We start from the raw sequence: 144,179 nt of genomic DNA on the forward strand, positions 1-144,179 counted from the left end.
GAACATTAAGTTGTTTCAAATTGCAAAAATGTGTTAAAACATATGAAATGTTAAAATTAGTGTACGGAGATAATGCTGTAACTCTGAAGAGTGCAAGTGGAATGAGCGATTTAAAAGCGGAAATAGTCGGTAGAAATCGAGCCAAGTTCTACATCTTCACACCAATAGCAGTCAACACAGTAATCTATAAATCTTATATATTTTCAAATGTTATTTATATCTTCGCAAAATATGTTGCATCTCTTTTTTGATCATAATCTACTATTTTAAAGGTAGAGACAGAAAATTGAGTAATGTAACACTGCTAACAGGTAGAAAACAAAACCAAAATAATAGCACATTGTTACCAAGTATTGTTATGATTGTTCTGTGGTTGCTATGCAAAGAGTACCTCATATTCCTTTAAATATAGAAACCTAACAAAAGATCTTTACCTAAGAAAAGTGCACATAGATCTTGATGGTAATTATATCATATAATAAATTAAATAATACATCCTTTTAGATGTGTACGTAGACCTTGACGGTAATTATAACCTATATTAAATTATATAAGCATCGTTTTTAGATGAGTGCACAGATCTTGACGGTAATTATACAGTATTTATTATAATGCACCGTTCTTAGATGTGTGCACAGATCTTGATGGTAATTATATCCTATTGATTATAATGCATCGTTTTTAGATGTATACATAGATCTTGACGGTAATTATACCCTGCTTATTATAATGCATCGTTTTTAGATATGTGCATAGATCTTGACGGTAATTATACCCTATATTAATTGTATAATGCATTGTTTTTAGATGTGTGCACAGATCTTGACGGTAATTATACCCTGTATTATATTGTATAATCCATCGTTTTTAGATGTGTGCATAGATCTTGACGATATATATAATCTATATTAAATTGTATAATGCATCGTTTTTAGATGTGTGCATAGATCTTGACGCTAATTACACCCTATATTAAATTGTATAATGCATCGTTTTAAGATGTGTGCATAGATCTTGACGGTAATTATACCCTATATTAAATTGTATAATGCATCGTTTTTAGATGTGTGCATAGATCTTGACGGTAATTACACCCTATATTAAATTGTATAATGCATCGTTTTTAGATGTGTGCATAGATCTTGACGGTAATTATAATCTATATTAAATTGTATAATGCATCGTTTTCAGATGTATGCATAGATCTTGACGGTAATTATACTCTGCTTACTATAATGCATCGTTTTTAGATGTGTGCATAGATCTTGACGGAAATTATACCCTCCTTATTATAATGCTTCGTTCTTAGATGTGTGCATAGATCTTGACGGTAATTATACTATGCTTATTATAATGCATCGTTTTTAGATGTGTGCATAGATCTTGACGGTAATTATACCCTATATTAAATTGTATAATGCATCGTTTTTAGATGTGTGCATAGATCTTGACGGTAATTATAATCTATATTAAATTGTATAATGCATCGTTTTTAGATGTATGCATAGATCTTGACGGTAATTATACTCTGCTTACTATAATGCATCGTTTTTAGATGTGTGCATAGATCTTGACGGAAATTATACCCTCCTTATTATAATGCTTCGTTCTTAGATGTGTGCATAGATCTTGACGGTAATTATACTATGCTTATTATAATGCATCGTTTTTAGATGTGTGCATAGATCTTGACGGTAATTATACCCTATATTAAATTGTATAATAAAACGTTTTTAGATGTGTGCATAGATCTTGACGGTAATTATACCCTATATTAAATTGTATAATGCATCGTTCTTAGATGTGTGCACAGATCTTGACGGTAATTATACCCTGTATTAAATTGTATAATGCAGCGTTTTTAGATGTGTGCATAGATCTTGACGGTAATTATAACCTGCTTTTATAAGGCATCGTTTTTAGACGTGTGCATAGATCTTGACGGTAATTATAACCTATTCATTATAATGCATCGTTTTTAGATGTGTGCACAGATTTTGACGGTAATTATACTCTATATGAAATTGTATAATGCATCGTTTTTAGATGTGTGCATAGATATTGACGCTAATTACACCCTATATTAAATTGTATAATGCATCGTTTTTAGATGTGTGCATAGATCTTGAGGGTAATTATACTCTGCTTTTATAATGCATCGTTTTTAGATGTGTGCACAGATCTTGACGGTAATTATACCCTATTCATTATAATGCATCGTTTTAGATGTGTGCATAGATTTTGACGGTAATTATACTCTATATTAAATTGTATAATGCATCGTTTTTAGATGTGTGCATAGATCTTGACGGTAATTATACCCTATTCATTATAATGCATCGTTTTTAGATGTGTCCATAGATCTTGATGGTAATTATACCCTATTGATTATAATGCATCGTTTTTAGATGCGTGCATAGATTTTGACGGTAATTATACTCTATATGAAATTGGATAATGCATCGTTTTTAGATGTGTGCATAGATTTTGACGCTAATTACACCCTATATTAAATTGCATAATGCATCGTTTTTAGATGTGTGCATAGATCTTGACGGTAATTATAATCTATATAAATTGTATAATGCATCGATTTAGATGTGTGCATAGATCTTGACGGTAATTATACTCTGCGTATTATAATGCATCGTTTTTAGATGTGTGCATAGATCTTGACGGTAATTATACCCTATTCATTATAGTGCATCGTTTTTAGATGTGTGCATAGATCTTGGAGGTAATTATACACTGCTTATTATAATACATCGTTTTTAGATGTGTGCATAAATCTTGACGGTATTATACCCTATATCAAATTGTATAATCCATCGTTTTTAGATGTGTGCACAGATCTTCACGGTAATTATACCCTGTATTAAATTGTATAATTCGTCGTTTTTAGATGTGTGCATAGATCTTGACGGTAATTATACCCTATTCATTATAGTGCATCGTTTTTAGATGTGTGCATAGATCTTGACGGTAATTATACCCTATTCATTATAATGCATCGTATTTTAGATATGTGCATAGATCTCGACGTTAATTATACCATGTATTAAATTGTATAATGCATCGTTTTTAGATGTGTGCATAGATCTTGACGGTAATTATACCCTATTCATTATAGTGCATCGTTTTTAGATGTGTGCATAGATCTTGACGGTAATTATAACCTGCTTATTATAATGCATCGTTTTTAGATGTGTGCATAGATCTTGACGGTAATTATACCCTGCTTATTATAATGTATCGTTTTTAGATGTGTGAATAGATCTTGACGGTAATTATACCCTATATTAAATTGTACAATGCATCGTTTTTAGATGTGTGCATAGATCTTGACGGTAATTATACCCTATATTAAATTGTATAATGCATCGTTTTTAGATGTGTGCATAGATCTTGACGGTAATTACACCTATATTAAATTGTATAATGCATCGTTTTTAGATGTGTACATAGATCTTGACGGTAATTATAATCTATATTAAATTGTATAATGCATCGTTTTTAGATGTGTGCATAGATCTTGACGGTAATTATACTCTGCTTACTATAATGCATCGTTTTTAGATGTGTGCATAGATCTTGAAGGTAATTATACCCTCCTTATTATAATGCTTCGTTCTTAGATGTGTGCATAGATCTTGACGGTAATTATACTATGCTTATTATAATGCATCGTTTTTAGATGTGTGCATAGTTCTTGACGGTAATTATACCCTATATTAAATTGTATAATGCATCGTTTTTAGATGTGTGCATAGATCATGACGGTAATTATACCCTGTATTAAATTGTATAATGCATCGTTCTTAGATGTGTGCACAGATCTTGACGGTAATTATACCCTGTGTTAAATTGTATAATGCATCGTTTTTAGATGTGTGCATAGATCTTGACGGTAATTATAACCTGCTTTTATAAGGCATCGTTTTTAGATGTGTGCATAGATCTTGACGGTAATTATACCCTATTCATTATAATGCATCGTTTTTAGATGTGTGCATAGATTTTGACGGTAATTATACTCTATATGAAATTGTATAATGCATCGTTTTTAGATGTGTGCATAGATATTGACGCTAATTACACCCTATATTAAATTGCATAATGCATCGTTTTTAGATGTGTGCATAGATCTTGAGGGTAATTATACTCTGCTTTTATAATGCATCGTTTTTACATGTGTTCATAGATCTTGACGGTAATTATACTCTATTCATTATAATGCATCGTTTTAGATGTGTGCATAGATTTTGACGGTAATTATACTCTATATTAAATTGTATAATGCATCGTTTTTAGATGTGTGCATAGATCTTGACGGTAATTATACCCTATTCATTATAATGCATCGTTTTTAGATGTGTCCATAGATCTTGACGGTAATTATACTCTATTGATTATAATGCATCGTTTTTAGATGCGTGCATAGATTTTTACGGTAATTATACTCTATATGAAATTGGATAATGCATCGTTTTTAGATGTGTGCATAGATTTTGGCGCTAATTACACCCAATATTAAATTGTATAATGCATCGTTTTAAGATGTGTGCATAGATCTTGACGGTAATTATAATCTATATAAATTGTATAATGCATCGTTTTTAGATGTGTGCATAGATCTTGACGGTAATTATACTCTGCTTATTATAATGCATCGTTTTTAGATGTGTGCATAGATCTTGACGGTAATTATACTCTATTCATTATAGTGCATCGTTTTTAGATGTGTGCATAGATCTTGGAGGTAATTATACACTGCTTATTATAATACATCGTTTTTAGATGTGTGCATAAATCTTGACGGTATTATACCCTATATCAAATTGTATAATGCATCGTTTTTAGATGTGTGCACAGATCTTGACGGTAATTATACCCTGTATTAAATTGTATAATGCATCGTTTTTAGATCTGTGCATAGATCTTGACGGTAATTATACCCTATTCATTATAGTGCATCGTTTTTAGATGTGTGCATAGATCTTGACGGTAATTATACCCTATTCATTATAATGCATCGTATTTTAGATATGTGCATAGATCTCGACGTTAATTATACCATGTATTAAATTGTATAATGCATCGTTTTTAGATGTGTGCATAGATCTTGACGGTAATTATACCCTATTCATTATAGTGCATCGTTTTTAGATGTGTGCATAGATCTTGACGGTAATTATAACCTGCTTATTATAATGCATCGTTTTTAGATATGTGCATAGATCTTGACGGTAATTATACCCTGTATTATATTGTATAATCCATCGTTTTTAGATGTGTGCATAGATCTTGACGATAATTATAATCTATATTAAATTGTATAATGCATCGTTTTTAGATGTGTGCATAGATCTTGACGCTAATTACACCCTATATTAAATTGTATCATGCATTGTTTTTAGATGTGTGCATAGATCTTGACGGTAATTATACCCTATATTAAATTGTATAATGCATATTTTTAGATGTGTGCATAGATTTTGACGGTAATTATACCCTGCTTATTATAATGCATCGTTTTTAGATGTGTGCATAGATCTTGACGGTAATTATATCCTATTCATTATAATGCATCGTATTTTAGATATGTGCATAGATCTTGACGGTAATTAAACTCTATATGAAATTGTATAATGCATCGTTTTTAGATGTGTGCATAGATCTTGACGGTAATTATACCCTATTCATTATAATGCATCGTATTTTAGATACGTGCATAGATCTCGACGTTAATTATACCATGTATTAAATTGTATAATGCATCGTTTTTAGATGTGTGCATAGATCTTGACGGTAATTATACCCTATTCATTATAGTGCATCGTTTTTAGATGTGTGCATAGATCTTGACGGTAATTATAACCTGCTTATTATAATGCATCGTTTTTAGATGTGTGCATAGATCTTGACGGTAATTATACCCTGCTTATTATAATGTATCATTTTAGATGTGTGAATGGATCTTGACGGTAATTATACCCTGTATTAAATTGTATAATGCATCGCTTTTAGATGTGTGCATAGATCTTGACGGTAATTATAGCCTGCTTTTATAATGCATCGTTTTTAGATGTGTACATAGATCTTGACGGTAATTATACCCTATTCATTACAATGCATCGTTTTTAGATGTGTGAATTGATCTTGACGGTAATTATACTCTATATGAAATTGTATAATTCATCGTTTTTAGATGTGTGCATAGATCTTGACGGTAATTATACCCTATTCATTATAATGCATCGTTTTTAGATGTGTGAATAGATCTTGACGGTAATTATACCCTATATTAAATTATATAATGCATCGTTTTTAGATGGGTGCATAGATCTTGACGGTAATTATAATCTATATTAAATTGTATAATGCATCGTTTTTAGATGTGTGCATAGATCTTGACGGTAATTATACCCTGCTTATTATAATGTATCGTTTTTAGATGTGTCCATAGATCTTGACGGTAATTAAACCCTATATTAAATTGTATAATGCATCGTTTTTTAGATGTGTGCATAGATCTTGACGTTAATTATAATCTATATTAAATTGTATAATGCATCGTTTTTAGATGTGTGCATAGATCTTGACGGTAATTATTCTGTGCTTACTATAATGCATCGTTTTTAGATGTGTGCATAGATCTTGACGGTAATTATACCCTGCTTATTATAATGCTTCATTCTTAGATGTGTGCATAGATCTTGACGGTAATTATACCCTATTCATTATAGTGCATCGTTTTTAGATGTGTGCGTAGATCTTGACGGTAATTATACCCTGCTTATTATAATGCATCGTTTTTATGTGTGCATAGATCTTGACGGTTATTATACCCTATATTAAATTGTATAATGCATATTTTTTAGATGTGTGCATAGATCTTGACGGTAATTATACCCTGTTTATTATAATGTATCGTGTTTAGATGTGTGAATAGATCTTGACGGTAATTATACCCTATATTAAATTGTATAATGCATCGTTTTTAGATGTGTGCATAGATCTTCACGGTAATTATAGCCTGCTTTTATAATGCATCGTTTTTAGATGTGTACATAGATCTTGACGGTAATTATACCCTATTCAATATAATGCATCGTTTTTAGATGTGTGCATTGATCTTGACGGTAATTATACTCTATATGAAATTGTATAATGCATCGTTTTTAGATGTGTGCATAGATCTTGACGATAATTATACCCTATTCATTATAATGCATCGTTTTTAGATGTGTCCATAGATCTTGACGGTAATTATACCCTATATTAAATTGTATAATGATTCGTTTTTAGATGTGTGCATAGATCTTGACGGTAATTATACCCTGTATTAAATTGTATAATGCATCGTTTTTAGATGTGTGCATAGATCTTGACGGTAATTATACTCTGCTTACTATAATGCATCGTTTTTAGATGTGTGCATAGATCTTGACGGTAATTATACCCTCCTATTAAAATGCTTCGTTCTTAGATGTGTGCATAGATCTTGACGGTAATTATACCCTATTCAATACAGTGCATCGTTTTTAGATGTGTGCGTAGATCTTGACGGTAATTATAGCCTGCTTATTATAATGCATCGTTTTTATATGTGTGCATAGATCTTGACGGTTATTATACCCTATATTAAATTGTATAATGCATATTTTTTAGATGTGTGCATAGATCTTGACGGTAATTACACCCTATATTAAATTGTATAATGCATATTTTTAGATGTGTGCATAGATCTTGACGGTAATTATACCCTGTTTATTATAATGCATCGTTTTTAGATGCGTGCATAGGCCTTGTCGGTAATTATACCCTGCTTTTAAAATGCATCGTTTTTAGATGTGTACATAGATCTTGACGGTAATTATACCCTATTCATTATAATTCATCGTTTTTAGATGTGTGCATTGATCTTGAAGGTAATTATACTCTATATGAAATTGTATAATGCATCGTTTTTAGATGTGTGCATAGATCTTGACGGTAGTTATACCCTATTCATTATAATGCATCGTTTTTAGATGTGTCCATAGATCTTGACGGTAATTTTACCCTATATTAAATTGTATAATGCATCGTTTTTAGATGTGTGCATAGATCTTGACGGTAATTATACCCTGTATTAAATTGTATAATGCATCGTTTTTAGATGCGTGCACAGATCTTGACGGTAATTATACCCTATTCATTATAATGCATCGTTTTTAGATGTGTGTATAGCTCTTGACGGTAATTATACTCTATTCATTATAATGCATCGTTTTTAGATGTGTGCATAGATCTTGACGGTAATTATACCCTGTATTAAATTGTATTATTGCATCGTTTTTAGATGTGTGCATAGATCTTGACGGTAATTATACCCTATTCAATATAATGCATCGTTTTTAGATGTGTGTATAGATCTTGACGGTAATTATACCCTATTCATTATAATGCATCGTTTTTAGATGTGTGCATAGATCTTGACGGTAATTATACCCTATTCATTATAATGCATCGTTTTTAGATGTGTGTATAGCTCTTGACGGGAATTATACCCTATTCATTATAATGCATCGTTTTTAGATGTGTGCATAGATCTTGACGGTAATTATACCCTATTCATTATAATGAATCGTTTTTAGATGTGTGTATAGCTCTTGACGGGAATTATACCCTATTCATTATAATGCATCGTTTTTAGATGTGTGCATAGATCTTGACGGTAATTAAACTCTATATGAAATTGTATAATACATCGTTTTTAGATGTGTGCATAGATCTTGACGGTAATTAAACCCTATTCATTATAATGCATCGTATTCTAGATATGTGCATAGATCTCGACGTTAATTATACCATGTATTAAATTGTATAATGCATCGTTTTTAGATGTGTGCATAGATCTTGACGGTAATTATACCCTATTCATTATAGTGCATCGTTTTTAGATGTGTGCATAGATCTTGACGGTAATTACAACCTGCTTATTATAATGCATCGTTTTTAGATGTGTGCATAGATATTGACGGTAATTATACCCTGCTTATTATAATGTATCGTTTTTAGATGTGTGAATAGATCTTGACGGTAATTATACCCTATATTAAATTGTATAATGCATCGTTTTTAGATGTGTGCATAGGCCTTGTCGGTAATTATACCCTGCTTTTATAATGCATCGTTTTTAGATGTGTACATAGATCTTGACGGTAATTATACCCTATTCATTATAATGCATTGTTTTTAGATGTGTGCATTGATCTTGAAGGTAATTATACTCTATATGAAATTGTATAATGCATCGTTTTTAGATGTGTGCATAGATCTTGACGGTAATTATACCCTATTCATTATAATGCATCGTTTTTAGATGTGTCCATAGATCTTGACGGTAATTATACCCTATATTAAATTGTATAATGCATCGTTTTTAGATGTGTGCATAGATCTTGACGGTAATTATACCCTGTATTAAATTGTATAATGCATCGTTTTTAGATGCGTGCACAGATCTTGACGGTAATTATACCCTATTCATTATAATGCATCGCTTTAGATGTGTGTATAGCTCTTGACGGTAATTATACTCTATTCATTATAATGCATCGTTTTTAGATGTGTGCATAGATCTTGACGGTAATTATACCCTGTATTAAATTGTATTATTGCATCGTTTTTAGATGTGTGCATAGATCTTGACGGTAATTATACCCTATTCAATATAATGCATCGTTTTTAGATGTGTGTATAGATCTTGACGGTAATTATACCCTATTCATTATAATGCATCGTTTTTAGATGTGTGCATAGATCTTGACGGTAATTATACCCTATTCATTATAATGCATCGTTTTTAGATGTGTGTATAGCTCTTGACGGGAATTATACCCTATTCATTATAATGCATCGTTTTTAGATGTGTGCATATATCTTGACGGTAATTATACCCTATTCATTATAATGAATCGTTTTTAGATGTGTGTATAGCTCTTGACGGTAATTATACCCTATTCATTATAATGCATCGTTTTTAGATGTGTGCATAGATCTTGACGGTAATTATACCCTATTCATTATAGTGCATCGTTTTTAGATGTGTGCATAGATCTTGACGGTAATTACAACCTGCTTATTATAATGCATCGTTTTTAGATGTGTGCATAGATATTGACGGTAATTATACCCTGCTTATTATAATGTATCGTTTTTAGATGTGTGCATAGATCTTGACGGTAATTATACCCTGTATTAAATTGTATAATGCATCGTTCTTAGATGTGTACATAGATCTTTACGGTAATTATACCCTATATTAAATTGTATAATGCATCGTCTTTAGATGTGTACATTCCAAGAGTATTTTTGCTTCCAAGAGTACGGTTTTCTCCGCTATTTCTAAATCCTCTTACAGAATTTTGTAGCTGGCCTTTCAGCTGAACACGAGGCCTTTCAGCCATCTCTATGTACCTTCTTCATAAACTATACAATTCTCTCGTGTTTCTAGATATACAAGAAGCTTCTCATCTCTTTGTCCTCTTGATGGTAAATTATTCCTAGCGCAATATGGAACGGCCTTAATAATAGTTTCATCCGTCTATTGTTTATTTCTTTTTCCTATCCTGAATAACATTGACCGATCTTCTATGGAGATGGACAAGCAACAACTAGTAGCCTGGGCGAAAACATCGTAGCGAAATGAGAAGGTTGAAACGAAAGTGATTTAAACAATTCTTAAAAGTGCATTACGTCCAAAATTCTTTAAAATATTATTAATTTGTTTTTAATACTGCAAAATACACATTTACTTTGGCATTTTAATATTTACGAAAATGTATTTTGAGAGGCGTTGGAAATTTTGAACTAACAAAATCCTTGAGAATGCGTAAGATTTATAGACATTACTTGGCCTACTTGGCTTTGGCAAGTGAAGAGTTGCTCCTCAGGGGGAAGTGGTGAAAGTGCTATTTCTTCTGACATGTAATTTTCTAAATTGCTCCTTAAAATTGCCTTCTGATCATGAGTTTCAAGTAATTGCTACATTTTGCCTTTTTATAAAGTATAAAGCACGTCCGTGTGTCATATTATCCAGTGTAAACTACGATGAATGGTCATTTTTCCAGTGTGTGCCTGGAGATCAAGTTAGGCTACAGCCCCTGTAATCCCCTCCATGGATACATACATACATATAGACAGATAGCTAGATATCCAGTTTTCGAAAAGTGCCAGAATCCAGGTTGGCATGGTGACTGGAAATACAAGTCTGACCCGTAGCTCTATGTATCAAATTAGGTTTGTATGTAGCGTTATACCACCCGGTTTTAATATTGGATGGGACTAACTTCTAACGCTAAACTGTATTATATTGTATCTGCGTTAAAAAAAGGACGTTAAACTCCAAATCAACCAGTCATCAAAACAAATGTGATAGAAGTTTCGTAGACTATCCTGGTTCTTCATCCATTTTGTATCTCTCATTGCATCATTTTATTAATTTTATTCGTGATTAAAGTTTGGAAAAATCGTGTATCTCTAATTAAAGCCCAAGTTGATGGAGTGAAGATTCCACTTTTATAAATTATTATAAAATACTGATTAATTTCTTTTTGCCAAATTAAATTGTTATTAGTCAGCCTTAATAGCCATTATTTGAATAAAATATTAAGAAAAGTCACATACTATTATTATTTAAACATAAACTTTATTTACGGTCGCAACACAATAACAAAATATTAATAATATAACAACAAAACACACACAGTGACATATAAAAAAAGTAACGTGAAAGGATAATATCCATTTGTTCATATGTTTCTGTCTTTTTTATAACCTAGTATTTCAATTTATTCAATTTGCCATTATAAATAACATTGGAGAGATACTTTTTTCTAGAAAAAGGACACAGAGTTAATAATTTATTTTTTCCATTTTGTAAATAAAAATCTTTCTTTAGTACCAGTTGAATTTTTGGATTTCATGGAAATGTAATTGCTTATATATATATACATATACATATATATATATATATAAATATATAGATATATATATATATATATATATATATATATATATATATATATATATATATATATATTACAATATAGTAAGTATGAAAAACCAGTGATACAAATTACTATTAATATATAATTAAATTGGCTTTATTTTGTGTTCTAATGTAATTAGTTTTATTACATTTTATATTGTATGCATTTTACTAGTTGGGTCTCCACATTAATATGACAGGAAACAACAGATTTACGTAAGCCTATCCTCTGATGGTGTCTTGAAATCTAGATGAAATACAGTGTAAGTAAAAAATAAAACTTTTGGATAAACAAGTGAAATCTGTTTTGCTTTGTTTCGTAATTACTCTCCTTTTAATTGTTGAGGTTACAGAATGGAAAACTACTTTGTTTTATTGCTGCTGATAACTTAATATCTTTTACAATAGGTTCCAAAATTTCCACATGCTATAAAGGAATTATTGAGATCGCAAATACTGAGAAAGGATGGTCAGCAGAACAAACATTTAATACATATATTAAATGCACAGTAGAGTTACATTGTATTTATTTTACGACATAACAGCATTAACAAATAAATAGAAAAAACTGAATTTTTCAGATCTTACGTGATAATTCTCTGTAAATAGGTGTTACCACTTAAGTTTAATTGTGTTCAATGTTAGTTACAAGAGTTCAAGTGAAGCAATAGTGTAAACGAAAAAAGATTATCACTTGTGCTTATACTGAAAAGAAACAGAGTGTTTATTGACGAACAAAGTTTTAAGACACCAGTTCACACAAAAGTATTTGAATCGTGTGTTCCTGCTGATGATATATTCTAATTCTACGTTTCAATCTTTTCCTTTAAACTATAACATCACATGATAACTTAATCATGAATAAAAAATGTAAACCTGTAGTCAATCCCTTTCATAAAATACAAATTACAAGTTACTTAGCAAATGATAACAATAATCATAAAATGCTATCTTTCATTTTGAGTTTCAGCAAAATAAAATGTATACTACATAAACCTTTATTTTTAAGATCGTACATATTTGTAACAATTAAAGCAACATTTCATCAATCTAAACAAACTCCAAGAATCGTAAATATAGTTTTAAACTTATTTTATGTTTCAAACACAATGCAACATTATAAATGGTCAAACAAAATGAACAAATTATTCTAGATTATTCTACAAGATTTCCATAGCGTTACGAGGAATTCTTTGAATATCAGATTTAAAAGTGTTTTTTCCTTAAGTCAGTAACTAAAAAGATTTCTTTATTTAATATAGAATATATAAATATATTGTACTTATCTACGTTGGATATACACACAACACGATAGGCCGAAAATCATGTACTGACATTAAAGTTTAGTTCTATGTAAATGAAAAACATTATTCATAATCAATATTACAGTTGATTGAAAGAACCCGTAAATTCATAAATTAAGAAAAAATAAGAAAAGAAACATTTTGCTGCAGTTCTGTTTGTTTCTTAAACATTTCTTCACTATGATTTTTTACTGCCTTTTTAATAATAGCATCGGTTAATATTCAACACTTTTAATATCTTTGTTATTGTAACTGTTAAAATTAACTTCCAATTTCTAACAAAAGTTATTTTGTATTCTGTAAATTCTCTTCATTTGTCACTCACTGACTAATAATAAAACGATGTTCATGTATATTATGTAACCTATTACTCAAATCACATTTCAAACCTTGATTATAGGTCTCAGAAAACATCACAGAACATTATATTGTCCGTCTTAGCCAATTTAATACAGTCGAGGAACATCTTATTAAGTATATCATTCTTAATCTAAAGCTTTAACAAAAATAGTCTTTGTAGCTGCAACATTTCCTTCCTTTAAGCAGCACTACTCATACACAAAACAGCATCTTCCTACAATCACATACAAATATCACATTAACATTACTTAGCATCCACATAGCTCTATTTGCTTACTACTACTCTGTCATGGTGACACGATGTGCATAAATACGCTTGATGTTGTAACTAGTATTATTATATTTTCTTTTTAGGAACTTGGTTGATTCTTAGATGATGCCAGATACCATTTGTCCACTGGTAGCGCAGCGAGAGCATCACCGAAAACTTTCAAGATTATACTATCTATTTCTCGAGCGAATCTTGGTTTAATTTCCCGAATTATCTCCTGGGAATTTTCGTTCAAGAAAGAATTAACTGTGTCTCCTGAAAATTAAAAGAAAGAAGAATATGATTTTAGACGTTAAACGCAAAAGTTAGCCAGATCATTTGCCCTGTAAAGTGATTTCTTTACAAAATAGAAAAGGAAAATAATTCTCGAAATAGTAACAGCAATCAATTACAAAGTTGATATTTAAGTTCACTAAAATCGTTCTAATATCTATTAATAAGTTGTCAAAAAAAAGGGTAAAAAAAGAAAAAGCAACATCGTACTAAGAAATGTAAAGAACGTGCAAATTAAACTATGAGTATTTGCTCCACACAACAATCTGGTAAGCAAAGTGAAAATAAATCTTATTAAATAAAGGAAGGAGTTGTAAGTATTGCATTTCACTATTCGAGCAGCTGAGAAAATACAGAATTTCTTGGAGAACTTATCGTGTTTATAATTTTGAAGCAAGAACTATTCAGAGTAAACTTCCATCAAAAATGCAATCTTGTCATATAATATTATTTTTTCAATAACTTGGATATAATTAGACCAACTTGTACGTCTAGTTTTATTCATTTTCTTGTAAGATATTAAAAAAACTCTAAAACCAGTGTAATTGCTCCGAAGTAAAACTGTATAAAGTAAGTACGTGCTCTCTCTTGCTTGCTAATTTATTTATAATAGTAGCAACAGAAACAACGCTAATAACATGTAAATTGTGATGTATAGAACTTATTTCTGTGTAAAATTCATAACCCACAAAATATTTTACGCTAAATTACCTGAATATATCAAATTGTTAAATTTGTAGACACTATATGTAAAATATTAACCGAAGGTTATTGTATAGGTCACGTAAGGTATTTCTTTTTTTCAATCTTAGGCATTGTATTCAAACATTTATTAATGACACAAATATATAGGGTGTCTCGAATGGGACTGACGGCTTTTAAAAATGTGTAGTTTTAATATGTCAGAGATACAGAAGAAAAAGCATTCATGTTAAAGGAAAATTCAAAAAGTTTTGTTCAGCAAATTTTCATACTTGAACAACTACCGGTGACGGCGCTAGTATCGCCGATAAATAGAAATGGTGTCAGCAGTCGAAAAGGCGCAATGCATGTGATGGTTTGCAGAGACAAAAAGTGTTGTTTAAGCTCAACGAAACTTTCAACTTGTTTACCACAAGGATTCTCCATCACGCAACAGTATCCAGGCGTGGAAGTATCAATTTTTATCAACGGGAAGTGTAGTGAAACAACACAGCGATGGTAAATCGCGTGTGGAAGAAAATGTGGAAACAATTAGAGTGTTTCTCACGTAGTCCGAGGAAGTCAATTTGCGCAGCGAGCAGGTAATTGACAATTCCAAAGTCAACAGTGCACGATGTGGTACACAAACGATTACGTTTGCGCGCGTAAAAGGTGCAATTGTTGCAAGAAATTAAGTACCAGCGATAAGCCACAGAGAGCAGCATTTGCTACTGAAATTCTGAACAGGACTGATTATGACCATACTTTTCTATTGAACGTTGTTTTCTGATGAAGCAACTTTTCACTTGTCTGACTGTGTTAACAGACACAATGTTAGGATATGAGGATCTGAGAATCCGCATGCGTACATAGAACATTCTAGAGACAGTTCCAAATTGGATGTTTGGCGTGCTTTAACACATAATGCAGTTATAGGCCCCTCTTTTTCATAGAGTAAACCATAACAGGAAATGTGTTCTTAGACACGCTTCAACACTTTGTTGTTCCCCAGTTACAACATTTGCAACCTCAAGTGATATTCCAATTGGATGGTGCCCCGCCACATTGGAGCCTACAAGTGAGGAAGTATCTTGATACTGAATTTCCTACCCGTTGGATAGGCCGTGATGGGCAATTAGGAGACCTCCACGCTCTCCTAATGTTACCCCCTGGACTTCTTCCGGTAGCGGTATGTGAAAGACCTTGTGTATCCTGGTAAAAAAGGTGCGTAACCTTGATGAACTGAAGAACCGTATTAGGAATGTGATTGCTTCAATGGCACCTCAGATGTTACAGAATACATGGAGAGAGATTGAGTTCAGGCTAGATATTATAAGAGTTACAAATGGAGCTCATATGGAGTTTACTGAGTTAGAAAGACTTGTAAGACCAAATAAACTTTTTGAGTTCTCCTTTAAAATGCAGGTTTTTCTTTTTGCAACTTTGACCATATTAAAACTACATTTTTAAAAACCGCCAGTCCCATTCCGGATACCCTGTATTAGAAGCGTATTTTAGCTTTACAAAATCTTCACTATTGGTTTCATTAAATAAAACGTAAAGATTTTAAAATGGAATATAGGTAGTTACTCCATTGAATAACGAACAACATGTTTAAAAGTTTTTAAACAGTGTATTTCTTGCTTCTTACTTACTATGTTCTTTTATTTTATATTATATTGACAGGCTGTATATCTCAGAATTGTGTGAGAGGAAAATCTTTGGGAATAAAGTTAGGAAAATTTTCTCTATCAAAAGCCGCATATGACAACCTTATTTCCCTTATATTACGTAAATATATTTCCCTTATATTTTACTATATATACTTTGTTGCACTGCGGGGCTAACTATATATATATATATCGCCTTCTGTGTACGGACAATGAACCTTTGTGTTTCGAAAGCTTACTTCTATTGTTACTTCCAGCGTGCAAACGTTTCACCAGGCCTAGATAAACTTTTAACTATTTGCTAAGATAATTTCAAGCATGGAAATAATTCTAATACGCTAGAAATTTAATTATTTTTAACAATTCGCAAGTTTTCTTTTCAAAACTGCACTCTGAATCTACCTCCTTATTAAATATTGTAGAATATTATGTATAAATGCGAAGCGGAATTGATAGATCGATTTCTGCCAAAAAAAAAAAATAGTCTATTCTAACAAGAAGGAAAGAAAAACGAAAAGAAAAAGAGACGGACAGATTATTGTGTATCTTTTGAATTTACTACAATAATGCGCATTATCAACAGTAATATGGATCTATCGAAAGCAGACTAAAGGGCAGAAAACGTAATTGGAGACGTAAAACTAAAAATGAATTAAATAAATAAATACTCGTTTACAAATATGTCACGTTAAAAAAAAAAGAGAAAAGTACATACTTCTTTACTAATATGACATGTTAAGTTCTGAGTCGTGGTTGTAACTCTAAGATTTCTGTCATGATTGTATCAAAGTGAGTAGCATAAAGGTGGTCTAAAAAGGGAAACAACGTCCTAACATGTTAAGAGGACTCATCACTGCGAAATTAAAATAACGCTAATTTTACAGTAATTATGTGATATCTTCAAATAGATAAAAGATAATCGAAAAGTGGAACAAGACCTCCCTAGACAATATTATTCTGCGTGAGATATCGTTATCATGACTCATTTATCTGCTTTCGATTTCCAGACATTTAGAAAATCGTAATTTATTTTCGCGTTTCTAAATAACTGCAAACGGAAAGCTATTAGGTGACTCGTGATAACGGTACCTCATGCAAAATAACATCGTCTAGGGAGGTCTTGATCCACTTTTCGATTCTCTTTTATCTATTTGAAGATATCACATAAATACTGTAAAATTAGCGGTATTTTAATTTCGCAGTGATAGGGACTCTTAACAACAAAAACAGTAAGAAATGAGGTCCAGACGGTAATTCAACTAGTTTTATTTTCATTTTCTTGCTTTAGTAACTACTGAGTTTGTGTCTTCAAACCATAACTTTCCGTGCACCGTCCGTGAACTTCCTCATAAAGTCCGCAGACACTGCACAAAAATTTGGAGTATTTAATGCGTAAATAAGTTGTCATGGTTTTAATCTTTCAAATTGTTTATTAATATAAAAGCTGTTGCATACAACAATGTGTAGATTTACAACATACAAAATAAGTGCAACAATCGTGTTCAAAAATTGTAAAACATTTGCTGAATCATTTAAAAATAAATTCAGTGTTTAACAATTTGTAAAAAAAAATCCTATAATAAAGAGCATTCCACGTAGTGAACTAGTTCCTATAATCAACGGAGTTTTAAGACCAATCCTCATTGTAACAATTAATACATGCTAGTTGTTATTATTATTATTATTATTATTATTATTATTATTATTATTATTATTATTATTATTATTATTATTATTATTATTATTATTATTATTATAAATTCAAAATTAAAGGTTATTGTTTAGCTTTGAGGGGTCAGGTTTTTAACAGACTTGTTTGTAATATTATATTCACATTCGGTTTGGTTAGGTTAATAACATTAATTTAGACAGACAGTATTAGACAGCGGGCGTAAGCGAGTGAAGGCTGGTTAGAGCCCCGCAGAGCACATTATTTTCTGTCTTCGTTAGTGTTGGCCACCTGTTACTAGATAATTACCAAATTAAATATTGGAATTTATTTCTAAAATGAAGTGAAATGAAATCTTTCAGTTTAACACCCCACAATTATGCCCTTTAAGCTAAGGGAAACAGATGATTAAGGCAACTGAATAAAGATGAAATAATTGGTGGAATGAGAATGTAGGAAAAAATGGGAGTACTCCGAGAAAACCCACAATGTTTTCCACCACAAACTTGGTTGGGAATTGAACTAGGGACTCTACGCATTAGAGGGAAGCGCTCTACCACTGAGCTACCGTTCCCCAAAGTTTACTTTTAATTTTTAAATTGAAAATATAGTTCACTTATATATGTATGACAATAATAATTAACCCTACATCTTATATTGCTTTCCTCCTATACCTTAAATTGTTTGTATTTCCTATAGTAGCTGAGCACGTGAGACCTGGGTTCGATTCTAGATAGAAGATCATATGATCTCCGGATCTCACATTAAACTGTAGGTCCATATAGCTTTGCTATTGAATGAGACGCTAAACTTTAATCAGTCAAATCAACTTTTCTGATAGTAATTTATTTCGTGGTGAGAAATCTACATATTCATCAAGATATCGTATACTCTTTCATATTTCAGCTGTCCTTTATCGGCCATTAAAGATTATAATTCGAAGAACTGACGTCCAACTGTTGATCAAGCTATTCGTTATTACTTACTGTATATGTCTATATGTAATTTGATAAATCTTGTGCACTTGCAACTGTATACGAACAAATGATGATTATACATACTAATATCAAGTAAATATTGCAGTAAGAAATAAGTATTGGTTCGTAATTTTACATTTTTCTACACATGAACATGTCTTCGGAGAATTAGAAATTCTATGTATGGTTTACTCGTATTACATTTGTATAAATTAATATAAAACTCTGGTAATTATCTGGTATGAGGTTATTAAATAAATTTTCATTTTATTGCTTACCTAGAAACTTGTCTCCATTGAATAAATTATTGAGACGGACTCTCATGCGACCTATATCAAAATCAGTTCTTGTGTTGCTCAATTTCAGCTTCGGGCCCTTTTCACCTGGTATCACTTCCAACCAGTTGTAGGAATCGGCAGAAACACCATCTGTTAAAAATAACAATAAAAAGCTGAATATTATTATCTCGAAACAAGTTATCAAAGTCTTGCAGACTGAGAGGTACACCTCTTAAACCCTTTATACGTAGTATGGATTGAAATTATTAGAAATATTTTTGACCTCCTAATACAGACCAGTTTTATAGAAAATATGCAAACTAACCTTTTGATCCAGGACATTATTCCTTAATTGTGGTACATAATATTAATCATAAAAAGCTGATTGGTCCAGGCTTATGACTTTGTGTCAGAACTAACTTCCCTGAATCACATTAGAGTATCTATCATAAAAAAAAAGTGTGATTTGTTGCAGGTCTTTCACTTACAAATTTGTTATTGTATATTCCTAATTTAAAATAATACTATAAAAGTGAAGTGTAATTATCTAGATGATTTTATTTTTTCTCTGGAAATGAATTAAATAAGAGACGTCCGATATAAAAGGAAATATAATTCACACAACAGAATTATATTTAAAAATAGAAAACTAAGTTTTAAACTAAAGCACAAAATAAATTATTTTAAAGACTGTAGGACAAACCTGCAAATAATACACACGAGCTTCTGCGGATACATACAAAATAAGAGAGAATATAAAAGAATTATTTATATTGTAGAGAAATCTTGTTACACAGCGCTGATTAGATAATCATAGCAAACATTTTGAAATTTAGGAAGAATAAATTATAAACTTACAATAAACAAAAAAGTCATTCTTTTGGTCAAAAAATACTTATAACATTTCCTAAATTTTGAAAACTTACTTAATAGTGACCAGAAACTTCCACTACCAGAGATAGGAAGCAACAACAACTGACCAGCGATCTCATAATAGCCTGTTATCCTGAGTTCAGGAAATTTAAGTCCCAGTGTAAATCTAAACTTTTCTGGATCGGACCTAAAATTTAAAAAAAAGAAGGTCAGATATAATGCATTACATTAAAAATGAAACAAGGATTTTATTCATTTTGTAAGCGCCACAAGCTGAAATATGTCAACACACGAGTATTAAAGCATTTTGACAAAATAATGTCAATATTTTGTACTAATTATTTAACTTGGTCAAGCGAAGTAAAACTTCCTAAAGATTCTTAAAATAAGGAATTGATGTGAATCAAAATTCAGGGTACAACTAATACAACTATTCAAATGCCTGCCATCTAAGTTTTATGGATGTTACTTATTTTCATACCTCAGTTAATGCAACTTAGAGGTCCACGTGGACTAATATTATAATCATTGACCAATATAAGTTTTTTCTCAGAAGCTCTTTTCCAAAAAGGAATATCAGTTTTGAAATGTTGTCTCAATTTTTTCATTATAAACCAATAGCAATGTCTGGTATGTGATCATCACTAAAGCATATAATTTGAATAAGAAATAATCATAAATAAATTAATTAATAAAATGGTAGTCACGAATGTTTTCGTGCTTAAAACCATTATATTATTACTACTTTATGAGTATATGTTTTTGTTGCATTTCATGTGTGCCAGTTCTAATATGAGCACATTCTACAGAGCAATGTATCTCGTTCATCTTCAACGTTTCGATCTTATTATCTGTATAATACACAGTGACATGTTTCTATTGTGAAGTTCCACTTTGTGTACCTTTCTCCATTCAATAGTCTGCTTCTATTTATATCTTACTTTTTCACAATTCTTTGTTTCTAAAGATCCTTATTCTGTGTTCCTTTTTACAAGTTAGGGTCCATCTTTCAAGCGCATACAGTAGAACAAGGAAAATTATGCTTTAATATGTGTCTGCTTCTAATTCTAATGAGATCTACTGGCAGGACCATACTTTTCAAGTATTCTTTCATAATTCAGCTTTATCGCAGCTTTGACTTCATGTATCTTTAGCATTATCTTACATTTATATTTCTGTATATGCTAAACTCTCACTACAAGTCAATTAGTCATTGTAACGGAAACATATGTTATAGCAGAGAAAGTGAGGCATTATGTTTGATATAATGTAAGCTTTTTAAATTTACACGTATATTCATTATCAAGTATTAGTTGTTCCCTCAAACTTTCGACTTGTTGTACGCTATAGGTTAAAATTTTGTTTAATTAAGAGCTCTAGTTATTTATTTTTGTTTTAGTTTGCCCACCGGGTAACTTACGGTTACTCAAATATTAATGCTAAAATCTAAGAGCTCCCGCTGCGAATCAAACCCGGGTCATCCTCACCAAGAACACGTAAGTTAATCATATAGACTCGAGAAAGCTCTTAATTATGTATTCATTATAATTGCATTTCATGTATTTAATGACGCATAACTTTCATTAAAACTCATCTGAAGATAAAAACCACCTTTAATTCATAATAATAGTAATAATAAGAAAAAATAGGATCTTTTGTACACCTTCCAGACCCTAAATGAGAAGATGTATTTTCTAGATATACATATCTTTTCTTTAAAATAATGTGTAATAATTTATTAAATCTTTATAAATATGAAAATTCAAATAAAATAATCTGTACCATTATTTAGATTATTTATATCAAGTACATTATATTGAGAACATATTGAGATTCTAACTTCAGGAAGATCAAATTTAGTTCCACACACTTTCAGCTCTAACTTTGGATCTAGTATTTTCTCCTTCAAACAGAATAAAGAAAACTTTCATGTCTGTATGATATTTATATAATCTTACAATTATAAATTTATAACATATGAACATATTAGTTTTGGAGTTCACTTTTCTAAATTAAAAACACACTTTAAGAAGGATATTGTAATGAACACTATAGAATTAATTAAATCATTTTGTGTATAATTTGAAAAATCCTTTATGTAGAATCCAAGAGTCTTCAAAGATCCCTACATATACTATTCAAATTAGCCTATAATTTGCTTCTACTACTTTAGAATTTTTTTTTTTGTATAACATAAATGTGAATTAACATAATGGATCAGAGCCACTCTCAAAGAAAGTAAGCTTTACCAAAGATGTTTTGAATCTATTTGTTCTACTTTTTCATGAGCATTTATTCTTTAAAATTACAATCCTCAAGGTTGTAATATAAAACAACACATCATACTTACTTTGCGTATGTTGTGGTGTAATTTGTGAGACCATGAACTTTAAGGTTTTTAAAAGATGCTCGAATTCTGACAACTCCTCCACCTTGACTGAAAGAAATACTGTTAATCTTCATTGGCTCCATAATAGGAATATTCCATTCTTCAATGCCTATAAATAAACAAACAAAACTACTTTTAAGTTTTTATATGTATATTTACAGGTTGGGGCAATTTGGGTGGGGAAATGGATAAGAAATCGAGGAGCTAATTGGATAGCATGTACTTTCGCAAGGTAATTTCGATAACCACATTTCTAATCATAGTGTACGTAGATATATTTCGATAATAAACTTAAGAGTTTTATTGTTCATTATAGCAGGTGTTATATACAGAGCAGGTGTATTGAGAACATCATTACTATACATTTATATCACCTTTAGGGGTAAGATATTATCAATACAGGCTATGACAATAATGAAAAATGGTTATATTGCAGAGGTGCATTAATAAGCCTGGGTACCCCCTCTCCAACCTTTTCTCATTGTTATTAACATTTTAAAAACGGGAATATGTTAAGCACAAGTAAAAAGTGACTACTATGCTTAATGCCACTGCCTACAAATTAACAGCTTCTGCACGATTCTAGAGCGCCGTGATGTCAAGTAAGATATTACCCGGCTTTGTTACATCGACATTGGAATAAACAGTAATAAATAAATGAAAACTTCCGAGCTCAAGTGTATTTTTAGAAATTTGTTGCTCTTTCTGTAACAGACAGTTCTCCCCCCCTCCACACACACACACATATGGATTTGTTTATTCCGTGTGTTAATGATCTATAGTTTATTTCTTTCTTGTTTTTGGACAAGGTTGGTATCGATCAAATAGATATGGCAATGACGATACTTTGATCAATACAAGTGATGTCGAAGCTGTTCTTATTTATATTAAACATAGAGTTATAGTCAAGTACATATAGTATATACCTATATCTAGAAGTCTGGCGGATGCGGATATCCACGAATGTATCAATGAGTATCTGCATCAATATAGCTTTTGTGGATATATTTTTAGTTTCTGTGCGGATGGTGTATAAAATTGCGGATATAGAATTTTCTTGATCACTTTTCTAAGTATTATTAGTTATTTATGTCTTAAAGTGTGAAAATTATTTTGGAATTAACATTCCCCCAGTACAAAGTTCAGTTTCGTGAGATTTTCCTTGCTTTATGAGTGCTTTGAAATGGCTTATTCCTTCTAAAAGACCTTCTATCTCCATTTCGCCTTTGTGTTCTGAACAAAGACTCTCCCACATTGTGAGTTATGTAACTATGAGGCAATGTCAATAGGGACATGTCAATTAATATCAGAGTGATTTTTAGACTGCTCTGAAATTAATTGAACTGTACAGTATTACAACATTTTTCATCAGAAATCTACATCTGTATTTAGGAGGCAATTTACTACTTTCGTACGTATTATATGTTTTTAGATGTGTGCATAGATCTTGACGGTAATTATAACCTGCTTATTATAATGCATCGTTTTTAGATGTGTGCATAGATCTTGACGGTAATTATACCCTGCTTATTATAATGTATCGTTTTTAGATGTGTGAATGGATCTTGACGGTAATTATACCCTGTATTAAATTGTATAATGCATCGTTTTTAGATGTGTGCATAGATCTTGACGGTAATTATAGCCTGCTTTTATAATGCATCGTTTTTAGATGTGTACATAGATCTTGACGGTAATTATACCCTATTCATTATAATGCATCGTTTTTACATGTGTGCATTGATCTTGACGGTAATTATACTCTATATGAACTTGTATAATGCATCGTTTTTAGATGTGTGCATAGATCTTGACGGTAATTATACCCTATTCATTATAATGCATCGTTTTTAGATGTGTGAATAGATCTTGACGGTAATTATACCCTATATTAAATTATATAATGCATCGTTTTTAGATGGGTGCATAGATCTTGACGGTAATTATAATCTATATTAAATTGTATAATGCATCGTTTTTAGATGTGTGCATAGATCTTGACGGTAATTATACCCTGCTTATTATAATGTATCGTTTTTAGATGTGTCCATAGATCTTGACGGTAATTATACCCTATATTAAATTGTATAATGCATCGTTTTTAGATGTGTGCATAGATCTTGACGGTAATTATAATCTATATTAAATTGTATAATGCATCGTTTTTAGATGTGTGCATAGATCTTGACGGTAATTATTCTCTGCTTACTATAGTGCATCGTTTTTAGATGTGTGCATAGATCTTGACGGTAATTATACCCTGCTTATTATAATGCTTCGTTCTTAGATGTGTGCATAGATCTTGACGGTAATTATACCCTATTCATTATAGTGCATCGTTTTTAGATGTGTGCGTAGATCTTGACGGTAATTATACCCTGCTTATTATAATGCATCGTTTTTATGAGTGCATAGATCTTGACGGTTATTATACCCTATATTAGATTGTATAATGCATATTTTTTAGATGTGTGCATAGATCTTGACGGTAATTATACCCTGTTTTTTATAATGTATCGTTTTTAGATGTGTGAATAGATCTTGACGGTAATTATACCCTATATTAAATTGTATAATGCATCGTTTTTAGATGTGTGCATAGATCTTCACGGTAATTGTAGCCTGCTTTTATAATGCATCGTTTTTAGATGTGTACATAGATCTTCACGGTAATTATACCCTATTCATTATAATGCATCGTTTTTAGATGTGTGCATTGATCTTGACGGTAATTATACTCTATATGAAATTGTATAATGCATCGTTTTTAGATGTGTGCATAGATCTTGACGATAATTATACCCTATTCATTATAATGCATCGTTTTTAGATGTGTCCATAGATCTTGACGGTAATTATACCCTATATTAAATTGTATAATGATTCGTTTTTAGATGTGTGCATAGATCTTGACGGTAATTATACCCTGTATTAAATTGTATAATGCATCGTTTTTAGATGTGTGCATAGATCTTGACGGTAATTATACTCTGCTTACTATAATGCATCGTTTTTAGATGTGTGCATAGATCTTGACGGTAATTATACCCTCCTTATTATAATGCTTCGTTCTTAGATGTGTGCATAGATCTTGACGGTAATTATACCCTATTCATTATAGGGCATCGTTTTTAGATGTGTGCGTAGATCTTGACGGTAATTATACCCTGCTTATTATAATGCATCGTTTTTATATGTGTGCATAGATCTTGACGGTTATTATACCCTATATTAAATTGTATAATGCATATTTTTTAGATGTGTGCATAGATCTTTACGGTAATTATACCCTATATAAATTGTATAATGCATATTTTTAGATGTGTGCATAGATCTTGACGGTAATTATACCCTGCTTATTATAATGCATCGTTTTTAGATGCGTGCATAGATATTGACGATAATTATACCCTATTCATTATAATGCATCGTATTTTAGATATGTGCATAGATCTTGACGGTAATTAAACTCTATATGAAATTGTATAATGCATCGTTTTTAGATGTGTGCATAGATCTTGACGGTAATTATACCCTATTCATTATAATGCATCGTATTTTAGATATGTGCATAGATCTCGACGTTAATTATACCATGTATTAAATTGTATAATGCATCGTTTTTAGACGTGTGCATAGATCTTGACGGTAATTATACCCTATTCACTATAGTGCATCGTTTTTAGATGTGTGCATAGATCTTGACGGTAATTATAACCTGCTTATTATAATACATCGTTTTTAGATGTATGCATAGATATTGACGGTAATTATACCCTGCTTATTATAATGTATCGTTTTTAGATGTGTGAATAGATCTTGACGGTAATTATACCCTATATTAAATTGTATAATGCATCGTTTTTAGATGTGTGCATACGCCTTGTCGGTAATTATACCCTGCTTTTATAATGCATCGTTTTTAGATGTGTACATAGATCTTGACGGTAATTATACCCTATTCATTATAATGCATCGTTTTTAGATGTGTGCATTGATCTTGAAGGTAATTATACTCTATATGAAATTGTATAATGCATCGTTTTTAGATGTGTGCATAGATCTTGACGGTAATTATACCCTATTCATTATAATGCATCGTTTTTAGATGTGTCCATAGATCTTGACGGTAATTATACCCTATATTAAATTGTATAATGCATCGTTTTTAGATGTGTGCATAGATCTTGACGGTAATTATACCCTGTATTAAATTGTATAATGCATCGTTTTTAGATGCGTGCACAGATCTTGACGGTAATTATACCCTATTCATTATAATGCATCGTTTTTAGATGTGTGTATAGCTCTTGACGGTAATTATACTCTATTCATTATAATGCATCGTTTTTAGATGTGTGCATAGATCTTGACGGTAATTATACCCTGTATTAAATTGTATTATTGCATCGTTTTTAGATGTGTGCATAGATCTTGACGGTAATTATAACCTGCTTATTATAATACATCGTTTTTAGATGTGTGCATAGATATTGACGGTAATTATACCCTGCTTATTATAATGTATCGTTTTTAGATGTGTGAATAGATCTTGACGGTAATTATACCCTATATTAAATTGTATAATGCATCGTTTTTAGATGTGTGCATACGCCTTGTCGGTAATTATACCCTGCTTTTATAATGCATCGTTTTTAGATGTGTACATAGATCTTGACGGTAATTATACCCTATTCATTATAATGCATCGTTTTTAGATGTGTGCATTGATCTTGAAGGTAATTATACTCTATATGAAATTGTATAATGCATCGTTTTTAGATGTGTGCATAGATCTTGACGGTAATTATACCCTATTCATTATAATGCATCGTTTTTAGATGTGTCCATAGATCTTGACGGTAATTATATTCTATATTAAATTGTATAATGCATCGTTTTTAGATGTGTGCATAGATCTTGACGGTAATTATACCCTGTATTAAATTGTATAATGCATCGTTTTTAGATGCGTGCACAGATCTTGACGGTAATTATACCCTATTCATTATAATGCATCGTTTTTAGATGTGTGTATAGATCTTGACGGTAATTATACCCTATTCATTATAATGCATCGTTTTTAGATGTGTGCATAGATCTTGACGGTAATTATACCCTATTCATTATAATGCATCGTTTTTAGATGTGTGCATAGATCTTGACGGTTATTATACCCTATTCATTATAATGAATCGTTTTTAGATGTGTGTATAGCTCTTGACGGTAATTATACCCTATTCATTATAATGCATCGTTTTTAGATGTGTGCATAGATCTTGACGGTAATTATACCCTATATTAAATTGTATAATGCATATTTTTAGATGTGTGCATAGATCTTGACGGTAATTATACCCTGTATTAAATTGTATAATGCATATTTTTAGATGTGTGCATAGATCTTGACGGTAAATATACCCTATTCATTATAATGCATCGTTTTTAGATGTATGCATAGATCTTGACGGCAATTATACCCTATATTAAATTGCATAATGCATCGTTGTTAGATGTGTGCATAGATCTTGAGGGTAATTATACCCTGTATTAAATTGTATAATGCATCGTTCTTAGATGTGTACATAGATCTTTACGGTAATTATACCCTATATTAAATTGTATAATGCATCGTCTTTAGATGTGTACATTCCAAGAGTATTTTTGCTTCCAAGAGTACGGTTTTCTCCGCTATTTCTAAATCCTCTTACAGAATTTTGTAGCTGGCCTTTCAGCTGAACACGAGGCCTTTCAGCCATCTCTATGTACCTTCTTCGTAAACTATACAATTCTCTCGTGTTTCTAGATATACAAGAAGCTTCTCATCTCTTTGTCCTCTTGATGGTAAATTATTCCTAGCGCAATATGGAACGGCCTTAATAATAGTTTCATCCGTCTATTGTTTATATCTTTTTCCTATCCTGAATAACATTGACCGATCTTCTATGGAGATGGATAAGCAACAACTAGTAGCCTGGGCGAAAACATCGTAGCGAAATGAGAAGGTTGAAACGAAAGTGATTTAAACAATTCTTAAAAGTGCATTACGTCCAAAATTCTTTAAAATATTATTAATTTGTTTTTAATACTGCAAAATACACATTTACTTTGGCATTTTAATATTTACGAAAATGTATTTTGAGAGGCGTTGGAAATTTTGAACTAACAAAATCCTTGAGAATGCGTAAGATTTATAGACATTACTTGGCCTACTTGGCTTTGGCAAGTGAAGAGTTGCTCCTCAGGGGGAAGTGGTGAAAGTGCTATTTCTTCTGACATGTAATTTTCTAAATTGCTCCTTAAAATTGCCTTCTGATCATGAGTTTCAAGTAATTGCTACATTTTGCCTTTTTATAAAGTATAAAGCACGTCCGTGTGTCATATTATCCAGTGTAAACTACGATGAATGGTCATTTTTCCAGTGTGTGCCTGGAGATCAAGTTAGGCTACAGCCCCTGTAATCCCCTCCATGGATACATACATACATATAGACAGATAGCTAGATATCCAGTTTTCGAAAAGTGCCAGAATCCAGGTTGGCATGGTGACTGGAAATACAAGTCTGACCCGTAGCTCTATGTATCAAATTAGGTTTGTATGTAGCGTTATACCACCCGGTTTTAATATTGGATGGGACTAACTTCTAACGCTAAACTGTATTATATTGTATCTGCGTTAAAAAAAGGACGTTAAACTCCAAATCAACCAGTCATCAAAACAAATGTGATAGAAGTTTCGTAGACTATCCTGGTTCTTCATCCATTTTGTATCTCTCATTGCATCATTTTATTAATTTTATTCGTGATTAAAGTTTGGAAAAATCGTGTATCTCTAATTAAAGCCCAAGTTGATGGAGTGAAGATTCCACTTTTATAAATTATTATAAAATACTGATTAATTTCTTTTTGCCAAATTAAATTGTTATTAGTCAGCCTTAATAGCCATTATTTGAATAAAATATTAAGAAAAGTCACATACTATTATTATTTAAACATAAACTTTATTTACGGTCGCAACACAATAACAAAATATTAATAATATAACAACAAAACACACACAGTGACATATAAAAAAGTAACGTGAAAGGATAATATCCATTTGTTCATATGTTTCTGTCTTTTTTATAACCTAGTATTTCAATTTATTCAATTTGCCATTATAAATAACATTGGAGAGATACTTTTTTTCTAGAAAAAGGACACAGAGTTAATAATTTATTTTTTCCATTTTGTAAATAAAAATCTTTCTTTAGTACCAGTTGAATTTTTGGATTTCATGGAAATGTAATTGCTTATATATATATACATATATATATATATATACATATATATATATATATATATATATATATATATATATATATATATATATATATATATATATTACAATATAGTAAGTATGAAAAACCAGTGATACAAATTACTATTAATATATAATTAAATTGGCTTTATTTTGTGTTCTAATGTAATTAGTTTTATTACATTTTATATTGTATGCATTTTACTAGTTGGGTCTCCACATTAATATGACAGGAAACAACAGATTTACGTAAGCCTATCCTCTGATGGTGTCTTGAAATCTAGATGAAATACAGTGTAAGTAAAAAATAAAACTTTTGGATAAACAAGTGAAATCTGTTTTGCTTTGTTTCGTAATTACTCTCCTTTTAATTGTTGAGGTTACAGAATGGAAAACTTTACTTTGTTTTATTGCTGCTGATAACTTAATATCTTTTACAATAGGTTCCAAAATTTCCACATGCTATAAAGGAATTATTGAGATCGCAAATACTGAGAAAGGATGGTCAGCAGAACAAACATTTAATACATATATTAAATGCACAGTAGAGTTACATTGTATTTATTTTACGACATAACAGCATTAACAAATAAATAGAAAAAACTGAATTTTTCAGATCTTACGTGATAATTCTCTGTAAATAGGTGTTACCACTTAAGTTTAATTGTGTTCAATGTTAGTTACAAGAGTTCAAGTGAAGCAATAGTGTAAACGAAAAAAGATTATCACTTGTGCTTATACTGAAAAGAAACAGAGTGTTTATTGACGAACAAAGTTTTAAGACACCAGTTCACACAAAAGTATTTAAATCGTGTGTTCCTGCTGATGATACATTCTAATTCTACGTTTCAATCTTTTCCTTTAAACTATAACATCACATGATAACTTAATCATGAATAAAAAATGTAAACCTGTAGTCAATCCCTTTCATAAAATACAAATTACAAGTTACTTAGCAAATGATAACAATAATCATAAAATGCTATCTTTCATTTTGAGTTTCAGCAAAATAAAATGTATACTACATAAACCTTTATTTTTAAGATCGTACATATTTGTAACAATTAAAGCAACATTTCATCAATCTAAACAAACTCCAAGAATCGTAAATATAGTTTTAAACTTATTTTATGTTTCAAACACAATGCAACATTATAAATGGTCAAACAAAATGAACAAATTATTCTAGATTATTCTACAAGATTTCCATAGCGTTACGAGGAATTCTTTGAATATCAGATTTAAAAGTGTTTTTTCCTTAAGTCAGTAACTAAAAAGATTTCTTTATTTAATATAGAATATATAAATATATTGTACTTATCTACGTTGGATATACACACAACACGATAGGCCGAAAATCATGTACTGACATTAAAGTTTAGTTCTATGTAAATGAAAAACATTATTCATAATCAATATTACAGTTGATTGAAAGAACCCGTAAATTCATAAATTAAGAAAAAATAAGAAAAGAAACATTTTGCTGCAGTTCTGTTTGTTTCTTAAACATTTCTTCACTATGATTTTTTACTGCCTTTTTAATAATAGCATCGGTTAATATTCAACACTTTTAATATCTTTGTTATTGTAACTGTTAAAATTAACTTCCAATTTCTAACAAAAGTTATTTTGTATTCTGTAAATTCTCTTCATTTGTCACTCACTGACTAATAATAAAACGATGTTCATGTATATTATGTAACCTATTACTCAAATCACATTTCAAACCTTGATTATAGGTCTCAGAAAACATCACAGAACATTATATTGTCCGTCTTAGCCAATTTAATACAGTCGAGGAACATCTTATTAAGTATATCATTCTTAATCTAAAGCTTTAACAAAAATAGTCTTTGTAGCTGCAACATTTCCTTCCTTTAAGCAGCACTACTCATACACAAAACAGCATCTTCCTACAATCACATACAAATATCACATTAACATTACTTAGCATCCACATAGCTCTATTTGCTTACTACTACTCTGTCATGGTGACACGATGTGCATAAATACGCTTGATGTTGTAACTAGTATTATTATATTTTCTTTTTAGGAACTTGGTTGATTCTTAGATGATGCCAGATACCATTTGTCCACTGGTAGCGCAGCGAGAGCATCACCGAAAACTTTCAAGATTATACTATCTATTTCTCGAGCGAATCTTGGTTTAATTTCCCGAATTATCTCCTGGGAATTTTCGTTCAAGAAAGAATTAACTGTGTCTCCTGAAAATTAAAAGAAAGAAGAATATGATTTTAGACGTTAAACGCAAAAGGTAATTTTAACTAAGTTAGCCAGATCATTTGCCCTGTAAAGTGATTTCTTTACAAAATAGAAAAGGAAAATAATTCTCGAAATAGTAACAGCAATCAATTACAAAGTTGATATTTAAGTTCACTAAAATCGTTCTAATATCTATTAATAAGTTGTCAAAAAAAGGGTAAAAAAAGAAAAAGCAACATCGTACTAAGAAATGTAAAGAACGTGCAAATTAAACTATGAGTATTTGCTCCACACAACAATCTGGTAAGCAAAGTGAAAATAAATCTTATTAAATAAAGGAAGGAGTTGTAAGTATTGCATTTCACTATTCGAGCAGCTGAGAAAATACAGAATTTCTTGGAGAACTTATCGTGTTTATAATTTTGAAGCAAGAACTATTCAGAGTAAACTTCCATCAAAAATGCAATCTTGTAATATAATATTATTTTTTCAATAACTTTGATATAATTAGACCAATTTGTACGTCTAGTTTTATTCATTTTCTTGTAAGATATTAAAAAAACTCTAAAACCAGTGTAATTGCTCCGAAGTAAAACTGTATAAAGTAAGTACGTGCTCTCTCTTGCTTGCTAATTTATTTATAATAGTAGCAACAGAAACAACGCTAATAACATGTAAATTGTGATGTATAGAACTTATTTCTGTGTAAAATTCATAACCCACAAAATATTTTACGCTAAATTACCTGAATATATCAAATTGTTAAATTTGTAGACACTATATGTAAAATATTAACCGAAGGTTATTGTATAGGTCACGTAAGGTATTTCTTTTTTTCAATCTTAGGCATTGTATTCAAACATTTATTAATGACACAAATATATAGGGTGTCTCGAATGGGACTGACGGCTTTTAAAAATGTGTAGTTTTAATATGTCAGAGATACAGAAGAAAAAGCATTCATGTTAAAGGAAAACTCAAAAAGTTTTGTTCAGCAAATTTTCATACTTGAACAACTACCGGTGACGGCGCTAGTATCGCCGATAAATAGAAATGGTGTCAGCAGTCGAAAAGGCGCAATGCATGTGATGGTTTGCAGAGACAAAAAGTGTTGTTTAAGCTCAACGAAACTTTCAACTTGTTTACCACAAGGATTCTCCATCACGCAACAGTATCCAGGCGTGGAAGTATCAATTTTTATCAACGGGAAGTGTAGTGAAACAACACAGCGATGGTAAATCGCGTGTGGAAGAAAATGTGGAAACAATTAGAGTGTTTCTCACGTAGTCCGAGGAAGTCAATTTGCGCAGCGAGCAGGTAATTGACAATTCCAAAGTCAACAGTGCACGATGTGGTACACAAACGATTACGTTTGCGCGCGTAAAAGGTGCAATTGTTGCAAGAAATTAAGTACCAGCGATAAGCCACAGAGAGCAGCATTTGCTACTGAAATTCTGAACAGGACTGATTATGACCATACTTTTCTATTGAACGTTGTTTTCTGATGAAGCAACTTTTCACTTGTCTGACTGTGTTAACAGACACAATGTTAGGATATGAGGATCTGAGAATCCGCATGCGTACATAGAACATTCTAGAGACAGTTCTAAATTGGATGTTTGGCGTGCTTTAACACATAATGCAGTTATAGGCCCCTCTTTTTCATAGAGTAAACCATAACAGGAAATGTGTTCTTAGACACGCTTCAACACTTTGTTGTTCCCCAGTTACAACATTTGCAACCTCAAGTGATATTCCAATTGGATGGTGCCCCGCCACATTGGAGCCTACAAGTGAGGAAGTATCTTGATACTGAATTTCCTACCCGTTGGATAGGCCGTGATGGGCAATTAGGAGACCTCCACGCTCTCCTAATGTTACCCCCTGGACTTCTTCCGGTAGCGGTATGTGAAAGACCTTGTGTATCCTGGTAAAAAAGGTGCGTAACCTTGATGAACTGAAGAACCGTATTAGGAATGTGATTGCTTCAATGGCACCTCAGATGTTACAGAATACATGGAGAGAGATTGAGTTCAGGCTAGATATTATAAGAGTTACAAATGGAACTCATGTGGAGTTTACTGAGTTAGAAAGACTTGTAAGACCAAATAAACTTTTTGAGTTCTCCTTTAAAATGCAGGTTTTTCTTTTTGCAACTTTGACCATATTAAAACTACATTTTTAAAAACCGCCAGTCCCATTCCGGATACCCTGTATTAGAAGCGTATTTTAGCTTTACAAAATCTTCACTATTGGTTTCATTAAATAAAACGTAAAGATTTTAAAATGGAATATAGGTAGTTACTCCATTGAATAACGAACAACATGTTTAAAAGTTTTTAAACAGTGTATTTCTTGCTTCTTACTTACTATGTTCTTTTATTTTATATTATATTGACAGGCTGTATATCTCAGAATTGTGTGAGAGGAAAATCTTTGGGAATAAAGTTAGGAAAATTTTCTCTATCAAAAGCCGCATATGACAACCTTATTTCCCTTATATTACGTAAATATATTTCCCTTATATTTTACTATATATACTTTGTTGCACTGCGGGGCTAACTATATATATATCGCCTTCTGTGTACGGACAATGAACCTTTGTGTTTCGAAAGCTTACTTCTATTGTTACTTCCAGCGTGCAAACGTTTCACCAGGCCTAGATAAACTTTTAACTATTTGCTAAGATAATTTCAAGCATGGAAATAATTCTAATACGCTAGAAATTTAATTATTTTTAACAATTCGCAAGTTTTCTTTTCAAAACTGCACTCTGAATCTACCTCCTTATTAAATATTGTAGAATATTATGTATAAATGCGAAGCGGAATTGATAGATCGATTTCTGCCAAAAAAAAAAAAAATAGTCTATTCTAACAAGAAGGAAAGAAAAACGAAAAGAAAAAGAGACGGACAGATTATTGTGTATCTTTTGAATTTACTACAATAATGCGCATTATCAACAGTAATATGGATCTATCGAAAGCAGACTAAAGGGCAGAAAACGTAATTGGAGACGTAAAACTAAAAATGAATTAAATAAATAAATACTCGTTTACAAATATGTCACGTTAAAAAAAAAGAGAAAAGTACATACTTCTTTACTAATATGACATGTTAAGTTCTGAGTCGTGGTTGTAACTCTAAGATTTCTGTCATGATTGTATCAAAGTGAGTAGCATAAAGGTGGTCTAAAAAGGGAAACAACGTCCTAACATGTTAAGAGGACTCATCACTGCGAAATTAAAATAACGCTAATTTTACAGTAATTATGTGATATCTTCAAATAGATAAAAGATAATCCAAAAGTGGAACAAGACCTCCCTAGACAATATTATTCTGCGTGAGATATCGTTATCATGACTCATTTATCTGCTTTCAATTTCCAGACATTTAGAAAATCGTAATTTATTTTCGCGTTTCTAAATAACTGCAAACGGAAAGCTATTAGGTGACTCGTGATAACGGTACCTCATGCAAAATAACATCGTCTAGGGAGGTCTTGATCCACTTTTCGATTCTCTTTTATCTATTTGAAGATATCACATAATAACTGTAAAATTAGCGGTATTTTAATTTCGCAGTGATAGGGACTCTTAACAACAAAAACAGTAAGAAATGAGCTTCAGACGGTAATTCAACTAGTTTTATTTTCATTTTCTTGCTTTAGTAACTACTGAGTTTGTGTCTTCAAACCATAACTTTCCGTGCACCGTCCGTGAACTTCCTCATAAAGTCCGCAGACACTGCACAAAAATTTGGAGTATTTAATGCGTAAATAAGTTGTCATGGTTTTAATCTTTCAAATTGTTTATTAATATAAAAGCTGTTGCATACAACAATGTGTAGATTTACAACATACAAACTAAGTGCAACAATCGTGTTCAAAAATTGTAAAACATTTGCTGAATCATTTAAAAATAAATTCAGTGTTTAACAATTTGTAAAAAAAAATCTATTATATAAAAGAGAACGCACAAATCCTTTGTTAGCTCATCACGCTAATACGGCTGAACCAATTTCTTTCATTTTTGGGGGGTTATTAGGATTTGGACCCTAGATGGTTTTTATCATATCACTTTAATTTTTAATTACCAGTGTCTTGAGATAATTGACCATTCAAGTGTCCATAACGTACAAATCCTTTGTTAGTTCATCATAGGTATAAAAATAAACGTATTTATATGCAACCCGCATGACCGTGTCACTCGGCGGGTTAACATAAATGACAGGCGCTATAATGTTAACATTTACTGCAATTTGAAAGCGAAAAAGTAAAAATTATCTAAGTAACAAAGTTTATTGCGTTCCGGGGTGACCGCAGCGAAGCGGGGCGGGTTAACATAAATGACAGGCGATATAATGTTAACATTTACTGCAATCTTCTATGGTTTTTATCATATCACTTGAAAGCGAAAAAGTAAAAATTATCTAAGTAACAAAGTTTATTGCGTTCCGGGGTGACCGCAGCGAAGCGGGGTGAACGCTGCTAGTATCCTATAATAAAGAGCATTCCACGTAGTGAACTAGTTCCTATAATCAACGGAGTTTTAAGACCAATCCTCATTGTAACAATTAATACATGCTAGTTGTTGTTGTTGTTGTTATTATTATTATTATTATTATTATTATTATTATTATTATTATTATTATTATTATTATTATTATTATTATTATTATTATTTAAATTCAAAATTAAAGGTTATTGTTTAGCTTTGAGGGGCCAGGTTTTTGACAGACTTGTTTGTAATATTATATTCACATTCGGTTTGGTTAGGTTAATAACATTTAATTTAGACAGCGGGCATAAGCGAGTGAAGGCTGGTTAGAGCCCCGCAGAGCACATTATTTTCTGTCTTCGTTAGTGTTGGCCACCTGTTACTAGATAATTACCAAATTAAATATTGGAATTTACTTCTAAAATGAAGTGAAATGAAATCTTTCAGTTTAACACCCCACAATTATGCCCTTTAAGCTAAGGGAAACAGATGATTAAGGCAACTGAATAAAGTTGAAATAATTGGTGGAATGAGAATGTAGGAAAAAATGGGAGTACTCCGAGAAAACCCACAATGTTTTCCACCACAAACTTGGTTGGGAATTGAACTAGGGACTCTACGCATCAGAGGGAAGCGCTCTACCACTGAGCTACCGTTCCCCAAAGTTTACTTTTAATTTTTAAATTGAAAATATAGTTCACTTATATATGTATGACAATAATAATTAACCCTACATCTTATATTGCTTTCCTCCTATACCTTACATTGTTTGTATTTCCTAATAGTAGCTGAGCACGTGAGACCTGGGTTCGATTCTAGATAGAAGATCATATGATCTCCGGATCTCACATTAAACTGTAGGTCCATATAGCTTTGCTATTGAATGAGACGCTAAACTTTAATCAGTCAAATCAACTTTTCTGATAGTAATTTATTTCGTGGTGAGAAGTCTACATATTCATCAAGATATCGTATACTCTTTCATATTTCAGCTGTCCTTTATCGGCCATTAAAGAATATAATTCGAAGAACTGACGTCCAACTGTTGATCAAGCTATTCGTTATTACTTACTGTATATGTCTATATGTAATTTGATAAATCTTGTGCACTTGCAACTGTATACGAACAAATGATGATTATACATACTAATATCAAGTAAATATTGCAGTAAGAAATAAGTATTGGTTCGTAATTTTACATTTTTCTACACATGAACATGTCTTCGGAGAATTAGAAATTCTATGTATAGTTTACTCGTATTACATTTGTATAAATTAATATAAAACTCTGGTAATTATCTGGTATGAGGTTATTAAATAAATTTTCATTTTATTGCTTACCTAGAAACTTGTCTCCATTGAATAAATTATTGAGACGGACTCTCATGCGACCTATATCAAAATCAGTTCTTGTGTTGCTCAATTTCAGCTTCGGGCCCTTTTCACCTGGTATCACTTCCAACCAGTTGTAGGAATCGGCAGAAACACCATCTGTTAAAAATAACAATAAAAAGCTGAATATTATTTATCTCGAAACAAGTTATCAAAGTCTTGGAAAATAGCTAATGATGCAGACTGAGAGGTACACCTCTTAAACCCTTTATACGTAGTACGGATTGAAATTATTAGAAATATTTTTGACCTCCTAATACAGACTAGTTATATAGAAAATATGCCAAAACTAAAAGAGAATTTACTTAATAACATTTACCTTTAATGCTTATTTAAAAAGATCTGTCTGTTGTGACAGTTATTGTTAGACACCGTCTATCTCAGTACCTACTGCGTCGTAATAAATTTAGAAGGGAAACTGATTGATACGTTTTATTCCACTTAGCAACAAGCCAAGGTGTTTTAACGAATATTATATATAAATGAAAATAATTCTGGAATTTCCCGTATGAGACTTAGGTTCCCGTGGGAAAGAACAGTACATGTACGATGTAAACTAACCTTTTGATCCAGGACCAGTGATGTGCCGTAAACTATAATTTTACGTCTACGCGATTGTCTACTGTAATCTATACGTAATCTACATTACACCTTTTCCCGTGTAGACTATGTAGACAACCACTATCAAATGTAAGGAAGAATTTCGTTGCTCGTTTGTTCATATTTCCTCATTCAGTTGTTTTGCTTCGGTGCAGCGAAAGATTAGGGAAACGACTAACATATAAAAAGTAGAGGGAATTATCTAATCTGTATGTTTACTCTGCTCTGCACATACCACTTCCTTAGATTTTCCACTTCAAGCACTGCTTTTATAATGAAACTTACAAAACTAATTCTCACCTGTGGGCTTTCAGTCTTGAATCTGCTGTATTTGTCAATTTTTTTCTTGCATATTTTAAAAATGCATAATATTTTTCATTTTCCTTCATCAAGACGAAACTAAGTATTCGAAAGTTACTATTCGCTGGTCTAAGCATTTTATTTTGTACGCAATTTCGCAATGTAACGTCAAAAGAAAGCTCCTTTATTGTCCACGATGCCATATTAAATTACGTGTTTTTGACATATTCTATTAAGGATATTCTACGTTGTTTACATTAAGTCTACGTTGTTTACATTGTCTACGCATAGTTGACACGTAAACGTAAACTATCGTTTTTTACGCGTAGACACACATCTCTGTCCAGGACATTACTCCTTAAGTGTGGTACATAATATTAATCATAAAAATCTGATTGGTCCAGGCTTATGACTTTGTGTCAGAACTAACTTCCCTGAATCACATTACAGTATCTACCATAAAAAAGTGTGATTTGTTGCAGTTCTTTCACTTACAAAATTGTTATTGTATATTCCTAATTTAAAATAATACTCTAAAAGTGAAGTGTAATTATCTAGATGATTTTATTTTTTCTCTGGAAATGAATGAAATAAGAGACGTCCGATATAAAAGGAAATATAATTCACACAACAGAATTATATTTAAAAATAGAAAACTAAGTTTTAAACTAAAGCACAAAATAAATTATTTTAAAGACTGTAGGGCAAACCACACGAGCAATGATATACACGAGCTTCTGCGGATACATACAAAATAAGAGAGAATATAAAAGAATTATTTACATTGTAGAGCAATCTTGTTGTTACACAGCGCTGATTAGATCATCGTAGCAAACATTTCACAATTTAGAAAGAATAAATTATAAACTTACAATAAATAAAAAGAAAGTCATTCCTTTGCTGAAAGAATACTTATAACATTTGCTAAATTTTGAAAACTTACTTAATAGTGACCAGAAACTTCCACTGCCAGAGATAGGAAGCAACAACAACTGTCCAGCGATCTCATAATAGCCTGTTATCCTGAGTTCAGGAAATTTAAGTCCCAGTGTAAATCTAAACTTTTCTGGATCGGACCTAAAATTAAAAAAAAAGTCAGATATAATGCATTACATTAAAAATGAAACAAGGATTTTATTCATTTTGTAAGCGCCACGAGCTCAAATATGTCAACACACAAATATTAAAGCATTTTGACAAAATAATGTCAATATTTTGTACTAATTATTTAAGTTGGTCAAGCGAAGTAAAACTTCCTAAAGATTCTTAAAATAAGGAATTGATGTGAATCAAAACGCAGGGTACAACTAATACAACTATTCAAATGCCTGCCATCTAAGTTTTATGGATGTTACTTATTTTCATACCTCAGTTAATGCAACTTAGAGGTCCACGTGGACTAATATTATAATCATTGACCAATATAAGTTTTTTCTCAGAAGCTCTTTTCCAAAAAGGAATATCAGTTTTGAAATGTTGCCTCAATTTTTTCATTATAAATCAATAGCAATGTCTGGTATGTGATCATCACTAAAGCATATAATTTGAGTAAGAAATAATCATAAATAAATTAATTAATAAAATGGTAGTCACGAATGTTTTCGTGCTTAAAACCATTATATTATTACTACTTTATGAGTATATGTTTTTGTTGCATTTCATGTGTGCCAGTTCTAATATGAGCACATTCTACAGAGCAATGTATCTCGTTCATCTTCAACATTTCGACCTTATTATCAGTATAATATACAGTGACATGTTTCTATTGTGAAGTTCCACTTTGTGTACCTTTCTCCATTCAATAGTCTGCTTCTATTTACATCTTACTTTTTCTCAATTCTTTGTTTCTAAAGATCCTTATTCTGTGTTCCTTTTTACAAGTTATGGTCCATCTTTCAAGCGCATACAGTAGAACAAGGAAAATTATGCTTTAATATGTGTCTGCTTCTAATTCTAATGAGATCTACTGGCAGGACCATACTTTTCAAGTATTCTTTCATAATTCAGCTTTATCGCAGCTTTGACTTCATGTATCATTAGCTTTATCTTACATTTATAATTTCTGTACCATGCTAAACTCTCACTACAAGTCAATTAGTCATTGTAACGGGTTATAGCAGAGAAAGTGAGGCATTATGTTTGATATAATGTAATCTTTTTAAATTTACATGAATATTCATTATCAAGTATTAGTTGTTCCCTCAAACTTTCGGCTTGTTGTACACTATAGGTTAAAATTTTGTTTAATTAAGAGCTCTAGTTATTTATTTTTGTTTTAGTTTGCCCACCGGGTAACTTCCGGTTACTCAAATATTAATGCTCAAATCAAAGAGCTCCCGCTGCGAATTAAACCCGGGTCATCCGCACCAAGAACACGTAAGTTAATCATATAGACACGAGAGAGCTCTTAATTATGTATTCATTATAATTGCATTTCATGTATTTAATGACGCATAACTCTCATTAAAACTCATCTGAAGATAAAAACCACCTTTAATTCATAATAATAGTAATAATAAGAAAAGAATAGGATCTTTTATACACCTTCCAGACCCTAAATGAGAAGATGTATTTTCTAGATATATATATATCTTTTCTTTAAAATAATGTGTAATAATTTATTAATTCTTTATAAATATGAAAATTCAAATAAAATAATCTGTACCATTATTTAGATTATTTATATCAAGTAAAACATATTGAGAACATATTGAGATTCTAACTTCAGGAAGATCAAATTTAGTTCCAAACACTTACAGTTCTAACTTTGGATCTAGTATTTTCTCCTTCAAAACAGAATAAAGAAAACTTTTATGTCTGTATGATATTTTTATAATCTTACAGTTTTAAATTTATAACATATGAACATATTAGTTTTGGAGTTCACTTTTCTAAATTAAAAGCACACTTTAAGGAGGATATTGTAATGAACACTATAGAATTAATTAAATAATTTTGTGTATAATTTGAAAAATCCTTTATGTAGAATCCAAGAGTCTTCAAAGATCCCTACATATACTATTAATTAGCGTATAATTTGCTTCTACTACTTTAGAAAATAAGTTTTTTTTTTTGTATAACATAAATGTGAATTAACATAATGGATCAGAGCCACTCTCAAATAAACTAAGCTTTACCAAAGATGTTTTGAATCTATTTGTTCTACTTTTTCATGAGTATTTATTCTTTAAAATTACAATCCTCAAGGTTGTAATATAAAACAACACATCATACTTACTTTGCATATGTTGTGGTATAATTTGTGAGACCATGAACTTCAAGGTTTTTAAAAGATGCTCGAATTCTGACAACTCCTCCACCTTGACTGAAAGAAATACTGTTAATCTTCATTGGCTCCATAATAGGAATATTCCATTCTTCAATGCCTATAAATAAACAAACAAAACTACTTTTAAGTTTTTATATGTATATTTACAGGTTGGGGCAATTTCGATGGGGAAATGGATAAGAAATCGAGGAGCTAATTGGATAGCATGTACTTTCGCGAGGTAATTTCGATAACCACATTTCTAATCATAGTGTACGTAGATATATTTCGATAACAAACTTAAGAGTTTTATTGTTCATTTTAGCAGATGTTATATACAGAGCAGGTGTATTGAGAACATCATTACTATACATTTATATCACCTTTAGGGGTAAGACATTATCAATACAGGCTATGACAATAATGAAAAATGGTTATATTGCAGAGGTGCATTAATAAGCCTGGGTACCCCCTCTCCAACCTTTTCTCATTGTTATTAACATTTTAAAAACGGGAATATGTTGGCCACAAGTAAAAGGTGACTACTATGCGTAATACCATTGCCTACAAATTAACAACTTCTGCACGATTCTACAGTGCCGTAATATCAAATAAAATATAACCCGGCTTTGTTTCATCGACATTGGGATAAACATTAATAAGTAAATGAAAACTTCCGGGCTCAAGTGTATTTTTAGAAATTTGTTGCTTTTTCTGTGACAGACAGTTCTCGCCCCCCCACACACACACACACATGCACATGGATTTGTTTATTCCGTGTGTTAATGATCTATAGTTTATTTCTTTCTTGTTTTTGGACAAGGTTGGTATCGATCAAATAGATATGACAATGACGATACTTTGATCAATACAAGTGATATCGAAGCTGTTCTTATTTATATTAAACGTAGAGTTATAGTCAAGTACATATAGTCTATACCTATGTCTAAGAGTCTGCGCGGATGCGGATATCCAGGAATGTATCCATGAGTATCTGCATCAATATGGCTTTTGTGGATATATTTTTAGTTTCTGTGCGGATGGCGTATAAAATTGCGGATATTTGTGAAAATACTAGAATTTTCTTGATCACTTTTCTACGCATTATTAGTTATTTATGTCTTGTATTAAAGTGTGTGAATATTCTTTTGGAATAAATATTTCCTAATATAAAGTTCAGTTTCGTGAGATTTTCTTTGCTTTATGAGTTGCTTTAAAATGGCTTATTCTTTCCAAAAGACCTTCTATCTCCATTTCGCCTTTGTGTTCTGAACAAAGACTCTCACGCCTTGAGAGTATGTAACTATGGGGCAATGTCAATAGGGACATGTCAATATTAGAGTGATTTTAGAGTGCTCTGAAATTAATTGGCCTGTACAGTATTACAAACTTGACCATTTTTCTTCAGAAATCTACATCTCTATTTAGGAAGCAATTTACTACTTTCATACGTATTTTCTATTACTTTCATGTGTCTGCTTGAATTGTATTCCAGTTTATTTATTATAGGTGACATAGAATAGGAAGATATTGTATTTAATACTTCACTTGAAATTTATTGATATTATATCATATGATTTACAAAACTACAAAGAAGATATTTACACTTATGATGTTAGAGATTATTTTTGAAATAATAATTATCATATAACAAATAACTGTATCCTAGATATTTGTTCTCATTATCTGCGGAGTAGAGTGCAAATACAGATAGAAATGTTACTGACGCAACTGCAGATGTGGTAAGGATACGGATGCGATATATTATATCAGCGCAAACCTACTCTGTATATAGTAACTACTAAGTAGGGCAAGGAATAAATAGGTGAAATTTAAACAAGGTACCATACACATTTCTCTTCACCATACATTAAAGCAAACATCTGTAATGAGCTCAGGTGAAGTACATAAATTTCTAACGTGTATGTGAACAAGGTCATTGTGTGTACATGAAAGCAAGTAACGACTTAAAAAATGCTCCCTTAATTTCACTGAAAATAAATCAATTTATCAATTTATCTATTATACATACGTATATTGTAAGTTGTTATTAGTTATTTTGATGTTACAGTGATTGTCATTTCCTTGCATGATGAAATTGTAATTTCCATTTCGCGCAACATTAAGATTATGGTTGTTTCTGATTTAAATTCTAAAAACATTCTGACAAACAAAATTCACTTGAACTTTATAACACTAGTTTGAAATACACATCTAAACATAATTTAAAAAATGAGATGTTAGTTACACTGCTGTTTGTAGAACTTGTAATACTAAAAAAGACATACACGTGTGTTCGGAAGATTTATACCACAGATTCGTTACATGACTATTCAAAAATTATTTAAATTACAGGACTGTACAATGCCTCTAATCTTGATAAATTAGTATCGCATGAAATTCCTATGTGCTGCAATAAGAGCCCATATACATCGTGGCACCGAAGCAAACGAACAGTAGATGTGTTGCTGCTTGTTGGAGAATAGCGTGTCACTGCTTGTATATAAGTTCACAACACATCCGCAACGTTCGCCGGAGAACCGTAATGAACAAAGTGAAGACCAATCTTTTTCCGCTATTTTTGATAGACGACAAGTCAAGCGACCGTGTTTGCCAGGAAAACAGAAGTGCCCGTCGTTTCTCGAAAACTTGCACATTCTGGGATACATGTGCCTGGGCATTGTCCTGTTGAAACATGGCTCCCGTAATTGTCTGATAGAAGGGTATGACCTCAGTTCCCAGAAATTCTCTGCTGTAATGATCATTGGTGAAGTTGCCTAGCCAAGATTGTATATTGCACCCACACTAATACTTAACATTCGACTGCTGTAATTGGTCGACGCACACTGTTAGATGCTCACTACGATGTCGTCTAATGTATGCACGGAATCACTGGCGGACAGACTGAAGAAGGATTGTCCGAAAGCATGACCATCTGCCACTCATTACCCCAGGTTTGCGCGTATTATAGCCTGAGGTGTTTGTGGTTATGAATCATTGCAATCTGACGCTAACTATGTGTACTTCTTGTCAGCATTCCGCAAACATCATCGAATTGTGAATGCAGACAAATCCACATTGGCATCAAACCAACAATGAATTACGTTGAATTGTCCACGGCCATGCGGAAAAGATATCTGTAATGTGATCATATTGTGCAGCCCAATCGTCGCTGCGTACTTTTCTCTTGTGACTATTCTCAAATATACACGTCAGCGCCTCGATAGCATGAACTGTACAAGCACCAATTTTATGGTACGAAAAGACGTCCTCCCCTAGGATGATCACGGGATCCAACTAGAATGTAGACGTCTATTTATATTGTTCCTTTGACGTTCAAGAGCCATGCTGACACTTGCACGTACACTGCTGCGCAAGTCGTCTTCTTGCAGTACTACTTCGTGCAACGCAACAAGGGCGTTACCTATTGCAATTGAAGTCACATTGATTACCTTTAATTATTTCATCAACGTAAAGGGAGAACTTTTTTCAGTCATAATGATTAGTTTTCACTAATTTAAAACCGAAAATTGAATTTAAATGTATGCAAATTGCATTTAGTTTACCGCAATGTGGAAAAGAATATTTGCCAAGCTCTTGGAGCTTGTTGGTAGTAGGCTAATGAAATTATTCGTCTTTGCCTTCTTTCTTCAAATATCAACATTACGATGGACTCTTTCTGTTCGTTAGATTTTCCCTTCTGCTATTTTAGGTAGATTAAACAGTATATTTGTTTGATTAGATAACACTTTCCAAACTTTTTTTAAAAAAAGGTCGTTGTAATGGAATCGCCAACCTTGATTTGTTGTACTTCGGTTTCAAATTGCAATGTCATTCTCTGGAGAGACAGTTTCTTAACTAAAGTTATGCGGTTTGCACTATATTACTTTTCTTTCTCACTTTCCTTATGTATATTTATCAGATTTCTACATTAAATATTCAACATACTTAAATTGGTATTATTGTTTTTTTTATGATTTTCTTCGTCTTTAACTAATTACAATTTTAAGTACCCTACCACATTATGACTGATCCAGATCATGTAAATAGATTAAAAAGGGTATTATTATTATTATTATTATTATTATTATTATTATTATTATTATTATTATTATTATTATTATTATTATTATTATTATTATTATTATTATTAAGAGTAGAATACATCAAATTTTACATGATAACATTTCATTATTTACTAACACCACAGCTGCGAGATTATCACAATTGATATGTGAAGAAATAATTACACTAATCTTCATGTTTTGTCCCAGACATGGCTTTGCATGATTCTATAGTATTTTCAGATAAACAATCCAGCTTTGCTATCCGGCTAGTTTTACATGTTATAAATTTTTATGTGAAAATTGTATTTTTCTTTTTACAGTTATTGATTTGAAACACTTATTATTGTTTATTGCCGATTACATGTGGCACCCAGACTGTATTGAGTTCATGTTTGATTAGTGAAGGGAAAGCACAGTCTCGCCAGGACTTGTTGCGACCTGTACATTTGCTCTCGTGTCACTGCACTGCATGGGTGCCAATCCTGGGGTGACCGAGGGGGCCTGGTTTCTCCTAAAGCTCATGTGGGCCCCCTTATTATATTTAAGAATAAACAATATTTGGCATAATTTCTAAGCAATTTGTCTTAAAATCCTCATATATGCCTTCTGCATCTGATTGTGCCCCCCAAAATTTACAGAGAAATCGGTGCCCTTGCTGCACTGCCCAACTTCCTCAGTTCTTTGAAATTTGTGTATGAGAAATTAAATATGCCGCACAAGTGTCTAAATCATCCGGGTATTTTCTGGTACGTGTCTGGTGAGTTGACTCTTTAAGTCTTAAAGAAAGAATTTATATCCTTTAATTTAAAAAAGTGTTGCCGCCTTTATTTTGATTTCAATATAGGGAATCAGTATACGTTGTGCCCCCTCATATTTGCTGTTAATTGTTCAACGCTTTTAACGGGCTGGGCAAACGGTTCGCTGCCTTTGCTGTTTTCATGGTTTGGAATGAGCCGAAATCGGACAACTATAGGGATCTAGAAAAGTAGTGGCTGAAAGTATATGAAGATCTCGGCTGTACTATCAAGATACACTTTGTCCGTTCTTACTCGGATGTCTTTCCAAATAACTTGGGTGCTGTAAGCGAGAAACACGGTGAGCGCTTTCATCAGAATATTTCAATAGTGGGAAAAAGGATAAATGTGCCTAGAACAATGAACCTCAAGAATGTTGGAAGATTACTGCTGGACTCTGAAAACGGACATTATTTAGGCTAAATACTCAAATAAATTATTAACCTTTTAGGTATGTTGAATATTCGCTAATTTCTTCAGTATAAAATATTTATCTACCAAAAATTAAAACCTAAAAAAAAAAGTGAAGGAGAAAAATGTTATTTTTAAAGCCAATAAAGTTTTGAAGCACACAAAAGAAGTTAGACTAATGTTATTAAAAGTATAATCATAACTATTTTATGTACTATTGGTTCTGCTCTGTGGAAATAGATTTTCCACTAGTATACAAGAGAAAAACAAATTGCTAAATATAATAAAGACTTTTCTTTCTTACCTTTGGGAAGATGAGGTCTGAGTTTTTCTATCAGCTGGAATAAGCAGGTGTCCAAAGAGTCCTTATTGTGAACATCGCATTGTCGTACAAAATCAGCTGAAAAGAAAAACAAAATCATTCTCAGTATGCTCAATTCCACTCCAAACTTCTGATTAAATAACTTCATAAGAATAATTAAAATAATGAACTATGGAAAATATTAAAAAAAAAAAAGAATATTTCAACAATAACTTTCCACAGTACTTTGTAATTAAATAATCATAAATTCTTTATATAGCAAGGTTTCGTCCTTCATTTGATTTTTTTTTCAAAAAACGAAAGAAACCACATGGATAGTACTTCTAATCTCTTCCCTGTTACTCCCATGGATTTTTACCAGGGTAGATCCAGGACTAACTTCTGGGGGGGGGGGCGGTCGGTTGTAATACTGCTACTTAGAGCTACTTTTAAGAGCTCCATACTCGGATGGGTTTTATTTATGGGGCTATCGCGCCCCCTGGATCCGCCACTGGTTTTTACCATGTCAATTTAATTAAAGGGCATATCCTAAAGGGGTTAAGGGCTTCAAATTTTCTGTTAAAAAATAAAGCATACCATGGATGTCATACTTTCATTGAGATTAATATATTATGCGAACAAGGGACATTTCAACTAATAATTTTTAAATGTATCTGAACTTTTGCATGTAAATGGTAAAAACATTGTATTGAGTTCTAATACATTCCAGACCTCTGATGGTAATGTATCTTATACGGCCGTGTGCACCAACGAAGTTTAACTGTTGAACGAGGATCATAGCCAAGTTCAGTGAAAATGTCTGTTGCACCAACAATGTTCAAGGATAAGTCTCGGTCAAATGGTGGATGAACTTGGTTTTAGCTTGAACGGCCGAATTTGGGGGATAATGAGTGAAAAGCGTAAACATTTCTTGATTAAAAATTTCTCAATGACTCAGGACCACAGTGTGACGCGATACTTGACCAATTGAAAGAAGAAAGTTTTGTTTCCAATCCTTTTTTGAAAGCTCTTCGGAGAGTTACTCATTTCATGCTGTTCATCATTCGATTTATATGTAAAAGGAACCGACTAAGAACCAATTTCTCGTGCATTATTCACGTCCACTATTCTCCATCAATTTCTTTTCCTCTCGTTCTGCATAGTGGGCAAGGTCAGTTTTCGGTGTCCCACATGCAGCGCTTGTTATAGATGGAGTGGAAAGAAACAACGATTGATGACCTAGAAAAGTAAGCAATCCTGTTGCTCTTACCACTAGCATGGTCATACGTCAAAAAGGAAAACAGATTCACGCTCAAAGAATATTAAATTTTGTATTACAGTGTGTAGAAAAAAAAAATACTGTGAACACAAAAGACGATGTTGTACGAATATTTTAAGAGATTATGTCAAACGACAGAAGAGTACATTCACTTTTGCGAGGAGTCGTCCTGTCTACAGGATCTGATGTCAAGCATTCTAATTCAAGTTTCCACCAAATGAAATTATTTCTAGAAGCGACCAGAGGGACCGAAGAGAATATTTCAACATAATAAGGAAAATTTATTAAAAATAAATAAATAAATAAATAGTTATATGCTATAAGAGGTCGTGCTCCTGGCTCACAATTGGAATTTTTCATGTTGATTCTATCTTACAATAAGAGGTATCTAGAAGGAGATTTCACCAGTAGAATGTTAGATTTCAGTACTCTTTTTGGAGAGGTTGTGAGAGGTTAACCAGTAAAACTATTTACGAAACTTTAAACTACGGCTTCCGAAGCAGAGGATGAAATGCAAAAACGTAGGTTTTCTGTGAATGTTTATTTGTTTGTATGTTTGTAACATTGGCAAGTAAATATATATGGGAAGAAAAAATAGCACGCTATGAGGCGGGAGCAAGTCTTTGTTTTATAGTAAGCTACTAGTAAAGAATAAAACAATCACAGTATTTGTCTATGTTTTTCCCAACATATATTTTTAGGTTTGGTAAACTTGAGATTACATCATCTATAGTAAAACTGCATTTCGTCCTATATTGACATAATATAATTAGCTTACTTCAATATTTAAACTATCACCAAATTCGTTTCTGTAAGAGACCATGTAATTTTGTTTCTAAAATTCTATTTTTATGAGTTTACACTCAATTATATAATCATATAAGTGTATCCAAGTGACTGTAGCCACAGACAACTTTGACTAACCAGCTGCTGTAACTTTCAATCCATTTTTTTCTTTTTTTAAATGTTTATTTATTTAAGGTTCCTTTTCACACATTTTAATCATTTCATCTCAATCTCTACAACAGTGCAGGAGAACAAAGGGCGTTCATTAAGCTTTGCACAGATAGATATAATATTTTTATTAGTTGCAATATTGTAATGAAATTTCCAGTGAACATACTTTGGTCCTTTGGTTTCAAAATAGTAATAATTGTTCTTTCCTATTGTCCAAGGTAAACCATAATGGACACTGAAGTAGACATCAGGACCCGACAACGGTTTTGGAATTCCTATTCAAAACCGGTGATGAATCAACCACATAAATTCGTAAGAAGTTGCTTCCGGTTTATAGGGATCACACTGGACCGTGTCAGTATCCAACATGGGTTGTAGCGGTTTAACAAACCTAGACCTTCCAGATAAGTTCAGAAAATTATGGCCTCCTTTTTCTGGGATCAGTGGGGTGTCATTTTCATGGATGTCTTGAAACATGGCTCTACAATTAATATGGAGTGTTATATCAGTGGATAGGATAGGATCACTGCTCTCCAGACGAAGAGACCGGAGCAGCAAGGTAAAGCTGTCAAACTCTATTATAGCAATACCAAACCTCACATAGCCATGGTTACAGAGCAGAACATCATGAAAAATGGATGGAAGTCGTACCTCAGTCTCCCTATAGTCCAGCCAGACTTGACTATTTCGGATTTCTTCCTGTTTCATCATCTGAAGCCCCATCTATGAGGAAAAACATTGGACAAAGACAAAGCCCTCATTTTTTGTGCGAAACAATGGTGTAATAGTCAGCCACGTGAATTTTACCAAAATTCATTCAAGACATGGAAAGAGCGTTGGGCGAGACGCGTCACGGCAGATGAAGGTTATATTGAGTGACATGGTCTTGTAGCCGAATATCAAAATATGTACACCTAAAATTCCATCATCTTATTGCAACTAATAACAATATTATAACCATCTGTGCAAAATTTATTGAACACCCTTTATAAGCGTGTGTATTTAATTTTCTTGGAGAGTGTAGGTAAGATTCGCAATAAGAACAATGTGTCAAATTACTGCAAGATAAACATTTTCTCACGTTGGTTGATTGCTTGACTGACTTGTATATAGGAGAGTGAAACCACAATTTAAAGTGAGATCTAACCACTGCAGTGTGTTCGATGCTTCTCACCGGGAATTGAACCTTAACCCTTGTTCACTAAAGGTTTTACACTAGTGGCAAAAGAAATTATCCACATTAAGTTTCGTCCTCCTAATCTTCTTTTATCCTAAATGGATCTGGCAAGGAGGAGGGGTTTCCCAGCGTGCGAATTATCGGGAAATGAGGGAGATTTCCCATCAATTGTATTTTCACCTTCCCAAATCAAATAAGTGAAGATTCTTATCCCTACGGGATGTTTGTTCCAACTCCTTTCCTCTCCAATCCATATTTAGTGATTATAAGTTCGGGTAAATTGTCAAATTCCATTGATTTTTGTGCTTTTATGTAATTTTAATCTCCTAGCTGCATTATGCAATAAAAGGTATGAAATATTTACATTTATATAGTGAATATTCTTCTATTTTTATATTCGCACCTATCATAATTCCCCTATTTCACACCAATCCAGTTTAACTATTTTATTATGTCAATAGTTACCACTTGCAATCGTATCATTATAGTCTTCAGTTCGTTGTCAGACATAAAAGACATCTCCACCCAATGCATTGTTGACTCCCTACTTTCTTGACCGGTGGGTGCCAGGGTCGACATGAGTATGTAGAGACCGGTAGGCTCTGCAAGTCACCAATCCCGCTAGATCTCTGTGGTTTGTTGGGTAAAGTACGGCATAGAATTACGTAGCAGAGTCAGGAGACGAGGGTAGAACCAAAGATCTCCACCGGAAGCCTCTCCAGTGGCGCACGGTGACTCGAGAGATAACTACAACACTGTCGGGGCCGTCGATCGGTTTTTCGACTCCTGTTCGAACACATATCACTTTGCGACACCGAAACCAACGTACTCGTGATCTACAGAGCGTATTGGTTCTCTACATACCCGCATCGACCCTGATACTCACCGGTCAAGAAAGTAGGGATAAAAATGAGAATATTCGTGAGACAAGAATTTTAGTTATCGTTCTTCTCAACACTTCTAACTATTTACATCTTGTAATAAAGTGTGATTACTTTTTCGGAGCAAATTACCACCAGAAGAGATATTGAATGTCGTTAATTAATCTTTCTCTCTGCTTTTTAACCCCTATAATCAGTATGAAGATCTAATCTGATTTCATGGCAATTTGTGTTTTTTTTTTTTTTTTTTTATCTCTATTTTGCCTGTGCGTTTTCAGCAAAGTTACTTATGTATTATGAGTTCGGAAAAACAAAGCAAAAGGATTTGTCCTAAAATTTATTGACAGAAACGGTATTTCCAGCTTTACAATTTTCTTGTTAGAAATATGCATTTGAGGGAATCTTAAGTAAGTTCGTTTTTAATTAATTTCGTATTTCTCTTTGCAAGAATTTTATTTGACGTAGTTGATTTACAATAGGAAGAGATAGTACTGAATATTTAGCTAGAAATTTATTGATATTATATCATAGGATTCAGAAAATATAAACGGTATATTTATAATTATTAGAGTAGCAATTATTTTTGAAATAGTAATTGTCATAGAAGATAGAAGGTTTATATTTTTGTTATTTGAACTGTGGATGAGGGTGTGGATGCAGTTTGAGGTGTTGCAGGTACGGGTAGAGATATTGCGGTTGCGGTACGGAAGCAAATGCTAAACGGAATGTTTCAAAACAACACTGACAACGTTTGGGAGGTGATTCCTGACACCAAGATAAGACAAAAAGTATAGACCAACCTGGATCCAGAAATCCGATATTTCGGAGTTGTAGGCTGCCGAAAACATGAAAGAATGAACTTTAAAGGTCCACAGTTCCAATAGACTCTACCATGGAACCTACCGTAGTCGGGTCAAGACCTCACTTAGGAACTAGTATGTGTCCTATCCAAATATTCATGCTTCAGAATCCTACGGCAACAATTTTTATAGACGTAGTTAGTGAGTACTTCAAATTATATGCCCGTAGCCAAATTCCCTCCATAAAAATTTTGTGTGAGTACCGCAGGATTCTGAAACATGTATTTTTGGATAGCGTACATATTAGTTCCTCAGTGAAGTCTTGACCCGACTATGGTAGGTCCCGTAGTATTGGAGCTGTGGACCTTTAACGTTCATTATTTCATATTTTCGGTAGCCTATAACTCCGAAATGACGTATTTCTGCACCCAGGTTGGTCTATACTTTTTGTCTTATCTTAGTGTCAGGAAGCACCTCCTCCATCAAATGTTGTCGGTGTTATTTTGAAACACCCTGTATTTATATCCGCTTAGACCTCTATCTATATATGTGAGATCCATCTTCGTATTGAACTTCTACGTGTGTCTAGGTCTTCCTAATAGTCCTTTTGCGATTGGGTTTCCAGTCAAAATTTTGAAGGTCATGACTGCAAAAATGGAAGAAAGTGACATTTATGTACTAATCAATAATATCATAATGGCTATACTAATGAAAAACGCGAAAATATATTTATATCGATGGATAATTTTATCTATTCTTCCTTCCAAGCAAAACCAGTAATAATTGGCGTGTTTGGAATAAACTAGTTTTAATTATAGACCTAGCATAATTAAAGTTTGCATACTCCATATATCAGTTTGTTAATTACAATTTGATTCTATTTTTACTCGCTGTTGTAGCGTAAGATTAACAAGAGAAGTGTTACAGTGTCGTGTGAAAGAAATATAATTATTAGTTAATCCCCTACAGCAATTGGCAAAGCCATTGACACTTTTGCAGCGTAACTGACAGTAAAAGTGGAATTTGCTGACAAAACGTTTTGCCTTCTGGAAATGGCACGCTCAAGTTTTTTTTTTTTTAATTATTTCTTGTAAATAAAAACCGGAAGGCAAAACAGCTGTGCGCCAGGAGCAACTAGTGTACTTGAAGGAATGTGAGAATTAGATGTTGCAACGTTGCAGCTTCCGGCATATTCATCCATTCAATAGCCAATGGAGAGTTGAAGATTCCTCCTGCCCCGTTGGTGGAGGAGCATCCTTTCACTGTACCACATCCTACCGTTACCAAGGTAACTGACCTACATTGCATTCTTTCTCCGTTAACCAACCATCATAAATTACGTTTTCGTTTTCTGCTTCATTTCAGTTTCGTTTTTGTCTTCTTCTTTTTGTCGTTGTTTGTAGCCAGTGTACACAACACGAAGTTTGTTATGTGAGAAGAACTCTCCTCAGATAACGGCAGATTTTGTTCTGTTTTGACCTTTATAAATAGAGCAGATGTTGTCAGCCTAGCGACCACCTGAATGTTGTCATATCGTTCTCGTAATCGGAAAGTACTGACCGGCCGGAGGCAGGAGGCCAATGTCCTGTAGAAAATCATTATTAAGTCTTCAGTCTATACAGTAATTCATACACGTAACGATGCGATGCATTCACATGCACAGGTATTTGAAATATTTCCAATGCTTCGTTTAAGGTCTTATTCGGGAGGGCGATTTACGTCAAGTAAAATATTCTCAATTTGACTTACCTACATTTGCCTTTTCTAGTACTTTCGCCTTAAAAATGCAAGATAGCAGAGGCTAGGATAAACCCCCCAACTCCAAAAATGAGCAAAATCCTCAACTATCATTTTGGACAAATCCGTCAAATACTGCTTAGGACAAATCCCCTAACTATTATTTTGGACAAATTATCCAACGAACATCGTCAAGTAACTGGATCGCATAGTAACTAGCCGGAAGAACAAAGAAGAAGTATTATGAAGATGAAACAAAACATTAAGAGTATAATGTTGATTGATAAAAAAAAAAGAAAAAAGAAAAAAGAAATCATCACTCAGTTAAGGGGAGATTTGAAGAACCAATGACTAGAGCATAAACGGTTACTTAATTTATGTAAAACAGAAAAGAATGTTCAATTTTAAAAGACGGGAGTAATGTAGGAGTTGAGCGGAAAGGTTTAGTAAATCATACATACTCTTATGCAATGAATGAGTTAAATCTGTTTGCAATTTTGAATGTTGATTTTGATGAATTCGTAGGTGTGATTTTTTTTTTTTTTAAGTTAAGTGTACTTGTCTTTTGAAACATGGACTTACAGTTTAAGATGGAACAGTGTAGTGCGAACTCCACTCATATTTATTGATAAAGTATCGCTACATTAAAAAATAAACTTTATAATATGCAGTGAACGTATTCCTTCACACATAATTGGATTCAACTGAAAATTGAATACAGAAATTGGAGCCAGCCAATACGGCACTTACAATCATATGGAATAAAGAACGAAAGTTTCCAGAATTTTCAAAAGCATACTATATCTTAGACCTATATTTTTTTCTTAATTAAGTCCGAATATTTGAGTATATTTCGCTGCAACCCAAAGACAAAAGATTTAATTTGATATAAAGAACATTGAATCGGCTATAATTGATCGCAATTCATTAAAACCTAATCACGAAAGAAACTTCATTAAAAGGTAATCTAATTATTAATTTGACAGTGCCAGACCAGCAAACTTTATCAAACAAAATTATGTATATCAATGTTAATAAGAAGATTTTTTATATACTTTTACTTTATTTTTTATCATAGTCACCAAGACGATTGTGGCATTTGTCTAACCGTGAGACGAGCTTGTCAATTATACTTTCGCATAATATGCATCGTCTTGGTACCTGTGTTATAAAGTAAAGTGTTGCCTGCAGCATACAATGTGCATTGGTGTATGTACAATACAAACTATGATTATTGTCAAATATACAAGGGATAAAACAAGTAATGGCAACATTGTTATAGTTCGTACCTATCTTTATGCATAGAACACCTGTCCCATTCCTTTAATGTAATCGACTTCCATCTCTATCAGCTTCTGCCAGAGCTCTCCTATTTCAAGTATGCCCCTGCTGGCGCTACTGTCGATGCGCGTTTTCCCGTGCCTTCCTTGAAAGAGGAGGGACAACGTGTTGCGGTCGAGATCTTTCAATTTGTTTGGATGCGGAAGCGTTGCCACAATGAATTATTTCACGGACTTCGCTGCGCACTGTCTTGTTAGCCATTCTAAATAGCCTAGGATCTTCACTCGTCAAGACCAAACGACTGAATGACAAATTGGCAACACAGCCGAGGTCATTCACGTTTTTCCCCTAAGCAAAGGGAAGGTTTTCTCCGTAAAAGGGTTGCAGGGATGGAGCCGAAGTATGTTTCACACATTTTCCGAGGACATGCTTGGAATGGAAAGGATCTATACGTGCGGAAGGAGTTGTAAACTGTCAGCGCGTCGATCTTCGTCGATGTCCGGCAGAAATTGCCATATGGCATGGAAGATGGCTTCTCTTGTGTCAGCGATTCCAGCGAAGTGCTTTCTTCATTTTGTCGAGTTTCGAGGTGGGGGTTTTACCCCCTGATTATAGCTCATAAACAGCAACATTAATATCAGTACCACACCTGAGTATCAACATTATATCACTACGAAAATACGCGTACAACATAACAGTAATAGTAACAATTTTGTTTTTGTGTTACTGCTGCCTACACACATTTTCGTTTCCAACATCCATCTCATCGTTGTTCTCATTACACTATATATGCAACCCACCGCGCAGTGCTGTCTCACTGGCTGTCTATATGAACGGCGTTTGCATCCTTCCTACGTGTTATCCCATCTTCGGGCATTGAGATAAATCTGCGTCTCTTTCGCATACGGGCAACATATGCACTCAAAGCAAAAACACGGATTTCCTGTTTTCGTTTCTTCTTTCTTCCTGCTCCTTATCACCCTTTTCACTCATTTCCGTAACACATTGTGACAATGTTGTACACGTGATTGGTCCATTTTCGGATATTTTGCTCTCTTCTCATGGGTGCGTTCTACCTCATTGAATTGCGTCGAGTATGGGTAGTATTTTGTACATTTAAACTTTTCCGATATCTCTTCTCGTTCTCGCTATATTCCACATAATCTCATTTTGACCCCATTTTTATGTCCCCATTTGACTCTTTCAATGTGCTTGTTGGCCGATATAAAAAATACGTGTCGCTTCTTTTTCGATGTTCTTTATTAGTAAAACAAAAACAGAATGTCTACATTCTCTTTTCAGCAGAAACGAAATCGGAAATACAAGAATACAAGTGCACAAGCAAGAATAGGTGATATACTGTATAATACAAATTCTGGTTTATTCTACAATAGTAAGGTTTAATAATACAATGAATGTTTCTTACAATTCGGCAGTTAAAACAAATTGCACATCGACAACACTATAATATTCCAACTATAGGCTGCGTGCACATTCACAGAATACTATTCTGCACAGTTTCAACACGTACATACTGGACAAGGATGTTATAAATACAGGATCTGCTCATATGTATCTTCATCCTATTAAATTGATGAAGCCAAAAAACAACCGAGCATCGGCACGTCTGATTGACTACTCTTGTTTCTGCCATCGTCTGATTGGCTACTTTCATTTCCGCCATGATTGTTGGCTCAAAACATTGCGATCCTATTGGGCGGAGTGGGCAGAGTAGGGGTGGCAAAACTGTGACGTATGGCTTCAAGATTTTGCTGTAAGTGCAGATCCTCTATTTTATAAGATCCTTGATACTGGACTTAATTTCTTCTTTTTTTATTGTTGGCAAGTTACATTGAACAAACATCTTTTAACAAAACTAAACAATTTAAGTACTTACAAGGCAGGGTACCCAGGTGTAACATGCCGATTGTGATAAGATTGCACAGACATAAAGAACATCGAAAAAGAAGCGACACGTATTTTTTTATATCGCCCAACAAGCACATTGAAAGAGTCAAATGGGGGCATAAAAATGGGGTCAAAATGAGATTATGTGGAATATAGCGAGAACGAGAAGAGATATCGGAAAAGTTTAAATGTACAAAATACTACCCATAGTCGACGCAATTCAATGAGGTAGAGCGCACCCATGAGAAGAGAGCAGAACATCCGAAAATGGACCAATCACATGTACAACATTGTCACAATGTGTTACGGAAATGAGCGAAAAGGGTGATAAGGAGCAGGAAGAAAGAAGAAACGAAAACAGGAAATCCGTGTTTTTGCTTTGAGTGCATATGTTGCCCGTATGCGAAAGAGACGCAGATTTATCTCAATGCCCGAAGATGGGATAGCACGCAGGAAGGATGCAAACGCCGTTCATATAGACAGCCAGCGAGACAGCACTGCGCGGTGGGTTGCATATATAGTGTAATGAGAACAACGGTAAGATGGATGTTGGAAACGAAAATGTGTGTAGGCAGTAGTAACTCAAAAACAAAATTGTTACTATTACTGTTATGTTGTACGCGTATTTTCGTAGTGATATAATGTTGATACTTAGGTGTGGTACTGATATTAATGTTGATATTTATGAGCTATAATCAGGGGGTAAAAGTGAGGGGGAACGCGGGAGACACCGTTCCCACACCTCGAAATTCGACAAAATGAAGAAAGCTCTTCGCTGGAAACAGTGATACAAGAGAAGCCATCTTCCATGCCATATGGCAATTCCTGCCGGACATCGACGAAAATCGACGCGCTGACAGTTTACAACTCCTTCCGCACGTGTAGATCCTTTCTATTCCAAGCATGTTCTCGGAAAATATGTGAAACATACTTCGGCTCTTTCCCAGCAACCCATGAATATGACTGACAAGAGCCTATATGAACTTAATATATGAATGAAAACAGGTTACACCATAGCGCTTGCCACTAAAGTTTTTAATATACGTCTTTACAGAAAAATTAGAATCTAACTGACTCTCAATTCCTGCTTAAATTATTACGTCATTTCATTTTCGAAATACAAACTCAATATTGATTTTGTAACGGAGGAAATCCGAACGGATTGCAGGCCTTCTTTTCGCCTTTACCCCACTCTGTACTTGAGTGGAATATTCCACTTCCCACCTGAACAAAAGCAGAGCAATATGGATATAATGTTACCCATTAGTAACTCTGTCTTCAGGAATGTCAATCATAAAATATTACTGTCAACACTATAATGCTGTCTGTGCTATGTGGCTACAAATACTCACTTACCTTTATACTACGAAGGTGTTAAATTGTCTTTTGTGAATTTTTCCGAGACGTAAAAGCGTCCTCACACTTAAACATTTCTCGTACAAATGAGCACGTAAAGAAAGAAATGAGCACTTCAGTCCTCTTCGCAGAGTTACTAATTCCTGGAAATTGCAGTGCTCGGAATTACCCGCCGTCCGGTTTTACCCCTCATTCCCTTACCATTTTTCAACTTTTCCATTGCATTTTTTACCTCTACCATAATCACAGGCCAAACAAGTCCTTGATTCATGAGTAGATTGTCACAAACTACCCTCAGATTTTCTTCATTGAGATTTTTTTCAAAGAAAATATTCCTTCCACCGCTTCTCCACTTTCCCACACTTGTCGAAACTTCGTTATTTGATGCAGCACACATGTGAAATATCTTGTTTTTCTCTCTTTCTTACCTTGAAAAGATTGTAAATCATTATTTCTTTATCTTTTATTTCCATTTTGTTGCACAACTCATCACAAGACTTGCCTAGCTAAAATTAATGACTTATTGGTGTTTTTTAGGGGGCGCGGTGGCTCAGTGGTAGAGCGTTCACCTCCGGTGCTTGGGATCCCTGGTTCGATCCCAGCTCGCGCTGTGTGGACTTTGTAGTGGACAAACACCGTGCTCGTGGGTTTTCTCAGGGTTCTCCCATTTCCTCCCACTTTCTTCATTCCACCATTTCACTCATATCTCATTATCACCGTCTCCTTTAGCCTAACCGGCATAAGCGTGGGAAGTTAAACTTAAAGATTTCATTTCATTTTTTTATTGGTGTTTTTCTTAGCGTCCTTGTAATCTTTTCAGGTCGTGTTGATTTCCCGAATTCTGCCACTTTTGCATTACATCGGTCTTTCTTTTTCACCTTCCCAACTTACATCAACTTTCTTCTTACATCATTATTTGCACTACTCAGATACGAAAACACGATGCTGTTATTGGACTCCACAATATACCCCTTAGCCCTACCTGCTGGCCTAGTGGCTACCGCGTTTACCTTTGCTCCACGTGGTCCCGGGTTTGATACTCGGTGAAGGAGCACGTAAAGTTTAATTTCACAGTCATTCACTTTCATTAATCATCCATCTGTAGCATAAAGGGTATAATCGTAAATAATTTATTTCATTTTCATAATATGCCTTAAAATTTTATCAATGCTTATATACGAATGCAGTAGCCAAAGTGCATTATTGATACATAAATGCAATACCTACAGGCGCAGAGCGTTTCGGTATATTGGGGAGCACACCAGGTTTTTAATTTAAAAAAAAAAAAAAAAGCAAATTATATAAATGGAGCCCTAAGTTTTTGCTGTCTTCATTTCCGAACATGGCAAGAATAAAAATTCCTGCTCACTTCGCTCGCAGTTTATTTCATTTACGTATCAAATTATTGGCATTACTGTAAACTCGTCGAGGTTATAGCACTATATGATTAAGAAATTAATCCTTCTGTATTAATACGATATCAGTCCTATATTACATGTACTGAGCTTACTAACTTTAAATAAAATTCCCCTGCGCAATAGACTTTCAACAATAATGACAAATTCTATGACCTATAAGATCTGGATTAAAACAAGTTTTAAAAATGTCATGATTATGAGGTACAGCACAATTGCCACGTACCGCGGCTACACAAAACCAAGCATAAGTACCAAGGGTCGGGCAAACTGGGCAACTGTCTGGGGCGCCAACGTCAGAGGTCACCCAAACGAGCACCCCAAAATAAATTTTCGAACGTATTGTCTAATATAACTTAATAAAATTTAAAATATAGGCTAGGACTAGGTGGGAGTGCCAAAAAGACACTTTGGCCAGATGAAAATTTTGCCTGATAGATGACGTAATGTTAAATGGATGAGGAGGATACTGACCTATTTTGGCTCTAATCTCAATATTATTGAACAGTAATAATTAGCCGATCTTTTAAATACCGATTACAATACTACATACAGTATTTTTGTAGACCTGATGGCTTTTCTCTTTAGATAGCTTCAGATAAGATAGAACAAAGAAGGAAGTCAGTGCCGAAAATATTCTTTGATGATTGACACAAGATACGTGATTTATGACCCTGTCAAAAAATTGGAGATCAAACTGCTATTGCCTATCCTCGACTCCGTAATAGTACACGTAAGGGCACGCTTCGAAGGAAGGAGGGAACTTTGTGAAAGATTTTCGTTCTTCATACCTGTGTTACGAACCACTCTTGAAGAAGAGGTCATCGGTCATCAAACAGTCTTATGACTGCGCTTCCCTATGCAGACGATTCCGTATCCAGTGACTTTCCATGAAAAGTGTTGACTTTCAGAGACACTTTTCAATACATACTTTCAAAGTTTTCAAGAAACCCACAAAGAGTTTCTTCATTTTATTACCGAATCTGACCTCAGATCAGTATTTCTTCATCTGGTAACCGCGCTTTGTTTATATGTAACTCTTCCTGTTCCAGATGCAAATGCTGAGCGATCATTCTCTAAATTAAAATTAATCAAGACATATCTCAGAAACAATATGGCCCAAGAAGGCCTTTGAGGTGTGGCCATACTGAGTATTGAGCGAAAAAAAAACTCATAAATTGGACATCTCTGATCTGATAAAAGAATTTCCATTAGCAAAAGTGAGAAAGAAACACTTCTGATTTTGTATATAATTTGTCGATTTAAAAAAAAAAACTGAAAATAGAAAAAAATTATAAGCGGTTTCACAACGTTTATTATTTATTTTCTAATTATGTAAAATCGTAACACACTATATAGATATATTCATTTGAAATCCTTTTGGTAATACTGATTGATACGTTACTGTTTATTTATACTACCAATGGAAAAAAGTCCGAATTTTACATATTTTTAATGAACAGGGCACTCTGTCCAGTTTACTTAAAAAAGACATACTACAACGATATAAAAAGAAAAACGGTATATATCCTCCCACTGATAATTTTCGGTCTATGGCGGTTTCTGCGCCTACGCATAAGTTATAGATAATCATGAAAGGGGGCCTATCCGAGGAGTAAGGAGCGCCAAAGGCCATTGTTACGCCACTGTGCAGAAGTAAAAGAATATTATCCCATACATAAATGAAACTGTAGAAGAGTGGCATTGGGTATAAATATAATATTGAAGAAGTGCCTTTTGATAATATGTGAATGGAGTGATGAAACAACGTGATCTGTCTATATAATTAAAAGTGAAAATGACTATGTTTGTGACTTAATAACTCTTGAACCACAGGACCGATCTCGAACAATTTTTCAATGTTCTTTAAATCCAAATTCAGCCCCGCAACTTGGGGTGGGAAGAATATATATATATATATATATATTAGGGTGGTCCTTAATCTTCGATTTCCGAATTTCTTTGCTCCCAACCCCTAAATTGGTTCCATGTTGGACCAAATTAATCTGTGAAAAAAATGGGCTCAATCGAAGAATATTTAACCGACCCCCAAGCGACCTAAACATCTGAATGCATTTACAATGTATATGGCAAAAGTTTGTAATAAACTCTTGTAACTTAAAAATGGCTGATGGAAAGGAATCATATCTTGGATAGAGGTTGTAGAAGTAGATCCATACCTGATACTGAGTAGTGACCGAGATGAGGCATATATTTACGTCCATAATCTTGGATTCGTGCACAAAATTTTAAATAGAAATGACCTCGTACGATATATCATTTTGAGGTAGCTTTTGACGACAAACAAACATCTGCCTTTATTTTCCACTTATCTCTGAACGTGTAATAATTATCAACTATGGAAAATAAAAGCTCCGAAGTAATAAAACTTAATATTCTGTGAGTTTATATCTCTGTACGGGCTGCAGATTTATAAGATTGTTGAATAGTTTCCCTTATTTGAATTAAACCGTAAAGTAAAGAAAGAAATGCACATGCCCATCTACTTGGAAAGAAGATGTGAGTTTTCAACGTGGGTTGAATATATTGAAAAACATTGTGGTGGTGAATGATGTTGCAGAGAGAGGTGTGAAACTGATACAAGAATACGGGAACATTTTAGCAAAGGTCGAAAAAGAGAAACAATACATATTGCAGATAGTCAGTGAACACAGAAAAAAGTATCCAGATGCTACAAAAATTGGCTTAATGATGCAGTAGAATTTGGCTAGTTATCCACAGTCTTCAGCTTTCTTTAATTTTCATTTTAAACATTCATTATATTATTTATGTAATTTCATTTCATATCAATAATTTCAATATAGGCTGGTGTGTATTTCGACGGGATGTAATTATATAACAACATATATAATTATTTCCTTGTTACATGTATGTAATAGTTTATTAATATTTCAGTAACCTATAAAGAAAAAAAAACAATATTGAAAGATAATAAACTATTATTTCAAAGCTAAAAAGAATTAAATGACCAGCGATAAGTTGAAAATATAGGAAGATGTGTTTTTATAATGAAAGGTTACCCAAAAACGATGTCACAAAAACATCATTTCCATTTAAAATTTTGGGTCCAAATACAAAATTGCGGACTTCAAAATAGCCGCCATCATGCTATTTCTCAGGGTGAGATATGGATTACTTCCAATCCCTGCATCCAAGATTTGGTCCCTTTCCCTTCAGCCGCTTTAAAGTAAGAAGGGTTTATTTCAGGCTTTTCCTATATATTAAGATATTGGATTTGCATTCAAACTTTAGGTCGCTTGGGGGTCGGTTAAATATTCTTCGATTGAGCCCATTTTTTTTCATGGATAAATTGGGTCCGACATGGAACCAATTTAGGGGTTGGGAGCAAAGAAATTCGAAAAAAAAATTTCGCCATGTAATTAAGGACCACCCTAATATATATATATATATATATATATATATATATATATATATATATATATATATATATATATATATATATATATATATGTGTGTGTGTGTGTGTGTGTGTGTGTGTGTGTGTGTGTGTGTGTGTGTGTGTGTGTGTGTGTAAATTATCCAAAATGACCGATATCAGAGAGCGCTTCAGTAGTAGTAAAAAGTGACTGACTAACGAAGAATATTAGTAATTTTTATTATTTTAACTCATCGAAGCGAATAATTGAGGCTAGTTTGATATAAAAATGTTGTGAGTAAAGAAAAATTGCAATCTTTCCATTTTATGTCCCACAGTTTTACTGGAGGCTAGAGGGGGCGGACGATTAATGGAAATGAATGATTAAGAAAGGAATTCACGAAATATGAATATGGGAGAACGCCCAGAAAAAAATAAACACTGACACGATCTGAATCCACCACAAACCCACATAATCTGAAATGGAACCCCTCGTACCAGAAGTGAGAACTTTACTATTGAATCCCCGAGACCCTCTCAGCAATTAAAGATTGTCATTAGATATATTTTCTATTTGGGATCTGTTTGATAGAGTGCTTCTGTGTACAATTTCATTTGAAGCAAATGATTCGTGTGGTACAATCAAAGATTGAATTCGGAAGCATAACAAAGAAACTTCCTAACAGTTTAAGTATCAAAGTAGCACAAGGCGAGAGAGTGACGGAATGAAGAGTCTCTCTCTGTGTTCTTCATCTTTTAAAATTCCTTTACTTTCCTTTTTATTTATCTCTTTCAGTTTTCAATCGTGACGCCTCGAACATACTTCATAATGAAGAAAAAGAAATCAATTCTTCGAAAGCCATAGATCAGCGAAAGATGCTGCCTGCACTTTCTAAAATAAGTGACATCATTAAACCTATTGCCTTGCACGTCTTACAACAACAACAACGTGGTCATCTCAATTTGAAAAATTAGACATGTTGCAACGCCCACACATTTTTTTTTCGATTCAAAGGGTATGTACTGACCATGTTCTATTATTCCTACTTTATGCTATTATTATTATTATTATTATTATTATTATTATTATTATTATTATTATTATTATTATTATTATTATTTGATTTTTTTCAGTGAGGTCTTGTATATAATAAAATATATTATTTTTCATTTATTGCGATTAAATCTGAAAAAATGTTTAATTACTGAACACCATCAAAAAACTGAAACCTCTGTTGTAAGAAAAAATTAGCACAATGAAATCTTATCTCACTCCTTAATTCAATAGGTGATGGGCACGATGGCTCAGTGGTAGAACGTTCACCTCTAGTGCAACGGGTCTCTCATTCGATCCTAGTTCATGTTTAGTTTGTGGTGGAGACATAATTTTAATAGCCCACAAGTATTTACATACCAAAAATACATAATTTTAATTATCAAGATTTGGTATATGTTATGCACTTGCCTGAAAGAATTGAAATAGTTATTGTTACGTTGTTACGTTATTATACTAATACACGTTAATAAACAAATATTGATTCTGTACTAATTTCCATCTTTGCTGTATGATAATGTGGATAAACAAGCTGTAATAACAATAAACTATTTCCCCCCAAAAAATTTTCAACACGGATTACAAACCATTAATGAACAACAAAATATATTTGTTAATATGCACACCACAAGACAATGAGCAGAAATTGCTAATCTCGCACTCAAAAAATGTCGAGTTAGACTGTTGCACCTGCAATGGATACCACGATAACTCAACTCCAGAGCTTATATTTCAGAACACTTGTCGGTGAAATGAAAGAATAGTTTCGATAAATGGTCAGTAAAATGGAAGGTAGAATGCAATGGGATGAATGATCACAGGTATAATTAAAGACCTGAATTGCAGAGCATCGCAAGTCCAACAGAGTACTTTTGTGATTTTAGAAGAAAGAGAAGAAGATTATACTTGGTATGCTATTCTGTTTAGCTGAAATTATTTTGTACATATTAAAAAAAAGTTTAGATTTTGATTTACGTATTATGCAAGTGAATAGCACCTAGATGCTAACATAAAAAACAAAAAAACGCAAAATACGAAGGAAAAGAGTGGACTTGGAATGTTGTACAACTCAGGTCTTCAATTTAATATCAAAATTGAGTGCCAAGTCCAACGAGCAGAGAAGGATGTTCCATGATGTGAGATCGGTGAGAAAGTATCGTAAATGGACCACATCAACGGGTTATTTCCAACAAGAACTGAATTTCCGAACTGCATCAGGAAGTTCAAACTATGAATTCAAGAAGAACGGAATCACGTGAAACTACATAAAAGCCAGTAACACGCACGGAAATTCGAAATGATGATAAGCAGCCGGAGATTTCAAGGCAACCCGTAAACGAAACAAGAAACAGTGTCACGTGTACACCCCGTCAAGGAGTTTGCTTAGAATATTGAAAGTGACGGAATGGTGTGCAACCAGCATTACCACAGTGGGGTTGTATACTACCAAAATATAATTCCACCATAATAGACTAAAATAGTGACTTGTTCATCTCTAAGTGGTAGAGCGTTCACCTCTGGTGCTTGGGGTCCCGGGTTCGATCCCAGCCCCCGCCAAGTAAACTTTGTGGTGGACAAACACCGTGCTTGTGGGTTTTCTCGGGGTTCTCCCGTTTCCTCTCACTTTCTTCATTCCACCATTTCACTCATCTCTCATCATCACCGTCTCCTTTAGCCTAACCGGCATAATCGTGGGACGTAAAAACTTAAAAGATTTGTTCATCTCTATTCTGTTACCATAATGATCGCCATGTTTTTTTCTACATTAACAAGTGAAGATTAGCATAAACAAGAATAACAGTTGCAAAATTATTCGTAATTAGAGAATATTTTAAAGACGAAGTAAAGTTGATAGTAAAAGGTACAGGTTAAGATTACAGTGATCACAATCTTTAAAAAGTACGACCAAAATCTATTAATTCATAAAGAAATAGGAACATGTAAGGAACTTATTTCTGCAGGCGTTACTGTAAGTATCATAAAAAGATAAGATAGAAATCGCTTAATTAATTAAGTTCCATTACCATATACCTAGGTAGATTACGTTAAGAGGAAGTAATTATGTACAATAAACACTTACTAACGTGCAGATTGAAGGGCTGCCGGCACAAAGTATATATATATATATATATATATATATATATATATATATATATATATATATATATATATATATATATATATATATATATATTAAAATATGTCATAGCCATATGTGTGCTGGATGCAGAAAGTGAGAAAAAGGTGCATAAGAGAAGAACAAAATTAAAACCAGTTCTCTGTACCAGTAACGGCACATACACAGGTCATTTGGATCACCTGGGACAAGATTAATCAGAAACGCCAAGGAAGTGGGAAAAGACGAAGAGAAAGAAGCGGTAGAAGTGATTTTGAATACAGACTGTAGACGAAAAATAGTAAGAAAATGTTGCTTGCTCTCGGCGTTATTACTCATATTTTACACAGGAAATTCTGCTCTCGTTCTTAGATTTTGACATCTTTCATTAAAAGAAAAAATTAAAATAAACATAATATTTGTTTTCTGTGAGTCTCACGCGCTTATATACATTTATGTCTGAATACTCATTTTTTCCTGGCAAACAGTACGTGATTTCATTCTATAGTTTATTCATAATAGTGAAACATTTGGTCCTATATTTTATGGTTTGGATTTAAGCTTTTCCCCTAATACTGAAAATAAAACAGTTTTTTAAACGAAATCTGTTCCATTGGAAGATAAACAATTTGGTTGTGGTATATGACCCATAATTGTGATGTGCCGGGTAAATATAGCCAACCCCACTATGAACAGTTTGAGAAGTCTTGTCTTAGGGTGTATATGCAGCTGTGATTATAATTACCATAGTAACAAGAAAAACAGTATTTTGCACAGACTACAAAACTGTTTAGAAAAGCATCTGCAAAGTGCTAACGATAAGAAAGTGAGTATAAGATTTCTACGTACATACCAAACTTTTAAAAGTGTCTTTGACTTATTCCACAAGGCGTGGGTTTTAAGTACTAAATAATTAATGTCTTTTCTCACTTTGTTTAGAAGATGTTATCATGAATTTTCATATCAATGGCTGTAACACCTTTGCGTAACATGCATTTTAGTGGATCCAAAAATGTTTCGGCGCCAGCGAGGCGCCTTAGTCAAGGAGAGAGTGAAAAAGTGAAAGTCCGGAGAAAATAAAATTAAAAAAAAGAGAAAGAGAGCAATGTTGCTTGCTCTCCCTGAAGGTTGACAATTCAAGAGCAGAAACCCACGTGCCTCAATTGCAGTATACGTAGTTTACTTTTAGTATTGTATCGTTCAATGTTATAGCCAAGAGAAGTCCAGAAGTAGAGGTACTCTCTTAACAAAGCACAATAGTTAATAGAGTGCAGGATTACTATGGATGGAGAACTATTTCTCTTCTCGTCAGAAAACAAAAGTCGAGACGAGAGGTACACTTTTAAATTCGAGACGAGACAATAAACATGAAAATTTTTGTCTCGTGTTCGAGACAAGATGAGACATACACCCAGTCTTATGGGAAACATTAATTCATCTAAGTTTTACATCTCAAACCACGGAGCTCCTTCGTGGCTAAGCGGTTATCATAAGTGTCTTTGGCGTAGGAGACTCGAGTTCGATTGCCGGTGGGAGTTAATGTGGTTCGAATTCCACGTTAATCAGTAGGTCTCATCTCATATAGCCTCACTGCTATATGAGGAACGTTAAACTCAAAATCAATTCAACTAAACTATTTGGGCCGTGGTGGCTCAGTGATAGACCGTTCACCTCTGGTGCATGGGGTCTTCGGTTCGATCCCAGCTCGCACCAAGTGAACTTCCTCATCAACGTCTCCTTTAGCCTAGCCAGCATAACCGTGGGACAGTAAATCTTAAACATTTCATTTCATTTCATTTTCAAACACAATTTTAGTGGTACATGATTGATAGTATAAAAACTATAAATTGATAATGAGATTGTACAGACACAATGAGGAGTCTTTATGAACATTTAAAGATGCGCAAGCCATTACACTACATACTTCAATAACAAATAGTTTAAATGTTGTGCTATCACACCCTTCGTGGAGCTCTCTCGACGTAGAAGAATTCTGATAATTTCTAGATGAAATTAAGAAAAAATCAGGACATAAGTTTAGTATATATTATTACAAAATGAGGCGGTAAATTTTCAAGACGAGACGTGAAAAGCTTTTCCAGAATCGAGACGAGACAAAAGTGGTCAAGAATTGAGACGAATCACTTCGTAAATCATATAAAGTTTACAGGTCTTATGAACAAAAATAAATATAGATATTTCTAACAAAACTCTCCGGAATATCACTATCTGTCTATGCCACTAGCTTAGTTATGGTGTGGTTTCTCGAACTTTCTAATGGAATGTTATTCTTGATATAGATAATACGGAATTTCGCTGTTTTCTGTGTAACATTGTTTAATATGAAACTAGCTAGGTGACTAACTAACTCTATGGCCTATGGAACCCGGAAATTCAATGCCGCGTTCATAAAAGCTCTCCACTCATTTGTATCCTTATCCAATTGGATCCAGTTTCTACTTTGTATTCCTATTTCTGTGAAATCCATCTAAATATTGTCCTCCCATCTGCGCATAGGTCTTCCTATTGGTTCTTTTTTCAGATTGGACTTCCAGTTAAGACTTTAAAAGCGTTCCTACTTTCTTCCATTCTGGCTACATGACTTGTCGTCCACCTGAGCCTCCTAGATTTGATGACCTAACCATGTGGTAAACGATATAAATTATGTAGTTCCTCGTTATTAAGTTTCCGCCATTCCCCATTCCCGTTTTTTTTGTGGGGGGGAGGGGTCCAAATATTTGTCTTAGGATCTTGTTCTCAAATGCTTTCAGTCTACGCTCTTCCCTTAGAGTAAGCGCCCATGTTTCGGAACATACAAAACAACGCATGATTATCGTTTTATACATTTTAAGCTTCAAATTCCTCGACAAAATTTGCAATGGCAAGAGATTTTGAACTGAATAATAACATAAATTCACTGATTTTATTCGACATTTAATTTCTTCGTAATATGAAACTAGCGTCTACCATAATAACGATAGTCGTGGTATCATTTAGGCGATTCGCCCTAACCAGTTCTTGAAACTGCTTCTCCACCTCTAGATCCAGTACGTACAATAATAATAATAATAATAATAATAATAATAATAATAATAATAATAATAATAATAATAATAATAATAATAATAATAATAATAATATTGTTTCAACAAATTCTGTCGAGGAATTTGAAGCTTAAAGTATATAAAACGATAATTATACCTGCGTTGTGTATGATTGCGAAACATGGTCGCTTACTCTGAGGGAAGAACGAATACTAGAGACGAATATTCGGACCCCCCCCCCGAAAAAAAAACGGGAATGGGGAATGGGAGAAACTTCATAACTAGGAACTACATAATTTATATCGTTTACCATTATTAGAGTTATCAAATCTAGGAGGCTCAGGTGGGCAGGTCATGTAGCTAGAATGGAAATAAGTAGGAACGCTTTCGAAGATTTAACTGGAAGTCCAATCGGAAAAACGACCATTAGGAAGACCTATGCGCAGATGAGAGGACAATATTAAGATGTATCTTGCAGTAATAGGAATACAAAGTAGGAGCCGGATCTAGTTGGCTAAGGATAGAAGTCAATGAAGAGCTTTTGTGAACGCGACATTCAACCTCCGGGTTCCATAAGCCATAGAGTTAGGTAGTTAGTTAGTTAGTGGACAACGTATCGGGTCTCAACTTGTAGTTCTCCAGAACATTATTTATTCTGTACAAACTGGAAATTCTATGGTCCTCATTTGGAACACAACCTGAATCCACGTACATCAAAAACTATTTACCTACATAGAGTACTAAAATATACATGAAAGAGTGATTTTATTTAATAATTTTCAAGCAGTTTGGATCATCAAAACTTCTTTATATATTTATCCTGTCCGTGTGTCTGTCTGGTAGAAAAATTCCAAGAATCACATGACGGATCATCATCAAATTCGTTCAGGATGCATAAGATCAAAATGTAAGAATAGTGTTCGTTGATGGACGCGGTATTTAAACCGGAAATCAGCCATTTCAGGTTTTTACGTTGATCACTTTGGAGCGAAAACTGTAATAGATAGCAAGAAGCGGTTTTCTGTAATTGAGTAAGCCTTCCAACAATACATTTTATCTTTAATTTTAGCTCTCTACTAAAACCGAAATTGATAGAGCTCCACTACAACTTTTCGGTTTCAATGTTGATCTACATAGAGCAAAAACGGAAAAGAGATAACAAAAAACCGTTTTTTGGGAAAGTATTTAGCGTTCTAAGAATAGATGTAATCATCTGTCTTAAATATTCAAATCGGAACTGACAAAAATCAACAACTTCCGGCTTTAAAGTAGGGGGGCGCAGTGGCTCAGTGGTAGAGCGTTCACCACTGGTGCTTGGGGTCCCGGGTTTGATCCCAGCCCCCGCCAAGTGAACCTTGTGGTGGACAAGCACCGTGCTCGTGGGTTTTCTCGGGGTTCTCCCGTTTCCTCCCACTTTCTTCATTCCACCATATCACTCATCTCTCATCATCACCGTCTCCTTTAGCCTGACCGGCATAACCGTGGGACGTAAAACTTAAAGATTTCATTTCATTTCCGGCTTTAAAGTTTATCATTCTATAGTAAAAACGGTGACAGATAGGGAGAAGTAGTTTACAGCACTCAATTAAGTGTCTTCAGTATATATTCTATCTCCATTCTACTCTCTCTATTATGGTAAGAAATAGCAGAAAACAACCACTTCCGGTCTTAACGTTGATTTTACATGGTAAAAACTGTCGCTGATAGCAATAAACGGTTTCCTCCCATCAATTAAAGGTCCCCTAGAGTATAGTCAATCTCCATTCGAATCTCTCTACTGAGACCGGAAATGGTAGAAATCTAGTACCACTTCCGCATTTAATATTAATTGTGATGATATCACGTTATACAAACCAAACTCACTCATGTGGTGTACACGTGACACTGGTATTTGTTAATATTTTGTGTCTATCGGACCATTTCACTTGCGGAATCTAACACATAAACAATGTTTTTGCAAGTGACCATCTCGCTCTTTTTTGTCGGAAATTCCGGAAGAACTTCCGCGCATTTAGCGTACGCACGTTTCACATACATAAGAAAACTAACACGTGCATATAAGCGTAACAACAACAGCAGTATAACGACCACGTAAGTGGAGAAAGTCATTTTTTTTTTTTCATTCCTTCGTTTGGGAATTCTAATCCATTAAAATTCCGCGGTCATCAAATTGTTTGAAAGTGAATGCCTTTGCATCAATAAATGCTTTACGACATTGCCAAGAAGCATACGTAATACTTCCCGCAGCCACGCGTTCCTCAACAGCTGACCTTCTGTTCTTTCTTTCTTTTTCTTTTTCTTTTTCTTTCTTTTAAAACATATCAAATTGTTTCTCTTTTTTCTTTTCTTTATTTATAAATCACGATCACGGTTCTCTAACGCGCATTGAAGTATTGTTTAGCTTTCCCTTGCATTCAACCCCCTAAGCTCACGCACTTTTATGAATTCTGGAAAATAATTTAACGATAATGATTAGAGACCGGATGTTTAGGCACTAAAACCTGGAAAATATGCAGGCAAATAGGCACTAAAAATTTAAAAAAATAGGCACTAAAATGTAACTAGAAATAATGAAGATAAATACTCAATACCATTAAAAAATAGATTCAAGTCACAGATAATATTCAAAGAATATAGAAACATACTTTTTTCTTAATATCTTCTTTTATCGTATACATAAAAACGAAGCTTGTTAGGCATTCCATATATACTAGTGAACCTGAAAGATGTGCAGATGCTTCGGGAGGTGATTCGTAACATGAAAAGAAGACAAAAAATCCTCTTACATGTTGTGAAATTCCGCGTTTACGAGTGAAAGGGGACCAACTTGGAATCGAAAATCGAATCCTGATAATTGGAACGAGACATGAAAGTGTGCACAACTTTGGGAGGTGATTCATGACATTCAAGAGGACTTTTTTGTCTTTTTTTTCATGTCACGAATCATCTGTCGAAGTATGTGCACATCTTTCGGTTCCGTTCCAATTGTCAGGATGCGATTTTCGATTTCAAGTTGGCACCCCTGTCAGTCGTACACGACGTGGAATTTGAAAACATGCAACAGGACTTTTTGTCTTTTTTTCATGTCACGAATCACCTCCCAACGTATGTGCACATTATCTGTTCCGTTCCAATTGTCAAGATTCGATTTTCGATTCCAAGTTGGCACCACTGTCACTCGTACACGACATGGAATTCGACAAAATACAAGAGGAGTCTTTGTCTTCTTTTGATATCATTAATTACCTCCCGAAGTATGTGCACATATTTGAAGTTCACTTTGTATATATATTGTAACGTACCACGTGCTTGTGTAAACACCTAATATGCGTATATATGTGTGTATTATTTATGTTATATAAATTATATATTTTCCCAATGAAGGCTTATTTTGAAGAAAATGCATAGAATAGCCAACATCAGGCATTAAACAATTATTTAGGCAGTAAAATTCGAAATAGGCAAAATAGGCAAAATAAAATTATCTTAAATCGAAGCTATAGCCCCCCATATAAAGTTTAAAACGTCATTTTTGATGATATCTTTAATATTAAGGAATAGGCATTTTGCCTAACATCCGGTCTCTAATAATGATGAATATCATAAATGTTGAAAGTGAGTCAAATAACTTCTACAAAATGCTACTGAATAAACAATGCTACGGTACAGTTTATGGCGTTTGAAGGCGGTACTTCGATGTCTTTTTAAACGCTGTTAGCAAATGAGAAGGCTGTGGCGTTGCCACATTTCTCTACACGATACGTTAGTTTATGCAGGAAAGAAGCGATGCACCATTCATTCGCATTTGGTTAGCCACACCCGTTTACCAAACGGCAACGTTGTGTTACAGCTTTCCTTTCATTTCCTTAGACAATACACCATCAATTGTGTTTTACACATTACTATTTCCAAATATTTTGTTTACCTGCGCGCGCAATTTGTGCGTCATACTTGTCGGATATTCAAATTTCTGCACTATACGAAAAGTCTTGAAATCAACTTTAGTTCTTTTAATAGCAGTTCTTAGATTCTGTCTGGCTCCTTTTCTACTTGTTTCATATTCTTCCAAGTATTGAAGTAATTGACTAAAATTTAAAAAAGTGAGAGTCAGCTTAGCCACTAAAGTAATTATATTGGTTACCTAAATATATTATGTTCAGTGCACCCATCTCAAAGTCTGAAGATCGATCTCAAACCTGGAAAATTATGGGTTCAAAAGGTTACAACTAATTTTCCCATTGCCTCCAGTTTCATTTTATTTTTATTTATTTTTTTTAAATATATTATTCACTTGTATTTCGTAATACCATTCATCCGTCTTATTTAGCTTAAATTAAAGATTTGATTTTCTTTTTAGTTTCATTTAGGGTTTCTATGATGTGTTCTCATGAAGCTTAATAGTTAAGGCGTGTGCTCTTGTTGGGCGCAATTCCAGGTTTCACTCCCAATGAGACCCAATTTTCGCTGTTAACAGGTTGACTGCCATGAGCATCATATGTGGTACTCAACGTTATTTCTCTGTGGGGCCATGAGCACCATTGATGATGCTCATGTTTGATATCACAAATTACTAACCTATCCAGTCTCTTGAGTATCATATATGATGCTCGTGGTCACAAATACCTGTGAGAGACCATGAGTATCACATATGATGCTCGGCTCCCATTGGTCCATTTTCGGGAGAAACAAAATATCTCGACAACAATGTGATATAACTTTCCACAATCGAGTCAAAGGTAAGAAGAAATTTATGGCCTCCTGGGACCAGTACCCTCAAATCACCTTGACAGTCAAAATGTATTTGGTATGTATTTACTTCTGACAAGCAATAGTACACTCAAATATCTTAATATATAAATCTGTTATTCAATCAAATGAACATAGGCTAGTAATTAGCTTTCTTGTTACGCAATCAGGATATTGCTAGTTCAAATCTGATTGAAACTTTTCTAGAGATTTTGCCCAGTTTTACCAGGCAAATGCAGGAATAATACATGTAACTACAGACCTATCAACTTCTTTCAACTTCGTTTTCAATTCTTGTGCATGTTTGTTTATCGTTATTGATTCTTGTTTAAATTGGCCTCGCAGGTGGTATCTAGAAGTTTGTTCAATAAGTAAATATTCAGTTGGTGCGAAATGAAATGTCCATGGACGTGAGTCACTTTCAAAGGCCAATAAAATGAAGATTACAATACATGGTTAGTCAAAGTAGTCTCCACTTACTATCATTGCTCAACCAATGATTCCATTGAATGACAAAAGAGGTTTGGAGATTCCGATTCGAATAAGTCCTCAACCTGACGTTGCACCGTCCCTCGACTGTCAAGAGGTGAGCAAAATATAGAAAGAGGTGATAACCACGGGACAAACGTCAGAAGAATACCTTGGATGAGAAAGAAATACATATTGTATGTAATTTTATTTAGAGAGTTAAAAGTATGGTTGCCCATAAGATGAAAATAAAAACGAGAAGTACCTTTTTTCTGAAATTCGAAATAACAGTAGAGAAGATAGGAGATGAAAAATTTCACGAGTCTCGTGGGCAGGGGCGGATTAAGGCTTTTGGGGCCCTGGAGCCCAAGGGTGCCGATTTCTCTGTAAATTTGGGGGGGGGTATTCAGATGCAGAAGGTATATATATATATATATATATATATATATATATATATATATATATATATATATATATATATATATATATATGAAGATTTTAAGACAAATTGCACTCAAATTATGCCAAATATTGTATATTCACAAATGCAGTAGAAGAGCCCACATGAGCTTTGGGGGCCCGGGCCCCCTCAGGATCGGTGCCCTTGCTGGAGCCACAATTTCAAGGGGGTCCCATGTTACGAATAATTCCAGGGCATTTTTTTTTTTTTTTTTTTTTTGCCTTCCACAGCCTCATAGGCTTATCGAAACACCGAGAACTATGCTGTAATATTTTAATGTGATCCAAATTTACAATAATTAGTTTTATTATATTCATTATTAACAGTTAAATGCTTATATACTGCAGTGTAACACTCAAATGCGAAATACAAGCCAAATTGTCAACAGTCCCTGTAAAAACACTAGTAGAGTAAAAGGAGAAAAATCATATACAAATAGGTAAAGCTGTACAAGGTTACATTGTTAGAAAAGTTTTCTTCCTACATTTTTGCTCTTCAAAGGATTCTATTATGTCATTAAACGACATTGAAATGACAGAGATATTTCAAAGGAATTGTCACCACAAGCTAATAATTTGGTTTGTTATAGAGGCCCAAAATAGCTCACTCCCTCACAAAATAAGTATCGTGAAGACGCAGGCGGAAGAAGACTTAACTCTAGCGATACCGCGAGCGTTGCGAGTGGGGGAAAAAATTAGCATGGGTCTGAAGCTTATAATATAATAAGTTGACTGCTGTATTTTAGTATTAAAGAGAGGGATTTTTGGGGACCTCCTGAGGCTGGAGACCCTGGAGCCTGGGCTCCATTGGCTCCGCCCTTAATCCGCTCCTGCTCGTGGGCAATACTAGTTCATCCAAATCTTCGATCTCAACAGCTGTTTTAGTGTTCCATTATCCATAATATAAAAACTATAAATTAATAAGGTGATTTACAGAATCGAGACTAGACGAGAAATAAGATGACTAAATTAATTTTTAGTAGTTGCTGGTAAATCGAGTAGATTACACTGAGAAAAAAATGTAGGGGCATAATTAAAAAGATAGGTTACATGCGTAATTCCTGTAGTTTTTGGACAACGTACAGCAGACGTATAACTGAAAACGCATGTTTTATAATACTTTCTGTATTAGTGTTCCATCCATACGTACTTTCCGTATGAAACAATGTAGGCGGTCAGAACCTCACATACAAATGGACGTATATAACATATAGCTAACGAAGGTAACATAAGTATATGCATGTGATGTACGGAAAACTGTTAGATGTCAGACATCCTGCAATGGCATGATGTAACATCTAAGGACAGTGCCTATGTAGCATACGGATAACGTATGCTCCGTACTGATTTCTATAGTAAGCAAGAGGATACCGTATATTTGTACAATATACCGCTGTCCGGAGAACGGATTTTTCTCTGTGTAGGCCGAGTCCCACCATGGATTCCGCTTAATTGTTTCAACCAAAATTGAGTGGTTTCTCTGATCGATTTAAATATATATTTAGTTCATAGTTCAGTAATTGTAAATTTTAGAGTAATTTGCATTGTGTCGTGATTGCTTCTAGTACGTTTTTTCTAGTAGCAATGTACTTGCTTGTAAAGCGTTATTTGTGTGCATAAACATTCACCTTTCTCCTACATACGCACCAAATGCCGTATATGCTGCTGACTATACTGTATAGCTCACTCAGTTGAACGATTAAATTGAATTGACTCCCCAAAATAGCATCTCTTCCAATTCAGATGGCAATCAATTCGTCGCATTCAATCAGTAAGCCATTCAGTAAAGGTAATGTTTACACAATCGACAAAGTGTAAAGAATGACGTCAGTTCAACAAAAATCAATCAAGTGCAAACTTGCCTTTAGTTCATCTACATTCGAGCGAATACATAATGTAACGATTATGAAATACTATAATTCTAATTGCAAAAGAAAAATCAGTCGAAAAGTTCTATATAGCTTTTGAACAACTTGTAATATTCTCTTTAAGAATAACGAGATTTTTATAAGTTAATACTGAAAGCTGAATCATTTTCCTTTTAATTTTTACTGTACAAGGGAACTAACAAGGGAACATTCCAATTTGGTGAATTCAATTGCTGAAAATGATTGCTAGCACTGGATTCAGCACCAAAAGAAACAGAGAAAAAGAGAGTGTTTAGTGGCAGACCGTATACAGGGTGGGAGATAATTGAGGGCAAAGAGTGAAGATAGAACGTACAAAATGTCTAGAAATGCCATGTTAATTTTGAAACGAATTCTTTAAGTTTTACGTCCCACGGTTATGGCGGTTAGGCTAAAGGAGACGGTGATGATGAGTGATGAATGAAATTGTGGAATGAAGAAAGTGGGAGGAAACGGGAGAACCCCGAGAAAACCCACGCACACGGTGTTTGTCCACCACAAAGTTCACTTGGCGGGGGCTGGGATCGAACCCGGGACCCCAAGCACCAGAGGGGAACGCTCTACCACTGTACTGAACTTACTGTAGATAAAGTTGAACTTACTAGACTCCTTATCCCTGATGGTTACACGTCACTCATACAACCGTTGGATGTGTTCTTCCGCCCGTATAAGAGTTTCGTATAACAGACACAGTTTTTCTGTCATCTGACTTCAAAATATGACAACGGGACAACTTCATTAACTTGCAATCACTCGCTCACTTCCAGTTTATAGCACCAAGGTTCCAAGTTATGATGAGATATTCTGCAAAACTGGATATTTGCAAACAGCATCTGGTGCATTCATGGCATCTGTCGACTACTGCTTCAATTTCAATGCCACAGACAGCTGTAACGAGCCCGTTTGACTATCTTTATCGTTTTTAAAATGTGCCAGATCAATCCTTCTACTCGTTTCAAAATTAACGTGGCATTTTTAGACATTTTCTACATTCTATCTTCGCACTTTGCCCTCACTTGTCTCCAACCCTGTATACGGTCTGCCACTAAATACCCTATTTTTCTCTGTTTCTTTTGGTGCTGAATCCAGTGCTAGCAATCATTTTCAGGAATTGAATTCACCAAATCGGAATGTTTCCTTGTAAGCTATATATTTTGTTCAAATGTATCAAACTAAAAGAACGCATACCTTTTGAACAGTTAACGTTAATTAGCACCTAGGGAGAAGATAGCAGTCTACAGCACAAGTTTCATTAAATTTTACGAGTCCTTGTAAGACTTAAACGTACTATACGTAGCTTTTGTTACAACTAGTAAATTTCTCTATAATGGAATAAAATGAAGAGTACAGGGGGAAAAGAATCGAACTCTACTTTTAGATCAAACACATTCAAACACGCAATAAAAAATTATGTCCACTAAAATTAGTGATAGCAGAAAAGACATACACAGAGAGAAAAAAAATAGAGTTCCTCTTGAAATGGGAAAACAAAGTATGAAACTGCATTTTGATTATTTTCCCCATGTTCTCTTTACAGCCGTCTTTCATTGATTTTTAGGAAATTATAAGTACACACTCAACTTGCTGAAATTTAAACAGCTTTAAGTCCAAACTCTAATTTTGACGCCAATAACTCAGGAGCCAAAAGGTCTGCACAAGATAATATTGCATATACTTACTAAGTTCATCAAGGTCTACCTTCACACATAATTTGGTCAAGGTCGGATGAATTTCATCGATCGTGTTTAAAATAGCAATCACTGATTATTATTATTATTATTATTATTATTATTATTATTATTATTATTATTATTATTATTATTATTATTATTATTATTATTATTATTATTATTATTATTATTATTAACGTAAGGAACCAAAAATAGTATACACTCAGCTCCACAGAATTCCTCGAATTCACATTTAATACTACAGTTTTTGTTCAAAGAAATCGATCATAAACTGTTAATAGCTTTGGTAATACAGTATGTATATATAATGTATAAATAAACAACGGTATACATCATATCTAACACACATAGTATTCCTATACTTTTGGGGTCAGGAAACTAAAAGACGTGCAAGTTCTATTCAATTATCGTAAATTCTTCTCATAAGGCATACAAAATACTAAACTCTGGTTTGAAACATCAATTCTGCTAATCGCAGAAGAAGAAGAAAGTATTTGATCAACTAATCAACACGTATATTTTCATTTATTAATTCTTTTTTTTCTTTTTTTTTTTTTATTCAAGGGGGTACAAAGAATCTAAGCTGCAGGTTTCATTAAATTCCCTCTACTTCTTCCTGTAACATCCACTGGCGCAAATCCCGGGGATGAGGGGGACATGTCTCCTCCAATCTTGGAACTGAGTGGAACTGTCCCCCCCCCCCATAATAATCCGATTTGAAGTGTGTTTTTTGGAGAGAAATGTGGTGATTTGTGTCCGATTGCCACAAAAAAAAGTGAGATAAAATTTATGCCCCCCCCAGAATAAGCCTCAAATTTGCCCGCCTCCTAATGTTGAAGACAACTCTGTTCCCCTGATCCTCCACAGCATTTTTTTTCAACTTCATAAATATCTTGAATATCGCTTAAAAGAAGATTATGGGAACGGTCTTATCTGTTCCCCCAGTGTTGAAGACAGATTTGCGCCGCTGGTAATGTGTACTATAAATATATATTATAGTTCTCTCATGGACATTTTTTTTTTTCAATCAAAGAATGAAAATTAAGACCCTCATTAGAATGAACAAGTATAACGAAAAAAAAATGACAATAGAAATTCAACTGTTTGCCTCTTACCAACGTTATCTACTATCTACTTACAACAAAAAGTGAAGAATGGTTTACATAGAGAAGACAGTACCTCTAGACGATATAGAATTATTGGGTATATTCAATATGATGATGATATGGGTCTTCTTGCAGGTTCCAAACTATAGATGATATTAGAAAACTGTAGACAATATGGGATGAAAATGAACGTTAAAGTACACATGCAAAGGCAATGATGATTGGTAGAATGGGACCAAACAGAGCAGACTATTGTTTTTTTTTTTTTTTTTTTTTTTATGTCTGTAGTATTATTATAGTGAATATCACAAGTGAGAATGAGAATTAAAAATATGAATAGGAATGGCAAAAGAAGGTTTTAGAAAGAAGAAAATAACATTTTGTCGCAATTAAATAGGTTCTACGGCACAGAAACTTGAACACTCAAAAGCGACAAGAAACAACAAGGGGTTACCGAAATAGAATGTAGAAGATGATACTCTGCAAGGGTATTATTGTTAGGAGCTGGAGCACCGGATTTTGAAAATCAGTATGGGGATGGTCTAATTCATACTTTGAATCATAACCGGCTCAATGAAAAATTTTGAAATTGACTCTCCTGAAAATGAAGTTTAGGTAATTTTGAATGAAAATGAATGTCTATTTAAGGAGCTTCTACGGCTGAAACCCTGTATCTTAGAACTCGTCACGCCATTATGAACGCTAACCTTTGGATTTATAGATTTGTAAAAGGAAAGAAAGCAAATGAAGTTAGACAAATAGACCCAAATTTGAACGAACATTTTGGGGATGTGTATACTATGCAGCGATTTAAAATGAAATGTTTATTTTTAGTTCAAATATTGGTCTTACGTCCCCTCTTCCTCCATTGTATGAAAAAAAAAAAAATGACCATACTATCATTTAAGAATTACGGTGTAAAACATTAGAATTTTCTTTCTTTTTTCTCTCTTTTCTTGGTTTTCTTCTTTTGTATGGGTGTTGAGTAGCCCTACAAAAATTTTTGAGTACCAGAGCTGTCCAGAAGTAGGCGTCCCTGGTTAGGAGCACTCTGGAAGATTCTTTAGAAGGAAAGAAAGCACGAAAATGAGAATGGACTGAAACCTTGAGCTTAACATCTTTATGGTTGTAGCCTTTAGGCTAATGGAAACACATGATAAAAGGGGAATGAAATGATAATGAAAGAATTTATGGAGATATTTGGAGAAACGAGTTAACTTGGAAAAAGACCACGGACACTATATTATGCACAATAGCGTGGGATCGTCACCAGAGTTCTTCGCATTAGAAGCGTTGCTGTACCAATAGCAATCTTAACCCTTAAGACCATGATTGAACTTAAAGAATAAAAAACTACTTTTATGTCCACGACGAAGATATCTGAAAGCTTTTTTCCATTTACATAACAATTAACGATGTTTATATCTACACCATCTTTAGTTTTTTTAACCCATTCATTTATATGTTGAATTACTCTCTGTCCTCTTTCAAGTAAACTGAATTTTTATGATGTGGTTTTATTGATTTATTCTTCAAGAGTTAAATTTTCTTTACTTTTTTATTTCGAAATGAATTTGCCCTATATATAAAGTACTTTCGCCCTCTGCACACTAGAAGTTAAATTCGTGCTTAATTAAAAGCCCTAATTCTGTATTTGTCCTAACCATAAAAAGCAAAGCACGTTCATATTCAGGATCAGCACTACGCATTTTCAACAAATTAAATTGAACATTTTAAGTTGCAATTAAATCGTCACAATAGTTTAAATTTGCCTGCACGTCATATATCAGCATCAGGCAGGTAGGTAGCGCAGCTAGTGACACTTAGCTTAACTATGTACTGTTAGGAATTAGTATTACTCACAGATTGACATGCTTTTGTATTATAAAAGAGTTTAATATTACTTAAATCAAATTTGATTGTTATAAGAAACTTTACTTTTCACGGAGTAAAGGACATTTAAATAGATTTTAAAATGAAATCAATAAAATTGTTAAAATTCTATTTCGTTTCAAAGGAAACAGAAGAATGATTCTCGTATAAATCAATGGGCTAAAAGACAAGTCGAGCGCAAAGTGCACCAGGCATTCAGATCGACTTTTTGGTTATTTTGGACATATTTCACCATTAATATCTCTACTTGAAACTCCGCTCAGTGCTTAAAACATTCATGTCCAGATATTGTAAATAACTCTTATAATATACAAAAGCGGTGTTCACCTTTCCTTTTATTTAAACGGAGTGTGCAGGCTTCATGAGTATTTGTCTCATAGCTTTGGTCATTGCATTTGAATCTGTTGTGCTTTAAACATCCCAAATATAGCGCAGCTAACAACTGCGCTAAAGCCACTAATAACACGACCACTTAGGAGCGCGACCAGAAATTTTTGTTGGGGACGGTCCAAGCTTTGTGGCAGGCGGTGTAATATACCGGGTATCACAGAAGTAGTGACTCACTTCTTATTAGGTACGGTAAGCTAAACTGTATGATTGACTTGAACTTACTGGAGGAGTCTGTGATACCTCTGTTGCAGGAGAGAGATGATCTTGATTCATTGCGGTGGTAGCAAAATGGTGCCCCACCACACAATGCCCATACTTTTTGAACAACACCTTTCCCGGGCGATGGATTGGTCGTCGGGGAACAGTGGAGTGGCCGCCATAGTCACCAGGCCTCTCCCTTCCCGACTTCTTCCTATGGGGACATTTGAAGGACAAAATATATATGCAAGACCCATAAACAGCGCTGCGGAATTGACGGCGCGAACCAGGAATTCAACAACATTCCCGTTCAAATGTGCCGAGATGCGTGCAGAAATGTGCGTCTCCGGATGCACGCATGCATCGATGTTAATGGCCGCCAAGTGGACCTCCAAATGGAGAATAGGGATTAGATACTGTAAAACACTTGATTTTTACATCATTCCTCTGTACCTTAATTTTGTTCCATGCCTTTCTTATAAAAATGTCTTATCACTACTTCTGGTACACCATGTACAAGCCACTACATCTATGTTGTATTGAGCAGGTATTATTCTGCACCCGAAAAGACAATAAATAATTGTAAAATACTTCGACCCATTTTCAAAATACAGGTCGGTTTTTCACTGACCTGACCGGAAATATTGCTGTTATTTTGATTAAAGCGGTGACCGGTGCAAACTTCTTATCAGCCCATTTATGACCGTTTTTTTTTTTTTTTTTCAAACTTATATCTAGTTTGAAGTATTGACTTAAAAAGTAACTTTCATTCTGTAAATCCAAAGCTGTCACCTTTCACCATCTATCAACGATTAATATATTTTGTTCATCTGTTTACATAATTTTAAAGAGATGACAGGGACTGTATCACGGAAAATTTGAAATTTACTTGTAAGGAATTTTACACATATATTGAGAGTTAAAAAGGATATCTTAAAGCAATTTTCTGTGGTTGAAGTATAAGTTTAAAGAATAAATTTCATTTTCCAAATTCAAAATTGTCACGTAAAGATTAATTTGTTCTTTTTTTTAAAGAGGTGGTAATAAATACAATGAAAGGGTCAATGCCGATTTCAATTTCTTATTTATAGTAGGGATGGCTAATTCCGGAAAGTGAAATTTCAGGAATATAGATTCCGAAAAATTTTGGCCATCTCTAATTTATAGCACATTGTATCTATTAAGCTTATTAGTGAATGTACTAAGGATATGCAGAATATAGGTGCTAATGCACTTTTGTTCACGATAGTATTTTCCTTCCCATGAAGGGGGGTTCGAACAGAGGGAATATTGAGGGGGCGCCGGGTTTTCTATTTTCCATAGTTGGCAACCCTAACATCAATCATTTCCCTGTTAAATAAGTATAGATTCATTGAGGAAGTGTACAAATGTATATCGATTTCATTTGATTTTCAATTGATAATCCCTTTCAGCAGTGGAGCTATGTGAGACGTGCACCTACAACTCAACGTGAAACCCGAACCACATGAGCTCCTGCCGGGAACTGAACCCAGATCTCCCATGGAAAAGGCACGTGCGCTAACTATTTAGCCACGAGGGAGCTCCAAATGTATGTCGGGTTAGGAAATTGGGGGGGGGGGTCCGGACCCGATGGGGCACGTACGATTCGCCCCTTATGATGGTAGTAGCATTGATAATTGCATAAGTAAGGTAAATATTGAAGCGTTACGTAATCTGAACCATACTTCAATAAAACGTTAATTGAGGCCCCTAGAAATAATAAAAATGTTTATTAAGGTTTTAAATTCTAGGGATGCCTAAATTTCATATTTTTCTAGGAGGACATCTTTACATGTTTCTAAAAGAGAATTTCAAATATTAATGCTTGCTCCTCCAGGAAAACTTCCAAGTTGCGATATTGATAATGTGCCGATTAAAATGTTACCAGAATATTTTCACATAACTGCTGAGAAATATATACATTTTTTAAAAAATCAAGAAATAAAAAGAAAAAGAAGTATCTCTTTGCCTACCGTACTCGGCTGCATCTTTTTCTTGTACCTCTCCAATTCTGTGTTCTATTTTAGCATCCGTCAAGTAGCACCAACAGAGTACTCCAACGCCCAGAATCAAATAAGAGCGGACATGAAACAACATGATTCTCCCAACAGAGGAACAGGAATAAAAAACAAAATTCATTCAGTGAAAAGGAAGTGCTTTGTCCAGAAGTAGTGTTGCGTCTTTCCATTTATATTTGCTGACACGAGTCGCTGTCGACATCTCCATGGAATGAATAGTGTTTGATAACAACAAAACAAATTCATGTATTAACAATTGCGTTGGAATGCTGAACAATCAGCTAAGAAAATAATCTCGGTACGCTTTATACTATATAACAATGTTCTTTTACTTGTGTAGATAAGAAATGAATCAGAAACAAACATTTTATATTCCGTTCTAATCTATCGTGACTCAAACTAATAAAGCCGTGACTGCCATTATCATTAGGGGGTTCTAGTAATACTATTTCAGCAAATTAAATTTACACTTATTTGGTTTAGTGAACGGAAATGTGAGTTTCATACTTCTCAGTTGTTAGATAAACGTAGATGTATTTGTTTCGTAAAAGTCTCTTTTGTTCTTGAAACCTTGTGATTTTTGTACACTTACATATTTTCATATGTTCTTTTATGTATACCATAGTCCTTAAGAAAAAATAAAGTTAATTTTGTTGATTTTTACTTCAATATTTTGGTTGAGAAATTATAAGAACGATAGGAATGGCGAAAGAAGAGAAGAGGAAGAAGAAAACTTTATATTGTATATGTAAAGAGACGAAATGGTTCAAGGGCAAGAAGTGTTTAGAAAGATTTTCAAAACAATTACGTGTGAGATGTCAGTACTACTGCTGGCATGTATAGGTTGAGGAAGCTAACTGAAAACTACCAACAGATGAAATAATACAGAATTGAAATATGCAAATAATAAATATTGATATGTAAGTTATTATATAATTTATTAGACAATAGTAAGTTGCTGTATATTGCATAATGGAAAATCGGTAATGGAAGTTAAAAAAACGGAAGTTTAGAAGATAGAACATAAAGAAAATTATGCATTAATAATAGTTTTCCGAAAGAGTTTATACATGACCTTAGCTGGGGAATGACCCTTGGGCTAAGCCCCTTTCTCCCTGCTACAATCTCAGATCCACTACGACAACTTTAGTCCTCCTGAATTTTCAATTGTTTGTTTAGATAATGTATTCAAACAAGCCATAAGTATACTCGTAGTCATAAAAAAATTCTCATTCGCTTGATTTCTTATTATATTTTTTTTAATTATTTTTTTAATCCAAGACCGACCTTTAATTGCTACTTAAACAGTATTTATTAAAATTTTATAAAACTCTCAGAATTCAGAGTTCAGAATTTCAATATACAAATAAAATCAGAATTTTGATTAAGCATAACTAAGAAAACAAAAGCCTGCATAATACAGTATTTCAAGCGTATAGGCTCTATATAGAAGGTTGAATTTTACTACCATCCCAAGTTTGATTCCGGTTAGGTGAGGTTCAGTATCAGTATTCAATATTATTCAGTATATTACCCCAAATTTGCCGTCCACACTTCGGGAACTCAAAAGCAATCATTACATAATACTTCACAATCTTATACAATAAATCAAGGTCTACTATCATGCCAAGTTTGATCTCTATCGGGTGAGTTCAACATACGGAGTTTCATTTTCGAAAATATGACGAAAAATTTGACCGGCCATAACTCGGGAACCCAAAGTCTGCATAACGTAATATTTCACACCCTTATATAGTAGGTCAAGTGCTTTCACCATACCAAATTTGATTCCGATCTCACGAGTTCGGTTGAACTCGTCTATTTGGAGGTTCCTTGGTTTTTCAGATTAAAATCAAATAAAGAACGAAACTAAGCGGTCAAAAAATTCTTATAACTTATTTCGTTGCAAGCAAAAGAAGTTCCGGTTTGGTTCTCGGTAGGAATAGAGAACTCAATTTAAAATTTTAATATTTCCACCAATTGTGGTTCAGAGAGGAAAGAAGATGACAGGGTTTTTCTTTTTCTCTCTTTCTTTTCTTTTTCTTTCTTTCTTTTTTTTACTTACTTAACCGTCCTGTTATCATTGAGATTTCTGCCATTCACCAGACAACAATTCCTTGCATTGCTGAAGGAGGGGTAGACTTATCCAATAATCGTAGTGTTTTCTTGGATGTAGAATTTCATTTACTGTGTGTGCTAATCTGGCAGCTTCGGGATTTCTTCTTTTTAAGAACTTCGGTTTATCAAAACTCTTTTATACATTTACCCTGCCTATCTGTCTATCCGAGAGACAAAATAATGTGTGACCCCTCGTCCGATAAATCTCAAGAACTACTTGACAGATCAACATCAATTTTGGCCGGGGTATAGTTAGCCGGGATCGATAAAGTTAGAAATAAACTTTATTGATGGCAGCATAACTCAAGCCAGCAGTGGTATTAAGCAACCATTTCCGGTTTTATCGTTAATCACTATAGAGCAAAACTGGTAACATAGCAAGAAGTGGTATCCTGCAATCGATTAAGCGTTCCAAGAATATATTCCATCTCTATGCTTAAGTCTTTGCTAAAACCGGAATTGGTAGACTTCCACTAAAACTTCTGGTTTGAATATTGATTTACATAGAGCAAAAGTGACAAGAGATGGCGAGAAGCGGTTTTTTGGAATCAATTTAGCATTCTAAGAATAGGTACCATCTTCTCTCTCAAGCATGTATGCAAACCAGAAGTCTCAGGAATCAACTACTTCCACTTTTAACGTTGATCACTATAAAGCAAAAGTGGTAATAACAATCAATTAAGCGTCCCACGTCCCACAAATATGTACTGTAACATCTCTTTTCTAATCTCTCTACTGAAACCGGAACTGGTAGAAATACACTACCACTTCCGGTTTCAATATTAATTGAAGAAATATCACGCAATATAAACCAAACTCCTTCACGTGTACACCAGAAGAAATTGTATTTTTTCACGAAAGTTACAGATGGTTTTGTCTTCAGGTGGCAGGCATGATTTCTATTCACTTCACGCAGAATTTATTTCTTTATTTATTTTGCCTTTACTTATTCACTTTGTAGTTCAATCTTCAGAAACTGTTAAATGAAATCATTATATTAATTGTTTAATATATTTCAATTGCTTTTTGTTTCTACTAACTTATTAAGGAAAATCGTATTTAATAACATGTAAAAGCATTTAGTAACATGTACATGTAGTATAACATGTACTAATAAACTACGAATGTAAAATGAACTCAAGATACCCCCACAACTCCACAATCATTATCTCGATCTTATCCCTCTGCCTTACCCCATCAGGAAGTCGCGGTCGGAAAGAGGGATTGCCACCGTCGACGGTGCCAGGCCGCCGGCACCCGTCCGCGGCGGCACGACGATCTACTTGTTCAAAGTTGCCGACCTTTTGCTGAGGCGGCAAGCGGTCAAAAATAGTAAAATAAAATGCCCTTTGCCGACTGTTGCCGACCGTCAGAGTCGGCAAAACAATCGGAAAGGCCTCTTTCCGACTCTCTGCCGACTCCTTATACCTGCCTCTTTTCGACGGCGGTTCCGACGCATTTAATGCTCATTTCCGGTTGTTTGCCGACTGCTCGGCAAGGCAACTATTCGTCGCGGTCTAAAATCGCTGCGGAAAGGCGCCAGTGTCCGGCGCCAGCAATCCAACCGCTTCATCTGGCCGGCATGGACAAATTGTCCGATTGTAGGCGGCAGGATCCTGATGGGGTAGTATTACGAAAAGGTTTGAAGCTTGCTTGTTGCTAAAATTCTCTTTGTCTGTAGACATCGTTGATCCCGCACTATCACTTGTTTACCGCATGTCCATATCTCAGTTTAAATGTCGTTTGTGCTATTTTTCCCCTGTGTTTTCGTGTGGTTGCACGAAAATGATTAAAGTAAGCCTGTTGTTAGAAAGTCCATTTTCAACGTTTTGTTTAAATGATAAACACCAGCTGAAAGAACTAGATCCATATCGACCCAAAATTTCAATTACACAGCAAGATGGAACAAAAGTAGGATCTTTTCTTGCAATTGGTATGAAAAGTGCAATTGGTTGACGGCTTGTGGAGAACGTAAGAGACTTTTGTTTTTACTGTTTATTGTTTGGTAGTGAAACGGTGTAGACAAAAACGGGATTTTTTGATTTGAAACACCTATCAAAAAATTAAGAAACATGAGAATAGCGTTGTTCATATTAACAATTCTCCAGCCTTAAGCGTAGAAGAGCAGAGTATATGTACAAATAATTAGGTGAATACCATTTATTACAGAAAATATTTTATGTTACGTTGTTGCCCTATGATTATACTTAATTGTGTTAGTATGATAAGTTTTTCTGACTGCAAATTCGACTTTTTTAAAGCAATTCACTTAATAATCAAATAATAACAATCATATTATCTTAGTAGTAATAGTAGCAGTAGTAGTAACCATAAAGTATTTGGCTTGAGGCTTGGCCCACCCTAACTTTTATTCCACGAGCCGCCACTGGCTACACTTATAGACCATTTGGATAACATTAAGTTTATTTATATCCTACGATAGTCTAGTAATTAGCGTCCTCGTTTTTGATGCACGAGGTCCTCCTGGCAGAATAATTTTGTACTTATTACGGTGGTTTGAATTCCACTTTAAACTGTAGGTCAACGTCCCATATAGCTCGGTGTTGAAAAGAATGATAAATCTCAATAAATAAATAAATAAATAACAATTTATTTTATTTATTTTTTGTCATGTACACTGTGATTTTATAACATTGCACCTCAGTTCGATTTTTGTTCGTATTTCGTATTAAAATTTACATAGGGAAGACGAGGACTAGCTGAAACACTTTTAAACCTTTCAACTTCAAAAAATTGTATATTTTTCTATTATGAACATACATGCACCAAAACTTTGTAGTTGCACGGCGAGATACTGTGTTCTACTTCCACAGAAAATTGCAGTACCCCCCAAAAAGCATGTCCTGAAGAAACACTGCTCACTACCTTTCATCATCTTCATACGGTTAGAGACATACTAAACAAAAGTACTCATCATCATCCAATGAACTATCAATCCTCTTACAATGGGATGTTTGCTATCTTCTTCCTCTTCTGAGTATCTTTCCGTCTTCTTATCTGGGTTTGTCCTCTGGTTTCTTCACAATTGTTCTATTTAACTTTTGTTTCACTGTACCAGGTCATGTTGCGACATCTGTTGCAACTTACCCCTTACCAACTTTACTTCACAAAATAAAGAAAATGTCTTTGACATAAATATCAGTGTAAACATTGCTGTAATTATTTTACAAGTGAAAGTACGTGTGTTTCAATAGTAACATTATGGTTAATTTAAGTTACTTGTACTAGTCATCAGTCACTTCAAAATAAACTCTTCAAATTTTACACACCTGGTCTAAAAATAACAATTCTTCTCTCTGTCAACAATTGCAAGTTCGTGGTCACCAACACTCAACCATGTTTGTTACTGAACAAAATGTGCATTCGTAAAGGGGTGGTTCGTTCGCGTAACTGTTCGCATTGAGAAGATATTAACAGTGTTGAACCTGCCTCTGTTGTAACTAGCTCCCACTTTCCTATAATTAACTGCTGCTAATTACACAGGTCTGCAAAAATAAAGAAATGCTGTTTCGGTTTAGTTAACTGATTCATATTTGGGGTGCGCTGAATCCAGGAATGACAACCGTTTTGTCCTGGGATGTCTGAGTTTCGAACAAACGGGTGGTCAATGTTGAACCAAAATATGAATACAAATGTGCGATTTACAGAAACACCATTAACAGCATAACACAAATTAATTTACAGAAACACGCACACAAGTGACGACAAAAAAGTAATACCGTCCTCAATCAGATTGCTTGTGATATCGTCTTTTTTTAAAGGTCAAATTTCTTTTGGAGCTTGCATTTTTGTAGGTGGCTGCCGGAAGATCTCTAAACAACATCCAGCAGTAGTCTGCCATCATCGTAACACTCCAGTTCCCCTGATACCTTCGTTCCATTTCTTTGATATCTTGATGGAAACGCTACCCTTGCTCTTCACTCACTGCTCCTACATTGTCAGAAAAGTAGCCAAGGTGGGAATTGAGAAAATAGACTTTTAAGCTCATGGAGCAACTAAGCTTTCGGTACGCGTGCAACATTTTCCCACCATTTCCTTGTAATGTGGGTCCTTTCGGTTTCCCAAAAACGTTTTGATAACCATGATAACCACAATAAAGGCAACCCAAGCCTCTTTTTGAGTTGGAGTCATTGAACTGATGAAGTCTTTGTCGGATGTGTTTTCTAATATCAGAGCCAACAAAAACCCGAATACTCGTAGTATTTGAGCAATAAACAGTGTAGCCAGAACTACTTATCAACGTTTCACAAATCTAAGAAGTGATCTGCTAAATTCGTTTTATGAACAGATTTATTGTTTTTGGTTTTTCTTTGTAATCTTTTACTCTCATTCATGACATATTACGATATATGTCAGTGATCCCCATCCGGACCAATATACATGTATTTTCATGTTTCGGGGAGCACAAATACTACATTTAATCTTCCATGTTCATTTTTATTTTCGTATGATGCATTTGCAGTTTAGCAATTTCTAGCTACCTGTTTGACCACGTTACATTTCGATTGTGCAAAAACTTGACGTCCCAGGAAGAAACGGGGGTCATTTTCGACTTCGTTGCACCCAGAAGCGTAAAAATCAGCTAAACTTATGCAAACACATTTTTTGTTGCAGAACTGAGTTATTAAAGTCACTAAAGGATTATACACCAGTTAAATCACTAGAAATACACTATATTTCGTAGTAATAATTATTTTACAGCAATAAATCATATGTCTGTATTATTCGTTGTCCTGACTGGCTCTTATATCTTTTAATCATCTATAAACAAGTATCTGGTAACCAGCACTGTTACCTTAGTAACCAGATCAATTGCCATAACAACCAATCTACAAACCCATTTACATAACAACAGCAAAATAATCAGTGCAAATTAATATTTTTATAACATTAGATTTAATATTTTCTTCTTCTTCTAATGTGTAGCTAGTGCATATTTAAAAAACATTTTTGCCCTGAATAAATAATTAATTAACAAAGAAAATGCGTTATCGTTGTAATTTCACTCATTGATTTACATTATATGCTGTTTTACCAAGTTTTTCTCAAATCTCATCAGGTGAATATCGCGATTACAATTTTAAATATACAGGGTGTTTCAAAGCAACATCGACAACGTTTGGGAGATGATTCCTGACACCAAGATAAGACAGGCTGCCGAAAACATGAAAAAAAAAGAACGAACTTTCAAGGTCCATAGCTCGAAAACTGTGGGATCTACTGTAGTCGGATCGAGACTTACTGAGGAACTAATATGTGCACTAGCCAAAAATCAATGTTTCAGAATCCTAAGGTAGTCACGTAACAATTTCTCTTGAAGGAGTTTGGCCACGGGCATATAATTTAAAGTACTCACCAACTATTTTTATAAATATTGTTGCGGAAGTGCTGCAGGATACTGGAACTTGGATATTTGGATATCGTACATAGTAGTTCATAAGTGAAGCCTTGACCCACGTACGGTAGGTCTCATATTTTAGAAGCTACGAACCTTTAAAGTTCATTTTTTTATGTTTTGGGCAGCCTATGACTCCGAAAGGAAACATTTGTTTACCCAGGTTGGTCTATACTTTTTGTCTTATCTTGGTGTCAGGAATCACCTCCCAAACGTTGTCTGTGTTGTTTTGAAACACCTTGTATATATTTAATTTGTTCTGAAGATGTAATCAATATTTTTAAAAAAGTCTAGTATTTCCCCCTACAAAGAATTTTGGTCGGCTACACAATTTTTAATGGGGTAATGTGTGATCAGCACACCGTCTTTCGATGGCTTTCTAAATCAGAGCTCGCTATCGAGCAGCTTTACAGGCGCGTTACGATGTTATGTCAACATAAAAAAAAAAAAAAAAATCTGCGGTTGTGCCGAAATTCAATCAGGACACAAGATTGCGTAGTCTGATTGCGTAGTCTGAAATATAAATCAGAGTAGTGGTTCGGGTAAGGAGCAGCCAAACCGACTCCCTCCAGCAGAACTAAACAACAAGCCCTATGCGAATTGGATTTCATAACTTGACGGGACTACAGGATTGGCTGGGTGTTTATCGCCGCCACTGGTTCAGTTTCTAATTTAAGCAGAGGATATCGTCCGACATAGCCTAGCTGCTGAGGAGGAAGTTAAACTTTAATTAATCAATCCAAATCCAAGAAAGAAAACGACATTTTAATTAAATAAATTGCGCTAGTTTCCCTAAGTGACAATATATCTTCAACATTGAACAATATTATATACTACAAAGACACATACGCAAAAGAAAAACGGAAGAAACCGAAAAAAGAAAACAACATATTCTCGAAAATCGTCCTATGAACATTTCCTTTGAGAAATGCTACTTTCAAATGATGAAATGTGTTTATCCAAAGACTCTATAAGCTAAGAGGGACAATTAGTATTACTTAGCATACAACAAAGTCGCTAGACTTGACAGTGAAATAATAATTTCTGGGAAAATTTTACTTTTCCTCTTAGCATGTCTCTCTCTCTCTCTCTCTGAAAGACAGCAAAAAGATGCAAAAGAAAAGACTTTCGATTTCAGAGCGAAAGTTAATATTCTTTTCCTTCTTTTTCTTGTGGTTAATATTAAGTATGAGAAAATGAAGATCAACTACCTGTAAAAACAAAAAGACAGGAAAATATCTTGGATTGCACAAGAAATGTCAAACAATATTTATTTTTAAAAAATCGAATGATAGAAAGTCACGTCATGTAATGACACTTTTGTTATTCCCAAATAAATTTGTTCTTCTTCCTAATTTTTTTGTCAACTTTTTGCATTTTTTTCCCCTGTCATTGCAGCTAAGAGCGACAACTTTCATCTCTTAATAATCGTGCAGAATGATGTATTATGAATTCTTCTGGACATGCAACAAAGGATTCTTTTAAGTTATGCAAAAAAAAAAAGTATGTTATACTGTATAGCAGCGTTTCCCAACCGGTGTGCCGCGAATGGGCCGCTGGTGTGCCGCGAGAAATCGAAACAAATTATTAATTCTATAGGAATCAAATTGCAAGACATAGGGGAAAATGTATATTTGTATTTCACATTACTATGAACCTTTACTATAAATCTACAATTTTAAGTTTCATATTGTGTTACTTTTTTGTACATTTTTAATGTTGGAAAACGTATTTATCATTGTCATGACCGTTATTGCTTCTTTATTGTTGCAGACTATTTCGTAACTTGAAATTTTAACATACAATAAATTCAACAAAGCAAATATGCATACAAATTACCTACATTTGTGTTTTAAAAGTATAGGAGATTTGTTTATTTATTCGTTAATTAGTGATCTTCCCTTTTAGTTAAAGGTTAGATACAGTTTTGCAAAGAAAAAGTGTATTTTTAAAAACCCGAGTCCCATATTTCATTGCAATTGTTTTCTATTTTAAAATTAAAATGAAAAATAAGCATAATTTTTACCAAGGGGGAAAATCAGTGATCGAGCTTTCTTCTCTGTAAGGAGATCAGTAATCACTTAAAAATACCAGGGTATTTTATATTTACAAATAATAATAGTAATTATATATATATATATATATATATATATATATATATATATATATATATATATATATATATATATATATATATGGGTGTGCCGCGATAATTCAAGTTACACCTATAGTGTGCCGCAAGTTGAAAAAGGTTGGGAAACGCTGCTGTATAGTATCGTTCTTCTTCCTTTTTTTTACGTGAAAGAAAATGCAATCTCAATACGCTTATTGAGCTTAACTTTCCCTTTGGTAGATGATGTACTACATGCAATTTTAATGTAAATTGTAAAAAATAGTTTTGCATTAAAAATGTATAGTACCCTATATTTAATATTAATGATAATAATTCGTATATACAATCAACAACACAGTACAAGATGTCATTAGAACATACAGTGTGTGGCCAGAGGGGGACGCGACACTGGACCGAAACGGCATACGACCAAAAATTCAGCTCAGAAGCCTATTTCGGTTCTATGCTGTTTCGGTCTATGATGGTTTCCTCCTACATATCTTCAAGAAAATAATTGTTACTTAATATTTCGTAATTATAAGATAATATATTTTTTTATTATTATTTCGATCGTATGCAGGTAACCGTTTTCGATTCTATGCCGTTTCGGTCCTTTCTGTGCATGTAACTCTTGCCAGAACATTGGCGTAAATAACATATTTTGTTACGGAGGCATGGTGCCTTATTTCTGAGTTGAAAGAACCTTTCAACGACCGCAGTTCCAATTGTAGAAAGGCCTGGCTCTAATGTAACTCACGAGTCGAGAAACAGTTTTCTCGTCTCCCCTCGATTCTAAAAAAAAAAATCTTTCACTTCTCGATTTTCTCTTCTTGTCTCTAAAATTTTCTCGCTTCTCTTTGTAAGTTTAGATACAAAATGTATGTGCTTATTCTTAATTCTTAATTTTATCTAGAAGTGACAATAACTCTTCCACCTAGAAGAGGAAACTTTTTTGGAGCTCTTAAAAGTACGTCTAAGTAGCAGTATTACAACCCACCGCCCCCCCCCCTAAAAGTCCATCCTGGATCCGCCCCTAACGAGAGATCCAAGAAGGGTGTGATATAACAACATTTAAGCCATTTTTATTATTTTAGGATATTGTGTAATGACTTGCATATGTTTAAACGTTGATAAATGCTCTTCACTGTGTTCGTACAATTACTGTATTAATTCATAGTTTTTTGTATTATGAACCACGTAACACTAGAAGAGTGTTTGAGACCTAAGTCTTGGATGAACTAGTGTTAGCAACGAGACTAGTGAAATTTTTCGTTTCGTCTCTAAAACCAAACGGGAATTCTGGTGTTTCTTCTCCTCGTCTCGAATTTAAAATGTACTTCTTGTCTTGTTTTGAGACGAAAATCGACACTGGATGAAACATTGCTTGTCTCGTCAGGAACGCTACTTGCCACCCACTAGTTACACCCATTGCCCATTGATGGCCATTCTGCAATTAGGACTTGCACGGACTTGGACTTACTATCCTCAACGGATATCGCAATCACTACTTACAACAAGGCTCACATTAACTCAGGTTAGTGCAAGCTCGAGGTTCGGCTCTCAACCATCAATAAGACTCGCGCTAGCTCGATCTTGTGCTCGTTGGAGTTGCACTCATGGAAATATTCGGCTCGCTATTCTCAAGAGGCTCAGACTTGTTCATGCTTGCACTCATTAACCTAATTGAGACTTGAGTTTGCCTGAAGTTTGATTCTAGCTCGCTTTCCACTTGTAGGACTCATAAGCACATCAGGTCTCAGCTCACTTCTTTGCCTCGAGATCGATTCAGACAAAGGGCCAGGTTAGCGAGTTTGAACAAGTAGCTCTACTCTTGATTCATTAATTGTTAATTGGAGCTACTTTTCAACTCCGAGATTATGCGAGGGACAGTATCTAATAATTAAAATGGGATCAATTCGGATTTGTACTCGAAACATTATTCCCCCACCAGAAATTAAACCCCAGACATTACATACAGAAAGCAAGCGTTCTAAGCAATTGATCAGGATGAAATCAAGAGTTGATCTAGTGTCAAATGCGCGCTCCTTTGAAGGACGTGTCCCGGGTTCGATTCCCATTGGAATAGTATTAAACGCATTACAGTGGTGTAGATTATACCTTAAACTGTAGATCAACGTCTCACATAGTCTCGATGCTAAAAAGAAACAGTAAAGTTCAACAAATAAAGAGGCATCTGCATTGAAGTGTACAGTTTGTGCATCTTTCATCATGAAAACATTTATGCTACGGGAATATTTAATAAACTCTGCTAAACATAGTAAAGAGATTTATGTAAAACCAACATTTACGAATGAATGGGCTTCCGTTTATAATAGAGATTAAGAATATCTAATATTTTCGCCTAAGCGTTTATGCAATCCGTAACTCTTATAATGTTTTGAGGGTTGCGTATCATCGATAAGCGAAACGTACATTTATGAATGAATTTGATATGGATTTCCACCGTTAAAGTCACCGTTAACTGCGAATATGTTAATGGATTGACTCCGTTAACAACCTCGGTCGAGATAATCTTTCTAGTTATCTATTGCAAAAAAATAATTGATAAATTCACTTTCATTCAAAAGTTTATCGTGTGGAGTGACGGACGGACGTATTAACATTACAGTCTTATAAGGTCTACTAGCGTGATCCGTATAATGCACTTTAGTTTGTTTCTAAGGTAATAAATAAATGAAAAGAAAGATAACTAGTTACATTATGCCCTTTGTAGTGGAAAGCATAATAAATCTAAAATATTTTTAGCATTTAACGAAAAAAAAAATGATCAAAGATGAGATTATATATACTAATCGATAGATTTCGTTCAGCTCAACAAAATCATATGCATACGAGTGTAAAGCATCACGCGCGGTTTTACCAGAGAATTTAGATTTTTTTTTTTTTTTTTTGGAAAACCTAAAACTTCATCAAACTTACACTGGCTTTCACTAATGAAAATTTGAATATAATCCTAATACTGACGAACATAATTCTAACAGTGACGAACATAATCCTAATAGTGACATGCATAATCCTAATAGTGACGAACATAATCCTAACAGTGACATGCATAATCCTAATAGTGACGAACATAATCGTAACAGTGATACACATAGTTCTAACAGTGACGAACATAATCCTAACAGTGACATGCATAATTCTAATAGTGACGAACATAATCCTAACAGTGACACACATAGTTCTAACAGTGACGAACTTAATCCTAACAGTGACATGCATAATCCTAATAGTGACGAACATAATCCTCACAGTGACAATTTAACCTGTACAATTATCATCTAGAATTTAGTAGACAACTTTATTAACATCATATTCGGGTTATCAACTATAGTAGCTACACACAAACTAAACAAGAAATATCACCTTGTCCGCCTTCTTTATACCTTCATATTATTATTATTATTATTATTATTATTATTATTATTATTATTATTATTATTATTATTATTATTATACCGGGATTTCTGTAAAACGTTTATTCCACAAAATTTAAGGGAAGTGGTTTAACCAACACTTGAAATGCTTCGAGATCGATTTGTATGTTAGTGATACCTGTCAATTACAGACCTCAACAACCCCTCCACTACTTTAAATGTGACACATATTTCAGGGACGTCGTTATAAATAAGGGATTAGGTGATATCGTCTTACGATCGGTGATATAGTTCTGTGACAGCTCGTTCTATACTGATTGTAAGGATTCAACCATTGATGGCAATGTAGAGTGAAACTATTTAAAATCTTCAATCTCATAAATATTTATAATTAGAGTGCGTACATCGGAGCTAGATATAAATTAATCCACCCTTATTTTTTTAAATTACCTCACACTTAGCATTTCTACGGACTTGAACTCGTTCTCCAGGTTCTTCAAAACTTTCAATAAAACTTCTTGTACAGAAGCATTTTCATTGCTTCGCATTACCGAGTGCAATGATTTCTGTGTTTAGTCGGCTCAATTGCTCATTCAAACATGCTAATTCATCAATGTCTGCATTTAGTGAATCTATGTAATATATCGTCTCCTGTGCTCAAATAAATCAGTCAAACTTCTTATATTCCGTAAGTACTTTAATCTAGATATTATGGTCCTTATGCAGAGTCGTTTTGACGCATGATTAACGTCACACTAAAGGCCTGACTACAGCAGGAAACATGTGTTAGTCGAATTCTTTAGTATGGCATTAATCACGCGTCAGCACGACTCTGCATAAGGCTCTATAGGTCTATATGATAGAACTGATCAGGGTGCGTAAGAGAGACATAAAACAGTGATCGACAAAGATCCTAAAGACTTAATCGTTTTAAAAAATTCACAAACATACCAAAAGGAACATACTAACAACAACTCGTAGAAATGCTGAAGATCATGATAATATCGACACTCTGAAGGGGTCTTGACCTATAATATTGTGTTAATGCATTTTTTTTTCAAAGGGAGGCATCATTTCAACAACAAAATCCTAACTTCGATATACCAGTTGGTAAAGTGGTGAGGGTTGGACCTCGTACTAAATAGTTTACTTCCCCTTCATTTAGGTCGATCTGTAAAAATCTTTGAGTTTTGCGTCCCACACTTATGCCGGCTAGGCTAAAGGAGAAGGTGATGATGAGGAATGAATGAAATGGTAGAATGAAGAGAGTGGGAATGAACGGGAGAACCTTGGGAAAATCCACGCACACGATGTTTGTCCACCACAAAGCTCACTCGGCGCGAGCTGGGATAGAACCGAAGACCCCATGCACCAGAGGTGAACGTTCTACTACTGAGCCACGGCGGCCCTAGATCGATCTGATCCATTACCAATATACTTCCTGTTTGCAATAGAACTTTACTGTTATGTACAGCTGTGCTATTCAACCGGGGGTACGCATACCCTTGGGGGTAGACGGAAAGTTTTCTGGGGATACGTAATCCTAAAATAAGCAGATTTCCAATATTTATTGAATGATCATAGTTGGAGAATTTATTGAATGATCAGTGCTATTTCACAACTTCTTCCATTTCCATCAACATATTTCTGTGAACAGAATTTCTCTGCATTAACATAAATAAAAACGAAGGACAGAAATTGCTTGAATTCAGAAGCAGCTCTGATTCTTGCACTCTCGAAGATTCGACCAAGAATAGAGGAGTTGGGGTCCGGAAACAAGCGCAGTCATCTTATTAACAGGTTAATTGTAAAGTTACTTTTATTTATTTTTTAAATTTATTTTTTACATTGTCCTCAGTGTGTAAATTATCAGGGAGGATGAGGGAAAATTCTCCTCAGTAGAACTGAGTGTCTTTCCATGTGTTTTGAAATTTCCCATGTTATTTTTTTCGGATGTGCACTTTATCCCCTTGTAAATAGGCTTTGGATTGGCACACTGATTGTCCTTTACTCGGGTCTCTATTTGTCCGAAATGCAAGGGTAAACGTATGGGGAACGTGGGAGACACCATCCCCTCACCTCGAAAAAATATGTACAGCTTCCCCCCAGTTCCTAAAAAATTACAATGAGCAAAGATATGCAGGGGGAATGCGTGGCGTCATGCCGCTACCTACCGTCCCCCCACATTTTCAGATCCACTTTTACCCCTGCCCCAACGGAACATGTGTATTAAGTTTAATAAGTTAATTTCGACTTAATTTCTTTTAAAAAGCTTCAGGGAAACACAATTGGATGGTGAACTGTTCTAGGGGTACGCGAGAAGAAATGGTTGAATATTACTGATGTAGAGGACTATCAGGTTTCCCGCGATCGAATAAGTGGAGTGGAAGAAAACCTTGTCTGCCAGAAAAAGGACTATGTATGGGTTGATAGATCAATCAAGCTTTATGCAATATATAGATTACAAAGGATTGAACTTACGAGAACTTGGAATCAAGCGGGGAATTGAATCTGGTGCAACTAGCGTATGCAATCATGCAACATCACGTTGTTTAGAGCTGACTTTACCGCACTATCTCATCGCTATACGAGTTGAATTGCAGGACCACGCCGCAGATCCTACAGGGATCATGGAGATGGCAGTTTACATAGTAGATGCCAGGCAAAGAGAAAATAGGAACCTATGTCTTAAATAAAATGAATAGGAACAGTATACTTTATGCATTTTCTTTGTTGCTTTCTTGATATGGTTAGTTTGATATCGTAATGGAAGACTACTGAGGGGAGAAGTTTAAGAGACTTTCACTATCGTAAGAGTAATAATCGTGTTGAAGGTTGCAGAGGAACCCGACCTAGTGACGCAGAAGAAACAAGTGGAACCCGTTCAGTAAGATGTTTCACTTTTCCTTTGCTTAATAGCAGCCCCGAACGTAAAAATACCAGAACGCTGTGTCATTACTTCGTGGTGCACAGGCACAAAACAATATTAATGGGATTATTAGATATGCAGTAGGTGATTTAAAAACTGGAAGTGCTTCTTAAACATTTTAAAACAGCATAATATCTCATTTTAAACACAAAGAAGTCTTCAAAATGTCATTCTTCATGTTGGAAATAAGTATGTCAAGGTGATGAGTTCACATATTTAGTGTGACTATACTGTAATCTAGCTGCTAACAGCCAAATGATATACAAATTGATCTCTAATTTCATACCATGCAAATGCAAATACCGAACGATTAATTTCCGCTTCGTAATTTCAAAGGATATTGATTGAATTTCGCAACCGACCGCTATAAATGGAATTTTTTCCCTCGATTCCATCAGATAAATTTCGAAGTGGCATCCTCGAGCGTAAGGTCAGGGCCAAATTCCTTTCTTAAAATATATATATATATATATATATATATATATATATATATATATATATATATATATATATATATATATATATATATATATTCTACTCAAAGTTCCCCATGCAAAAAGTTTCTCATCGGTTGTTGAAACGTTACGAAGACTCTTTGAGATGAATGTGTAAAAAGGCAAATAGTTTTATACTGTATATGGAGCTTACAATGAACTTTTTTTTTTTTTTTTTGTAAAATTAGAACGAATCACTGACAATGTGCCAAACAATGTTTGTAAAAGTACCTACCAGGGTAGCATGTGAAAAACAGTTAAGGAACAATTAATGCTACTATGTAGCATCAACTTCTTTCTTCTAAGTCAAATATCAAAGAACGCTTTGGTGTCCTTGACTAGATTCTCGCTCGCGCCGAGTGGGATTTATGGTAGACAAAATCCTTTTCCCTGGCTTTTCTCCGTTTCCGTTTCCTACCATTTTTTCAATCCACCATTTCATCACATTAAACGGGATCTCTACATAAACTATATTAAGCAGGAGCGGATTAAGGGCGAAGTCAATGGAGCCCAGGCTCCGGAGCACCCCCCAAAAAATCCCTCTCTTTAATACTAAAATATAGCAGTCAACTTATTATATTATAGGCTTCAGGCACATGCTAACTTTTTTCCGCTGATCTTCCACCAATGTCTTCACGATACGTATTTTATGAGGGAGGGAGCTACTTTGGGCCTCTATTACAAACCAAATTATTAGTCTGTGACAATTCCTTTGAAATATCTGTCATTACTTAGAGCAAATCTAGGACGTTTTCCAAAGCTCCTTAACAATAAAATGTTAATATCAAATCAGTTTGGGTGTTTCGATAAGCCTATGAGGCTGTGGAAGGCAGCAAAGAAAATTTATGTGCTGAAATTATTTGTAACATAGGCTCCCCTTGAAATAGTCGGCTCCAGGGCCCCTAAAGCCTTAATCCGCCCGATATTAAGATACGAGTCACTAAGGTCAATCCTTAGAACAGGTGTTTGAACAACCTCTGCGTTATTATTATTATTATTATTATTATTATTATTATTATTATTATTATTATTATTATTATTATTATTATTATTATTATTATTATTATTTAATGAATCCAACCGTTACGAGTTTCAGATTCTGTGTTTTGGGTGCTCATGCTACACCGTGGTTATGAAGAACGGGACTTACTATTAACACGGATGCCCAAAGTGGAGGGCAGGGTGAGGCCGCCCCCCCCCCACCGGCTCACGAAAATGTATACATAATATAGCAAACCACGTATATATTAAATACTAGAAATACCAGAAGTAGCAACCATGGAGATGCCCCCACTTTAGAAAATTTTCTTCGAGCATCACTGACTCTGAACCATGATCGGATCATAAATCTGGTGCAGTTCGCGGATGCAGAGGTCATAATGAAGAGTTCAACCCTCACAATAGACCGTTCACCACATTATCTCGCTTTCAAGAGGGGATCTATAACAAATATTTTCCAGAACGACATTCCTGTACGTTGCGGTCAAACTACACTCCTGCTAGAATGGGTTGAATTGGCACGTGATAGAGTCTAATTTGTATTTGTAAAAAATGAACCTTTGGATGCCGTAAGTTGTCGAGTTTTTTTGCTAAAATATACCACAAACAACGTTTATTAGATTTTAGTTAGGTCATCCTCAAAGCAAATATTTAGAAAGGCTTAGTACATTTACAATCTTAAACATTTCGAGTGAAAAAAACCAAAGGACTATGACCTCGAATATCCTCCTCCTACTGAATACTGCTTCTAGGGTATCAATATTCTTGGATCCATAGGATATTTCCGCTCTAATTATGTTTCAGTGTTTTTCCTATATGTACTGCCCGCGCGCGTGCGAGTGTATGTGTGTGTAATGCAAAGGGAGGGAGATCACTTTCGGATGCTCCCGTAAGAGCTTCTGTTGTTTTGAAACGAGGAAGAAAATTACAGGTTCTGTTTACGATGTGCTATTGCATGAGGGGGAGGGGGTATTGAGTTCTACTTCTGTAGCTGCTGGATTGTTGAACAGGTTTCCTCCGCTCCGCTCACTACGTGAGGAATGCGAGAGTTAGCACCATTCACAGGTCCACTGACCTTATGAACAGTTCTTTCTCATCCAATCCACAGCATCAGAAAATTTAAGTTATCCTTGCCTTACCTTCTAGTTACAATAATATACTAACCTCATTAATACTGCGCTAACATTGAAGACATAAATAACCAATGAAATCAGATAATCTTAATTTCGAACAATAAAATTAATGGTCCTCCCCGCTGGTTTACTGGCTAGCAGATGACAGGTGCAGCTTTGGAACATGGGGTCCGGGTTTGATTCCAGATGGAACTGCATTAAAATTTGAACGCTTTACGATTTCGTTATGGTTCGAATTTCACCTTAAACTATAGGTCAACGTCTCATATAGGCTCGGTGCTAAAAGGGATGCTAAAATCTAATCGAACCAACCAACTAACAAAATTAATACTGTATGTATATGGGTATTATATGGGTATATGGCTTAGGGACATTATGGAGTTGATTTGTAAGCATGTATTTCTTGAAATTTTACAAATTTATGTTTGTTCTTGTAAAGTAATTTAAAGTTGTTGTAACTTTTGTGCTTTATAATCTGTTGGTAGAATGTGCATTGCTGGTGCGGCGACTAACGTTTCTTGTGGCATGTAGTGTAGAATATCGCAATTTGAACTTGTAAAGAAAAAATAACTCGTAATTGTGTATTCCTCAACGTACATTTTCATACGACTCTCCGCAACGCATTGTCTCCTGAAAACAAATAACCAAAGGGTATAAGTTAGCCACAGAAGAGACATTAGAAGCCATAAAGCCGAAAGAAAGTTCTTAGGGTTTAATTAATCCGGAAGAACAGAACACAAGAAGATAAAAGAAGAAATAACAGAAACTAGAACGGAGACTGAAAAATGAATGCAAAACAAACCTTAACAGTAACAACATAAATAAAGCTATTAATACATTTGCAGTATCGCTTCTAACATACTCATGTAGAGTAATAAAATGGAGAGAGTGAACATGCAGATCTTGAAAGGAAAACCAGAACAGTATTGACACAGCATACTATCACCCAAGAGCTGCTAAACAAAGAGTGTCATTCATTGCAAAAAAAAAATAAAATAAAATAAAATAAAATAATAATAATAATAATAATAATAATAATAATAATAATAATAATAATAATAATAATAATAATAATAATAATAATAATAATAATAATAATAATAATAATAATAAAGGACTAATCAACATCCGAAATCTACATTACAGACAAATTCAAATATAAAGAAATTATTTCTATGGAAAACAACAAAAATAAAAACTACATAGAGCAATAGTAGCAGCGGACCACAAATATACAACACTTCACCGAATCCAGACGAAAGAATGAAAAGTAATACCAAAGTTACAAACAAGAGAACATAAGGAAACAATGCAGAGGAGAAAAGAACTACATACGACATTCCCAAAACAAGTCAACCAGAAACATGTAGATAGAGAGATGATATTTCAGTGAACGAGAATAGGATATGTGTGCCCAGAATAGATGGTGTCATCCACGGAATGAAAGACCAGATGATGATACAAAACGTTACAAGAAACAAAAAAGAACCTGAAAAACATCTCAATACAAGATAACAAATGCAGAAGATGTTAAATATATATATATATATATATATATATAATCCAATATCACAAGTAGATGCTCAAAGATAACACAAACGGAATACAAGGACAGATACGACAAAGTGCAAAACTCATACATCGAGAAAATAGCAATAAAACAGAAAACGATACCAGACGAAGTATTGTATTAAACCGGAAGCCATTCTAGAAACAAACATTAAGTTTATTGGGACAGAACAATACTAACCGATAAAAAAAAAAAAAAAAAAAACATCATAAGAGGCCGGATATCACAGTAAGGAATAAAGAGAAAGAAGAGTTTCATCTAATAGACATCACAATACTTAACATAACAAACTTACCAAAATACATAGAGAAAATATAGAAAAATATAAACAGTTAGCTCAAAACATAAAGGAACAACGGAAGACCAAAAATGGGAAAAATAACATCAGTAGTAATATTGGACATTGGAATGGTGCATAAGACGCTGAAAATGCACTTGAAACAATTGGAATTGAAGATAAAATCATAAAGAACACACAAGACAGAAAAGGGGAAATATTGTAAGAAACTTCCTGCAAAGTCCAGGGTAAAGGGAAAAACAGAGAGGGAAAATAATACACTTGGGTGACACGTATATTACTATGTCATCTGTTTAGATATAGAGATAATAATAATAATAATAATAATAATAATAATAATAATAATAATAATAATAATAATAATAATAATAATAATAATAATAATAATAATAATAATACCAAACCTTTGCCAATATCTTTTTTCTCTCCTAGGACTAATATCAAAACACTAAAACATGTGTTAAATTATTTTAAATAAATTGTTAGTCCAAATGTAAAAATTTATGTTACTATCGTTAAAGATTTCAGAGATATAGCCATTTTATTATTGTAATCTCACCTCTTTTTCCTTCCCATCATTTTTTTCCCCCTTCTACGTTAAATCTTAAAAACGCGGAAGCATATCAAATTATTTTAAATGAGAAGTCCATATATCAAATGTCACATATTTAACTTTCAGATGGAACCGCGGTGGTTCAGTGGTAGAGCGTTCACCTCTGGTGCATGGTTCGATCTCAGGTCGCGCCAAGTGAGCTTTGTGGTGGATAAACACCGTGTGCGTGAGTTTTCTTAGAGTTCTCCTTCCACTTTATTCATTTAAGCATTGCATTCGTTTCTCATCATCACAGTCCTCTTTAGCCTAGCCGGCATAATCGTGGGACGTAAAACTCAAAGATGTAATTTCGTTCCTAACTTTCAGAAATTCCAAGACATGGACATTTTAATTTAATAATTGCAACTTCAATTTTCCCCCTTCATAATCGAATTTTCAAAAATTCTTCCTTAGTGGTAGCTTACGTCACAAATCCTATGCACTAAATGCACTAACCAAATTTCAAGCTTCTTGTTTAAGCGGTTTGGCTTGGGTGTTGATCAGTTAGTAAGTCACTCGATACTTTTTCTTTTACATATAGAGATAACGTTGGTAAGAGACTCTTGTCGAATTGCATTCCAATTGCACTCTCATCTGGTATTTAGTCAAAATTAGGGAAAATAGATTAATTTTCGCTTTGACTCGTAACAATAATTTCCAATTTTAAATATTTTTCCCGTTTGTATATACATACCTGTTTGTATTACGCGTACATATTTCGCTTGGACATTTGTCATAGCCAAATTGGGTATTTTAAGCAATTTATTTTATGCTTAGGATAGGTAGATGAATATGAAATGAAATGAAATCTTTGAATTTTACGTCCCACGGTTATGCCGGTTAGGCTTAAGGAGACGGTGATGATGAGTAATGAATGAAATGGTGGAATGAAAAAGTGGGAGGAAACGGGAGAACACCGCGGAAACCCACAAGCGCGGTGTTTGTCCACCACAAAGTTCACTTGGCGGGGGCTGGGATCGAACCCGGTACCAGAGGTGAACGCTCTACCACTGAGCCACCGCGGGCCCGCACAGGTAGATGAGTTCTGTATATTAAGTCACTTGATGTCGGTAGTTCGTTTCACCAAAATATTAAAAACAAAAAGTAGACGCATCATTTTCACTGATTTTATTAAATCCATAGGTTTGACCTAAGATATACACGTATAAATGTTCTCATACAGCGTTTAAATCGCATTACCTTTTATTTTATTTGTTTATTTAGCAAAATACAAAAGAAAATTTCGCAAAATTGATTAAATTATGTTTTTACATAATTGTCTATTTTCTATTGCACAAGAAAACAAAAGAACAGAAGTTTTTATTATTATTATTATTATTATTATTATTATTATTATTATTATTATTATTATTATTATTATTATTATTATTATTATTATTATTAGTGATAATAATAATAATAATAATAATAATAATAATAAGAAGAAGAAGAAGAAGAAGAAGAAGAAATAAGTGAGTTTCACAATGTGAAGTTAGGGTAGACTACTAAATTGTACGAATTCAATAGACTACTTAAACTTGAAATGAGGCGCCTAGTAACCAAATCCGCCATATCATTTCGCTTAGTTTCGAGTAATCTCGCAAAACGTGCGTTGAAGCTCCATATACACGCGTACAAAGTCCCATATTTGAATTAGTTTTTTAGTATGAAATATTAAGCTTTTAAACAAAATTCTGTTTCCATGGAATTCCTTTAGATCAAACATGTAACAAGCGATATACGTATAACTCAATTTCAGTTTAAATATATATATTTGCGGCTTTTGGTACTAGGCCAGGGACGGATCCAGAGGGGGGCAATCGCCCCCTCCAGAAGTGGAAACTTTCTTATTTTATATATAAATAAAACCCATCCCAGAGTTTGGAGCTCTTCAAAGTAGCTCTAAGTAGCAGTATTACAACTCACCGCCCCCCCCCCCCGAGAAGTTCGTCCTGGATCCACCCCTGTACTAGGCGCCTCAAATAGTACTTCTATAACTACTAGTTACAATAGAGAAATAAGGTCAAAGAATCTATATCCAAAAGTTACTTGCTACTTCTCACAATTTTTGTTCTGTTTTATCGAAATTAATATTGAAACTACACGTGCTAATTTGATATTTATCACTTCCGTTTGCAATAGAGGAATAAAATCAGTGAAACATAGGGCTATTGTTGCAGACTGAATCCATATTTTAAAAAATCTGCTTATCGCTAGTTATTTCCGCTTCATCCATTGTGCGATCAGTGTTGTAACCAAAATATCGTAGATTATTACCATTTCTGGATTTCTGATTTGAACAGATTGATAATATATATATATATATATATATATATATATATATATATATATATATATATATATATATATATATATATATATATATATATATATATATATATATATATATATATTTTTTTCTTGGAACGCTGATTCTGTGTTCTGTTTTCGTTGTATGGAAATAAGTGTTGAAGGCTGAAGTGCTTACTAAATTTGAATCACTTCCAGTTTTGATAAAGTGTTACGGGTGACAATGATATGTTATTTTGAGACGTTGAATCGATTGTAAAAACCACTTTTCATAATCTATTACCTTTTTCATTCTTTGGCGATAAACGTTGAAACCGGAAATGGTTTATTTCTATTACTTCTGGTTTGGATAGAAGGTTAACGAAGGAGATGGAATCTATTCTTGGGATGCTGAATTAATTGCAGGAAAACGTTTATCGATGTATCTTACTGTTGTTGCTCTGAAATCTGTTGACAGACAGACAGACGAACGGAGATAGCCGTTCTATAAAACTTCTGACACTTAAGCATAGCATGGAAGTCTAATAATACACTGCTCGACAAAATGAAAGTTTTTGAAAGCTGTTTTTGATTTAACACCTGATTTTATATAATTTGAGGTTGCTAATTACGAAAATGAAATTGTGAAAAAAATCACGTCAGGTTTTTTTCACAAATCGGAAAACATGATTGCGTACATTGTGCTATTTACACAGCAACGCTGCTAATATAGAGTGACATTATGACTATATATTTCTAACAAAGGAACATTATTTTGCGTCAGAACTAATCTGAATATCGATATTCTAAATAATTAAGGTCATCAGTATCCGGACAAACGGGACTTGTGCCCGGGCGCCGGATTAAGAGGGCCCAAATTGGGCAAATATTTGGGGGAGCGTTTTGGTTTGATTGGTCAGGGGGTGTTAAGGCGCGTTCTTGCCCCTGGCGACAACTAGCGTATTTACGTCACTGAAGGTCATTGATAAACAACTTACCTCGTTTTGGTCTCTGTTTTTTTTTTTTTTTTTTTTTTTTCACTTGGAGGCTCCTAAAATTAGACTTCCTTTTGTGAGTAGTTCGTGAATCTTCACGTACCAACGTTCCAACAGTAATCCGCCAACATTGTTGTTCTCCAACGTTCTGATAATGGAATTCAATTGCTTTCATGTCCTGGTGAAATCTTTCATAATGTTGTTCACTTTAATCAAGGAAGTTAGAAGGAAAGCTGTCTAAGTGTGAATACAAAAAATAAATCTTAAGACTCATTTTGTACCCTAATCTTTTAAACTTCTGAAGCATATTAGACACAATGTACTTGTAATTTTCATCTCTGATGTTCCCGAGAAAATTATGACACACGTCCCTGAATGCACTTCATTCTTTCTTTTCAACACTTGCCATACTATGTTCAAAGTCTGACTGATCTGAGACTTTCTGATCTGAGGACCGATGAATATTCCTTCTTTTAACATAGCATTTGAAAGTTCTGGGAATTTTGTCACTAGACACTGGAAGCACTGCTCATGTTTATTTAGACCTTTGACAAATTGTTTCATTAGGCCCAGTTTAATATGCAAATGTGGTAATATGACTTGTGAAGGGTTTACGAGGCAGATGTTTTTCACATTTTTACTTCCTATATTGCGGGTTTCGCTGACAATTAATTTGAGTCCAGTGTTTATTGCGTTCTCTGCTGTTCCATTCGCAAAATGTGGCATGGATATTTGGTGTACCGTTACTGCTGTCCAAGAAGCATACATATTACCTCCAGATTGCCGTACAATAACCACTGATGATCCTCCTATTTTATTTTTTTGAAAACATTTCCATATTTTCGTAAATCTCCTTTAAATGTACAGAATGAATAATGGGTATACAGAGGGTTGTTGGTTGCTGTTGTGAAGAAGCAGACCGTTCAAACTTCTCTTGTTGGAATCAATGAATAGCCTCCATTCCTCCGCATTATAGTTCTCGCAATCACAGCTTACACAGTGCTGTTATTGCGTTCCCAACGTGTAACGCGTTGTGATATTATTCAGTGCTACCAGATACAGTACATATCTTTTCAATGTTAGCAGAATAAGTAACAGCACGTCTTATATTACAAATTCAAAGATAATTAGAAGGCAATGGCATCGAAAGTATATTTTTATATTTGTAATTATAATCAGTACTTCTTCCGAAATATATATTTATACAGTTATTTTCCTCTCCCCCTACCCTCTATTTTAAGAAAACTGTACGTGATAGAGCAAAACTAACTACATTTTTGGATTTCTCAGGTCAAAAACATTAAGAAAACCTTAATAGTTTCCAAACAGCAAAATCATTGTAGAGCAGTGTAATTTATGTGAGGTCACGGGGCAGCGCTTACCTTTAGCTTGTGGAGTCCTTGGATTGATCCCAGTACCCACCAAGTGAGCTTTGCGATGGATTAACAATGTGTGTATGTGTTTCCTCGTTGTTATTCGTTTCCTTCCAGTTTCATTGTTCCACTATTATCATCCATCCCATTCTTACTGTCTCACTTAGCCCTAGAGCATAATCGTGGGAAGTTATACTCATATAATAATAATAATGACGGTGATTCTAGATCTATATATTATAATGCTACGTTTATGTGTTTGTGGCCATACTATTTATTGTTCTATTCAACATTTTTTAGGGTTCGTTTGAGCTCATAAAGTTAACATTGTCGCTAGGACGATGCCAAGGTAGATATCTTTTTGTAAGCAACCAGCAGAAAAGCTGCGTATAGCGGGTTGATGGACATTGCAGGCTCATTGCATTAATTTCAATGTAAGATAAAGAAATCCATCTGTCATCATCTACCACTTGAAGTTTACCAGAAACTCATCGAAATATCTGTATATTATTATTATTATTATTATTATTATTATTATTATTATTATTATTATTATTATTATTATTATTATTATTATTATTATTATTATTATTATTATTATTATTCATAAAATGCTACGTTTATGTTAGTCTATTGCAATTCATTTCCTTTGTGAGTAGTCATGTCCTTCACTTGGGTCTGTAAAGGGACATGTACAGGTATAGTGAGGAAGTAGGAAGGAGTTTCTTGCTCATATCAGAATGATGATGCGCTGTCTAGACAGCGCAGGTTGAGCTAGCAATAATAATAATAATCTTTCGATTACATTGTAATCCGATTCAGTTCCTAAGAAATAATTAAGTTCAGCAAATGAGAAATTAGAAAGGTTATGGGAGAAATGTTTCCAATCCAGATAGTAAACCCCTGTGTTAGTGACTCTGCTTAAGATCTTGCAGGGAGAAAATCCTCATTTGATCCTAGTTAATATCGTGAAAAGAGAAAGAAGAAATATATATAAAGCCCTGGCATTTCATAGTAAGAATATTTCTCCTTGTTATTACGATAATGAGTTCTTGAAATAATGACGACACGTTTGTTATTGTATAGTTATTTAAAAAGTCAAGCAAACAGGAAAATGATTCATAACTTCCTTCTTGAGCAGTTTCAAAGGCTTTGTTACTCATATTACGCGCATGATTCTTCATGACTTTGTGTTTGCTGCATAAACAAAAAAATGTTGAACGGCAAGGAATGTCGAGTCCACTCACTAGGAAAGCAATGATATAACTCTTACAAGAATAAGAGTGAAACTAAACACCCAAGTATAACATCTCATAAGGAGTTACAGCTTGACAGATGCATGGTAAGTGCATCTGGTCGTGAATACTATTTCTTCTAGCATACTAGTAGTGGTGGCTTTAGCGGGTAGGCCGGTTAGGCACGGGCCTACGCAAAAATTTTGGAAAATATATAAACGCTAAAGGATTCAATAAAGAATAATTACATTTTCCACTATTTATATTAATGATAGATAATTATTTAACAAATAACATCAACCACTACTGTAAAAATAATTTGCTACTGTCATTAATCAATCAGATGTGTATATGTATCCACAAACGAGGGAGCGGGCCTACCCAAAATTAAAATCCTAAAGCCACCCTCGCTTACTAGATCATTTTCCCTATTAATTCGGGTACGCGGCAGTGTACCTAAAAGACACAAGTTCTAAACGGCACAAGACTAAACTATATTGAATATCACATGCATTAAACCGAAAGCATAGAAGACCTACAAATCAACCAGCCCCCAACTAATAAATGGCAGAAGTTATAATAATAATAATAATAATAATAATAATAATAATAATAATAATAATAATAATAATAATAATAATAATAATAATAATAATAATAATAATAATAATAATAATAATAATCATCATCATCATCATCATCATCTAGGTGCATGAATCCTAAACGGCAGAAGCTCTAAAAACAATCTCTTATAGCGCTACCATCGCACCCATGCCAAGAATACAGTAGAAACAGTGAGCGCAGGAAGCGAATATCATTGCGTTGTATTGAATATTAAATTCGTGGTTGGTAGCAGGGGTCCCACGTGGGTCAATGGATTATATGCCAAATACATCATTGGAATTTTAGAGTCTTTCAAAAGAAATTTAATTGAAGTTAACGAAGAAGTTTTAAAAATATTTAAAATAAGAATAATTAATATGAGAGCAACGTGTTTAAATCAAGGCTGCACCCAGGATTGAAGGAGGGGGATTTATCGAAGTACGAGTCATTGAATCAGTTTAGGAGCAATACCTGATTTGAGTTTCTCACTTTTGCACCCTTATGCAACTTCGTGATTGCGAAGAACGGGATCTATTATTAACATATGATCCGAACCAAGAGCAGTTTTAAAGAACCCGATGCAGTTGGGAGAGTAGAGAACAACATGCAAAATCAATCTTCACAGGATAGGTCGTTTCTGACCACATTATCTCGCTTACCAAAGAACCGGATTACAGGACCACGCCACTGGCCCGAGAAACAATTGTTGTGCTATTTTGGGGGGACCATGGGTAAATTTAGAGATGTGAGACATGTATCAAAGCAGATGGTACACTGATTTGTAACACAGCAGAATGGGACGGAATCAAATTCTAGGGGGAAAATAAACACATAATTTTAAAGTTACGGAAAATGTTTTACCAATTTCAATCCTAACCAAAGAGGACATCACGTATTTTATTTCAAGTTAGGTATTTTTGTTTTTTAATAAAATAATATTTAAACCAGTTGAGAATGCTCCAAGAGCATTGTCAGAACGAACTTAAAAAGAATGTAGAGATGGAACGGGAAGGATATATAACTGTGATTGTTCCTACATGTAAAAGTAAATCTTTTCATTCGCACGTTCTTCTGTTTCTCACCAAAATTCGCAAAATATCATCTCTCTATGACTTACGGTTCCCGAGATATGGCTTCTTAAATCTTCCGAAATTTGAACATTTTTGGCCAATATCTGGGGAACGGTGACCAGCTGGCCAGTAGTTAGTTAGCCAGTAGCCACCGGTTACTATTTGGTACCAAAATGTTCATCATCCTCTTGGGTATTGATTAACACTAATATAATCTCTCTATGACTTACAGTTTCCGAGATTCCCGAGATATGGCTCCTTAAATCTCCGGAAATCCACAATTTTTTGGTAATATCTCGGGAATGGTAAGAATGACGCGAAAAATTTCATCACTTTCTCAGTTTTTGGTGCTCTATTGAATGAAGAGCCCAATTTAAAAAAAAAAATCGCAAATAACAGACAGACAGACACACAGACATAGACAATTCAGTAATGAACTTTTTAAGTTCGATGAAAATGTCTTAATTCATTCTTATAATGAACTAACTTATTTTATATTAAGTCATGTGTTACTGAAGAATAGATAATAATAGCTTTAGTATCGTATTACTTATATAGCTATTGCCATTGGAATTAACTACGTTCATAACAGTATTGTGCAGGTATTGCACTGTTGCAATTCTGTGTGGTAATGACGAAGTTTGAGAACTAAAGGAAATGAATGGAACATGCACAAATCCCATAATGCAAAGTTCTATAAAATCAGCTTGATATACAAACCCCGACCGGCTAACTCCTAAAAATCATTTACTTAAAGTATTAAATTATACAACTCCCAAACGGTACAGGTTCCAAAAGGGGAAGTCCTAAATAGTACAAGTCCGAAACTGCAGAAGACCTAAAAATTTATCATTAGGACTCATTAGGGCTCATATCTTTAGGACTTATGGCGTTTAGAACTTATAAATGTTATTCTTTAATTTTCGTAGGCCTAAGTCCTAATTGCTTCAACAGATTGGTCAACACAAAATCAGTATACAACAAAATTCGAACCAAAGACTCACATGATAAGCGACTAGATGAAGCATGTATATAAAGAATAAATAAAGGATGGAAAGTAAGAGAGAACCATTGTTGAGCTGGAAAACCCTAATTGGGGATTGATGAATTTATACTAATGATTTCTGTGATATGTTCAAAAGAAAAATCATTTTCCACGATGAACTTTACAAGCTACGGAATTTCTCCTCCCTTGGCACATATTTCCGATCGTGCCCAATGTTAGTTACCATTGTTTTTTTTTTTTTTTTTTTCGCAGTAGTGCTTTCAGTACCACTCCCCGCCGAGGAAATCTGAAATTTCTAGCGATCCGAAATATCATTGAAATAGATACTACATGAAGCATTTGTAAATAGGCTAATAGTTGCGTCAACTTTGTTACCTCAAACGAAATGCACGACCTGTGCAATAATTTCGCGAACACTATCACATTTTCTACTAGCAGACAGTGTACAAATACGATAAATTCATAATATAACAATTATCAATTTTTCGATGTTAGAATTGTGAATGCATTCATTTTCTTTGAGCGTACCGAGATCGAAAATTAGAATGATATTGCACATATACCAAAACTTGAATTTCACGTTTGTTCACCAGTATGTGCGACAAGCCTCACGAAACAACCTAGCTATACACATAGGAAATTAACATTGTCACGTAAAATATAATTGTTACAATCACTGTCTATTAACGAAGTTTAAAATGTAGACATTTTTCTTGTCTAGAAAATCTTGTTTCTCCGTCTTTCTCTCTCTCTCTCTCTTGCTGAGTCCGAGTTCAAGTTGCACTGCTTACGTCAACATTTTACATGACGCATTAGAGATGCTGGCTGATCTCTTTGTTCCTTCATATTTCATGCAAATTCGGAAAATATTTAAAAGAAAAAATGTAATAATACAAGTGGTTTGCTCCCCCTTTTTTAAATCAATTCAGCAACGAAGAACATCCAATCATGCCACTAGTAAAATGTACCCATATCTGGATACATTTCCAATTGCACTTTTTATACTGATTGGAGGACACTGAATCCCAAGAAACGATTTTGAAACTTCGTCTATGGGTTCAATGACGAAAATGACCTCAAAGTTGAGGACTTTGAAGTACTTTTTATTTTAATAATAGAAGTGTCCAAGCTTGAATAATTTCTGATTGTTTTTTTCCTGCTAATTTGAGAATGCTGAATCAAAAAAAAAAAAAAAAAAAAAAAATACTATTTTAGACTAATCAGCCCATGGGGTCATGAGAAAAATGACCTGAATTTGGGGTCTTTGATGTACGGCTTACACAGAAAAAAAGGTTTGGTAATATTGACCAAAAAATAGGTGCTGGTGACCAAATCGTTTGATCAATATAGCGCCAACCAAACGTTTGGTCACCAGCACGAAATCATTTGGTTATGATTTGTTTGGTTGCAGGAACCTAGTATTTGGTCACCAGAACCAAATATGCATTTGGTAAATTCTACCAAATAATTAACAAATAAGTAGAATTTGGTCGGGAATACCAAAAATTTGGTTAAAATGATCCAAGATTTTGGTTCTTGGAACTAAATAATGTGGTTGTAAATACCAAACCTGCATTTAGTGAATTTGACCAAAACATTTGGTGGAAATTACCAAATACTGTTGGTATAGGTACTAAACTGAAAATAATACGAGAGTAATCGCAAAAGTCATGGGAACTTTTTCTAACGAAAATGGTAACAAAGCAAGAAATTCTTAAACATGCAAATGGAAAGTTAGTACATATGTAAATATTACGTGTAGGTTGGATGAAAATACACAACATATAGGTACAAGGCTGCTTCCTTCCTTCCCCAAACCTTTCTTTATTTCCTTTCCTCTGATGGTGTGATCGCCGAGGGAAGTCATCCCTCATACGTGACGGATTAACATGGCCATACACGCCGAAAGCCCAGAAATCGAATTTCTAAATCCTAAAAACCCAAAAGAATGACAGGTAATCACAATTTAATAATTTTAACTTCGGTGGAGGAAGGGGCCAGACAAGGCACCCCAGATGTATGTCTGGAAGAAACACTGGTCACTCATATATATGCTATACACAAATTTATATAATTCAACTTTGCATCTGAATTTCAAAAGTATTCTTAAAATCTCTTTATCTTTTATTTCCCTTTCTATCTATACCACTTACCACATGTATACTCTGTATGTATTACGTGAAAAAGGTTTCCCAGATAGAGACAAATAGTTATGGCACTTGTTTTTGTGATTTTCAGTGAAGCCCAGTTTCCATTATTACAAGGCCTATCAGTGCAACAAAGATATGGAAGCTATAGGATTAAAATCTTTCGTTTTACGTTCCCCTAGATATGATATATAGTTTTAAGTGACACATGACGAAAATTTGAAATGAAAATCTTGGTGGAATGAAAAGTTACTGAGACAAAACGAAAGAGAATCGCGATAAGTTAAGTCACGGTGTTCTTCACCACAAGTTTACTTTCATATTTATGGTCAATTTTGCTAATGTTTTAACTTACTATGCACTACCAGGTCAATTCTCGGTGGTGATGTTCGATCTTGGTATAAATCAGACTACAGATTCGAATTTCACTTTAATAATTTGTTCACTTATAATCATATAGCCTCTAACTCAAAAGAGACATTAGACTGTAATCAATCATAAGATTACATAACAACCTAGAATCGAACCAGGGAACTTATCTCCAATGGTGAGAGCTCTAAGTGTGAGTCTTCATACTCCCTTCATTCGATTGAGTTTTCATAAGGAACACGGAACATTATCCGCTACACCAACTGATTTCGTTAAAATAATAATTACTGAAGTAATTTGAAATTATGCCATGAGGAACTAAGAATACCACTGTAATCCACTTTAGTTCCACGGATCACAACAATGAAACCCATATAAATCCAGTCCTTCACTTCGTAAATAGTCAAAACACCAGCATCCCTAAAATTACTTTATGAATAACGCTGGATAGATCGTTGTCCATTAAAACATCCTCAAATATGGACCAACACAATGTTTTAATATTTGTAGCGACTAGGCATTGAAGGTCAGTGGTGAACAATCGCTCAGATTCCCATAATACTGTATTGGCATGGTCGGTAGTTTTCTTGTTGGTTTGGAGTATTGCGTCCCTTTCAGCACTGAGGTTATATGAGGCGAGAACCTATAGCTTAACCTAGGCTCCGAGCCACTCAAGCTTTTATCGGGAAGGGAAACTTGATCTGCTGCTCCGAAAACGTGTACGTTAGACATATAACTCAAAGGGAGTTCGCAGTATATTCGGTGGGACCTGAGTTGAGTTTTCACTAGAACAAGTAACATTACTTTGTTACCTCAGAAATGTGATAAATTGCAGCTGACACTTTTTATAGCACTTTAGATGTTGGTCAAGGACATATGCAGAAATTTAAAATTTTTTGGAATTAACCTGATATGTGATTTCACATATATTATTTCGTTTCCCCAATCTGAATCGGATGAATTTCCGCGTTACCTAAATTTGCCTCTTATAAGAGGCGATACCTACTTTAAAAACGAACAAGTTTCTTTGAAAAACAAAATTGAGAATACTTGTTTCACCTATATATATATATATATATATATATATATATATATATATATATATATATATATATATATATATATATATATATATAAAATCATTGTGCTTGTGATATCTGCTTTGTCATCTCAAACACTTATTAAATTTCAACTCCCTGGCATTATAGCCTGTGAAGACCAAGGCCAAGGTCAACTAGATATAGCTTTAAGTTGGGTGATGTTCTCAGCACTAATATTTGTAGCACTATAAACTAAAAATCGCTTTCTTTCAATTCGAATATTTTCCAATTGTTTAGTGTTGCTAGGTCGAAACATTCCATATTCTTTCTGAAAATCGAAACTGAAAGCATTTGTATTTCAGGCGTGTGCATCACCAATTATTCTACAGTGAACGCTTGGAAATTCTCTACTTTCTTGTCGCTTATTGAAATTTAATCTCAGTCAAAGTGAGATTTGTTCACTTCATTTTAACAGTGATTCATCACGAGAGAAGATAAAGTGTTAGTAGAACCGTCTTAAGCAACCTGGGGTACGCGATGGCCTCTTAAGGGGTATGTAAAATTTAAAATAAGCATAACACGTAATAGTGAATAATAGTGAAAAGCATTTCTGCCAGAGAGAAAATGTGTTTTGCGAGCTCATTCCAAGAACCCCTACTATTTGTGATGACCAGCGATGATTTTAAAAGTGCTCTCCATGAAGGAGGGGAGTGTTAAAACCGCAGGAGGTCAAATTAATACTGCAAAAATAATGATAACCCACTCCCAGCACGGAGTTTCCTCGTGGCTAAGCGGTTAGTGTACGTGCCTTTGGTGTGGGAGACCCGAGTTCGATTCCCGACGGGAGCTCATGTGGTTCGGATTCCACGTTAATCAGTAGGTCCATGCCTCATATAGCCTCGCTGCTGAAAAAAACGCTAAACTAAAAACCCAATCCAATACAACTCCCAGCACGATCGGGGATTTGTCCCGGGAGGGAATTTCGAAGCTCTGGTGAAAATTCCCCCCGTGCCACCATCTGAAGCCATCACTACTTATAATTGCACCGTCTACCTATAGCAATGAAATTTTGCAGTTGCACTTGTTATGTTATTCATGTTCGTATACAAGCAGCTATTTGAATTGTTTCCTATATAGGCCCAAGGGCGCCCATGTTGTGGTTCCCAGGGGGGGGCAAGTAAAAGCGACGTTTCAAATATAGGTTTAAATTTTGCTGTAATTAATGTAAAAATTCTGTTGGGTTTTCGATATTCTAAAGTACAATTTCCTCTAGAAGGGTCGGGCGCCCCACCTTGCCCCCCCCCTGATGGGCGCCCTTATATAGGCCTATATAATTTAACGTTCCACGATAGGCTATGTCCTTTAGGCAAAAGAAGAAGGATGATTGATGAAAGTGAATGATGGCGGAATTAAGTTTGTTATGCTCTTACACCATTATCCGAACCCAGTAACACGTGCACCAAAGACACACGCGTTAGACACTAGACCACAGGGATTTCCTATGAATTGAATACAAAAAAAAAAAAAAAAAAAATAAAAAATAAAACCTATTAAGTACGGGATATTTTGTTTTCGAAATACCCTGTTGCTTGTTTTAACTACGGATATTTCGATTTCGAAATGGTACTACAATAACGTTTCTAACACTTTTTGTTTCATGTGTCTTCGATAAATAGGAGTGAAGAAATGGACTTCTTTGTAAATCCTTACGAAAAGCTTTAAATGTAGTTTAAAGGTCAAATAAATTACCTCCGTAGTTCAAAGGTTAAAGAATTTACCTCCGTAGTTTAAAGGTTAAAACAGGGGGTACACGCCTGAATAGAAAAGTATCGTGAGGGGGTATGAGAAAAAAAAGTTGAATATCACTGTTCTGGATAATCGTAATGCTAATATTATTATTTACAATCTCTAAATAATACGTCAGTTTTGCATCGTAATTATTATGGTGACAACGGAATTAGGATTTTGTTTTGTTTTAATGCTTACCAAACTGTGATGCCTCAATGAGCGAGAAGAGGGAGGCCGCGGCAAACAGAAGCCTCGCGACGTTCCTTGTGGTGGCAGGTCGGGACATTGCGGGAGGTCACCAACAGGCAGGCAGATAGTCAGTCACTCGGTGTCTTCCAATGGAAGGTAGGAAGAGCGTGGCCTCCACTCGACTTCTCTTCAAAGGGTTTCACTGTAATGTGATTGTTACGCAGCTCTTTTCTCTCTCAGCTGGGGAGGCACGCCCTCCCGAAAGATTTTCTCTACTTCAAAGGGAGAGAGAGACAAGAAAGAAACCCACGTTGCCAACTCTCATTTCACCTTCAAACAATTTTTAATTGACCAAAAAGAAAGAAAAAAAAGACATCAACACACACACTGATTTGAGATATGCAAATGTCAGATCCCACAAAATAAAAGCACACAGTTAAAGACACAAACAAGGCGAGTGCACGTATAGAAAACGCTTATATCATATAGAAAATACACTACTAATATACTGAAAGTGAGAATCCATAACATTAGCAAAAATACGCAATATAATGCTTGTGATGCCTACTTTGTCACTAAATATCCACTTTCTAACGTTGACCCACACTTATAAGAGTCCATTCACTTCAATCATCTTCATCTTCTTTCACCAGCTAAAGCAATGCCTTTCAGCAATAATGCACAGCACTCCTCTTTCTCCCTCTTTCCGTCAAGAGACGCCGCTAAGAAGGATGAAGAGCTCTTGATAATTATCATATACGTATGTAGTACTTTGAATTCTTAAGAATTATATTGATGTTCTTCTCTGTGAAATCATGCAAAAATATCTCTACAGCACCTTTCAGAAATAAATAAATAAATAAAATGAAATTAAACACTGACGCTATAATCCAAGTCTATATTATCCTAAGTGTTGTACTATCAACAAGGATTTGTGATACATCTAAATATTGATCGAAATTTTCAAATATTTACATATCGATGTAAAAATTATTACTGATCAATATGCTGATATTTTAGATATAGGGTATCTATTAAGTTTCGTCACGTTTTGATATCAGTATTCGAAATCGAAATCCAGATATGACAAGCCTTACTCTCAATTCGTCATGTATGATGAGCAAAGGCGTCCACCCTGATCCAAACACACTCAACCTGATACTTATCCCATCAATTGGACATCACGCTCATTCGACCTCACACTCAGAATATCCTTTAGACATCATGCTCACTCGACCTCACACTCGCGTCATTATTTTGACGTTACACTCACTCAACCTCACGCTCACAACATTCTTTCGACGTTACTTCGTAAGGTCGATATCAAGGAATACGAATTTTGAACTTATGAGGACTGATCTCCTGAGTTCGAGCACCTTTGGTAATGAGCGCATTTGCTCACAACTCTATTATTCCTAGCTTTGTAGGCTGGAGTTCACTACTTCTTAATTCTAGCTCCTCATAAGATGATAGGTTAATATCGGAAATTCTGGATTCTATCAAAAATTGAGCTTCGATTACGCAAGTTAGGTATTCGGTTACACGAGAACATACTAGTAGAGATAAAGAACTTTGAAGAATGGTTAAAATTTGAAGTTGAGAATTTCAAGCTAATTGGTATGACCAATGTTGCATAATGATGAAAGAGAATCAAGTCTGATTCCTAGTGAGAGCTCAGGTGAATCGAACCTACATTAAGTTTATGAAACCTCACTTTAAAAAGAAATGCTAAGCCCCCAATAAATAAGTAAATAAATAAACTGAAACGCGGTAGCTCAATGGTAAAGGGCTCACATCTGGAAATCCATGATTCGTTCCCAGCTCCGGCCAAGTGACCTATGTGACACAATCACCATGTGTGTGGGTTTTCTCTGAGTTCTTCTGGAGCTCCTCTGTGGCTCCGCGGTTAGTGTACGAGCCTTTGGCGTGGGAGACCCGGGTTCGATTCCCGGAGGAGCTCATGTGGTTCGGATTCCACGTTAATCAGTAGGTCCCGTCTTATATATCCTCGCTGCTGAAAGGGACGTTAAACTCAAAATCAACCCAACTCAACTCTGGGTTCTTTCGTTTCCTCCCACTTTCGTCATTTCACTATTATCATCTATCTATTATCACTATCTCCGTTAGTATCTGTGTATAACCGTGGGACGTTAAATTAAGAAAAAGTTACTCTTAATGGTACTGTTCCTAAATGTGTGAATTTGAAAACGTACCATCCTGATAACTTTACCGTATAATCTATTGAACTCACTATTCACCTATTGAGGATGTCCAAGTATATCACCTTCTCTTACTACGATAACTCAGGTTTTTTGTAAAAATAGTTCATTATCTATCATTACCTTCATCATAGGAAAACCATATTTACCTTTGTACAACAACCATAAAAGAGTGTTTCAGCAATTTAATCTCCAATAAATTCTTAATCTTCTTACCTTTCTGTGCATACTTCTTCTTTTTTTAATATTTTCCATCATGATGACTGCTTTTCTCATTCTTACTATACAAACTTAATAGTTGATCATTTCTCTGCCTTGACTATCTACTTAAGTTATCCTAATTTTCATTGCCCAAGCATACACCACATGTATTCAATAGGAGACTAACTCGTCTATACTCACTATCTCTGTCTCTTGGTCCTACTAATTCAGTATTAATTCATGCTCTAAAATTTAAGTAGTTATTCCTACTGTGTACTAAGGAATAGAATGAAGGCAAAGAGTAAAAATAAGTTTAAGTCAAAATGAGGTGGAACTTCTTGACAACGTTATATTCATTAATACAAGCTATGCATGAAACAAATTATTGCATAATCTTATTTAAAGAACTTGGCTACATACAATCTTCTCACAATTACGTAGGGTTTCATACAAATCAAATCCCGATTTTATATGGTAAGAAACCACCCTCTCTAACGTAACCAATGGATGGGTCAATGTCACTAGCGTGATATCACGAAGTTTATACATGTTCAGAAAACAAACTCGGTTCCCCAGTCAGTTAGGAGCAGTGTGTTAAAAGAGTACCATGTAGAAGAACTGTAGTGACCCCAAATTACAAATCGTTTTTTGCTTTTTATTTTATTTTCTGAAAATGAATAATACTGAAAAATATTATTCTCATTGAGTATTCCCATTGAAAATTAAGCATCTCTTCTTACTGAAATGAAAAGCTTTTCCTCATTAATTCTGAACTCTTGACATTTTCTCCCTTAGTTCACCTCTCCCTTCTTTTTTCCCTACATAAGAAGAATACACAAATCCATAGGATATATATGTCCACATAAACAACAAGTGTTTGCATGATTCTTATTATTATTATTAGTGATAGATTCCCTTTAAAGGAAGCTTTTTAATCCTGTTGTTCTATAGTACTGCTCTTTTACTAAGATAAAACAGTGTATTTTCCTCTTTTTATCTAATATACAGGGTGTCCACATGAAATCTCCCTGGTTATAAATATTAATTGCATGGAAACTATTAGTGCCAGAGAATTACGGTTTGCGACATCTTGAATAGCAACTCAAACAGTATTTCTTGTCTATATATGCACTTCTATGAGCCCCCGTTATTAGCACTCAGAATGTTCAGTCGATATTCAATCTCCTGCCATGTGTTGTGTAGCATGTCCAGTGTGATCGAGTTGATGGCTTCTTCAATTTTTTGACGAACAGCAAGAATATCATGTACAGATATGGCGTAGACTCTATCTTTGACATAGCCCCATAGAAAGAAATCCATAGGGATTATGCCGGGAGATCACAGTGGCCAAGGAGTGGGTCCATCGCGTCCAATCCATCGCTGGGGAAGCTGCAACAAATAACAACAATTTATATAAACTTGGTTACTGAACACATGCAACAAATAACAACAATTCATATAAACTTGGTTACTGAACACATGCAACAAATAACAACAATTGACAATAACCAAGAAAGAACTGTTGAATTGCTCTTCAAGATGCCACAAACCGTTATTCTCTCACACTAATAGTTTCCATGCAATTAATATTCGTAATCAGGGAGGTTTCATGTGGACACCTTGTATAATGTGGTTGAAAGACTATTTTCTTTGCTTTTCAAGGGTGACATTTGCTAAATATCGAACCATGTAATTTTGCCTTTATGTCACAATTATATTACTACATAATCATTGTAATATTGAAATATATATTACTTTTTCGAGCATTAATGAGCGCATACACATACTTATCCAAAGATACTGCTTCTTTCCACTCATAACTAGGCATGTGTACAACGCTTCACTTCTTTTTTTACAGTACATCTTCCACTCTTTAACTTATCTTAAATGATGTCTACCACCACACTTCTCCTAAGGATTGAAACGCCTTCTCTGATGCACACATAAGAGCTTTTACTGTGTATGTGTATGTGATCTTTAACATAGTGCCTGCACAAATTGATCACCGCTCTTCCAAAGATTGTCACATCTTCGTTGCACACAAAATGAGCTCCTGCTTACCACGCATGCCCGATTTATGAACTTTCATGCCACCAGCAGCCTCGCGCCCTTTACAATGTTTTACACGAAACGTAAATCGATGACTTGTACCTCTTTGCTTATAACACACTTTGATCCCTTTATAAACCCATGTTTTGGACTTCCGTGTTATTCCTAAGGTCACGTTAGAAGTCGCTCTTTGAAAAGTGGCTTATGTTATGCTGTGCGACTTCAACCCTGAACCAGTAACTCATTACCCATAACTGTACCCAACCTCATGTCGAATTTATCGTACCTCATCCTCTTGGCTTACGACAATCGGTTTTTGAGCGATTGACTTCAGTTCTGGCTTGATCCAGGAACTATTCGCCTTCTTAGGAAGCTAAAGGTCGAAGTTCACTCTTCCTCTGTTGAAATTTTGATTCTGTTTTCGAACATGTGCTCGCAGAACACAGGCTGGGAAACCTTTAAACAGGACCTGGCTGCATCATACTAACATATTGCCTTGGAAGTTAACATGTTGAACGTTGTAGAACCTAGGTGAGAGCAACCTATGAAAGATGCCAGGCTACTGTATTAATTTCCATACATTACTTGTGAACAAATAAGTGATGTTCACAAATGAAGTCTACGCCATACTAATAGACTTCCTTTTGAACAACACCTTTGATTTTCTATTTTCCTCGCGTCAGTTGTATTTTGAACGAGTAGAATCAAGATTTGGGGAAATCTGTAAGCATTAATAGCTAGGTCACAACTCACCTTTAAACCAAGACAGGAAAACTTAAGATCCTGCCAACCCGGCATCACTGCCAAAGTAAGAAGCCTATCCTGAGTATCTGGATCTGGTTCAATTCCTCTCAGTTATTAGAAAGTTTATTTTGTTTTGTGTTTTTTGATAAATTAAGAAACTCTTCTGTTTGCTGGTACGTAAGTTATCTTTTGTAAATACAGTCCAACTCTATGAATTTTTACACACAGTTCAGTTACTTTGCCTAGGAAGTCTGTATTGTACCTGGAACTAATAAACTGCAGTCATTCTACAAGGAATTTAATCTCTTTAATTTGGTGTCATTCTACAAACGATTTAGTTAAGATACATCTTGTATCAGCGACTATCAAGTCTTTATCACGAGAAGATTCTACCTATCTGAAGATCAGTTTTGGCCGAGGTCAACCTACTCTGTAAAATTAAAATCTTCAGATTGGTTAGTTGCTAAGGTTCTGTTCCAGATTGTACTTTTGCTACTAGATTTTCAGTTTAGAGTTTGCAGAAGTTTTTGCTAATTAGTTTTAAGTAAACACTTTGGTTCGTTGTTAAATTCTTTTGTGAGTGCCAGTCTAAGCAAAAAGCAAGTCATTGGCCCATCACTACATAATTGCGAGTGATTTTACTTTTCGGGTTCAAATTGGGACATTCTATTTATTTATTCGCCAGAATCATCAACAGTGCATTTGGAGTAGAAATGGTGAATGAATTCGCCATACATTTGTGGTGTTTGAAACAGCCATTTCCATTTTCCACTAAAAGCCCCTCCCCCCACACAGCTGTACAGAAAATTGACATGGACTAATCAACGTAGCTTATCATACTGAAAAAAGATATCAATTATCAAGCTGAGTCAACTGATTATCAAGCTGAGTCAACGCTTTTGAAAATTATTGCATGTTGAATTTAACAATAAAGTATATGACCAGAAGTACTGTTTTCGATTTTCAAAGAACGGTAAGAGATAGAAACATAGTTCTTAGGAAGTTTCCAAGACACAATATCAAGGCATATCCAATGGTACTAAAACAGATTTCCGGAAAGTTCCGGAACGTTGCTTAAATCTGGATGGAATTTATTAGATAAGAATTTGATGCAGTATTTGCTTGAAACGTACGGTTGAAAAAACATTGTAAAGTAAAAACAATTGTGAGGTTGAAAAGTAAGCAATTAAAAATATTTAGGGATTCGGTACCACCCCTAATTATAGGCCTTATATCTGGAGAACTACATATAGTGTAGCCAAACCCAAACTATCACTCATTATGATGTCCTCATTCCGTAAAAATACGAAAACTCGATGTAGAGCCTGTTCAAAAATGTTTTAGCCCCTAATCCAAAAACTAATTATTGGCCAAGATCGCAATCTTTTGATGCATTTTTTGATCATTCCTAAAACTCTTAGTCAAATTCACAATCTTTTGATCCATTTTCTTGGATCATTCCTAAAATTTTTGATCAAATTCAGAAGCTTTTGATTAATTTTCTTTCCTAAAATTCTTGTTTGTGTAGATAAGATAGATCTACTTTCAAACAAGTTCAGCAAATTCGATCCCGATTTAAGCAACGTTCCGGAAATCCGCTCTAGTACCATTAGATGTGCCTTGATATTGTCACTTGGAGACTTCCTAAGAACTGAGTTTCTACCTCTTACTGTTCTTTGAAAATCGAAAAAAGTATTTCTGGCCGTATACTCTAAGGTTAAATTCAACATGTAATAATTTTCGGAAGCGTTGACTCAGCTTGATGATTAAGGTATCTTTTTCTTCAATACGAATGATAAGGTATATTTTTCTTCAATACGAATGATAAGGTATCTTTTTTATCAATGTTGGTTAGTCGATACCAATTTTCAGTACAGCTGTGTGTGGGGAGGGGGGTCAGTGGAAAATGGAAATGGTTGTTTGTACGATGACAACATCAAAAACTTAACTCCGTGGCCACCGACTAACCCTTGAACTGTACCCTAGGAAAAATATTAGTCTAGTTGCAGACGAGTCACACACACAATATACAACTATTATTCGGTGGCTCTGCATAATCGGAAAGGCAGTAAAGTTGAACAGATACCACTGTTACTCCAGTCGTAGAAGATCACAGTTTGAAGTATGCAGTCCTCTGAGAATATAGAATAATCAGGTAAATTTCTGCATCGGATTGTCACTTCTGATGAAAAATGGATGTGCTACGATAATTGTAAATGGCGAGGAAGGGATTGAATCGTAATCAACGTCCAGAACAGTTTCCGAAACCATTCCTCCAACCACAGAAGGTATTGTTGTTGACATGGTAGTCTATGGTAGGGTAAAACTTCTTTAAAGATGGAATCCAATTATTGGCTAAGCTATAACCATTTCTTTCATAACAATTCACTTTCATTTATTACACTAGGCAGCAAATTTTTTAAAAAAAATCACATTTGTGCTTCCGAAATAAAATTTGTCATTTCTCAATGAAGTCGATGTGCTGAAAACGAATATGACTAATAAAAAGCTGAATTGGCTACAATTTCTTCGTAATGTGTATACATTTTTTAAAAGAAAATAGATAAATATGTAAATATATGAGAATGCATGCCAAGGACTCCTTAATCTCAATCGGACTTTCGAATCCTTTTGAACCGTCGTTTGTAATTAACGTAGGGAGTATCTGTGACGAGTGGCCAACAATAGTCACCCAACAATGACGTAAACCATTTGCTCTGGTACGGTTGCTCCATTTTGGCACTGTCCTGATGAAAGTGTTTGCAGTACTCATCGCTTACCTGCCTGTAGTTACCAGAGAAGAAATTCAAGTAGGAGTAAAGAAAGTGTATCTTTAGGCACATTTTGGAACAAAATACATGATACAAAACCAATATATTGTCAAAAAGATCTTTGCAGTTTTTAGCGTTGTTATTCTCCAGGAAGTTTGCTGCTACTTGACGGAACACATCTCAAACTTCGTTTTCTTTACTTGGGTTCTCTGATGAGTTGTTTAATCTGAGGTCTAACAGGAACGTCCTCTCTAATTTACTGGGTCAAGCAAATTTTTCATACAGGTGTAAATACTGCTCCATTCTTAACCATGGCTTGTACAAAATTTTCGACAAGACCGAGCTTGATGTATAAAGGAGTAACGACGATCTTGTGCAGCTCTGCCAATGGTGGGTGCTGTAGATTCGTTTTTCCAGGTTTGAAAGATGCTCACGGATGCTAGTCTTTCTTGATATAGTGCAAATCGCTTGCTTTGCTCTCACATAGACAAAAATAACATTATCACTGCTGCAAAACCATCAACCGAGACACTACCTTCAGGTTAGTGCAGATTTGTCAGCCACACAAGTACTTCCTCTAATTAAACTTCTCCAACATCTGCTTTAGTCTGTCGTAAGTCTCCTTCATGTAAACAGCATGTCCAATAGGTATGGATGGAACCTGGTTCTCGTTATTCAGTGAAACCGGCCTGAGACTCAGTTTTGAAGCTCTATAAACAGACACCATTCTTAGGGCTCATGTTCAAAAAAATGTCAGTTCTTGTAAGCCATCAATATCACAGCAGAATGCAAAGTTTTCTTCTTTTTTAAAGAAAGATTCGAATTCTGATGACGGTTCCGAAATTCTTCAAATATTTCTTTGTGAAGATACGCGTAGATATGTCGAAGCAATGAAGTCAATATTTCAGCCTTGCTTCTAGACTTATTCAAATCGTGAACAAGATTGTATAGTTCCTTTGCGATTATCCTGTGTGACTTAGGTTTTTCATTAATTAAAAAAAAAACACGAGCCGTCATCATCTTTACTGTCACCACATGCTGACGTTGACGGTTGACGAGAATTTGCAGACACATGGCCATTCTCCTCGTTCAAATAACAGAAAACTCTGCCGGAGACTCTACAACGGATATACTTGCAATATGCTTACGTACTTGAGAAAGATGTACGGTTTGGATACTTTTAAGGAGACTGTGACTGAAGTTATAGTTCACAAACTTCTAGAGGAATTTAGCGGAATTGGCTATAAAGTTTTTATGGACAACTATTTCTCTTCTCCTAAATTGTATGATGAACTAAGGTTCTTGAATATATATTGCTGCTGTACGGTTGCACTTCGGCGTAAGAACATGCCACGTGATCTATCTTCTAACAGGCTGAATAAAGGTGACGTTGTTAGAGGTGATCTTCCTGCTGTACGGTGAAATGATAAACGTGATGTTTATGTTCTGATAAATATGCACCCTGTACGACAAATCGGGATATTCCTATCCGCAGATGGAGATGTCCATAAACCTGATATAGTTCAGGACTACAACTTGCATATGAGACATGTCGATCTGGTGGATCGGACAATCAATTCGTGTAGGCAGCATGAAGAACCAGGAAATAGCCGATGAAGTTGTTCTTCCATGTCGTCCACGTCGTTCCGGTGAATACATTCGTAGTATGTCCCAACACTCCATCGACACTTTTGTAGTTTCGCGAGCAGGTCGTGCGCGGATGTGTGGCGCTGGAGAGAGAGGGAATAACCGCTCTCAAAGTCCCAGGGTGCGAATCCGTAGCCGAAAACAATCCATCAAAGGATATCTTGGAACACATTCCAACCAAACCCGATAGCAATAGACGCTGCCGAGTTTGTGCAGGTAACAATGCTGGTAAAGATACCTGGATAAATGTTTGTACCTGCTACAATGTCCCACTCTGCATTCCAGAGAGCTATCGACAGTTCTATAGTTCCCAATAGTGGTAAGGATTTTTTTTTCTTTTTGGCTATGTGCTTCGTTCTGAATTTTTATCTCGCTTTGTATTGCAGCAATGGCTACCATTTTTAAACATTATTGTCACAATTGTATTTCCTACATATTAGCATTATTTTGTCAGCGTAGGGTGATAGCAAGGGCTGCCAGAACCCCCCAAATTCTATTTTTCATATTTTAGGAATTTTTGTTTCTTCTTCTTCTACGAATAGGAAGGAAATCGCACAAATAATGTATCGTTGGAATCTGTGTTCCATAACCTCTCTAACGATGTATAAATCATGACTCTAAGATAATTAGGATGAGTCACCATTGCCGATTAAAAAGACGACTAAAAATAATGAATAATTTCCGAAATATGCCAAAAATGACGAATAAATACACTGGTCGGCAGTGATGAAAATTTTCCAGAAAATTTTCCGATTCATAAAAACATACTCCACTTATTCCTACATCGTTGTTTAGTCGTGATGTGAGATTGAAAATTTTCTTCTATATTTTTCCGGAAAATTTGCCGTTCTATACAAATTGTTAAAAAGTGAAAGATCGTTTAAAGAATCTGAAAATTTTCATGGCTCAGACAATTTTCAGTACAATGTAGGAACAAGCGAAACAAATTTTCATGAATCGAAATATTTTCTGTATTCTATGGAAAAATTGAAAAACTTTTTATGAGTCGAAAAACGTTCATTTTGAAGCAAAAAGTGAAACAACTTTTTGTGAATCGGAAAGTTTTATTGCTCTGTAGAAACAAGTGAAAGGAATTTTCATGGATTGGAAAATTTTCATTGCGATGTAGAAACAAGTGGAAAAACTTTCATAAGCCGGACAGTTTTGGATATTATGTATAGTGGTGTTAGGTGGAAAATTTTCCACTATATTTAACTGCACATTGACACACAAAATTCAATTCCTGTAGAGGAAAATCAGACAGCAAAAAATTATAATTTTCCAATTAGCTTTCGGGAACCAGAAAATTTTCTAATATTTCAAGTTGGGAAGTAAAAATTTGAACAGTGTTTCTCCCTCTCTCTCTCTCTCTCTCTCTCTGTGTGTGTGTGTGTGTGAGAGAGAGAGAGAGAGAGAGAGAGTGTGTGTTTGTGTGTGTGTGTGTAGTGCAGGAAACATTTATCGAGTTCGTAGAGAACAAATATCCCATTCCAATATTTAAAATTTAACAAGAAATCGAAAATAAACCTTTGTGAATTTATCAATCATTTGAAAAACAGAAAATTCCACTATTTCTTCACATATAGGCCTCCCTATGTAATGAAATAACTACATAAAAGTTCTTATGAAGATTATTTTTGTAACAGAAAATAAGAAGAAATGCTTTGATTTTATTGTATTTAACACTCGTAAATCACAATTTCAATATTGGAATAATCAACATCTTAGAGCAGATATTTGTATTGTAAAACTAGCATTATTATGTATAAAAATGTATTGGAAATAATGACGATTCGATAGTACAAGTACATACATACGTGTATATAAAAAGAAATATTTTTTTTATTTTGTAAATTAAAATGAAATTACTTGTTGCTTTTAGAACGCAACGCTAATAGTGCAGCTTTTTTACGTTTCTTTTATTATTTTATTGAAAGAAGAACTGCACAAATCAGTTTCCTTATTAGTTATATTTCACTTTCTCTTCTGAATGAATATATGAATAAATAAATGTTTATTTCCAAAAAATGGTCAGTATTTGTTTTCATGAGTTACTTAAACTCGAATTTTGGATAGTCAAAAATTTACAGTAGGCACATTGTCTCTACTTATTTATAAATGTTGCAGTATGTAAATCTAGAAAAGTAGTAAAGCTATGAGTAAATTTCGTCCTACGCGTATTAAACTGACGAAATATAATTTTGTGAGATCAAAGGTGGATTCTGAGGGAAGAACGCATTGAAGTTTTTGAAACATTTTTGAAGAAATGAAGAATCGTTAGATTTTCACTTCATGAAACTTTTTAAGACAATATTTATTACTAATAAATTTTACGGCTAACCAACGATGTATGAATAAGTGAAGTATGATTTTATCATCCGGAAAATATTCATCACTTTAATAAATTTAAATTTTAAATAATAGAGAATGGGACATTTGTACTTTACGAACTAGACGTATGTTCTCGACACTTTACATACATATATATATATATATATATATATATATATATATATATATATATATATATACAGAGAGAAAGAAAATTGATTTTGAGTTTAACGTCCCTTTCAGCAGCGAGGCTATATGAGACGGAACTAACTGATTAACGTGGAATCCGATCCACATGAGCTCCCGCCGGGAATTGAAGCAGGTCTCCCATGCCAAAGGCGAATATACTAACCGCTTAGCAACGAAGGAGCTCTCAGAGGGGGAGGGAGAGAAACACTCTGTAAATTTTTACTTCCCAACTTAAAATATTAGAAAATTTTCCGGTTCCCGAAAGCTAATTGGAAAATTATAATCTGTTGCTGACTATCTTTCCTATACAGAAATTCAATGTTGTAGCTCAATGTGCAGTTAAATATAGTGGAAAATTTTCCACCTAACATTACTATATATAATATCCAAAATTGTCCAGCTTATGAAAAGTTTTCTCCATTTGTTTCTACATCGTAATGAAAATTTTCCGATCTATGAATATTCCTTTCACTTGTTTCTACAGAGCAATAAAACTTTCCGATTCACAAAAAGTTGTTTAACTTTTTGCTTCAAAATGATGAAAATTTTCCGACTCATAAATAGTTCTACAATTTTTCCATAGAAGACAGAAAATATTTTTATTCATGAAAAATTGTTTCGCTTGTTCCTACATAGTACTGAAAATTGTCCGAGCAATGAAAATTTTCAGATTCTTTAAATGATCTTTCACTTTTTAACATTTCTATACATGAATTCAATCAATTTTATGATTACTGAAGAATTGTTACTTGATTACTGATATTCTTTTAGAACGGAAAATTTTCCGGAAAAATATAGCGGAAAATTTTCCACCTCACATCTCTACTGGTCGGCATGAAAATCCTCCCACGAGAGTGAAAGGGTGTACCGGATAGATTTCAAGACGCTGATTACGAATATGTAATCGAGAAAGTTCCAGCACTAAGTTTTTTTTTCGAGGTGCTGTTTCCATAATTGACAGAAAAATCGTATTTTTCGTGTTTAATATGTGTTTTCCGTGTTTGGAGTGCATAATTCTGAATTTTTATCTTAATCCAAGAACTGCTACTAGGCTATATCCCAGGAACATTCTTTTCTCTAGCTCACGACCTTCCGGAAACGTACCCCCTCCCCTTGGGTTGCAAAGATTTATTATCGTTCCACACTGCATACACTAAAACCTAGGCGTTATTGACGGAGAAAGGGTTTGTAATCAACTTGCGATCATTTGTCGGCTCCCTTTTGTCTAGACGAAAGATAGATTGTTAAAAAAAAGGCGCCAAGACATACACCACGTTGTCGCGTGAAACAAATATTTCAGTTTCAAGTTGATCTTCGTGTTAGAAGGTGGTGATACGCTGTGTCTGTGTATACCGTAGGTGAAAAATATTTCTGCGTGAAATGTTGACCTTTGTGTTAAACGAACATGGCGAGAACTTGCAACAATTCGACAGATTCATTCTACTATTTAATATATATGTGGGGAAGTGATTTTCAAGGGACAAAGTAGGCCATTGTCACCGTTTCTGAAGACAGCCTACCATCTGTAGTTCGGGTGTAAAATCGGCGACCAGGATCGTGTTTGGGCTCCGAAACAAAGTTGTAACTCGTGTGTGCGTACTCGCACAGGATGGTTGAAAGGTGCACAGGATAAATCGATGCCGTTCGCCGTACCTATGGTTTGGCGCGAGCCCCGTGATCATGTTTCAGACTGTTACTTCTGCCTGATTAATATAAAAGGTTTCTCAAAAAACATGAAGCATAAAATACAGTATCCTAACTTGGATTCCGCGAGGAGACCTGTGAAACATGATGTTTGTCTGCCTATACCCGTACCACCAGACTCATACACCCTGTGCAGTGTTTCATCTGATGGAGAATCTGCTGCTTGTGAGGATGTTGCACAATCTTCGAGTATACAGTCAGATCCCAATTACGCTCCAGTGCCTGACACTAATGAACCACATGTGATAAGTCAGGAAGAGCTGAATGATCTGATCAGAGACTTAAACCTTCCCAAGTCTAAGGCCCTGTTGCTTGCATCACAACTTCAACAATGGAATCTACTAAACCAAGATGTGAATATATCGATGTATAGGAAAAGAGAGGTGAGCCTAGTTCCTAATTTTACAAAGGATGGTGATTTGGTGTACTGCAGTGACATTCCATCGCTTATGGGACAACTGAAGTTGAACTACAACACTGAAGATTGGAGGTTATTCGTAGATTCCTCTAGGATAAGTCTCAAGGCAGTGTTACTACACAATGGCAATGAAAAGCCAGCCATCCCTATTGCTCATGCTGTACATATGAAAGAAACGTACGAGAACATGCGAAACCTATTGCAGAAAATAAAGTACGAACAGTTCCAGTGGTCTGTATGCGCTGACCTTAAGGTTATTGCCATCCTCACCGGTTTACAAGGAGGTTACACAAAGCACTGCTGCTTCTTGTGTCATGGGATAGTCAAGCCAAAGATCAGTACATCATCACAAAATGGCCGCCAAGGAAGCAACTGGTCCCAGGGGAGATGAACGTGGCTAATGAACGACTTGTGGATCCGGAGAAAATATTCTTACCACCCCTTCATATCAAATTAGGGCTCATGAAGGTCTTCGTCAAGGCCCTGAACGGGGATGGTGAAGCATTTAATCATCTCATAAAAATATTCCCAAGACTCAGCGAGGCCAAGGTGAAAGAAGGTGTTTTTATGGGACCTCAAATCAGAGACGTTTTTAAGGATATTACATTTTCTTCTCAGCTTAATGAAGTGGAAAGCGAGGCTTGGGAGGCCTTTCGAGAAGTGTGCAGTAAATTTCTAGGGAATCATAAGTCACCTGATTACAAAGACATTGTGGGCAGGTTAATTACTTCATTTCGTAACATGGGATATAATATGTCCCTAAAGTTACACTTCATGCATTGCCACCTGGACTTCTTCCCTGAAATGTACAACTTGGGGGAGGTCTCTGACGAACACGGGGAAAGGTTTCACCAGCAAATAGCTACCATGGATAGGCGCTACAGTAGTAAATGGAGTGTGAATATGTTGGCAGACTTCTGTTGGAATGCGACACGCGAGACACCCTGTAGTAATAACAAGATGAGTAGGAAAACCAAATGACACGTAAGTGTTAAACTTTAACTTTTTATGCAATTTTATCTGCATAATTTATATTGATATTTAAATTATAACGTGCAAATTATTATGGGTGGAGAATAGTACCTTTGGGCAGATATTGAAATACCTCCCCCTCCTCCCTGAAAACTGGTACGTCCTAGAGAAAAACGGGTTACGGATTCGAACTCAGGAGCTCGAAACCTATAGGAATCACCTATTTTCGTTCGTGGGAGCGAAAAAAAGTTTCATTTTGCCGCCCAGTGAATCGGAACTTAGGAAAAATTGCCAAAAATGATTTAAATCGGAAAAAAATTTATCTAAAAGCTGAAAATTGCCAAATTTGCAGAAAATTGTGCTTTAAAATTACCGTTATTTGTTACAGAATAAAGTATAATATGTGTATTTGATGGACACTGTGTTCGCAATAGCGGAAAAAATATGACATTTAATCAATTTTCGCACCCTCATCATGATTATGGAATGCCTATTAAGTATTGTATTTGTAGAATGTTCATTTTGCGTGGTTTTTGATTTTTAAAAAGAGATTAATTTTTAATCGTTATGAATTTTTTTAAACGATTATCAATTAAAACTTAACTCCTGAAACACTTAATTGATTTCATTTAAAAATTAACACACATTTTAATTAATTAATTCAAGTATTATTTTTAACCGATTAATTACAAGCTTGCAAATTAATAAACAAATACCGCTTTTGATGAAACACTTGAATTTCGCAAAATAAAAAAAAATCACTAAACCCATCCCTCCTTCAGCGATGCACGGAATCGATGTCTAGTCAATAAAATACATCTTCGTGATAACAGAGAGAAATCGTTGTCAAGTCAATAAAGAAAGAAGCCTACATAAATTCATGTTAATGGAAAGTTATATATAATGTGTATATCCTAACTACGTATAAAACTACATGAAGCAAAGGGGTACTTCTGGTTGACGTGGAAAGTTGAAATTTAGCATTACTGTAGCTTTTCGGGACTAACCAACAGAAAAAATGTCAAAAGTGCCGAATATTTTTAATTTTTAGGGGATGTAAAGGGACCATGAACAAATTACCCACGTTATTTAAATAGACCACTTCTTGGATCTATAATCTCATGTTTTAGGTACTTGAAATGGGAACAGGAACTTGAAATTCGGTATGCTTGTAGGTTTTCATTTGCGTTAACTAACTATATATGGCCTATGGAACCCGAAGGTTCAATGTCGCGTTCACAAAAACTCTCCATTGACTTTTATCCTTACCCAACTGGAGCCAATTTCAATTTTGTGTTCCTATTTATGCGAGATCCATCTTAATATTGTCCTTCCATCCGTGCCTAAGTCTTCCTAATGGTCATTTTCCGATTGGTCTTCCAGTCAAGACTTTGAAAACGTTTCTACTTTCTTCCATCCTAGCTACACGACCTGCCCACCTAAGCCTCCTAGACTTGATGACCCTAACAATGTTTGGTAAACCGTATAAATTATGTAGTTTCTGCCATTCTCCATTCCCGCTCCTATTGGGTCCGAATACTCGTCTCAGGATCTTATTCTCAAATACTTTCAGTCTATGTTCTTCCCTCAGAGTAAGGGACCATGTTTTGCAACCATACATAAAACAGGTATGATTATCGTTTTGTATATTTTAACTTTAAAATTCCTCGACAGAATTCTTGACGACAAAAGATTTTGAACTGAATAATAACACGAATTCCCTGCTTTTAGTTAACATTTAATTTCTCCGTGAATATGATTTTCATCTGTTAATATTGATCCTAGATATTTGAAAGTATCCACTTTATCAAAAGTATTATTTAATATTTTAACACATTCATAATTTGCCGTATAACGGTCCCGACGCACTTCCATGTTTTCAGTTTTCTCTGCATTTACTTCTAAACCCATGTACCTGCAAGCGTTCAATAAGACCTCTGCATTTCTTCCTATTTTTCTCCTATCATCTCCTATTAAATTTACATAATCAGCATACGCCATAACCTGATGAACGCCGTCCAACTCTACTCCCTGGTTGCTATCTTTGATTTTCCTTATAGCGTATTCCAGGACAAAGTTAAATAATAATGGCGACAACGCATCTCCTTGTTTCAGGCCATTCTCGACGTTAAAAGCTTGTGGACAAAAGTTTTCCTATCCGGACTTTACTTTCAGATTCATTTAAACATATTTTAATTTATCTAATTAGTTTTTTCGGTATTCCAAATTCTGTGAGAATATCGTACAATGTTTCTCTACTAACCGAGTCGTAAGCCTTTCTAAAATCAATAAATAGTTGATGTACCGGGGTATTGTATTCCCACTTCTTTTCGAGAATTTGGCGAATGGTAAATATTTGGTCGATAGTCGATCGATTTCGTTTAAATCCGCACTGATAATCTCCAATAATTTCATCTGCATATGGGGTCAATCTTGCTAATAGAATGTTTGAAAGGATTTAATAGGATGTTGACAGAAGACAAATGCCTCGATAATTATTACAGTCAGTTTTTTCGCCTCTCTTGTGAATTGGAACAATGATTGATTCTTTCCTCTCTTATGGCAATTCTTCCTTGTTCCAGATAAAGAGAATGAGTTTGTGTATCTTGTTCCATAATTTTTCGCCTCCAGCTAAAATTAACTCAGCTGGAATTTCGTCTACACGCGGAGATTTGTGTTTCTTTAATTTCTTTATTACGATTTCCACTTCTATTCTTCTAGGTTCTGGAATATACGGTTTTGCGGTGTGTATCTCTCGTTCATCACACACATTAGTTTTTGGCTGCGTGTTCATCAAATCGTCAAAAAAATCTTTCCATCTATTTAAGATGCTATCTGTATCAGTGAGAAATGTTCGGTCAGCTTTCTTTAATATACAAGCATGAGGTTGATAGCCTTTCTTAAATTCGTTGATCCCCTTATACATGCCCGAATGTTTTCATTTTTACTATTATCTTCAAGTTCCTTAATTTTAGCTTTGAAAAGATCGCGTTTCTTTGTTCTAAAAGTTTTGGAAGTTTCCCGCCTGATGTTTACAAAATTTTGTGTAGTTATTTCATTCGGATTTTGTAGTCAAAGTACTATGCTTGTTTTCTCTTCTCTGCTAGTTTAATGCATTCCTTGTCGAACCATGGTTTGTTCCTACGTATTTCCGCGTGTCCCAATTTTTCTTTTGCTGAAATTTTAATGCTATCCCTAATTTCAATCCAAGTATCCTGAACACTAATGCACTCCGAATCTTCTAACGCCGAGAATCTATTCGAAACTTCAATCTGGTATTCCTCTCTTACCTGGCTCTCTTCTAATTTCTTTAAATTAAATCTCTCCGTTTTCGGACATAGAATATTACCTTTATTCAATGATAATCTTTCTCTTATTATAGCTGCTACCAGGTAGTGATCTGTATCACAATCAGCCCTCTAAACGACCGAACATCAATTATGCTAGATTGTCTTCTTCTCTCTAGTAAAACGTGATCAATTTGATTATGTGATTTTCCGTCTGATGAGGTCCAAGTGTATTTATGAACGTCGAGATGTGGGAATTTAGTACTCTTCACGATAAGGTTGTTGGATGTTGCAAAGTTCACGAGTTCGTTTCCTATAATCGATTTGAAAATATCTTCTCGTCCTACATTCGCTTTGAAATCCTCTAATAGAATTTTCATATGGTTTCGCGGGATTTGGTCAAATATCTATTCCACTTCTTTGTAAAAACTGTCTTTTATATTGTCATCCTTATCTTCTGTTTGGGCATGTACACTCATATCCAAAATGAATGTCGCATATCTATAACTGTCTTCTTGTAAGAATATAATTTGATAATGATTTTGCAGGGTACTTTTAATACTGATACTATGTGTATAATCGGGAAATGTATATTTGTGGTAAATTTCATAGGAAAAGAACTATAAATATGAAAATTAGAATTAATAAAACGAAATGTTACTAAATGGACAAGAAAGTTTTATTTTCGTTTTATTGTTCTTATTTACTGCTCTTTTGACATGAAATTTGCCACTTACATGTCTTTGTCGATTACACACATACTAACATTATAAGAAATACCGGGAGAATTCGTTATTAAATTATATTTCTACAACGACATATTTATAGACATGCGACAATAATTTTGGACATGAGTGTACATTCAAGACAATATCACACCACCAACCCTTAAGAGCAATAAAAGAAAGTCTATCATTAACAAATTCAACCCGCTTAATTGCTGATATTATTCGTTTGTGAACGAAAAACCCTGTTCCTAATTGATGATTTCTATTTCCTTCCCACCTAACTTCCTGAACTCCTACTAGGTCTATCCTGTATTTCTCTAACTTACTCGTTACCGATTTTAACGCACCCGCCCTATAAGGGCTTCTAATATTCCATGTTCCAAATCTCATGTCCAGTTTCTTTTGCTGAGGTCGTGGCAAGTTATCAGCCCTTGTACGAGGCTTCTGTGAATGTTTCTAAACTTTTTTTTTTTTTTTTTTTTTTTTTTTACAGAATGAGGTTGTTAGCCTTACCCAAACCCCCAAGCTGAAGGACCACTCCTTATCGTCTATTAGCGACTGCTTATTCAGTATATTCGCAGCTAACCTCTATATCTAGAGACCTTCTCCTCGATCCACAACCTGAGGACACGCCATGCCATGGTGACAGGAACCCACATTACACGGTTTAAATTGCATTACCTAAGTAAATCATCAAAATTAAATATTTCCAACTTTAGAGTGGTTTTATAGGGAACCGAAAAATTTTTCCTATATTATTTATATGGCACATCTTCTACACTCCAAAATGTTTAGGCACTTCCGGCAGGATCAGAACAATGAAATTTGGTATGATTGTATCCTCCTGCTACTAACCCACAGGAAAATTCCCAAAAGTGAATATTTTTAGTTTTTAAGGGGTCTAAAGGGGGGTGAAGAAATTCTGGTGTTAGTCTATTTAAATGGGCGTTTTCTTGGGATACAAAAACTTATATTTGAAATGGGAAAAGAAATTTGAAATTCCGTAGAATTGTGGGTTTAAGAGGTACGAGGCCGTAGGCCGAATAAACACACTATTTTAACTTTAAGAAAATGTTCCTGCGTAGTCAGCATGTACCAAGCAATCGTTCAGCATTTTTTTGAGATTTAACATTTCCAGGCTCCTGAACAAACTATGATACTAGAGTAAAGCAAGTGCGCCGATTTCTCTGTAAATTTGGGGGGGGGGCATCCATATGCAGAAGGGATATATAGGATTTTAAGACAAATTGCATTCAAATCATACAAAATTAGGGATGGTATCGAGACGAGACGAGACGAGACTTTGTACAGTCTCGGTCTCGTCTCGGTTTAAAAATAGCTGTCTCGGTCTCGGTCTCGTCTCGAGTCAAAAATCGCCGTCTCGGTCTCGGTCTCGTCTCGGTCAACAAATGCTTGTCTCGATCTCGGTCTCGGTCTTGAAGGCCAAATCTCGGTCTCGTCTCGAAAGTCTCGAAATAAATAGTTGAAATTAAAATTGTAAAAGTATTGTTATTGTAAAGTCTGTCGTTTCTGCTTCTTATTTTTGGCCTTATTCTTGACTTAGAATTATAGTATGTTGTACTTTTTCAGAGCTAATTTGCTAGTGCTGATGCCTTCCATGCGTGTATTCCAGTTTCAATCATCAGTGGGTATATCATATCTGGGATAAAATTCTAATAGTAACCCATATTTCACTTACAGCAAAAGACTTTCTTATATGGCCCCAGTACTGTCTATACAATTAAACTCTATTAAATTAACTTCAGTAGTATACAGTAGTTTATTTCCTTCCTTAGAATAAGAATTGTTCAATACATTCTAACGGACAACGCAACACATAGCAGTATGAATGTATTTAATCGTACCGAAATTGAAATTTTACAATTTCTCATTTATTATCCAATACATTCTGTTTTGACTGTCATTTTAAAAACATAATATAACGTTCATTATCTGAACAAATAGGGTAAATTATTACTACAATATATTTTGTTTAAAATTGATCAAATGCTTTATTACCGTTTCACATCTACGTATTTAATTGACACCTTATAACACGAAATTCCTGAACATTGTGCTGGGAGCTACGGCACTCATCCTTGCTATGTGTGGCCTCGGGTTGCATCACGAAACAAGTTAGATTTAAGGTCAGATGTTTCGCATAGTTCGCGTCTAAATTTAAGTACATTCTGATTTTTATACAAGTTCCTAAAGTTGTAATGCATTACATACGCATACGTATATCCACTGCCGTAACATAGATTAAGCTTATTCCTGAGCTCTTAGCGTTGCATGTGACCTTTGTTCGAGAAAACCAATCGTGAGTTTATTACGTTGAAATTTTATATTGATTGAAAATTACTTGCGAAACATGAACATACATATTATATAAGTATATAGGTAATTCGAGCTAGCTGTATGTATTTTCTCTCTCTCGCCAAAACAAGTGATTCTTAACATTCTAGTTTTCTTTTGTATTTATTTTCGTAGTTTTGCAGCAACATGAAGTATTAAATAGTCAAAAAAACATATACATTTTTTCGCTGTATGACTTTCGTTAAATTTTGGATCCAATTTTACCCTAACTTACCTAGTAAATTTATACAGTATATATATATATATGTGAACATTAGTGGTAGACTATGCAAAGTCACTTTTTGGTCAAATTGAGTTAGAATACTTTCTTAAATAGACTATGTTCTTTCTAGTGGTGTAATAATGTAAGTCTAAAGCCATCTTACTACTTTGTAACTACTTAGTATAGTTTGAAAAACAGTATTATAGATCTTAGTTAAGGAACCGGTTTTTCGCTTCTCCTGTAAAATTACGAAATTATGACTTGGTTTAGTTTACCTCTGAGATCTCGATATAAAATCATCACCATCATCATAATCAATCATTATCAATCCACTGCTGGATGAAGTCTTCCCAAGTTTTCTTTACAACTTTCTATTTTGGGTAATTCTTTTCCAGGTTACTCCCCAGTGGTTCCTGATCTTGTCACAATTTCTTGTATGCGGACATTTCCTTGGCTGTTTTTGTCACGTGGTATCCAATCTAAAATTGTTTTCGTCTATCGATCATAATTTCGTCTTGTAATATGTCCATCACATTTTTCGGTCTATTTTAAACATTATTTCATTAGTACCAGTCATTAGTTGCCAAATAATTCATTTCTATATATTTGGGCTACAAATAGTTCATATCCTCTACTTTTGGAGCACAGACACGCTACTTTTTGATCTTCGGATCTGGCAACACTGATTCAATTATTTAAATCAACACAATGTAGGAACCCCCATTTGCTGTAATGGTTAGTACGCTTGATTTTGGTTCGCATGGTCCCGAGTTCGATTCCCGGTGGCGGTAATGTTCAACGACCGAAGTTTGTCGGGTTACACTATGATTAGTAACTCCACGTCTCCTTTATCCGCCTTAGCATAAACGTGAGACGTTAAACTAAAACAAACCAAACCAAAAATCAACACAATGTGTATTACTAACTGTAAGTCTTTGAATAATTGCATATAGCTATATGGTATGGATCGAGTTTGAGGTGGTCGGTGGTCAAACTATAACAAATGAATTGCAGTTAGGGTGTAATTAAAATTTTAATAAAGCAGTGTTTTAATCTTAAAAAAAAAAATACACCAGGCCTAAGGCTTAGGAAGAACAACCAGTGCTACTGAAAAGTTATCAATTGCATTTAATTTCAAATACAATTTGCTTTTACATGTATTGCTGGAACGAAAACTTTGACATTAACATTATAAGTAGCCCAAAGACTATGAAAAACATCGTGTTTTGAAAACATTCTTGCACCATAAAACAAATTACGAGTAATTTTAAAACATTTTGCACTTTAGCTACGTTATTTGCACTATATTTATAATAATATTTAGCAATTTATTTAAGTTCGCAACACTGCTTAAAATAATGTAACTGAGACTTGTTGTAATTAAAACTACTGAACACTAATGTTATAATGTTCCTGCCATTTGAGTTATTAGAGATCTCCAAACTGTTGATGTTAGTGATATGTATTGTCCTTTGTTACACTGAATAATGTATGTGGTATTATGGTTTTATTTAATATCTAAATTAGAAATATGTAGAGCTCTTTCGTGGCTAAGCAGTTAGCCTATGGCGTTAGATTCCCGGCGGGAGCTCATGTGGTTTAGATTCAACGTTAATCAGTAGGTTCAGTCTCATATAGCCTCGCTGCTGAAAGAGGCGTTAAACTCAATTAAAAAATGAAATGAAATTTTTGAGTTTTACGTCCCACGGTTATGCCGGTTAGGCTAAAGGAGACTGTGATGATGAGAGATGAATGAAATGGTGGAAGGAAGAAAGTGGGAGGAAACGGGAGAACCCCGAGAAAACCCACGCACTAAACTAAATTAACTGAACAGAATTATGTAATATCAAACGTAGTGCAATTTGAGAAATTACAACTTTATGTTGCGTTGGCAACATTGCTTGTTTATCTAGTGGTATTGCAGAGTATCTAGAAGAATTTC

The 144,179-nt window shown here is 34.3% G+C and overlaps 2 protein-coding genes across 3 annotated transcripts; both read right to left on the reverse strand.

The window, feature by feature from the left end:
* Positions 1-12,408: 12,408 nt before the first annotated feature.
* Positions 12,409-28,541, reverse strand: LOC145692494 (protein takeout-like). Its single transcript, XM_081767802.1, has 5 exons — positions 28,463-28,541; positions 22,744-22,891; positions 20,447-20,580; positions 19,521-19,670; positions 12,409-14,227 (listed from the first exon to the last, which is right to left on the reverse strand). The coding sequence occupies exons 1-5, from the start codon at positions 28,539-28,541 to the stop codon at positions 14,052-14,054; spliced, it is 687 nt and encodes a 228-aa protein (XP_081623928.1). The 3' UTR covers positions 12,409-14,051.
* A 1,613-nt stretch (positions 28,542-30,154) lies between these two features.
* LOC145693465 (protein takeout-like) lies at positions 30,155-120,646 on the reverse strand. 2 transcript variants are annotated; one of them, XM_081769498.1, is made up of 6 exons: positions 120,409-120,646; positions 47,940-48,035; positions 42,334-42,481; positions 40,039-40,172; positions 38,145-38,294; positions 30,155-32,306 (listed from the first exon to the last, which is right to left on the reverse strand). In XM_081769498.1, exons 1-6 carry the CDS (start codon positions 120,494-120,496, stop codon positions 32,131-32,133), a joined length of 792 nt encoding a protein of 263 aa, XP_081625624.1. In that variant the 5' UTR covers positions 120,497-120,646; the 3' UTR covers positions 30,155-32,130. The 2 variants fall into 2 exon arrangements, with proteins under 2 accessions (XP_081625624.1, XP_081625623.1); XM_081769497.1 differs by lacking the exon at positions 120,409-120,646 and adding an exon at positions 85,191-85,419.
* Positions 120,647-144,179: the final 23,533 nt, after the last annotated feature.

Source organism: Thermobia domestica, chromosome 8 (assembly GCF_964235325.1).
Source record: "Thermobia domestica chromosome 8, izTheDome1.hap1.1, whole genome shotgun sequence".
NCBI lineage: Eukaryota > Metazoa > Arthropoda > Insecta > Zygentoma > Lepismatidae > Thermobia > Thermobia domestica.

Coding starts and splice junctions, on each gene's coding strand:
- LOC145692494 (XM_081767802.1), bottom strand. CDS start 28,541: ATGGCTGAAAGGCCTCGTGTTCAGCTGAAAGGCCAGCTACAAAATTCT. Junction 22,892..28,462: donor TAGAAATAGCGGAGAAAACC/GTACTCTTGGAA, acceptor GTTTATTTATAG/GCATTGAAGAATGGAATATT. Junction 20,581..22,743: donor TACACCACAACATACGCAAA/GTAAGTATGATG, acceptor TTTAAATTTTAG/GTCCGATCCAGAAAAGTTTA.
- LOC145693465 (XM_081769497.1), bottom strand. CDS start 85,356: ATGAATTTTGTTTTTTATTCCTGTTCCTCTGTTGGGAGAATCATGTTG. Junction 42,482..47,939: donor CAGACCTCATCTTCCCAAAG/GTAAGAAAGAAA, acceptor GTTTATTTATAG/GCATTGAAGAATGGAATATT. Junction 32,307..38,144: donor CAATGGAGACAAGTTTCTAG/GTAAGCAATAAA, acceptor TTTAATTTTCAG/GAGACACAGTTAATTCTTTC.